Source organism: Rhinolophus hipposideros, assembly GCF_964194185.1.
Source record: "Rhinolophus hipposideros genome assembly, chromosome: 8".
Lineage (NCBI taxonomy): Eukaryota > Metazoa > Chordata > Mammalia > Chiroptera > Rhinolophidae > Rhinolophus > Rhinolophus hipposideros.
Genome location: NC_138054.1, coordinates 65,032,530 through 65,158,990, shown reverse-complemented (window position 1 = coordinate 65,158,990; position 126,461 = coordinate 65,032,530). Strand labels below are relative to the sequence as shown.

The following is a 126,461-nucleotide window of genomic DNA, read 5'->3' as shown; positions in this document are numbered from 1 at the left end:
TCTACATGTTTTAACTCCACAAGGCATTATTGTTGTCTTAAACAATTAATATTCATGAAACACAATATAGTTATAGATATAGATTTAGATATAGACATATATAGATATAGATATTCCACCCTGCAATGCTATACTTCCAACTGGATCTTTTTTTTTAAGGAGGGTGCAGCTCACAGTGGCCCATGCAGGGATTGAACCGGCAACCTTGGTGTTATTAGCACCATGCTCTATCCCACTGAGCTAACCAGCCACCCCTCCAACTGGATCATTTTCAATTCAGCCTGACTCTCCTTTTAATAATTTTTAGTATGGGCCTGTTGGTCTTGATTGTGGTGATGGTGACGTCAGAGCTTATCAAATTGTACACTTTATTTAAAGCACCCAAAAATGTTGCCTTGTGTCCCTTGGTGATCACTGCCTCCAGCCCCTCCCTGCCCCTGCCTCATTCCTAGCAACCACTGATCTGTTTTCCTGTCACTATCGATCATTTCACATATCTTAGAGTTTTCTATAAAAGTAATGATATTGTGTGTACTCTTTTTGGTCTGATTTCTTTCAGCAGAATCAAGTTGCGTGAATCCATTCTCCATGCATCAACAGCCCATTCTTTTTTGCTGCTAAATAATGTTCCATTGTGTGGCTATCCACCATTGACCTATTCATTCAGCTCTTCATGGATTTCAGATTGCTTTCAGTTTTTTGCTGAAAGCTGCTATAAACACTAGTGCAAGTCTTTGTATGGACCTATATTTGTTTTTCTCTTGGGTAAATACCAGGAAGTGGAATAGCTGGATTATAGGATAGGTATGTGTTTTAACTTTTTAAGAAACTGCCGTTTTTTTTCCTCCAAGGTGGTGGTGCCATTTTACAGTTTCCATCAGCAGTGTGTGAGAGTTTCAGTTGTTCCCGTTTCTCACTAACACTTGATGTGGTCAGTCTTTTTAAATTTTAGTCCTTGCAGTGGGTGTGTAGTATTATCATTGTGGCTTTAATTTGCATTGCCCTAATGACTATCGAAAATGAGTATTTCATGTCCTTAACCTTTAGCAGCTTCTTTAGTCAATTGAAGGTAATGACTCTGTTTTTGCTTGTCCAGAAATGCCTTTATTTTGACCTCACTTTTGAAAGAAAATTTTGCTAAGCATATAATTAAACAATTAGTTTCTCCCAGCACTTTGCAGATAATGTTCTATCTTTTGACTTCCATTGTGGCTGTTGAAAAGACAGTTTTGGTCTAATTCTTGTCCCCTTGTAATGTAATGATCTGTTTTTTTCTTCATCTTGTATAGATATATCTATTTCTTTTTATTTATCATCTTTGGGAATTATCTATTTTTCTGAATCTTGTACTGATAATTGGCATATCTCTCTGTTTTAGAAATTCTCAGCCATAATCTCTGAAGATTGTAAATCCTGTTCCTTCTAGAAGTCCTGACAAGGTTTATGTTAGATCTCCTCATTTGCTCCTCCATATCTTTTACTCTTTCACATTTTTACTAACTTTGTCTCTTCTTAATGCATTCTGGATAATTTCCCAGATTTATCTTCTCTTTCCACCTGTGTATAATTTACCCTGTAAGCCTTCTATTTTTTCCACTTTATTTTTAATTTCCAGGAGTTCTGTTTGGTTTCTTTTCAACTCTTCATAATCCCTCTTCATGGACAGTGGCTCCTATGTCAAACTTTTTCTGTATTTTGTATTTCTTTAAACATAGGAAATACGTATTTTATATTCTATATCTAATAATTCTGATAGCTATCATATGTATGGGTCTGATTCTGCTGTGTATTGTTTCTGCTGATTCATACACATAGTGTTTTATTATCACCTATGTTTGAGGATATTTTTTGTGTATGAACTCATTCTTTGGACATTTATCTATGGGAATTGAGGCCTGGGTGAAAAGTGTTCCTCCTTGGAAAAAAATCTTTCATGCTTGCTTCTGCCAGGTAGTTAAGGGCACGACAAACCCAGAATCACTTTACATTTTAGGCTTGAGTTTTTTTTAATACACAGTTATGAGGCCTTGCTTCCAGTGACCACAGCCCCAGATTTGGACAAAGGTATCTTCGTTGTCTTTTTTCTGTTGGTGGCATTTTTCCAGTTAAGTCATTTTTCTACTTCACCCACCGGGAATTTCAGCTTTATATGAGGGTCTTCAATCCAACCTCCCTGCCCCCTTAGACCTCAAGCTTCAACTCCTGTCCTCTGCATTTGGCTAGGCCACCAGCGATGGACAGATGTCCCCATGCAAACGCTAGCTCCAGCTGGAATTTTTCAGGAGTGGAACTTTCTTCTTGTTTCTGATAATTCCCTTCCTTTTCTGACAACATTGTCATGCCTTTAAAAAGAAAGATGCTTTTTGTATTTCATCCAGCATTCTAAGTGCTCATACTAGGAGGGTTTCTCCAGAAAGCTATTGCTGGAAATAGCCTACTTATATTTTTCACCCATCTGGAATTTATTTTTATATGTGGTGTGAGGCAGAGGTCTAAGAACTCTGCCACCATTTTCACTGTTCCTTCTTTTTCTTCAGAAATGGTATCTTTAAATCAACTTTTAAAACAACATTTCCTTCCTATTTTCTGTTACTAATTGCCAGCTGGATATCTAAAAAAGTCATAGAAACCTATTTTGAAGTGAAATATCCCTAAATTAAAAAAATTATAGTGTTATTGGCTCCTTTAGTGGCTCTGAGTTTTTTACTCCTGTGTATTGCTTTATGAATAAATCAAAAATATCTCAAAATCTATATAATGATGTTATTTTTCTAACAATCCAATTTTATACAATGAAGTTTTTTTTCTAACAATCCAATTTTATCATTTGATCAGAGGGAAAAGGAAGCTAGGTCTTCTGACACATGGATGAATAAAACACAGGTCAACAGCATTTTGCATTAAAAATCACAAATTTGAAAGAAGGAAGAATTCATAACTTTAGATTCTCAAAACTAAAAATCATAGTGGGATATAATTTAAAATCAGTTTAAAAGTGAATTTTCTATCAGCCAAATTCATACCAGTGCATGGAAAACAGAACATGTTGCAAAATTATTTACCCTGTGTTTTTCATAAATTTTAATGTAAGTGGAGAGAATACGCTGCTCAGCCCCATTCACATATAGACAGACAAACATTAGAAAGAGAACATCTGTTGCAGTTTTCACAACATAAATTTATATCTTCAATCATGTTAAATTGTTACTTGGGAAGCACAGTCCCAAGGAAACAATAATTTCTGAAGCCCTATAAACACTGTTTTTTATTTGATTAGCTCTCAATCAAGCTAAAAATATCAAAGAAGACCTCTAGAACAGAGCTCTTTATTCAAAGTATCAATCCCACTTAGAAGGAAAGACAAGGGGAGGGGGTGAGTTAAACCTATTTTTAATGCTTTTTTGTTTTAATCAGTGAATGCAACTCACGGGGTAGGTGAAGACCTCCTGGTTCTTCTATTAAGGTAAATATACAATAAAATGCTCATATTTTCATGAGTTTTGACAAGAATATACATCCAAATAGTCATTGTGATCAAAATATGAAACATTTCCATTACACAGCAATGTTCCCTGGTGCTCTCCTCCCACTCTTCCCCCAGAGGTAACCACTATTCTCATTTCTATGGCCCTAGCTTAGTTTGTCTCAATCATACATTGGAAAACTTTTCTGTAAAGGGACAGATAGTTAATATTTTAGGTTTTGCAGGCTACATAGGATTTCTGTCACTACTACTACTTCTCTTCCTTCTCCTTCTTTACAACCCTTTAAGAATGTAAAAACCATTCTTAACTCAAGGTCATACAAAAATGGACATTGGGCTAGATTTGACCAATGGACCACGGCTTAAAACCCCAGAAAAATGGAATCATACTCTTTTGATCTGGCTTCTTTCACTTAGCATGCTTTAAAATTCAATCCATGTTATTGCATATTCAGTAGTTGGCTCTTTTTACTGATTTTGGTTTTGTTGATTTTTCTGTGTTTGTCTGCTCTTTCATTTGTTTCTACTCTGATCTCTATTTTTTTCTTTATTTTTCTTATTTTCTTTCTTTATTTTGAGTTTAATTTTCCCTTCTTTTTCTAGCATCTTAAGATGGAAGCTTAGATCATTGAATTTAAAACTTCTTCTTTTCTAATATTAGCATTTAAAGCTATAAATTTCCTTCTAACTGTTGCTTTAGCTTCATCTCCCAAATTTTCATATCTTATAATTTCATTATCATTCAGTTCAAAATATTTTTTGAATATCCCTTGTAATTTCTTACTGACTTTCAGGTTAAAAACATGTACTTTAATACCAAATGTTTGGAGATTTTCTGTTTTTGCTTTTTTAAAATTTATTTTCATTTGTTTTAAGTTTAATTCCATAATGATCAGAAAACTTACTCTGTATGGTTTTAGTCCTTTGGAATTTATTGAGACTTGTCTTATTGCCTAGCATATGGTCTACCCTGGTAAATGTTCTTGTGCACTTGAAAAGAAAGTATATTCTGAAGTTGTTGAATCAGTGTTCTGTAAATGTTAATTAGGTCAAATAAGTTGAAAAGATACAAATTTTCTATACCCTTACTATCTGTAGTGCACTTGTTTTATCAATTACCAAGAAAAAAATAACAATTTGAAATATGTATATGCTTCAGTCAGCTCAGGCTACCACAACAAAATACCACAGATAAGATGGCTTAAACAACAGACATTTATATCTCGCAGTTCTGGAGGCTGGGAAGTCTAAGACCAAAGTCTAGCAGATTCAGTTCTTAGTGAGAGCCCTCTTCCTGGATTGCAGACAGACGGCCTTCTTGCTGTATGCTCGCTTGGTAGAGAGAAAAAGAGCTCTGGTCACTTCCTTTTATTAGGATACTAATCCCATCACAGAGGCCTTACCCTCATGATCTCATTTTAACCTAATCAGCTTCCAAAGGCTGTAGCTCCAAACACCATCACTTTGGGGGTTAAGTCTTCAACACGTAAATCTTGGGGTGGAGGGACACAAATATCCAGTCCATAGCAGTTTCTAATAACACAGCCTCAAAATGCATAAAGCAAGCATTGACAGAACTGTTGGGAGAACCAGTCAAATCCACAATCACTGGAAATTTCAACACCCTCTCTCTTGAACAGTTGATCCTTTTATCATTAAGAAATGACATCTTTCTCCCTAATAATACTCTTTATCTTAAAATCTATTTTTTCTAATATTAATATGGCTACACCAGCTTTCTTACACTTCCAGCCAAGGTAGAGTAACAAGGACCAAATTTAGCTTCTCACCTGAAACAAACAACAGACAAAATACATGAAACAAGTTTTAAAGACACTGGACATCAGGCAAAAAAGAACAATGATCCCTGAGAATTGAGAGACAAATGAGGTAAGTGCTGTGATTGCCCAAACTTACTGCTTTGAGAGAGTTTCTAGGCCATGGCGTAAGTAGGGGGAACTTGAACAGAACCTAGAGATGCCCTGAGTTGAAATGATGAAACTGAGAGTCTGGAGACAAGGCATCTGGAGTTTATAGAACAGACTACAAGAGAGTGGAGAGCAGCAGAGAGAACCCTGAAGATTTAAAGAGGATCCCACTCCAATATTCAACAGAATACTGGTCAACAGATGTGTGTGAAGAAACTTCCTGAAACTGTAGAAAGAACCTTCCAAAAGGATTAGAGGGAACAGTGCCTGGGACTCACGCGAGACCAGACTGGAAAACTCTGTAAATTCACCAGGCATTGGAAAGAGCACTCCATGCATGGGGAATAAATTAGTCTTACCCGGAGCACTTCAGCCGACCCAGCTAAAATATCATAAAAGCAAGACCTGAAAAGATCATACTGTTTAAAAGTAACTTAATTGCATCCCAGAGCAAAGTTCAGGAAGAATTAAAGTGTCCTTTTTTTTGAAAATCTAGTCTGTCAATTTCCATCTTTTAATCAAGGTAGTCCACTTACAGTTAATATAGTTATAGATATGAGTGGGTTTTCATTCACCATCTTATTATTTGTTTTCTATTTATTCCCTATGGTCTTTTCCCCTTGTTCACTTCCTGCCTTCTTTTAGATTAATCAAGTATTTTTAGTGTTCCATTTTTATCTTCTCCATTGGTATTTTTTAAAAATACAGTTTTATTGATATATAATTCACATGCCATACAATTCACCTGTTTAAAGTATACAATTCAGTGGTTTTTAGTATACTCAAAGAGTTGTGCAATTATCACCACACACAATCAATTGTAGAATATTTTCATCACCCCTCCAAAAAAACCTCAAACCCTTTAGTTCCTTTTCCCTCTGCAGCTGACACTCTACCAGCCCTAGTCAGCCACCAATCTACTTTCTCTGTCTATAGAATTCCCTATTCTGAACATTTCATATAAATGGAATTTTACAATATGTGGCCTTTTGTGTCTGTCTTATTTCACTTAGCAGAATGTTTTCAAGGTTCATCCATATTGTAACATGTATCAGTACTTCATTTTTTATTGTCAAATAACATTCCATTGTATGACTATACCATTTTATTTATCCATTCATTTGTTTGCGGACACTGAATTGTTTCAACTTTTTGGCTATAATGAATGGTACTACTATAAATAGTTGTGTATAAGTTTTTTTTGAACATATGTTTTCATTTTCCTTGGGTATATATCTAGGAGTTTAAGTGTTGGGTCATACGGTAATTCTGTGTTTATAAACTTTTAATGAACTGCCAGATTGTTTTCCAAAGTGACCCATTTTACTTTCTACTGGCAACATACAAAGATTCCAATTTTTCACATCCTTGCCAATACTTGTTATTATCTATCTTTTTTTTATTATAGCCATACTAGTGAGTGTGAAATGATATCTCAATGTGTTTTTGATTCCCTGATGATGAATGATATTGAGATCTTTTCATGTGCTTATAATTAGTGGCCATTCATATATCTTCTTTGGATTCTACAGACTTTTTACCTATACTTCTTTTTTAAAAAAAATTTATTGGGGAATGTAGGGGAACAGTGTGTTTCTCCAGGGCCCATCAGCTCCAAGTAGTTGTCCTTCAATCTAGTTGTGGAGGGCACAGCTCAGCTCCAAGTCCAGTTGTCATTTTCAATCTTAGTTGCAGGAGGGGCAGCCCACCATCCCATGCAGGAATTGAACCGCCAACCTTGCTGTTGAGAGCTTGCTTTAACCAACTGAGCCATCTGGCCGCCCCTACCTATACTTCTTTATATTATTACTTAGTGGTTTCTCTAGGAATTATAATATTCATTTATAATTTACCATAATCTATGCTGAATTAACGTTTTACCACATTATATACAACATACAATGATATAATTCCATTTATTCCCCATCTTATTCTTTGTGCTATTGTTGTCATATATTTTACCTCTACATATTTTATAAACATCACAATACATTGTTACTATTAACAATTGACTTTTAAAGAATTAAAAAAATAGAAAATAGTTATTCTATATTTAAATGCATATATACCCTTTCCAGTATTCTTTTTTCTCCCTGTAGATCCAATTTTCTATCTGATAACACTTCCTTTACACCTGACAAACTTACTTTAGTAGTTCTTGCAGTGTGGTGTGTGGCTAATGAATTCTTTTAGCTTTTGCTTATCTGATAATGTCTTTATTTTACTTTCATTTTATTTTTTATTAAGACAAATACGTTTTATTTGAAAATTTATTTACAACATTAAACCATTATTGTCTTTTTTCATGGGATGAAGTTTTTTAATAAAGGTTTCTGAGAAGAAAAATATACAGTTAACAAAGTCAAGGTTCAAGCAAACTAGGAAAAATACTTGTAATACACACGATGGGCAGAAGGCTAACTTCCTTAACATTCACTTTTTTATGGTTAGAGCATGTTTAGGTTTTTTTCAATTACATTTTACATTCAGTATTATTTTATGTTAGTTTCAGGTGTTCAGTTTCATTTTAAAAATATATTTCACTTGATATAGAATTCTAGATTGACAATCTTTTTTTTTTCCTCGTTGATCACTTATAGATGTCATTCCATTGTCTTCGGGGCTCTATTGTTTCTGATGAGGAATCAGCTGACATTTTCATCATTGGTCTCCTGTATATAATGTATGTTTTTTTTCTGGTGGCTTTTAAGATTTTGTTGTTGTTGCTATATTTGATTTTCAACAGTTTGACTATGACGTGCACCCGTGTGATTGTTTGTGGGTTTTTTAAATCCAGCTTGGGAATGTCTTACCTTCGTGGATCTGGGTTTGCTATATATTTCTAATCTAATTTGAAGTATTTTGAGGCAAAACTTCTCTAAATAGAATTCAAACATGTTTTCTGCTCTATTCTATTTCTCTTCTCCTATGGGACTCCAATTACATGGTGTTGTCTCTTGGTGCTATCTCACATGTTGATGTGCTGTTCTTTCTTTTTTTCAACCATTTTTTCTCTTGTGCTTCAGTTTAGATTATTTATATTGACCCGTAATCTCGTTCCCTAATTTCTGATTCTGTTTTCCAATCTGCCTTATTTTCAATTGGGATGGAATTTACATACCATAAAATTCACCTTTTAAAAGTGTACAATTAGTGGCTCTTAGTATATTCGCAAAATTGTGCAATCACGGTCACTATCTAATACTAGACTATTTCCTTAGAAAAAAAATCCCCCGAAAAAATTTAAAAAAGAAAGATAGAAATCCCGTAGCTGTTAACAGTCACTTCTCCCTTTCTCCCCCATTCCTCGTAAACTAATATACTCTTTACCTCTATGAATTTGCCAGCTTGGGATGTTTCATATAAATGCAATCATAAAATATTTGTCTTTTTGTGCCTGCCTTCTTTCACTTACTCATAATTTTTCAAGGTTCATTTATGTTGTAACATGAATCAGTACTTCATTCCTTTTTGTGCCTGAATAATATTCTGTTGTGTGGATATGCCACATTTTGTTTATCCAGTCATTAGTTGACGGACATTTGGGTTGTTTCCAACTTGGGGATATTGTGAATAATGCTGCTATTCCTGTACACATTTTTATGTGCACATATGTTTTCATTTCTCTTGGGTATATACCTAGGAGCAGAATTACTGGGTCATATTATAACTCTATGTTTAAATTTTTAATGAACTGCCAAACTGCTTTCCACAGCTACACCATTTTGCATTCCCACCAGCATGGCATGAGGATTCCAATTTCTCAACAGTTACCCAAACATTTGTTATTGTCCTTTTACAGTTGTTATTGTTATAACCATCCTAGTGGGTGTAAAGTGGTATCTCACTATGGTCTTGATCTGTGTTTCCCTGATGAGTAGTTTTGTCAAGCATATTTTCACGTGCTTATTGGCCATTTGTAGATCTTTGAAGAAATGTCTATTCAGGTCCTTTGGGTTATTTGTGGTTTAAAATAACCTAATGTTTAAATTGAGTTATTTGTCTTTTTTGTTATTAAGTTGTAAGAGTTCTTTGTATATTCTAGATACAAGTCCTTTTTCAGATACATGATTTACAAATATTTTCTCCCATTCTGTTAGTTGTCTTTTCATTTTCTTGATAATGTCCTTTGATGAACAAAAGTTTCTATTTTGATGAAGTTTAGTTCATGTATTTTTTTCCTTTGGTTGCTTGTACTTTAGGTGTAATATTTAAGAACCATTGCCTAATCCAAGGTCATAAAAATTTACCTCGTATATTTTCTTCCAAGAGTTTTATAGTTTTAGCACCTATATTAAGATCTTAGATCCATTTTGAGTTAATTTTTGTATATAGTGGAGGAGGAATTCAAATTCATTCTTTTGCATGTGGATAATCAGATGTCCGACCACCATTTGTTGAAAAGGCTGTTCTTTCCTCCATTGAATGGTTTTAGCATCCTTGTTGAAAACCAATCTACCATAGTCTCGCAATTCTATTCCATTGATCTCCGTGGGAGTCCTTACACCAGTACCACACTTTCTTGATTACTGTAGCTTTGAAGTAAGTTTTGAAATTGGGAAGTGTGAGTCCTCCAACTTTATTCTCCTTTTTCAAGATTTTTTTGACTTTTTGGGGTCCCTTGCAGTTCCGTATGAATTTCAGGATTATCTTATTAATTTCTACACAAGAGGTAGTTGAAATTTTTACAGGGATTGCATTAGCTCTCTAGATCAGTTTGAAGAGCAGTGCCATCTTAACAATATTAAGTCTTCCAAACCATGAAAATGGGATTTCAAAATTTTATTTAGGTCTCTTTTAATTTCTTTCAACAGTGTTTTGCAGTGTTCAGTGTAGAAGTCTTACACATACTTTATTACATTTATACCTGAGTATTGCATTCATTTTGATGCTGTTGTAAATAGAATTGTTTTCTCAACTTCGTTTTCAGAGTTCATTGCTAGTGTATAGAAATACAATTAATTTTTGTATATGATCTTGAATCCTGCACACTAACTTAACCCATTTATTAGTTCTAATAGTTTTTTAGTGAATTCCTTAGGATTTTCTACGTACAACATTATGTTATCTACAAGTAGAGATATGTTTACTTCTCCTTAACAATCTTGATGACTTTTATTTCTTTTTCTTGCCCAGCTGTCCTGGCTAGAACCTCTAGTACAATGTTGAATAGAAGTGGCAAGAGTGGACATCCTTGTCTTGTTCCTGATTTTGGGGGGAAAGGATCCAGTCTTTTACCATTAAGTAGGAAGTTAGCTGTGAGTTTTTCATAGCTGTCCCATATAATATTGAGGAAGTTCTCTTCAATTGCTAGTTTGTTGTGTGCTTTATCATGAAAAGAGGTTAGATTTTGTTACAGGCGGTTTTGTGTGTGTGTGTGTCTATTGAGATTACCTGTAGTTTTTGGTTTTTGGTATATTTATGTTGTATATTACATTAATTGGTTTTGGGGTGTTAAATTAACATTTTAATTACATTCCTGGAATAAATTCCCACTGGGTCTAAGTGTATAATTCTTTTTATTTGTTGCTGGATTCAGATTGTTCATATTTTGTTGAAAATTCTTACATCCATATTTATAAGAGATATTAGTATCTGTTCTGCTCTTTCAGGCTTCCAGCTGTTATTTTCCCCTAATCTCTTTGGTGTCTCTCCACTCATGTAGTTTAGGGGTCAGCCAAGGATCTGAGTAAAATTTATACATAGATTTGGTGCTTCCCCTTTTGTAGCTCCCTCCTTTTTGGTGTTTCCTCCTAAATTTCCTGCTGCTCTGATAGCCCCAAACTCTGGCCTATAATTCCTCAGGCTCCAGCTTTCGGTTTCTTCTCTATCTTCATGCTCTGCAAGGAGAAACCATGTAAACATGGATCTCACCCAGCATGGTTCCCTTCTTTCAAGGGTTGAATCCCCTCAATTTTCGGCCTGCTTTTTGCCATTCTCCTGTAGGTTCAAGTCATTTTAAAAAATATTTTAGCCAGAGTTTATCATTTTTATCTGCAGGAGAACTAATCTGATGTAAACTACTTTGCCAGTACCAAAAGTCAGGACCTTTTTCCAGATCTGTTACCTTTTAATATTAGTTATAAAAAGTATTCATTTATTTTCTATTTTATTACACAATTAATAAATACTCATATGTAAAAAACTTGCCAAATGATACAGAGTATACAAAGGAAATTTTAATTTTAACTATTAAAAATAAATCACTTAATTACCCCATTATACTCCCCTCTCCGTAATAGTTTTCTATTTATCCTTTACACACATACACACACACAAGCACAAACACATATATGTTATTTTTGCATGAATATGATACTATACATGTTATTTGGTAGTCTGCTTTTTTCTACTTACTATATATTTTAGAGTTTTTCTATAAGTTTCTATTTATTCTTTCATCAAATATTCATAGTACTCTGGCTATATGTCAAGGTCCTAGGTCCTGTGGATAAATCAGGGAACCAAACATAAAAAACTTGACTTCATAGAGCTTACATTCTAGTGAGGATCGGAAGTGGTGGATCAGAAATAAACAATAAACGAAATAAATAAGTAAGGTGTTAACTGCTGTGGAGAAAATTTAAGTGAGAAAGGCCATAGGGAGAACTATGAGCTACGTGGGAGGGGAAGGGGTTTGCAAGTTTTCAAAGGGTGAAAAAGGAAGGCCTGACTCAAAAAGTGATGTTTGAGCAGACTTGTAAGAAGTGAGGCAATATGAGAAAAGAACTTTCCAGGCAGCAGTAAGAGCAAGAGCAAAAATTCAGCAGGAACATGCTAGCATGTTTGGGGAACAATAAAGAGGCTGATGTGTCTGAAGCAGAGTGAAGGGGCAGTAACTGGAGATAAGGGCATATAGCTATGGGGGCCAGGTAACACCAAGCCTCGTAGGCCACCGTAGTTATCTACCTTCACATGACAGCCCACGAAAGGGGGTCACTTTGACCTCCTTGAGCCACTAGTATTAATGCCACATGGTGTTCCTGTTGAACCCTGCTCTTATAATCCAATGAATGCTTTTCTACTCTGGTGATGACCTTGTTGGCCTAGGTCTTTCTTTGTAGAGCTAGAACTCAGCTATAGTTTCCCCAAAACAATATCATCCCGAGGTACTTGGGCCTAAAGGCACAGCTTTCCCTATAATCTCTTCGATTTGTTTTGAGCCCAGATTCTTTTTTCCTTCATGGTGATTTCTCCATTAGAAACCATGCTGTTCTGCCTATCAGCAAACTTGCATCAAGACTTTACCACTCCACCTGATCAGGTCTCTCTAACATCGAATGTCAGAGAATACGGCCTTCTATCACTATCCTTTCCCTCTCAAAGACTGTGGGCTTCTGATGCATATCAGTTTACAGTTTACAGACCAAACCTCCACATATCAAGGGCATATGTAAGAATCCTGCTTTTATGAAGCCACAGAAGGCTACATTTCATCATTCTCTTAGGGCAAGTGGTGCCTAGCTAACATCCACTGCCATAAACAATGGATCTCACTAAGGCTATCCTTCTTGAATGGAGAAGGTTTGTTTCAAGGTGAAATATTAAATCCACCTAAGCCGAGAAAACGGACAGCTGCTTGGGATGTTCTTACATATGGATATAATGTAATTTAGTTGATCCTTCCTCTACTTTTAGGTATAACTTTTTTCCCTCCTTTTTTATTATTATAAATAATTCTGTGATGAGTATCTTGACATAAGTGCTGATGTTTCTGCAGAACAGATTCTTGAAAGCAGAATTGCTAGGTCAAATGACATGTGCATTTAAACTTAAAACATTCCAAAGTTGCCCTACAAAATTGCTTTACTGATTTTTATTCCTATGAGAATGTCTGCTTCCACACTCCATCACCATGACTAAATATTAAGAATCATTTTTCACTTTTGATATTAATATTATTTCAATTTCCATATCTCTGATTACTAGTGAAGTTGAACTTGTTTTTATTTTTATTGACCATTTTTCTTTTTCTGTAAATTGACTGTTTATAACCTTTTTTTACTTTTCTCTTGGGTAGTTTGTTATTTCCTTATCTTGCACACATTGTTTTAAGTTTATTCCTAGGTATTTTGAAGTTGTTGTTAATTGATTACTACAGACAAATAGAAAATTTATTGATTTTGGTATGTTGGTCTTATTTCTGGCATCCTTCCTGAATATTTTTCTTGGTTTCAATAGTTTTACAGTTGATTATCATTTCTTTCCTAGGGAGACCATCATATCATTTGCAAATAATGGTTTATTGTAATTACTGATGTATTTGGCCTTATGCCTACTATTTTATTTTACATTTTCTATTGACACGGCTTTCTGATTTCGTTTTTCCCTTCCTGCCTTTTGAGGGCTTGATAGTATATCTTTGTTCCTCTTGTGGTCTGGAAGTTCTGATTCTGTTTCTACACTTCCAGTGGTTGTCCTTGCATGTTTTGTCGAATATTAAAATAGTCTTCTATTAATGTCAAGAATCAAATAAATTAATAACTTCCCCCAAACAAGATGAGATCATTAATACACCTGAAATCTACTCTTCATGCTTCATTTCCCCTGCTTTATTGAAGTCATTTGAAATCTTACTACCAGATTATTTTTTTAAATCATTTTTCATATTGCATCTCTATTACTTAGGAATACTGTACTTTCTGCTTTTGCCATATAGGATGTTCTGTTCTCTTTTGTCGCCTACTATAATTTAAAAGATAGTAATCCTGTTTTTTAATTTTACTAGTGATTGACTTTTAGATTTACCAAATATATTCTTAAACCTTTATTTCTCTGATTAGAAAAGTTTAAAAAAAATCAGTGTCTCCTAACTCCTTTACTTTATGTCAAATATAGATTTCAATGTATCTTTACCTGTGTTACTCCCTCCTCACTCATTTCCCAGTCTTTTAAAATGTACTGTGGGTTCATAAATCCAACCTGCATTTCAATCACATATATCTTTTTTTACGCATAGAATTTTTTGCTCAATTCTTATGATAAATTAGATTGGTATTAATGCTTGCAACCAGATCTTTTTTGTTACAATGCTCCCATTTTCAAGTTCTTAATTTTAATTCATCTCTTGAGCAGCTGAAGTATGTCTTCAAGTTGTTTACTTAAGGAGAACACATGAGTGGTACATTTTTATACACCCTTCTCTGTAAATCTGGAATATATTTCTGTTGTTTTTACACATGAATGACAGTTTTCTGGGTACAGAATTCTTGTGTCACAATCTTTTTCATTCAAAACTATAACCATGGTTCCCTATCTTCTAGCATTTAGAAATGCTGAGGCAAAGCCTAAAACCAACCTAAAATTTCCCCTTTGTAACCCAACTTAATGGATGGTTCCATGTCATCTTTTTCCTTCATCTTAGAAAAAAATAATATTTTAATTGTCAGGATATGTCCTGGTATATAAGTCTTTACTAATTTTCCCTGGGACTCACTGATTTATTTACCCAATTATTTTTTAGCCCAGGAAGTCATTTCCTATTGAGTATGTGAGTACTACTTCCATTCATTTGATTGTAGTGATTATAAGTATCTCTTGGCTATGCCCTCCTCTCTATCATCTCTCACCAAGGTGAATGCAACAACCTTCAAACTAGTCTATCTGCTTTCACTCGGCCTCCTATTCCCTTTTCATTCTCTGCTTCCATTTATGACCTTTGAGGGTGAGGACTCTGATGCTTTGTTCACTTCTGTGAACACTCGCTTCGCAGTGCTCTGGGGATATGATCTAAATCCTGAGTGCGGCCATTGCCACCTCCGGTGAGTGTCTCCCACCTACTACCTCATCGTCCATCACATTCTCTCTTGTTCCCAATGCTCCAGCCGTGCCAGCCTCTTCTTCCTCCTTCGTAGAGGCCTGCTCCCGCCCACCCCACCCTCACACTTTCTGCTCCTTCTGCCAACTCCTCTGTGTTCTTTAGATCTCAGCTTAAATGTTGCTTCCTGGGGAAATTCCCTGAGTCTTGCACCTCCACTCTCTTATGTCCGGAACTTTGTCTTTTGCTTATTTTTTTTCTATTATAAGTATTTATTGAGTGTCTACTATATATGGTACACCAGACACTATTCTAGACCCTGGGGACACATCAATGAGCAATGCCTTTATGGAACTTAATTCTACAGGTATTCCTCATAGCACTTTTTAGAATTATTATTATTTTTTTTGTTGTTGTTGTCGTTGTTGAGAGCCCACTGGCCCATGTGGGAATCGAACCGGCAGCCTTCGGAGTTAGGAGCACGGAGCTCTAACCGCCTGCGCCACCGGGCCAGCCCGTTAGAATTATTATATAAAAGAATTCATTGTGGGATTGTTTCATTCTGCCTCTCCCACAAGACAGTAAGCTCTCTGAGGGCAGGGATCAAATCCACTTGTGTTCTCTAGTACCTGTAGGATATGAAATAATGGCTGGTATATGATAGATACCCAGTAAACGTTTGATGAATAAATTAATGCTATTTGTAGAAGTTGGGACTCCTCCAGTTACAATCTGTCTCAAACTAGCTACAGCAGAAAAATAAGGAAGGGGCTGTGGATTCATCAGCTTGTTCCAGTGGGAAGTTCGTGGACAGCTCTAGCATTGTGCCCAGAGGGATCCAGAGCCTCGCTTGATGCCAATAGGGCTCCCTCTGCTTCTCTCTGTGTGTGGAACTTACCCTCTCCAGCTCTAGATGGATTTCCTCCATGTTGCCACGGGAGATCAGTATTGATAGTTACAAATTCACACATTCACCCTCAGCTTAGCAATAGCAGGGGAAAAGCATTTGTTTCTCTCAGCATCTGTATGTTCGCAGGGCCCAGACAGCTGATGACTGGCCCATCTTAGGTTACATGCCTCCCCTGTCCTGTTCACTGTGTCCAAGAGCATGGGGCCTTCTGATTGGCCAGGCCTGGGTGGCACACCTCTACCTGATGACCTTCACACCAAGATGTCTTCAGAGTTCAGGAAGTATTCCCCAGAGGAATAGCAGGCGTTACCAAAAAGAAGAAAGAAATGTGCTACTCGTTAAAATGCAGTATTTGCCCCCTCATCACATGGTGGGTTTTCTTGCGTTCTTTACTTTTTGCAGCCAGTGCTTTTGCATCTCTTCCTCCCTCTTCACCTGTTCCTTCTGTCTTCTTCTGAATCGCTCTTTCTAGAGGTGCTGTCCACTTGCGGAGAGGAGATGGAAGGAAGCTTGAGCCTGCTAGACACAAAGCTGCCTTTTGAGGACAGTGGCATCAGGTGACTGTTTCATACACTGGGGATCTCTGTCCCTTAGTGACGCTCCGCTGGAGATGTGCCACACAGTCTCAGTGAAACCACTCTGCACCTCTGTAGTCCAGACCTGAGGACCAGGTTCACAGAGCTCCCAGTCCAATTTCATGTGTGGAGGAGCTGGCTCTTCATCCAGAGTGGGGCTGTCTAGATGTCCAGTTCCTTGGTTGTGTTCAACGGTCAAGCCCAAGCCGGGCTTCACTTGGAGCATGTGCAGTGTCCCCTGAAATGTCCCCTAGTCCAGGTCTCTCTGACCCAGCTGAGGCTGCAGCCAGGACCCTCAACATTTGCTGCATCAACTTGGAAGCTACAACGCCCAGGGCCACGCTGTTTTGAGGGCACTGCACATTTTGTTGTCATGAGACACAGAGTTAGAGTCTATGTTCAGATCATTATAAATAGGTATCGACTTGCATGACACTCCAGTGAGCTGTTCCCAAGTTGGTCAGGATGTAGGACAACTCTTCACTGTGCAGGACTGTCCTAAGTTTGCAGAGCACCTGGCATCCCTGGCCCCTTGCAATTGAGACATGCAATTAGGACAACCAAGAAAGCCCCCACACATTTTCTAAACACCTCCTGGCTGGGGGGTTGTCTACACACTATTCCTCATCTTTTGGAGACTTTGAACCGGGGCTTACTGCTCCCCTCCACCATTCCCCCCGACCCCAGCTTCCACCAGAATCCTGAGTGATTCACTACTCTCATGGGTAACCCTTCCAGGAATGCAGCAGCTATCTTGTCGATCCATGGAAGGTGGACCTTTGTTTTGCTTAGAACTTTTCCAATAGCTGCTTACCTGTCCAATAGCTGCTTACATAAGAGCAAAGCCCTTAGAGGTATTTTCATGCCGAACACTGTATTTGTAGCCGTGCTGTTCACTGTTCCACATTCACATAAGCGTTTGCCCCTCATTACAACTTAATGCAGTCGTGCCTGAGCACCTACAAGCTGATACACGCATACACTCACTCTCCCTTTATTTCTCCTTTCTATCACTGCTTGGGCCTTATTTGGACATTGTTGACATTTGAACAGTTTGGACATTTGAAACTATGTATGTAGTAGGCAATATTGCCGATGCGTTTTTTCAGGAGAGTACAGGGGATGTTACAAAACATTTGTTATACATAGATGTGTGTTGGGTGTGTTCGAGTTGAAGACAACAACTCTAGAAGTTTGGCAGATGTCAGTAGCAAGAAGGAATATTTTTCTGTTCAGAACCAGCTTTCTTGAATAACAGACCCATAGTAAAGGCGTAACCTGCCTTTCACCAGACTCATTAGACTTTGATGCTACTGGGTCCCAAGAGCAGCCATGACTGAGATTTCTCCACCTGCTCCCCTCACAAACAGCACATCTAGACATTCCTGTTCCCCAGCGGCCAGCCCTAGAAATGAAAGTCCTGGCAGTGAGAGACTCACACAGACTTGGGAAGAGGGTCCCTCCCTCACTCAGCAGTGGCCCATATGACTTGCTCAAGCCCATTGCTTTTCCTGGGATCTCGCCAATTCCCTCCATTTCTTCCTGAAGCCCCTATAGCTCTGAAGGACACTTCATGAGCCTAGGATCAACTTAAAGGCAGGCACTGTGGGCTCCCCAAACCCCTTTACCCCAGGCCCATGTTCCCTAAAATGTCCCCTAGGCCATGTCTGTATAATCTAGCTGAGGCTATAGCCAGAACCCGGGCAGGCTGGAGTTGGTCTCCGAGCAGCAAAGCCTCCCTCTTCGTTCTGCTGGACCAGAGCTAGGGGGCCTCTTCGAGTCCAGAAGCCATTCTTCTACACCGACCAACCCCTCTCGGGCTGCATGGAGTCCTATTTGTCCTGGAAAAAGGAGGATCAGAAACGGGAAGTCTTTATTTGGATTCCAAGCACAAGGGCCTCTCTCACACCCCCACGTGAACCGTCTTGGGATTTCACTGGCTTATCATGTCCCCTGAGTGTGAGTGGGCCACACAGGGCTGTGCCTGCTCTCCTTCTGACAGGCTATTCCTTGCATCCCAGATAAACAGAATTCTAGCTCCACAGGCGTCGACGGATAATGTGGATTTTCCTGCGGGTTTGTGAGATGATAGGAGTCATAAGGCTCCCCACAAGTCTTTCCGCCCACAGTGGCTGCACATTCCTCTGCTCTTTAACCTTTCTTTCTTCCTCGCTCTCTCCAGCCTCCTCCCACCCACCCCCAAAAATCAGTGTGTTTAACACCAGCATCCTTAGCCTGACAGAGGCCACCAGCCATTTGCCCAGCATTCTCTGGGAGGCTTTGGTTTATCTCCCAACCCTCTTCTGCTGAGGAAATTCTGTGGTCTTTAGCAAAGAAAAGTGGGTGTGCTATTTGCTTGTGTCCTGGAGTCCCCTCTGGCTCAAGCCCAGCCCACTGCCCCCCTCCTTTCCCACTGTAGGGATGTTCTTGCCTGCCCTGGCCTGGCTCTTTAGTTACTCTCTCCTCCAGGGCCTCTTCTCAGAGCGCAACTGGCAGGCAGGGACCCTTAGTAGTCACCAAAGGCTTTGGTGATGCCTGAAGTCAAGGCTGTGTGACTGCTATGGAGGCAAACCCACAAATCGAGGGCTTCACTAAGAACTGAGGCACCAAGCTGAACCTTCGCCAGGCCCCCATTCCATGTCTCTTATCCCTCACTCCAAAGCAGCAGCCTGGACACTTCAGTCCAGGCTGCCCACTTCAGTCTCCCCTCCCATGAGAAACGTAGTATTCACCAAGCTTTTCTCCACAGGCACAGTCGGTTATAAAACACCCTTCACTGCACGATCCATACACGTTTGCAGGGCAGAAGAGGGAGAGTGGAGGGCTTCATGCCCCAAAGCCCTGAGGCTATCTGAGCTTTGCTGAGGCCTGTGGGGTGCCTGTCAAGAGACCTAGTAATCCCAATGGACCAAACTTGCCACCCCAAAGACAGACTAGGGAGTGGTATCTAGCCAGGTCCAGGGCCTATCTGAGGCGCCCTCAGATTAGGGCCTTATTTCCTCTGTCCCCAGGTCTCATCGATTGAGAATTTGACCCATATCACCTCCAGCTCCCCATGTCTGTCCTCTTATCCCAGCCCTGATCCCAACCTCCCTCTCTTATTCCCTTCACCAAGAGCTGGAATGCAGTGGGCTCCTCCAGATTCTTAGAGCAAAGGTTGTTCTGGAAAACCTGGCTAAATCATTCCAACACTGAGTAGCTTCAGCTACCCCAGATTCTCCAAGCTGTGCTGTGCACCTTGTCAAACAGCTCACTCCAAATGTTTCTGGAGCCTGCACACACCTGTGAGAGCCCCTCCCGACTCCTGGTGAGCTGGGGCTACTCACTCACAGCCCTCAGCTTGTCAGCTTGTCAGCTCACAGGGACACAGAAATGTGGGTTGGTTCCCCAGGAGCAAACCCTGAAAGGAGGATTTGTTTGCTGGTGATTTAAGAGTTCTGGGGCCAGAAGGGAGGGGTCAAATGAGGTGGGATATTGAGCAAAGTCCCAGGGGGGTGACTTTGGCTCTCTGCTACAGGGAAGCTTGGAGGATGGTGTAGGCCACCCTGTAGGATCACACTGCCCAGGGAGCCGGGCAGCCCCTCGGTTACTGGTAAAGCCTACCGCTGCCCCACATCAATTCTCGGGCCCTTGCCTGAGCTCAGTCTGACAAAGATGGAGTGCTGACTGTTGGATTGAAAGCACTCAGGGAGCTGGTGTACAAAAAAACGATCCAAGGGAAAACAATAAAAGAAACAAAAAAAAAACAAAAGAAAACAAAAGAACAAAAAACAAAAGGGAAACAAAAAAAGGAAAAAAACAAAATGAAAAAACCTAGAACAAAACAAATGATCTAAGGGAATATGGGCAGAGCATTGGCAGCGTCAGCTACAGTCTCTCTATAATTACTTGTTAATACAAACTCTTACTATCTGAGACCTGCCATGCTGCCACACTTCTCTGACATGTTCTAGCCACCATTCTAAGTCATTGTGCATCCTGGGAGCAGAGGGCGTAGTGCTCCATAGCCTGGCCCCTGGCACCTGCTCAGCCAGCAGGTGGAGCAGTGCTGACCCCCAACCACTCTAAGTATCTTCTTCCAACTTCTCTCTCCTCCAGGAAAGGATTCAACCCCTTAAAGAAGTGTAAGTCTGTTGAGGTTGGAGTTTCCTGTTTTCTCACAGAGGGGATACAAATCCCTTCTATGTGAAGGGTACCAAGGGTAAACAATGCCTCACAGAGCAAGCAGCTTCTAGACAGGTGAGGGTGCCCGTCTTGGGCAAAACTGCCTTCTAATCCATCAACTGAGTGACTAGTGGGTTTCCCTGTGCTCCATGGGGGCTATCACTTGTCCCTCTGCTCCAGCACCTAAGCTTGATACCCACCACCATTCCCTTGATAATCTTTTCTTCTTCCTTATCCTCTACTGTCTCCAGATTAAGTCCCTCTGCTCCAGCACCTAAGCTTGATACCCACCACATCCCCATGGAGAAGAGTGGCCAACTCACTGTGACCTGCGATCAAGGCACCACTGGGCTCCCAGTTAGTCACCAGGCAACTGCCCTGCTTGCCATCCTCCTCTTCACCATCCAGTTCCTACCTATTCCTCACCGAGAGAGGGCTGGCTTCTCCTGGGCCACAGTGGGGGCTTTTCCTATTCAACTGGTCATGGGGCTTATGGTCAACGTCCTCAGACAGGTGTTCTCCTACCCTTCCAGGTCTCCCTTGGGCGGAAGTTTATTTGGCCTCTGATACATGTTATAAGCTGTCAGGGACCCTCTCCAGTACCCTATCAAATACGGGGTTTCTTTTAGCACTAAGATGTCTCCTGCCTATGTAGGTCCACCAAATCCAGTGTGAAACCCAATCTCCAGTCTGCAACCCTGGCTCTGTACCTGGGTGTATCTGTAAGAGACTTCTCCGTAATGTTGGCAAGAGCACCAGCTCGAATGGCTTTAAGTAAAAGGGGAATGCACTGGTTCGTAAATTGAGAAGGCACAAGGGGAGTTTGCTTCAGGCTCAGCTGGATCCAGGTGCTTAAACAAAGGGGTGGTAAACTACAGCCTGTAAACCACGTCTAGCCTGCCACCTGTTTCATACATAACCGTTTATTGGAACTCAGCCATGCTTATTATTTACATATTGTTTGTGGCTCCTTTTACTCTGCAACTGCAGTTGAGTAGGTGCGACACAGACCACATGGCCCACAGAACTATTTAGTGGCCCACAGACCACTAAAATATTTACTACTAACCCTTTATAGCAAACCTTTGCCAACCCCTGGCTTATACAAAGCATCAGGAATCTACTTTTATCTCTGGCCTGAATGTCATTGCTCGTTCCTCTCAGCCCTGGCCCCTAATCTCCATAGACTGAGAGTGGCTGAGGTGTGATTCCCCAAGTGAAAATTGGGGTGTGGTCCCTAGGGGAAGCATAAATGGCTTCCGAGCAGGCCAAAACCTGCTCTCCAGGCTCTGATCTTGTTTTCTATGCAGCGTTACACTGAGCTGCCACGGGGCATATCCCTCAGCTTGGTGGCATACGGAGTGAGACTGCCTCAGTGTGTCCTCTTGTGGTCAAGTCCAAAACAAGGTCAATAAGGGGCCGAGGCTCCAGTGCAACCATCCGGTAGAGAGGACACCGTCAGCAGCATAGTTCCCAGGGCGATGTATGGATTAGAGCGTCTGCGTACCAGCCCCACGGCCACTTTTGATCAGGAGGGAGCATTCCATGTACATTTATTAAAGTTCTGTGAACTCCTCGGGGTTGGCGGTCCCTGTTGGGGAGCGGTCCTAGCCTTGCCAATTATAATTCTGCTGTTAAAACGATTCTCACAATCTACTAATTTTTTGGTGAGGTTGTACAAACACAGGAACCCCATAAACTGAGAACCTCTCTCACTGCACCCCTGACACCGACGATGCTTCCTGATCCCTGGGGGGGTACACGGGCATCGGAGAAACTGTACATCCAGGTTTTGACTGTGCAGTTCCAGAAGATGACCCTCAAGGCACACCATTTCTACGAGCGTGCCATTCGGAGTCATCTCCACGTAGGTTGGTTGGTGAGCAGTGTTGTCCCCGTAACATACTGGGTGCAGGTGTCCCATTTTATTTGGATGTCCTCCGTCTTGGGCCAGAGGAATCATGCCCTAATTAGCTCCAGCATCTGTTCCCTCCCCAAGGCCCAGAATCATCATGTGTGGACCTCAGTGCTGAGGGGCAGCTTTTTGAAACAGTACCAACTGTTTCCACAGTCCGTTTATGAGGCACACAGAACGCTGTGCAATACCAAATAATCGGGGTCACCTCTGTCCTTCCTAGAGTGGGACCTTCAGGCCGTCAGAGGAGCTCTGTGCCCTCCCTGCTGAAAGGGAACACTTCTTCTCCTTGACTTTCAATTGCTGCTCACTTCCTAGTAAAGCTCTTTGCCGACTTCCCCCTACCTCCATCTGGGGCAGGGAGGGAGAACTGGATTACGTAATTCAAGGTTGTAAGGACAGCTTCTGAGGGTTGCCCCAGGCTGTCAGCCAAGACTCTTTTCCAGACCGATTTGCCATTCCAAATGGCCTACACTCCCTCGTTAAAGACGGTCTCAGGGACCGGAGGACATGACCTTTGTAACACAGCAGCTGCACCTTCAGAGCAGATGATAACAATGCTGGAATTCCAGACCACTGAAGCTTCCATCCAACATGCCTCCTAACATCCAGGTCAACGCTGGTAAGGGAGGCAGGCGGGTAGCTGCCCACCCTGGAAGGGTGCTCCACACTCATATTCCTTAAATGTGTTCTTGATAATCCACTTCAGCAGTCAAAACTCTAGTCTGTTGATGGAGTATTGGGCCTCACCGCTAGATAGTCCCTCATGAGCAAATGTCACAATTTTATTATTTCCATTGACCCAATATTACACCACCTTCCATCCTTTTGTCCTAAACCAAGGGTTTTTGTCTGCCTGGCATCCTTTCCTTTGGGGAACCAACCCTCCCTAATTCCATGTGGTTTAGGTGGCACTGATCCCCACTCAGTCCCGCCCTCCACCCCCAGAGCTCAAAGGTGGATACGTGACAGAGGCCTGCAGATCATTCCATTTCTCTAGCTATAGTGATTAGTTCACGGGTGGGCACATGACCAAACAGGGCCAATCTGGCTCTTCCCTGGGAGTTTTCTATTAGACCTCCCAAGAGAATGCTCTCTTATTCTCTGGGAATGCAAGTGGAGGCCACTTCACTGTCCCCATGGAGGAAAAATTCTACAAGAAGAAAGAATGAGGCCCACAAGCCAGTTGAGCTAGAGGTTAAGTAGAGATGAGAGATGGAGAGAGAGACAGAAACAGAGATAACTTTGGTCACCATTTGAGCCCCCAGACCCAGCCATTTCTGAATATCTACCTTTTGAGTAAATAAGATATTATAAGGCCCCAATCTCTTATTTCATCTCTGTTTAAAATTGTAATTGAAACTTGAGGTTTCAGTAACAATAAATAGAGACTTGAGGGAATGAGAAGTTACTGACATGAAGGCTTTTGAAATTGCAAAGTATTAGGCTAGATATAATTTTTTGTGTGGCAAAGATTAGGAGTAAGTTGAAAGGTAAGAGAGAGAGAGAGAGAGAGAGAGAGAGAGAGAGAGAGAGAGAGAGAGAGAGAGAGAGAATATTAACCATATAGCGTTAAGATCTTATTTCAAATTTGTTCTTTTGTATCTTGTCATAATGATATTGAGTAGTTTGTATACAAGAATCTCTCCTATAATATTCTACTCTAACTACAATCGTTTATTGTTTTATAACCCTTAACCTTGAGACTATGATGCTTGTTTATTGTAGGAAATTGTATTTACTCATTGAAAGTTTGTTATAGGAAATTGAACTTTCCATCAACCTTGTAATGTTTAACCTGATAAGTATGACTTCAGTGCTCTTGTTTTATTTAAATCAACTGGCAGTATAAGAGTAGTAGAGTTTCTTGGCATTTAGACAAAGTATTTGTAAGTTTTTTTTCCTTTTGCAGAAGTTATGCAAGAAAAACAAATACTGATTAGAGCAGGAAACATTAAAACCACAATGGAGAATTTAAACTTTTTGTTCTACACCCTGGACTTTTACATTGTCCTTTCTCTGTCATGTGCAATGGGACGAATCCTTCCAAGGTGGAGTGGTGAGAGAGGCCAAGGCCAGTTGGATCAACCGAATCAGTACAGGAGCACAGACTAGCTGACCCCTGGGGTTCTGAATGCCCTCCCCTCTCTCAGGGCCTAGACATTTTAGAGGTCCTTGGGCACAAACACTGACCTAATATTGATTCCTAAAACTCCAGGAAGCCACTGGGGTCCCCTGGTTAGAGTGGGAGTGGATGAGGTTGGGAGCAAATGGAGATCTGAATCTGAATCCATTTCACAGAAGGCCCAGGGAAGCCCCAACCCTCTCTTGCAATCATTCCCCTAGTTCCTGAAGGTGTAATGAGAACCCAGAGCAGCGTCATCTCCTGATCCCCACCCACATCCCTGACTCATGTGGATTAAGAGCTTTTTTCATAGAACGACCTAATGTGAGCTCCTGGATTTCCCTCTCCCTCTAAGCAAAATAAAAGGAATGCTACACCCCTGGGATGATCACGTTAGTAAAACCACGGACAAATTGAAATATACAGAATTGGTGATTGCCATCGCATACCAACTGATTCTCCAATTCTTTTGGCCACAGCCCAAGAAGGACAGGTTTGGAGAATGGCAGTGACACATCACCTGTTTCTTTCATGATGACTGTAGCTGTTGCTCCAGTTGGGATCTGTCCATACAGCTCCCGGCATGAGCTGCCTACCCTCGATGTTGCCTGCCTGGTTAAACCATTCGTTCTCAACAATTACGGCCCCAGCAACTCCAGAGCTAGGTATGATGGCGGCCTCCACCTTGTCTCTCTTCTCGTTCCTTCTCCTGTGGATGCCCTTTGCTCCTTACCGCTCCTTGGAGATACCACAATGGAACACATACATGGGCTCAATTCAGTGGGATGGTGAAGTCTGTTCACAGCTGACACCACCTTGGTCAGTCCTTTGGGTGATTTTTCACTCCAACACTACATTCTAAACCTGGAAAGAGGGAGAAGTACACTTTCCTAGAAACCACTGTTCTTTTAGCCAGAAAAACACACACTTACAGCACAGAAAAATGTACAAAAATCAAGGTTGACTTCCGACTTGAGTTTTGCTTCCAACCAGTACAAAGATTATGCAGAGAAGTGTTTTCAGGGGTGGCTGAACCCTAACAGTACCTCAGTATGCAAGGACCTTTTCATGCAGGCTCTTACTGTACCCCTCCACACTGGGAGGACAAAAATCCCTCTCAAACCCTCTCGTTCTCTTCTTTGGCTCCACCCGTTTGCATCCTATAAACACTTTTTGTCCCTCCACAGGAGCCTGCCTCATTAAACTCTGAGACAAGCTGTCAGTTGTTCAGTTCTGTCTGGTTTAGTTCCAGATAAGGAGGGGTGGAAATGGGGATGGCGGCCGTTGGTTGGCAGAATATCTACAAGAAAGACAGACTTTTCACACTCCCAGTATCAGTCTCCTCTTGGCATCTGGCCTGTGTGTTATTACCCAGAGAGAGCTGTTGTCTCCTTGGTTAGGTGTCACATGGCCACATGCTCCTTTTGTCACTCTGGTCTTTCTATGTCCCTTGCTTCAGGAAGGCAGATACAGGCCCAGAAGGGACCTTGTGCCACCACAGTTGTCATTTCTATCTCAGAGTGGTTTCCACAATTTTCCCCTGACTTTGAGATGGGACTCCAAATTTCATTACAGCTCAGGCCTGATCAATCTTCATTTCTTTGTTCCCTGGGCATGCCATGTGATACAGTTGTGGTTTGTTGGGAGGGAAAAAATCTGTAAATCTGCACACTTGGCAGTCATAGTGAGGTTGGACTCTGGAGTTTGAGATGAACAATTTAATCCAAGCGGCAGCCGAGAATCCCCATCATATAAAACAGCTCAGACAAGACCCAGTCTTCAACTCCCACAGGGCTCGATAGCCTTGAGCCACTGCTTCTGCCACCCTCTGCTGGACTTGAAGTCAGTCCCTGTGCACCATGAAATTCCCTGAAATATAAACCCAACTCCCATGTGACAGGAAGTTTCTTGGAGAGCTGGAAGAAAAGGCCATATGACCCTCTTCACAGCAGAACCCTCTCAGATCCATGCTGCTTCAGCAGCTCTCCCCAAGGCAGAACCCACACTCTTCCCTTTTCCCCACCATGTACCACACTTCAGCCTCTCCCTGCCAGGCTGGTTCTGGCCCTTTCCTCTTTTGCACATAAAAATCCTGCCAACCTGAATATACCAATCAGCAGAAGAGAAGCCAGCCAAAGGGCACTTTGCAAAACAAAAGCCCGGTCATTAGCTAAGCATTTAAGCTAACCAAATGTTGTCTCTCTGGTGGCTCCCTCCTGGTGGGCCTCAGTTTATCCACTCTGTGTGCAAAAATTATCACTGTGTGCAAAAATTAGAAAAAGCCAAAACATATTTGTGTGAAACCTTGTCCTATTTTCTAAAACGAAACTTCCACTCCAATCCCCAACCCACCTATCTGCCCCTGTTCTAAATGTGTGAAGGTGTGAAAGTAGATTGAAAGTTCTTTGAGACAGAATCACTCTTTTATCAACAATCTGAACTCTGAACTTTTGTTTTTACTAAACTATCCTGTAGCCTAACACTACCCAATAGAACTTGCAGCAGTGATGGAGTGTTCTATAGATACACTCTCCAATATGGCAGCCACTACTAACCCATGTGGTTATTCAGCACTTGCAGTGTGGCTAGGGTAACTGAAGAACTAAATTTCCAAAATTATTTAATTTTAATTATTTTTACTGGGCGTACACATTGGGCAGCACAACTCTAGCTTCATTCCACCAATGATAGTGAGGGACATTATATGAAACTGTCAATAAAGCCTTGAAATTGAATTTACTGTAGGCTCCTAAGCAGGACATTGACTAGTTCTTGTATTGTCCTCTCATTGGGGAAAAAACTTTCTCAGGTCTAAGAACCTGGAAAAGCAAAGCAGTTCTTAAACAACTAGTTTTGTTTTCAATCTTAAAGGCATTATGAATTGCAAATGCAATTGTTTTTTCTTTTTTCCTTTGGCTATCGGGAAGCTCAGCCAAATGTAAAGCCCACTTCCACTGTGTCCCCTTGGATACTAGCATCATTCTCGGTTCCATTTATTTTCCTCCTGCTCTGTTGTCTTTTTTTAATGTAGTGTTCAATGATTTTCAGTAAATTTTCAACATTGTACAACTAGCACCAAAAAATATTTCTGTCAGCTCAAAAAGAATCCTTGTGCTCTTCTTCTCTAGTCGCTCCACATTCCCACGGGCAACCACTCATCTACCTTCTAGAAACGTAGATTTGCTTTCTCTGGACATTTTATATAAATGGAATCATACAATACGTGATCTTTTGTGTTTGGCTTCTTTTACTGAGCATGTTTTTGAAGTTCATCTGTAGACTCTATCATACTTTATTCCTTTTTATTGCCAAATATAGTATTCTACTATATGGATATACTACATTTTGTTTATCCATTCACCAGTTAATAAACATTTGAGTTGTTTCTACTTTTTGGCTATTATGAATACTGTTGCTATGAACTTCCACATATTCGTCCTTCTGTAGATGTGTTTTCATTTCTCTTGGGCAGATACCTAAAAGTGAAATTGCTGGATCCTGTGGTAAATTTATGTTAAGAATGGCAAACTGTTTTCCCAAATGCTGTACCATTTCACATTCCCACAAGCAATGTACGAAGGCTGTAATCTCTCCATATCATCAACACGTTATTATCTGTCTTTTTTATTATAGCCATTCTAGTGGGTGTGTAGTGGTGTTTAATTGTGGTTTTAATTTGCATTTCCCTAAGGACTAATGATGAGCATCTTTTCGTGTGCTTATTGGCCATTCATATATTGTCTTTGGTGAAATGTCTGTTCACTTATTTTGCCCATGTTTAAACTGAGTTATTTGTCTTCTTATTATTGAGTTATAAGAGTGCTTCATATATTCTGGATACAAGTCCTTTATCAGACATAATATTTACAAATATTTTCTCTTACTCTGTAACTTGTTTTCACTTTCTTAGTGGTGTTTTTTTAATTGAAAAGTTTTTTAATTTTTATGAAATCCAATTTATCTTTTTTTTCTTATAGTACTTGTGCTTTTGGTGTCATATGTAAGAACTTGTCCTAACCCAAGGTCATGAAGATTTACTCCCATGTTTTCTTCTAAGAATTTAGTTTTTACATTTACATCTATGGCCCAGTTTAGTTTGAGTTAATTTTTTAATATGGCATGACGTGTCTAAATTAATATTTTTGTATGTGGACATCCAGTTGTACCAGAACTATTGGTTGAAAAAACTATCCTTTCCCCATGGAATTGCCTTGGCACCTTTGTCAAAAATCAATCGACCATAAATGTAAGGGTTTATTTCTAGACTTTCAATTTTGTTCCATTGATTTGTATGTCTATTCTTATGCCAGTATCACACTGTCTTGATTACTGTCCTTGTTTTTGCTTTGTTTCCAGTTTCTTCATTCACTTACCTTTAAGTTTATTTAACTGAGAGAATAGGTCATCTCCTTTCTCTTTCCCCAAATTGATATTAGCTCTTGGCAAGAATGTAATTGAGCCTTCCTACAATCAAGTCATCAAAGCCTCTCTTGTGAGAATCATTGAGAAGTCATTAAAAGGACTATGACCATTTTCTTATTCAAACAAATCCCAAAGGGGATCAAGAAAGGAACAGACATTCTACCCTTGCCACAATAATCGGATTTACTGATTCCCAGGGAAAAGGGAAGAATCACCGCTAATTATGAGGCAGTTAAGGAATTATTTCCTTTCTCAATATGGCTTTGGAATGTACTAGACCTAAGAAGTAACATCTGTCTTTAAGCTATAGGTATGAGTGTGTTTGTTTAGTAGGGTCAATATTTAAGGAAACCAGTATGGCTGTTGAATATCAGAAAGAAAGCCTTTGAAGAAAAGAAACCCACCTTGAAGGATGGGATGTAGAATGCTGATGTCCTTCCCCACAAGAATGATCTTTGGGAGGAGCTGCCAATTCAAATATTACTGATCAACCTGATGAGCCCTGCAGACATGACTCATGAGTTATCTTGTCTTGGAGAACTGAATGGAGGAGGGGAAAGGATCCAGGGAGACAGACCCCATCCTGGTCAAAGAAGGGGTTTTCTGAAAGTGGGTTGCCAGGGGCATTGATGAAAGATGCCGTCCAGAGAGAAGCTGTCTAATGGAGGATAGGAGAGTGAAGTTACCATTTGACTCTTGAGATACTTTTCTCTTTGGTCTCTGGGAAAGCCCGAGTTATTACCCAGCTATAATTTTCTCTTTCTGCACTGTAATTCCTTTGTTAAGCTGCCCTATTCATCATTAAAGCAAGTCACATATGGCAGCCTAGCCTCATACAACAGCTTTGGGGGGAATAAAAAAATGCCACGGTGAAAGGGCAGGGGGCCTGCTCTATCTACCCCCACCTCTTTGCTAGGGTTCATGGGGAGGAAGCAAAGATTTCTTGAGGGATCACATCCCAAGCTCCAGGTGGTGACCAGTATATGAGATGTGATCCCTTGCAGAACTCAGAACATTTAAAATGATGGAATGGCTCCGGCTCCCAACTGAACAACTCAGCGGAGGTCAAGGAACCTTCTCCTCCCTGTTTATGCTAGATGAAACCCACCTCTGAAGGGGAAATTGGGGATAGGTGAACATTTGTGTAATATTTTTAAATGTATTCATTTATTCACAAATATATAGAGTCCTACTATGTACCAAACATCTTGTATTACATGTTTTTTATAAGTCACCCAAATCCTTTCTGAAAGAAAGGTACAGAAAGGGAGGGAAAAGTACTCAATAAATCTTGCTTGAATGAAGGAATTGCAAGAGCCAGATGGCATGAGCCTTAAATGAGCAGGAATTTTTCCATGAGGCTGAGGAATAATGAACTGGGAGTGGCTCTTGAGAGCTGAGTGAGAGGAAGACTGTGTCCCTCCTCCTTCCTCTGTGGTTATGGAGAACAGCAGCTTTTGGGGAGACACTTAATGGGTCCTCAGTTAGGCAGGAATTGAAGGAAGGACCTCTGAAGGGGCTGAAGGCTTCTGGAGGGCCACCGGGAAGGGGGGAGGGAGCATTGGGAAGTTGGATCAGGGGAGAGGAAGTTCGGAAGGTTGATTGATGATGAAACAGCTTCTCATTCAGACAGTAGCTGAGGATTACCAGGATATTGCTGCCCAGTGGGATTAGCGTTTAAATGGTCCTCCAAGCCTGTGCTATTAGAGGCTTAATTATGTTAATTCTAATAATCATCAAATAGCTTCTATTTTCAAGAACTTGCAATGTAAAACTCTAGTAAAGCTCTTTACAAACACAGTTTCATGTCATTCTTACAATGCTGCAGTAAGTCACATACCCTTTTACAGAACATGAAACTGAGGCTTAGAGAGAGAAATCATTTGTCCAAGACCAAACAGCTAATAAGTGCCATGGGTGTAGTTCAGACCCATAATAAGTGCCAGGTCTGTATGTCTCCAAATGCCAGGTTACCCCCAGCAGCTGGTCTGTCCTGACCGGGGCCAGTGTAGACGGTGGCATCCATGGTATCGGTGGCATGTGGGGAGTTCTTGGAAACCTGGAGGTGTCCATGATATACACCAATGAAGCTCGAAGTCCCTGGCCAGAAGCCCCCAAAACATTCTGAATACCACTGCCAACATTGCCATAAACCCCGAAGGACTCCACCCACCTTCCACAAAAGGCTGGGGTCCCAGAGAAATATGAATGCATAATTAATGACATGTGGAAGAAACAGAACTCTGTAAAAATGTCTACCAAACAACGCTGACCTAGACTGAGTCAGGGAGGGCTGACCCAAAGGAACGATGCTGAGCTGAAAGTGAAAAAGGAGCTAAAAGCTGCCGCGGGTGTGGTGGGAAAGTCTTCTAGAAAGAATGTGCAAAGTCCTGTTGGTTGCAGTAGGGGTGGGGGCACATGTGCATTTGAGGAATTGAAAGGAAGCCAGCACAACTGGAGGGAAGAATGTGGTGCTGGAAGGTGTGTGTGGTGTGGGATTGAGTACTTGTTAAGGAGTTGGCTCTTTATCCCAGGAACAATGGGAAGCCATTAGAAGTTCTAAAAGGGGAGTGACATGATAAGACTGGAGAAGAGCATAGGGGATGCAGTGAGATCAGTTAGGAGGCACTGCAGGAGTCCAGATAAGAGGTAATGATAGGTTGGACCACCCAGGTACCAGTAGAGATTAAGAGAAGGGAGTAGATTAGAGAAATGCTTTGGAGGTAAAATTAACAGGATTTGGTGGTGGTTCCTAGGATTGTGGCTTACCTATTAGATGGCAAATTCACTAAGACAGAGAAGACTGGAAAGGTGTCAGAGAACGAGGATCATGAGTTAGGTCATGCAAATGTTGGGGCTAAGGTGCCTTTGAGACATGAGGTAGAGATGTTTACTAGGCTCTCATTGATCAGGAGCTTAGACAAGAAGTTCTCCAGGCTGGAGAAATAAAAGTGTAAATCACCACCAAATGCATGGTAATCAAAGCTGTAGGCATGGATGACATCACCTGGGAGAGTCCACAGTGAGAGAGGATAAAGGCCTCGGAACGGGCCTTGAAGAACATGAGGGTTTAATGGCTGAATAGGGGAGTGTGACCCTGCAAAGGACACCAAGGAGTTAAGAGACAAACTGGAAAAGTATGGTGCCAAGGGAGTCAAAGAAACTAGTGTTTTAAAAATGTAGTAATCGAAAGGCCTAAAGGGTGGATACTAAAAAAAAAAAAAACAACAAAACAATGCCCACCCAATTTTGAGACATGGAGGTTATAGCTCAAATATATTTCAGAGGAGTTGTGGGAGGTGAAAGCCAAATTTGATTGATTGTTGGAATGAATAGGAATGCCATAATGGCCAACAGTGGGAAAGAGAGCTGAATTTAATTAAGGTTGCAGGGAAGAATCCAGTTGAGAGGGTGGGATCAAGTGCTCAGAGAGGGAGGGGATAATGGGTAGATGGGGTACCTGAGAAGCAGGTGGGGCTAGGGAATTAAGGATGGGCAGGAACACTCACCTGAGATAGGGGGAGGGGTGCTCTCTTTAACTTATTGCATTGGGAGAGAGGGCAGATGAAGGGAAATGTGTGAATGTGTTAGAGAGAAACTGGGATAGTTCCTATCTGATGGCTTTAATCTTCTCTAAAGAAGGAGGCAAGGTCATATCTGCCAGTGAGGAAATAGAGGTTTAAAGAGGATGGAGAGAGTTAGAAATAGCCACTGCAGAGGGTGGGTTTCCAAGCTGACTGGAGAAATGTGTCCAGAGCCCAACTGCAGTCAGTGGCTATGATTTAAGGGAATGTTAATCTGACCTGTGAAGTCACTTGGCTGCTTGACCACGGCACAAGAAGGCAGAGAAGGAGGGCTCCTCCGGACCTGGGGATTGGCTAGGCAGATACAATCAAAAGGCAGAATGGCAAAGGGGTTTGGGGTATTGACAAGCGAATCATTATAATGTTGGGCCTTGGCATCTGAGTTGGACAAGAAGAAAAGGGAAGGAAGGAGAGAGCTGATATGTTAGGAGAACACAAAGAGGTCAAAAGGGAAGAGGTCTGCTCAGACCAAACAGCTATCCTGACGTTGCAGGAGCAAGGTGGGAGCAGCAGAGGTGCAGTTAGGGCTGGGGACAAGGCCCAGTGTGTGATGGTGAGAGTGGGTGGCCCAAGCGGCCTGCAGGAGGCAGCCATTGTGATGAGGAGCTCTAGGAGCTGGTCTGCCTGTTCTGGGGCTGAAGTAACCCAGGCAAAGGGCAGCAAGTAGCAACGGACACTGAGAAGTCCACTAAGCTGAAAACAGAGGCACAGCTACTGGATTTGGCAAAATGGAGGTGAATAGTCATTATGTCAAGAGCAATTTCAGTTGAGTGTTGGTCCCAAAAGCTGGGTTCAGTGGGCTGAGTGTGAGCAGGAAATGCAAGAGTGGAGGCTTTGTGTATAAACAGCTCTCAGGTTTATTGTGAGGTGAACAGAGAAATGCTCAATCCTCCCACTCTGGGGAGTAGGGGGTAGGGTCAAGGAAGCAGATTTTTTTTTTAGGATGGGAGAGATTTAGGCATAACTATGGGCAAATGGGAATGATACAGCAAAGAGGGTGGGAAGGGGGTAGGGAGAGAAGCGAAGTCCTGGAGGAGCCAAAGCACCCTGAGCACAAGTGGAGCCAAAGCTGGGGCTGTCCTCCTCGGAAGGAGGACAGAGAGGGAGGCGTAGATGAGGGTGAGTTTGGTGGTGGGGGGATGAAGGAGTCCTCCTCCCATGACTTCTGTTTTCTCAGAGAAGCTTGAGGTAAAGTCACCAGCAGAGTGTTCTATTGAGAAATTAACTTCTGTGTCATTTACCCCTATAGTACTCATCAGGAAGGAATGAAGGGCCTTCGCTGGACTTTTGTGTTCCAAGACCTGGGCCTTTTTTCTCCCACCCCACACCTGAGAAGGTAAACAGACTGCTTTGCAGTTCTGGTGTCAGAGCTCCTGATGGACTAAAAGGGAGAGCATCACTCTATCTCAGGCAGTTGATTCTACAGCAGGGAAGAGAGGGGCACCATGCCACTCTGACATGGCCCCCAGGAAAGTGGCTGTGTGTCACTGCAAATGCCACGAACGAAGAGTTTCAACTTTGTGAGTCTACAAGAGAGGTCCTCTTGAAAGAGTCTGGGATGGAGAGAGTGGTATGTCCCCTTCCCAAGAACTGGGCTGGACAAGTTAGGTCCTGCAGATGGGAGACAAACAGTGGAAGCCCTATGGCAGTAACAGCTAAAGTCTGCAACAACAGCAGTGGCCCGAAAAAGACCTCAGCCTTTTCCTGCAAGGCTGTGGAGCACATACTGACCACCTTTGGGGCTGTGCAAGCTACTGAGTTCTTGGGCAATTGGAAGGAGGTGAAGGAAGGCTGTGAGTGATATGGAATTCTTTCTGATCTGGTTAGGGTAGTGACTCAAGCTGAATTTAATTTGATTTAGACCAACTAAAAGATATATTCACATCATGAGTTTGAGCAGAGTGTCCAGTGGGCCCAGGACCCGGACAAAGGGTAAACAGTGAGGGGGAGCTGACATCTGGCTCTCCCTCACCCTGTACCCTGGGGCTGGAACACGGCAGACACAGAACTACCACGTGGCACCACCCGGCCTTCACGGATGAGCACAAGGACATCCCTCCCTGCCAGGCCCTGGAGCAGGGCGGCAGGTCAGTCCCACATGGGTCCCATGCTGAGTTTGGCAGTCTGGACAGAGTCTTGGCTCCTCTCCTTCTGTGTTATCCACTCACAAAAAAACCCTGACAGGCCCAGTCACCTGAGGTTCTTGTCTGGGTGACCCCAGGGCCTGGGCCTCTGGGTGTTTTTTACCCTTGGCCTTGAGTTCAGTTCCAGGTGCTAGGCATGCTGAGACCTAGGCAGGCTGCTTACAGGCATTCTCACACCCTGTCTCAGCAAACACTTGACCACGGGTGGGTGTGAAGATAGGTGAGCACGGGCTAGAGACCAATGAGTCGAGGTTCTAAGATACCTATGTCCCCATGGAGGTTGAAGCAAGAGCCCAGTCAGCACAGCAGTGGATGGGTCTGCTGACTTTAACCACAGGAGTGTAAGGTCCCTGACCCACTGACCTAAGTATTGTGTTCACAGACTGGGCAGTGCTGGGCAGAGGGAACTGGGCTGCCAGAGCTGCAGACCTACTGAGATCCCAGGCTAGCAGACACGCAGGTCAGGAAACATCACAGTCCCTGTTCAGTGCATGCCAGGCCTACAGAAGCCCCAGGTGTGGACAAGCTCTGGGACTTGGTCAGGGAGCTTTTCCCCTACCTAGTCTCGTCTGATGGATCCCTGAGCACAGGAGAAAAACCTACCTGTTTATTCCTTTAATAAATATGTATCAAGCACCTATTTTGTGTGAGGTCCCCAAGCTGGTTCTTCTGTCTTCAGGGAATCCACAGGCTGTGGGGTAGAGGGATAGACACAGGTACAGGTGATGGTGACACCTAATGCTTAGAGTTTCAGCAAGGAAGCCCCCAACCCAGCCAGGGGTTGTGGATGGCTTCCTGGTGGAAGTGATGGTTCTAAACAGGGACCATTGGTTCCAAAGTTGGTTCCAAGATACTGAAACCAACTCAAGATAGAGCAACTCTTAGGAGGTGTTTTTTCTATGATGATATGCAAGAGATTTTACGACCAACTTGGTTTTGTGTGGTCCAAAACCCCAAAATCAGAATCTCTCTTCCTCCCTCTCTCTCTCTCTCCTCTTTTCTCTCCTCTCCCCTCTTTTTTCTCTTTCGTCTCTCCCTCCGCCCCTTCTTTCATCTGATGTGTACCTCATAGAGCCACATGATCTCTAGTCTCTTTCTGTTTTTCGAGGTGCGGGACTGGTGACTGATTGGATGGGGGTGCAGGACAGAAAGTATTTCTGGCCCAGTGACTGAGTGAGGATACCACTGCCTGAGATGGGAATTATTGAAGACCAGCAGATCTGGGGTGGGAGGGAGAGAGAATTTGGTGTACCTGAGGGACTTGCAGGGAGTAGTGTGGAGAGGGTTCTTGCTTATGTGGGTCCTGAGTGAGGCCCAGACTGGACATAGAGTTTTGGAAGTCATCAGTATATGGTTGGTGGTGGTCTAGATGGTCCAGAGAGAACGGATAGAGGGGGGAAGGGGAAGGCTAGCACAGACCCTGGGAGGAGCTGGAGGTGGTAAAAATTGAGAAAGAGTGGCCAGTGAGGAGAGTACAGGCCATGGACGCCAAGGGGAAGGACTGTTTTCACAAATCAGAAATGAGCAGGCATAATTGGTTGAAAAGTAAACCTAAACCCACCCTCAATTCTGAAACACTGGAAAAAAATGTCTAAAAAATGCATAAAACGTTCAATACCTCTCCCGACAGTACACCAAAATTACCAATTGGTAAAAAACCCCTGACTGGGAATATTCATTTTTGATCTGTTTGTCATCAGGATCTAATTGTTTGCCTAGAAACACTGAAGCCAGTACCATCCCCTTCTTACACACTAGGGGGCGCACACGCACTGTTTCTGAATCCAAGTCCTGGGCAAAAGCAGGCAGTGCATTAGGTGATAACCAGAACTTGACCCCTCAGCCTGAATCCCTAGATCCCTGCACGTTATTACACTGTGCTCCCTGAATCTAGGTGCTTCAACAATCCCAAAACTTTGTTTATATCTCACCTGACCCCCAAACTCACAGAGGTATCAGAGAGACCCCACAGAAGATGAGAGACCCCACAGGAGTCCTTACCTGACCAAGGCAGTAGGGGCAGATTCTCCATCTTTCATGAGGGGGGGCGAGCAGGAGGGGGCTGGTGTGGTTTTGGCTGACTCTTAAGTGGTGGTGGCATGGACTGGGAGGGTGGGTCTGAAGCTGGGGGCTTTGGTGTCGTGATACGACTCTGGGTTTGGAGATCACCAAGTCCCTGAGTCAGGGTTTGAAATAAATCTTTACTTAAGTTATTGGTTTAGCTCAGAAATGTATAGGGTTGGTATACAAGTTTGGTATCAGAAGTTAGAACTCAATACCAAGGTTTATATCGAGTTTGGGAGACATCAGCAAGTCTTGAACTCAAGGGCCAATTCAAGACTTGATTCAGGTTCACAGAAGGAATTGATATAAATATTGGGGTGTTGGCTAGCCTTGAGTTGAGGTTGACATCAGGTCAGAGAAGTAGAAGGTGGATATGGGGATGAAGTGGGTTTGCATGGAGTTTCTGCAAAGCCCGTCTCATTAATCTTGGATTCCATTATTATTATTAGAGTTGGGTTAAGTTAGGGTCCTAAATGGCCCCAAGGATGGGTGGGGTTTGAGGTCATATTTGTGTTAGGTCATTTTCTGATGATTCAATCCCGATTTAGGAAGTCAGAGTCCCAATTTACAAAAGTGTAGAAAGTGTGGTGGTGTTGATCTGGGACTGGGAATGCAGTATTGGAGTTTTATGTTAAGGTTTGGGGTTCAAAAGAGAGAATACTGGGGTCCATAGCAAGGTAGCTATTAGATTTTAGTGTTCATATAACGATGGAGGGCTCAGTACTGGTACCAGGGTCCATTTAAGAACCAGGGTTGGTGCCAGAATCACTATCAAGCTTAGGTAGGTAAAGGTGGTGACAGGATTTAGAGTCAGAATTGGTATTTGGGATCAACATAGGGCTTCAGATTTAAATTACTATTTAAGTCAATTTCGGGGCAGATTTAGGGATTTAAACTCAATTTTGGGTTTGGGGTGTGTCTGGGCTCAATATTAGGTTCAGATTTGTATGGGGAGGAAATGGTGTCCTAGAGAACTATTAGGCTCATATTAGGATTGGGAGACCCCAGTAGGATCTGGACTTCGTTTGGGAGTTCGGGATTGTCCATGCTCACTATTGGAGTTCTGGTTCAATACTGGGAGTTCCAGTCAGTGCAGACTCAAGGTTGCGTTATGGCCTCGCCGGGCCTACTTGGCTCCGCGGCTGTATGAGCGAGAGTGCACGAGGGGAGGGGCGGCGCCGGGGACGCGCACGGCAGGGGCAGGGGCGCGGGCGCGGGCGCGAGCGGGGGCGCGCGGCTGGAGCTGGCGCGGGAGCGGCGGGAGCAGTGGCGGCGGCGGCAGAGGCGGCGGCTCCAGCTCCGGCTCCGGCTTGGGCTCCGGTTCCGGCTCCAGCTTGGGTGGCGGTGGCGGGAGTGGGACCTCGGGGCGGCGGCAGAAGACGAGAGGGAGCAGCGGCCCCAGCGGCTTGGGGGGGACATGCGGACCGACGGCCCCTGGATAGGTGGTGAGTGACCCCCGCGCCCCCTCCAGCCCTCTCCGTTTGCGTTCCTTCCCCACTCCCCCCGTTCTCTCCCCGAGTCCACCCAGCAGAGCTGGGGGCGGTCCCGGGGGGCTGGGGGCGCCGCTGAGGCCGGGCCGCGCCCCCACCTGCCGAGCCCGCAGCCTCGGCTCAGCCACCCCCCCACGCCCGGCGGCTCCTCCCCGCGCTACCCCGCGGCAGACGCGCCCCCCACCGCCGCCGGCTGGCCGGCTCCTCGCCGCCCTCCCCCGCCTCGCCCGGCCTCCCCGCCGCACCTGAGCCGCAGCCCGCGCCCCCCACCCCCCAGTGCAAAGTTTCCATTTTGCATTTGTGCTCCCCCTCCTCAGTCCCGCCCTGTTCCCCCCCTCCACCAGCGCGGACGCGCTCCGGGGGCGGCCCTCCACTTCCCACCACCACCCCAGCCCCGGGCGGGTCCAGGCCGCGCCCCCGCCCCCGCCGCACGGGCGCCCCCTCCCAGCCGGCGGAGGATCCGCAGCCGACTCGCCGGGGTCTCGGTCGCCGCCCCGGCGCACGTGCGGTCCCGGGGTGCGCCGGGCGCGGGTTTGGAACCCCAACCCCCACTCAGCTGCCAGCGCGGGCTGGGGAGGGGCCAAGGTGGGCCGTACCCACCCCGCCCCGGTGCGGCGACCTGCAGGCTCTGCATTGACCTGTCCCGGGAGGACGTGTCCACTCGGACCGGCTCCGGAAAGTTCACTCAGTCGCCGCCCGGCGTCCCGTCCCGTCCCGGTGTGCCCTGGTCCTCATCGCGGTGCCCACATTTTTGTCTCAGCTTCTTTCTCTCTTTCCATGTTTTCTCGGTCTCTATCTCTGCCCTTCATCGTCTCTGTATCTGCGTCTCTGTGTCACTGCTTCTCAGTGTCAAGCCCCTGCAGTCCCAGGGTCTCGCCGCTCTCCATCCCCAGGTCTCTGTTTTCTCTCGTCGGGTCTCTGCTCCCTCCCCCATCACTGATTCTCCCTTTCCAGATCTCTCTGTCGTGTCTCTCACTGGTCTCTTGGTGTCTCTGTCTCCCACTGACCCGAGTCTCCGCCCCGCGGTGCTAGACCCCCTCCCCATTTCTCTGGAATGCTGCCCCTCTGGTTTTTCCACCCCAAGGTGAGGGAGGGGCTAGCTTTCCTCCCCATTTCAACATCCCCTGCTCTAGTGCAGGGGCCCCCAGTTGGAGCAGGTTGGGGGTGGAATCCCTGTTCCTGCCTGAGCTGTGAAATGGAAGGGAGGCTGCCAGTTAGGGGAACCTCTGGATTCCCCTGGGAGCAGTGAGGCAGAGCCTGGGAGGCTGGACTACTGAGTGGTGGTGATAAAGGCTCCACTTTGGCTCCTGAACAGACAAGGGCAGGGATCCAGAGTAACCTAGTGGGGGATCTGGCCAGAGAATCCAGAAAAGTGCATTGGGGTGGGAGGCCTGGAAAAGGAGCTGGGGTGGTGCTTCCAGGGGGTACTTGGATGGTAAGGGATCCCCTGAGAAGGAAAAGGATCTGAGTGATCCTTTGAGAGGCAATAGGGATCTGATGGGATCCACAGGAGGGTTCTGACAGGAAATCTCAGGAAATTCTGTGCTTGGCTCCTTATTAATTCTTGCTTCAGGAAGCAAGAAAATCCCTGTTTTTCGCTGATTACATGAATGAGCCTAGGGCTTCAAGAAGGAGCAGGTGTAACTCCCCAAACACAGTCCCCGATATCCGCATTACCCCCCCTTGTCCCCGCACAGGCCACACACCCACACCCTCCTCATTTCCACACTCAGCTTCCCCCCACCACATCCACTTGCCTTCCTGCCCTCACACTTGCACACTTGGGCCTGCACAACAGCCAGAGCTCAGAAATCTGTGCTTGCACAGCATGCACCACTGCTGTGCTTGTGCACTTACAACACCCCTGTGCACATTTAGGGACGGGTGTGTGTACACTTTCGGTCTTGTATGTTGTCGTGTGCACACTTTCTTACACATTTGAAACGTCTCTGTAGTTGTGTTTTCTTTTCATTGCTCTTCCTCTTCCCTCTTTCTTTTAAAGAGGAAATTGTTTTAATATAATTCCTTCCTTTCTCCTTGTCTTTCTCCCCCTGCAGCTCTTGACCTCCTCTCTGTTCACCCTTGTGCACCCAGTGAGGTTGGATGTGGTGTCTGGGGCTAGCAAGAGAAGAGGCTGGATTTGGGTGCTGGTGAAGCAGTTTTGGCAGGGGGCACTGCAGTAGGAGACTGGCCAAAACTTTTCTTGGAAATTGTATTGGTATGCAACAAGATGCTGTCCCTGGAGATCTGTGTTCCCTCCGCTCTCTCCTATCACCCTAACTGTGGGGGTCCAGTGGTGGGGGCCCTCAGTCACCGAGTCTTTTAGAGAAGAGGGACCTGGACCTCCTTAGAGCCTGTGACACACACTACAGCTCCTCCACTTCCCAGTTTGAGACCTTGAAGGCGATTCCTTCCTGCCTGAGCCTCAGTTTCACCTCCTGTGAAAGGGGGAAGCTAATTTAACCCTGGTTGGGTGTCAAGATTATTGTGAGAATCCAAGGGAACTGTGTGGCAGTGCATCAACAGCAGTGGCAGTCGCTTTCCCTGTGACTGACACTGCTGTGTGCTTGGACCAAGCTTGCAGCCAGGGCCTTGCCTTTGAGAAGCTCATGGTCCCTGGGGGAATAGATTGCATCATGGGAAATGCAGAGCAATTCAGTAACCTCTTATTGATTGTCCACTGTGTGCCAGACTCTGGGCTAGGCACTTCCAGCCAGGCTGCCTTGCTTTCTGTGGGATTAACAGCTGTGTAGAAGAGACAGCCCACCCCTTAGAAGCTGCTGAGGTTTAGCTCAGCATCAGCTCACCTAAAGCAATTGAAGTTCTGAGCTGAGGTTAGAAGGTTGACAGCGTTCAACATGATAAGGCAGGGGAGAGTCCTGAGGTCAAGATGAGATAGTCCAGAGGAGACCAAGAAGGGGCTATCTGATTTGGGTTTTGAGGTCTGAATAAGAGTTTTCCAGTTAAAGAAAGGACACTCTAGGCAGGAAAAAACAATATGAGTGAAGATTCAGATGTCTTGTTGCTTTGGGGGTATTCAGAGATATAGCAGATCACGGAGGGCGGCTTTGAATGCCCTGTTAAGTAGCTGTGACTTTAGTCTGAGAACACAGAAGGGAGATACCAAAGGATTGAAGCTTGGGGTGAGGATTCTGTGGCAATGGGAAGTGAATGGTGGTGCAGGTAAGTCAGGTGAGAGATGATGGTGGCTTAGATAGAGCAGTAACATGGAGCCATTTAGAAGGCACATTTATTGGGACAGGATGATTTGTTGGATGGGGAGTGAGGAAGAGGAAGGGGTCTGGGTTCCTGGAAACTACTGGGTGGGGCCTTCACAGAGCTAGGGACTTGGGAGGAGAGGTAGATTTAGGGGGCAGATAATGAGCTCAGAGGTGGACACATTGCCTTTGAGATGCAGCATTTGAGTTTCCGGAATGGGGGAAACATCCAGGAGGGGATTGGGTGTGAGCATCTGGAGTTTGAGAGAGAAGTCTGGGCCAGAGGAAGGACAGAGAGTTGTGTGAGTGTAGAGCTGTACTCATCAAGGCGGCCTCAGTGGTTAAGAGCACAGACTCTAGTTTCTAACTATTGGGGTTCAGCTCCACTTAATAGCAGTGTGACTTTGAGCAAGTTGCTTAACATCTCTGAATTTTGTTGTTTGTCAGATGTGTATGATATTGTGTCTCAATGGGTTCTTAATGAGGAATTAAAGTTGATGTGTAAAAAGTGCTTACAACAGGACCTGGCTTCCAGTAAGCACTATTTCAGTGTTAGCAGTTGTTATAATTGTCACCAACAGGGGTGCTGCAAACCCACCCCCATGGGGATGGTGGGGGGGTGGTTAAAAACTCTACATTGTTTAGGTTAGGACACCTGCTCACCTAAAGTAGCTACAATTCTGAGCTTAGGCTACCAAGTTGGAGCTCAACAAAGGGAGTGCCCAGCCCTCAGCCCTCATCATCTATGGGACCCTGTGTGTGTGTGTGTGTGTGTGTGTGTGTGTGTGTGTTGTTCCGGTGTTTTAGACCTTCAGGTAGGCTGGTGTGAGAAGGCTAGAAAAAGAAGCCCCGGGGAAGAGACCCCATGTTGGGGGTGGGTTCAGGGAATTCTGAGAAGGGGCAGCCTCATTGTGTTCAGTTCCCCATGTCCCCTACCCAGCCTGGACCCTGGGCATCTAGTGAGAAATTCTTTCCTCCCATGTCTGCCTCTGGGGTCCAGATGCACCTGGACTTTGTGTGTCCCTAACCTCCACATCTAAGGATGGTGTTGCTCCTCGGCAGTGTTTTAGCCGCTGCTTCTGGAGACAGTTCCTGGTGCAGCCAGAGGGGGCTGCTCCAGAGGGCCGACTGCGCTTCTCTAGATTTCATTTCGTCCCCGGCCCTGCTGCCGGGCCAGGTTCTAGGTAAGACTGATGACAGAGAGCCCTGTTGGGAGGCAGCCCTGATTGGTGCCAAGGCCTTCTTACCTGATCTTGGTCATCGCTGCCAACCTCACGCCTCCTGAGGCCTTTATGGGTGCCAACCAGTGATTTCTAACCTGGTTCCAGTACCAGTCAGTTTCTTTCTGGGGAGCTTTCTAGTTGGTCTTCTGAGTGTATCCAGCAGTTCTGATTGTTCTGGGCTTGTCCCAGGGTGAGTCTAGCGTGGTTTTGGTGAAGCTGAGGGGTGATTATGATTGCCTGCCAAGGTGGTTTGGGGGCCAGTTTGATCCCGGACTGGTGTGATTCCAGGTGCTGTTACGGCTGTTTTAGAATCCTGCCCTGGTGCTATTCTGTGTGCTCTAGGGTCTTTCCCAGTATGTTTTATCTGTTCTCTGACCATTTCCAGGCCATTTGGGGCACATTCCTCTTTCCAGGTATGGCTCCTGCTCAGTTTCAGTCCAGTCTCCAGACACCAGGCCCAGTACTCTTGGTGTGGCCACGGGTATGGCAGTATTGCCTGCTGGCTTGAGGGATCCTCCCTGTTCTCCGCCTGAGACTCTACCCCTCTGCCCCAGGGTCCCTGAGCAGCAGTGGAGCCAACAGCTTCACATTTGGCACTATGAAGCTCCGCGGACGTCCCCAGACAAATGGGCCTTTGAGTTTGGGACACGGAAGCTGGTTTGTCTGGCCAGACCCGCCTGGCAGCCTGTGTGCTGGGAGCAGTGGCCACAGGGAACTTTGTGGAGAAACTCAGTGGGCTGGGGCAGGGAAGCAAGCAGCCATCCTGAGTGAGGCCCAGGGCTGTGGGTTCTTGGGGGCCAGGGGGTGGTGCAGGCAGGAGAGGGTATGAGCTACAGGATCAGTGCGGACGGTACTGGATTGGTGAGTTCAGTCAGTAAGGACATCCCCCATGTTGGCAAAGGCGGTCAGTCTCAAATGAGGACGATTTCCAGGTGCGGGAGGCTGGCGTGGGCCGGTAAGGACGCTCCCTGAGCCCGTTCCTGTGTGTCCACTTTGGGAGGAGCCACCATGCCATTGCTGTGTGGGGCGGGTATCTGTGTGCATGTGGGGGCGTGAGGCTGAGGAGAAGCCCGCTGTGAGGTGCAGTTTGCCTCGAGTGGGTACCAGCGGGGCTAAGTCGCTGAGCTGGGTGAGGTGGTGATGAGGTGGAGTGGGTGTGCCTGACCCCTGCCCCCACCCAGGATGGTGTCCGTGCTGGTGGGGATTCAGTAATGGATCTAGAAGGAAGGGGCCGGGCTTCGTCGCTGCTTGTGTGCCCGCGGAGGAGGCATCCCGGGGCACACCTTCATTTTAAAAATTATAGAGAAGCAGAAAGTCAAAAATAAATATTGCTTCTGAAGCTTCTTTGAGGGCTGCATGTATGCTGGTGTGGTTCTTCTAGGCTGGGCTGTTTTCTGTGATCTCGTTTGTTCATTCATCTACTCATTCAGCAGACCTTGACAGAACACCTACTATGTGCCAGGTCTCTGCTGGGTGCTAGGGATACGGAGCTCAGCTGGCTGCACACCGAGATCATGGTCGGGACTCAGCGACCACTCAGCAAATGTGTAAATAAATAAATCATCACATTTGTGGTCACTGCTCCAAGGCAAGATTCAGCCTGTAGTCTGGGACATCATGGACGGCTTCCCTGAGAAAGTGCCATTGGCTCTGAGATCTGAGGGGTGATTGGCTAGAACGTGGGCAGTGCATTCCGGCCAGTGGCATATAGCATGGGCAAAGCTGGATGACTAGAAGAAATGTGGCACAACTGAGGATCAGGAGGAGAAGTTCTTGAAGTCGGCTGGTGGAAGAGAGGGGAGCATGGGCAGGTGGGGCTGCAGAGGTGGGGCACCGACTGCTCTGCTGGCAGGATGGTTATGCTGAGGAGTTTGGACACAGTTACCGCAGAGGTCAGACTTGGTCTGTGTTGTTCACAGCTATAGGCTGGGTGGCTGGAAGAAAGCCTGGCACATCGTGGGTGCTCAGAAGTAGTGAGTGAGTGAGTGAGTGAGTGAGTGAGTGAGTGAAGTGAAGAAATGGGCATTTTCACTAAGTGGGGATGGTCCTACATGAGCAGTTCCATAACCTGCTTTCCCCTGCATAAATAGCAAATTTTGAATGTCTTTCCGTGTTAGTAAATACTCTGCTGTGATGAAATTCTTTTTTTTTTTTTTTTAATAAATTTTGTTGGGGAACGGTGTGTTTCTCCAGGGCGCAGCTCAGCTCCAAGTCCAGTCACCATTTTCAATCTTTAGTTGCAGGGGGCGCAGCCCACCATCCCATGCGGGAATTGAACCGGCAGCCTTGTTGTTCAAAGATCGCGCTCTAACCAACAGAGCCATCCGGCCGCCCTTCCGGAAGCTCAGCGGCAGCTCATTGCCTCTGTTCTAGTTGTGGAGGGCGCAGCTCACTGGCCCATGTGGGAATCGAACCGGCAGCCCTGTTGTTCAGAGCTCGCGCTTTAACCAACTGAGCCATCCGGCCGCCCTGTGATAAAATTCTTGATGTTCTCATCCTTTCCTCTCTCTCCAGGAAGGAGCGGAGGCCCGGGTGCCCTGCCCTCAGTGCTGGTTGTCCAAGAGTGACTGGTGTGAGCAAGCAGAGACCTGGTGAGTGTGCCCAAGGTGTGCTGGGGGCAGGCGCACAGAGGGATCCTGTGGGACAGGATGAGCAGTTTGGATTTTGACACAGGCTGGTGGAGACCCGTGGAAGGATTGTCACTAGGGTTATGACATGATCCAGTGTGTGTATGGCTGAGAGGCGATGGAGGCCCGGACCAGGAAGGCGATGATGGGAAGGATTGAATGTGGGGCACGAGGGCGGGGAGGTGTCAGGGATGCTGCCTGGGTTTCTGACCGGAATGGATGATGGAGGTGAGCAAAGACTGATGTACAGCTTGTCAGCTGCTGTAGGTGTGAAGTAGGCTTCCTGGTGACATCCTGGGACTTCACACCAGTCTTGTCTGCTTTTCCATTGGCCGCGTTTCTATATAAAAGACTGTTCCCTACTCCTTGTGGTAGAAAGAGTAGGATACCCACAGGATCTGGGGCACATCCCTGCTTGCCTCCTTGAGGTCTACTTCTCTTTCTTTTCTGCTAGAAGCACAAGGGGGTGGGTTGGAGTGGTAGGGAATGAGGTTGGAGAGTTAGATTGGAGTCCGCATGATGGGCCTTGGATGTCAGGCTAATGACTCCGGACGTTTCTCTGCGGGTGACATGGAGGCATTGAAGGGTCTTAAGCAGAGAAGCAACATCCATGCATTCATCTATCCATTTGCCCATCCTTTTATCTATTTAGGAAACATTGTCTACATGCCTACTGTGGAATAAAACAGCAAACAAAGCTGCACTTGTGGGACGTGATCAGATGTGTGTTTTTGTAAGCTAACAGGGGGCGTGAGTTTGTGTGCAGGATGGATTGCAAGGGAGTGACCGGGTCAGGAAGCCCACTAAAAAGGTGAGCGGTGATGAGGGCTTCCTGACAGTGCGGTCATTCAGATGGAGGCACGGCAGATTGAAACTTACTGACCACCTGGGTGTGTGGGATGAAGAGAAGAGAATTAGAGGAGGACTGGCTGGCTTGGGTGCCCAGGTTGCTGGCATTGCTGTCACTGAAATGGGGACCTGGAGGAGGAGTGGGATCGCGAGGATGAGTTCTAGCTGAGCTGTCCTCTGGGAGCCCCTCGAAGGCAGAGCCCATGACTGTTTTGCTCATCAGCCTGCCTCCTGGCTCAGGGCCCAGCAGGCTCACTGAACAGTTCTGCGTGCAGGGCTGAATGAAGAAGGCACGCAAGAGAAGGGTCTGGCCTGGGCGGGGAGGGAAATAAACGTGTATTTGGTGTTTGCTGGGGGCCAGACCCTGTGCGTGGTGAGATGGCCATTGGGGTTATTTAAAAACTGCAGTAGGAAGGGCCTTGTCACAGGTCGGAGAGGTCCGATGGGGAGGGTGGGTAAGGGAATACTGTGTGTCCCTTCACTGTCCATCTGACATAATGGGTCAGACCTACCTGGGAGCTCAGTCTCACCAGAAGAGATGCCTGCAAGTGGAGCCCTCTATCTTCTCAGGAGGCCACTTGCTGCTGGCGTGTCTGAAGGGGTAGGGGTGGGATGTGCTGTAAAGCTTGGCTTCTGGAGACAAGGCTGATTTGGAGTGGGAGGGGAAGGTGCTCTGAGACCCTGAGGCCCAGGGACAGCTAATACAAGAGTTAAGTCAGGCCGAGGCCTTCTTGGGTATGGGGTCCAGGGTGCTCACAGGGGATGGGGTTCTAGGGCAGGGGCCAGGGTAGGCCCTAGGCTGCATCAGCAAAAGATCTTATCTGGATCAGGGCTTTTCAACCTCAGTACTGTTGATATTGAACCACATAATATTTTGTTGTCGGGGCCTGGCCTGTTACGTAGGATGGCTAACAGTATCCCTTGTTTCTACCCCCTAGATGATAGTAGTACCTGTCTTCCCCACCCCAATCTTGACAAATGCCCTCAGACATTGGCTAATGTCCTACAGGGGACAGGATCACCCTGGATTGAGAACTACTGGTCTGTACCACTTCTTGCTGCCTTCACTAATCTGTACAAATCTGGAAAACTGGGGAGGACCAGTCCGGGAAGATTTTCAGTTATGGGCCACGTGAGCTGAGTTCTGAAGGGTGAATAGGTGGCTGGGGGCAGGAGAAGGGCATTCATCCCCACAGAGAGAACAGCAAGTTCATAGGCCCGGAGGCAGCCACACCGGCGAGCATTCCCCCAGGGGAGGCTCCACTCTCCTGAGGAAAGAGGCTGCGGCTGTTGGTTTAGGGATTATAACTGTAGGAATAGGCCTCTGCTGGTCCCTGTGGTCTGACTCCAGAGCTAAGCTTCTGCTGGACCTTGTGACACCCCCAGAGACTCTGGGACACTCTTCCTAATCCCCCTTCCATTCCCAGGGGAAACTGAGAAGCTGAGGGCTTCAAGAGGGTAGAGCCCAGCTGCAAGAGGGCACGCGAGCTGTTCCTGGTGCCCTCACGGATGCTGGCCAACTGGCTGCAGGAGGAAGGCAGCCTGCTGCTGGCCGCCTCCTTCCCCCGGGCCGGGGTCGCTGCTGAGCCTGTGATTTATTCCCGTCATAATCCGGCGGATGGTTTGGTGAGAGCTGGAAACATGTTGGTTTTCCCTTCCTGAGTGTAACAAGCCTGTTTCCGTCTCCGTGGCCGCTGCTGCAGTGCCACGCGGTGAACTATCCAGGACATGACAAAAGGGCTCACTGGTCAGAAGGTGACAGCTCCCAGCTCACCCTGCCCTCAGGCTCCTCTTGCCCAAGCACCAGCCTCTCCCCTTGGCCAGGGCTCTGTGGGGCCCTGGATACCCTTCCTGCTGGTGTCCATTTTGGGGCCCCAGCCTCCTGGGAGCCAGGGTCCTGGCCTGGGGAGGAGGCAGGGAGGAGGCTGTAGGAACAGGTGGTATTTGGAGATTAATTAATATTTGTGAATAATAACACGTGCCCAAGAGAAACAAATCAATCTGTGTTTGCATATTCATGAGGAGGACTCGGAATGATCCCAGCTGTTCTCCAGCCAGGAAACCCCTCCCACCCCAATCTCTGGCATCATATGGTCTGGGGGGTGCTCTGAGGCTGACAGGGGTGGTTAGATTGAGCTGCATGGAGGTGACGTGACCTCTGTGTAACATGCATTTCCGTGAGGTTAATATTTGAATCCTGTGGCTATGTGTGGTGCCTGTTCCTCCTTCCTCTTCCCTTCGATTTCACTAACCAAGTACAATTTCCAAAAGTACTTGGGGGCCAGACATGGGGTTGGCAATTTTTAATTTTGCCAAGTAAGGACATTATAAAAAAATAACTGCTATCTGCTATCACCATCATTTCATACAAGAAAGGACATTTTAACACCAAGGACAAAATTTGAGAATAAAGGACAGTTCTTCCTAAGAAAGGGCAGTTGGCAGGTTTACAGTGATGGAGCAAAGAAAAAGGATATATTAAAACCATTCTGGACGTAGAAAAAATTACATCCAGTTACATTCTACAGTATCAAACAGTATGGAGTTGTTTTCCTGCCCAAGTATGTCAGTTTGGTAGAACCAGTGGCCCACAGTACAGTTCAGAGACGTGTCCGAGTGTGTAAGTGTTCAGGCCTTGTTTTCATCTCAGGCGTTAAAAGCCCAGACTCACCCCGCCATGCTGGTGGAAGGGGAAGGTCTGCTCTTAATACTGTCACGCTAGATTCAGAAGGTTCTCAGCAACCCCCGCAAGGCTAGCTAGCATTGGTCCCACCTCTGCTCCTCTTCCACCTTCTCCCCACAGGTGACCCCGAGTCCTGGAGTGGGGGCAGGCCCAGGGATCCAGGACTCTGACAAGGGGGCCCAAGAGCTGGGAGCGGCCTGCGCTGCCTGACACAGGGCATGGACTATGCCGATTGTGGGGCAGGAGGCAGCTTGCCCGCACCAGGAGCTGGTGAGGGAGAGGCCCTGGCTCCAGCAGCTACGTGGTTGCCTGAGTAGTTCCCTGAGTATGTGTCTGTGTTTGTGTGTTCTAATGTCTCCCCTTCTTTCTGGGCAGCTGTGTCCCCATGTCCATGGGCTGCTGGCAGAGCTTTCTGGGGAGGAGATATCTTTTCAGCTTCTCCACCTTTGTCTGTTCTGCTTCCTGGATCAGAACAGTGTCCTGAACACCCCAGACCTGGATACCCAGGGTCCCTGGAGTCCCCAAGTAAGGGCTACTTGTCTTTGTCGCGTTGGAGTGGGGTTTCCAGAGGCCCAGGTTCTCTGACACCCGTGGTCAGAATCTCATCCAAGATTGTCCCACATGATGTCTGCTCTGGCGTTATGCCCCCGTGATGGCTGTATTTGGGACATACATCCTTTTCATATTGGTACCGGGGATTGACACCTCCATGATGTCTATACCAGGGGGTTTCACCTCTATAATAATGTACTGTGGCGTTTTCCCCTATAAAGTCTATCAGGCTCTGACACCCCCATGATGTCTGTATTGTTGGTCTATCCCTGATGTCTGGACCAGAAGGCTACACCTCTGTGATGTCTGTACCTGGGAGTTACACTTACCCTACGTGTGTACCAAGGCAGCCGCAGGGGGTTACATCCAGGGTGACTGTGCTGTGCTATGACACTTCCATAGTGTGTGTTCTCTGTTGCTTCATACCCTTTATGTCTGTCCCAGGGAGCTCTACCCCCATGATGTGGGTTCCTGCGCTGTAAGGCCCTGCGATGTCTGTACTGAGGGGGTTCACACTGGACGCTTATACCTGAGATTAAACCTCTGAATATTGTCTCATTGCCCCCATGATGTCTATACTAGGCCTCTCTGCCCCTGTTCTTTGGTACAACACACCACTGAGCTATAAACCCAGGATATCTGTACCAGGGGCTACAGGATGATTGTATCAGGGGGCCATGCCCCCCAGGACAGCCTGGCTGGGCAGTTCACCACCTGATGTCTGCTGGGACGTTGAATTCTATTGTTTGCTGCACCCTGATGACCAAGTCCAGGCAGGGCTTTGTGATACGTGACCTCCATTCCCAGTTGGCCATGCAGGGCATCGTTGTGGGGGCTCCCTCTCTTCCTGGTCTCAGCCACCTGGTCTCTGATCGTTGAGCAGAAGCCTGGGCTTGGTGTAGATGGCTCTGGATGCCCACCGGGCCCCTCAAACTTGCTGCTTTTTGTTGCTCAGCTCCTGTCTCAGACGTTCGGCAGGATCTGAGACAAGGGGCATCTTCCACCCTTTTCCCTTTGTGTTCAGCCCTGTTCCACTTCACAGTCCTGCCTGCTTTGTCCCAGTACCTTTGCTCACCTGCTGTCCCCGATCTCATGACCTTTGAGTGCCTCAGTTGAGACTAGGGTCCAGGTTCTAGGAAGGAGCAGACGTGTCTGTGAGCCCTGCCCCTTTGTGTTCAGCAGTTCTGTCACCACCTTGCAGTTTCTCTTATAATTGAGGGTCAGCTGCCTCCTGACTCTCCCACCAGAGTCAGTGGGTACCAGTGCTGGGCCCTAATGTGTGTTCACCATCAGTCACTCCCCTCTATGCCCTGTTATGTTTTTAGAGGATTAATGAGGGACTTACCATATGCCAGCCCCTGCCCAGAGCAAGGCATGAGCAAAGCCGGTGGGCACTGGTGTGAATCCCCTAAAGCCCACTATGTGGGGGACATGAGCGGGAAAACCTCGGGAGCTCCCCATCGGGGCTGGGGAGCGGGAGCAGTGTGTCTGTACTAGGTGGTGTGGCCATGGGGAAGGCTTCACACAGGTGCCTAGCAGGGTAGGGAGGGAACAGTAGGCCTGGAGGCATTCAGCCAATCCAAAATACAGTTTTCCCTGTGCCCAGGGTCCTGCCTCAGTGCGGATGGCCCTTTTGAACATGTGATGCCCTGAAGTTTGCCTGTGACCCTGCTGGGACAAGGACAGAGGAGGTGTGGGGCTGAATCTTAGGGTCCAGTACCCCCATTCCTGGCCACTAGGGCCTCCCTGTAATTTCCCTTTAGAATGGGAAGGTGCCATGGGAATTGGGTAGGACGAGGGTGTCCTGGCGAGCCCAGACAGGTTGTGGCTTTGGCCTTAAGCCCCTGATATCTGGATCCTGTCTGCCACTATCAAGTTTGTGCTCTGGGGTCTGCACTCAGCATGTGGGGTCTGGCCCCCTGCCTCCTCCCTCCCTGCTGGGAGAGCAGGGGGAAGAGGGTGCCCCAGAGACTCGGGAGTCCCTAGCCTGTATGGGTCTGCTAACTTCTCCCTGTCCTGTTCTGTTTGGTCTCTGTCTCTCTGACCTTGTTTCCTTATTCCTGTCCCCTTATGGAGGCAAGTTGGAAATTCAAGGTTTGGGACGGCACATCCCTGCACATCCTCTGGTCTCAGTAGACCCCTGCTCCATTCAGATTTAAGGAATGCCCTTGGCTTCTTGTACTCTATCCCTATAGTGTGACTATTTGGCTATTTTTGGGGATCATTGAGGTGCCTGGGTGGTCACAGGGGTCAGAAGGTCTGGATGGTCATTGGCTAGTCCAAAGTGGGGGTCTGTTGAACTGGGCTCTGGATGCGCAGTGAGGATGAGCGGGAGTCTGGGTGGGAGTGAGGCCAGGAGGTGGCATGGGTGGGCAATAGGGACGTTGGTGGATACCAGCTAACTGGCTCTGCCCTTCTCTCCATCACAGGTAGATTGCCCTGGACTGTGGCTGGCCGTGGTGCTTGAGCCCTGAATGACCCCTGAACCCATCCCAGGAAGGACAATGGTGCCCCTTGTGCCTGCATTGGTGATGCTTGGTTTGGTGGCTGGCGCTCAGGGTGACAGTAAGTCTGACCCCTCAAGGTGTGGGATCTCCAGATCAAAAGGTACCCGCCCCTCCTAGCAGGACTCTGGGATGGAGAACAGGACCAGCTACTAGGAGAGACAGGATGGCTAGATACCCTTCTACACCTGCTGTCCCATAGAGAACCGCCCCACACACGGCGAGTCCCCAGCCAAGGAGTGCCCCAGCGAGCGCCGTGCTTCCTGGGTGCTTCCTGTGGCGTGCCCGTGTGTCCCTAAGGCACTGCAGGGTGGGGCATGTCTAAGCGTGACCCTTTTTTATGGGCTGGGGGTGAGACATGTCTGGGATTCATGTGGTCATTGGGTGACGTGCTGAGGCATGTGCTGTGTCTGCCACTGTGTGCCGAAGGCACAACATGAGCCATGTTGGGGTTGGCATGGGAGTAGGCGGGTGGCAACACACAGAGTGTGTCTAGATGTGGGAATGGGATGCCACATGTAGCCAGAGGTCCAGAGAGGGTCCAGAAGCAAGAGCTGTTATAGCTCTTCCCATGGCTAGACCCTGGGCATCCAGGTGTGGAGATACTGAGCCCTTCCCCCTCTCCCAGCCCCTCAGCCCCAGGAATCGGGAAGATTGCACTTGGTGAGGAGGAAGCTGGACTCCAGCGCCCCTCTGTCTGTGTGTTGGGGGAGGTGGGATTGTGCCCTGCTCAGATCCAACTCAGAACTTTGGTCCCTTTCCTGCGCCCTTCCCCCTGCCTGGCACTGGGAGACTGGCCGCAGCCCGCCCCGTCACCATGGTTACCACTGCTTGGTTACCGGTGGGAGGCGGGGCACAGAGCTTATTTAGCCAATCTGTACACTGAGGGGGAGGGGCGAGGTCGGAGCCAAGGTCCTTGGGGGAGGAGGTTGTTCCCAGCTTGTCAGGAGCCCAGAGATTGCCAAGGGCCAACCCAGGGGTCACCCTGGGGGTCAGCAGGCCATAGGGTTTCCCCCTCTCCAAGTCTCTAGGCGAAGATCTCTACTTGCCCCACCCAGGCCCTTTCTCCTAATGGCTCATTAATTATTCAGGACCAGATCTGGCGAGGGGTTGGACTAGAGCTCCCGCCCTTTGTCCTCCTAAGCTGGGCCCTGGTAGGGCTAGAAGGGCAAGAGGAAGGGGAGGGTATTCCTTCTGGGTGTGGGGGTGAGGGGTACTGGGAGCATTGAGGTTCTGGCAATGAGGGCTGGGCAAGCCTGAATAGGGTGGGATTAGGGGGTGGGGGTGATCTCCAGGCCTGGTTGGTGCTGCTGGGAGAGCTTGAGCCTGCAGGGGCAGGTTGGGGTAGAAGTCATCCAGTGTGACTCCCACATTGGCAGGAAGGTGAAGGCTTGGCGAGAGTCAGGTGTGGTCAGTAGCTCTCAGACATTGCAGTACTGTCTTGCTCCCCTACCCCCACCCTGGAGACTCTCAGGGCCTTCAGATGGGAGCTTGAGGGCAGAGGGAAGACCGCCCAGCTGGGCTTTCAGAGTCAACACATCTAGGAGAATAACTGCCTTCCCCTCCTGCTTCAGACCCAACATGCCCCAACCTGTACCCCTCACTCTCATCCCCCCAGACCTGCTTGTCTTCCTGTGTTCTCCTGGCGAATGGCATTACCACCCACCCAGCCACCCAAGTCAGAAACCTGGGCCTCCTCCCAGCCTCCTCCCTCATACCCCACACATCTAATCCATCACCAGGTTCTCTCGTTTCTACCTTCTAAATATCTTTGGAATGCATCCACTTCTCTCTTCGCTGCATTCACCCAAGCCACCCTCAGCTCTGGTTTGGGCTTTTGTATGTAACAGCTTCCTGATAGCTTCCCTGCCTCCATTCTCTTCCCTATAATCCATTCACCATTCCAAAGTAAGAGTCATGTTGCAAATTGAAAGCTTGATTGTGTCACCCCTCATTCTCTTCCCCTCTGGCCTTCAGGATCAAGCCTAAGGGTCTCAACCCTTCTCCAGGCCCTGTGTTGTCAAGCTTCTGCCAGTCTCATCCTGCACTCTGCCCACTATCCCACACCCCCGCCATGCTGTCTTCTCTTAGTTGCTCACGTGCTCCCAGGCCTCTGCTCCTTCTGTTTCCTCTGCTTGGAACACTTCCCCATCCCCTTCACCTGACCAGTTCCTGCTCACCTCGAGCCTCACTTCCTCCATGAGCCTGTGCTGTTCCTCTGTACTCCCCTCAGATTGCATGATTATGACCATGTGCTTTGGGCCTGCCTGTCCCATTGGACTGTGAGTTCTGGGAGGCTCAGGCTATTGTCCAGCTTAAGTCCTGAAGTGTAGTAGGTGAGTAAGTGAAGGGGTGGAGTCAGGCCTGGACCCCCAATAGAAATTGAGGCAGAGCAGAACAGTTTGTGCAGCAGAGTCCAAGAACCTTCATGCTATTCCCTTAAGGACCAGAGCCCAAAGGCCAGGTCTTGAATGTAGGAACCAGCTGGAGACCCTGAAATAGGTGAGTTGGGCACTGCTTCCAGGCAGAGAGCTGTGGGACAGGGACCTGGGCTGGGGGCCATGGTGACCTGGCTCCGGGAGGCAGAGTCTCCTACAGGCCTGTCTTACTCTGCACACACTTTTAGATCTGTCCCCCTGTCTTGGCCAGGCTTGGGCTGAGCTTTGGAGACTTCTAGCTAGGGTCGAGCGGCAAACATGGACAGAGCTTCTGCAAAAGGTAGGGCAGGCACCCCAGAGAATTGACGGCTGGAGCAGTGAAGCATGGAGCGGACAAATGTGTTTCTATAGGCCTCTTAACGAGACAAATGAATGGGGGCCCTGGCCTCTGAGGGGAACGGAGGGAAGTGGGGTGGAGAAGCAGCTGCCAAGAGTTAGCCCAGAGACCCCAGTGCCAATGCTGAGTCAGCTCCAATGGGGACTTAGGCACGAGGGGCTTGGGCGACGCCCCTAGGCTGGGGCTTGGTGGCTTCTAAGGGGGAAGCTTGTGGGGCCAGAGGTGGTCCTAAACAGGAAGAGGTTTCTGCTGATCTGCCATGTGTGTCGGGTGCTCGATGGGAAGAATCTCGACAGGCCTGCCTTTGGACCCTGCAGTGTGTGTGGGTCACTACACTACAGTGTGTGCTGTGTTGGGGCACAGAGGCAGTGCCCTAAGCATCTTGGGAGGAGGGCTGGAAGGCTTCCTGGAAGAGAGGGGCCCTGAAGGGTGAGTGGGCATTTGCTAATTGGGGGCATTGCATAATGAGATGAGATTGGGGGAAGAAGCAGGGAGGAGCCTGGGCTCCTCCATGGAGCTTATGGGAGAGGCACAGTGAGAACCATCCCTGTTTGTCCCCAGACTGCTTGGGACAGAGGCAGGGATGCAGGACCAGGTGACGGGGTATGAGTGGGGTCCTGGGTATGGCCCAGTTACTTGGAATCTTAGGAGCCCAGAGCAGGATGCCTAATGGCTGGAAGGGTGGGTGGTAGAAGGGACAAGTGCCTGAATAGCTGAGGATGTGTCTATCATATTGCCCCCCCCACCCCTGCCCAGAGCCTGTGGAGCTGGAACATGGCAGGGTGCCGCACACGTTCTGCATGTCCTCCCCCTTGTCCTTACAGGTGGGTAGGCAGGACCTGCTGGCCCGTCTAGACTCTGCCCTCTGTGGAACTTCCAGCAGCTTGCTTTCTCTCTCAGGCCTGTTTTTCTATTGCACAATGAGAGTGATCACTCCTACCTGGAAAGGTTACCTGAGGTCACGTGTTCAAGGCACCCGGCACCTAGTATGTGCTCCCCCCTCCAAGGCCATGACCTAGTAGGGCTCCCTGTGTGTGCTGGAGAATACAGGGATGTCTCTGAGCAGGCTCCCTCTGGGGGGCGCCAGGAGCAGTCACAAGAGCCAGCACTAATGAGTCCCCAGCTCATTAGGCAGTTCAGGGCCTGCCTGGGAAATCCGCCTCTTCAGGAGCTCCCTCCCCTGCTTGGCAGTCCCTTGCTGCTACGTGTCTGCTCTCTGCTTCCGTGTCTGCTCTCCGCTTCCGTGTGCTGTTTGTGTAGTGTGTATGGGTACTCTGTAGTGAAGGCACAAAATAGCCCTCTGTCTCCCATGGAGGAACTTTGGAGGTGGCCCAGTTTGTCCCCAGGGCTGGACCCTGGGAAGTATGCCCACCCACCCCCAGGCCAGCCTACTGTTTGCTTTCATAGGCCGCTCCCTCCCACCTTGCATGGACTCAGCGTCTGTGCTGCCAGAGAGTGTCGTAGGGCATGCTCTTGAAAGCTGCTGCCCAAAGGCCTGTGCCACCCACGTGGTGGGAGGGGGAGACAGGCAGAGTCACATTCTGGTGGAGCAGAAATCCCCTCTTGGCACAGGTCTCAGAAGCTCTGTTCAGACCCTCACTGAACACCAGCTCTGGGTCAGCACTGGGCAGAGTGGTCCAGTTGCCTAGTTTTGCCCACCTTCCTGGACCTGATCAGTCACCATGGCATATGATGATCAGTGCTGGGATGGGAACCTCAGGGGCTTAGTGATGCAGAGCAGGCTCCCACAGGCTGGGCAGAGGGGGCATGCCTGAGAGGGGCAGGGCACACACGAAGTCAAGGAGGTGCCCATGGGCCTGGCCTGTTGGAGTTGGCCTGGGTGGGGGTTGGCGAGTCCACCGGGCTGGGCTGTCTTCCAGCGCAGTGCTCTGCCCCGGGCAGATTCTCCTTTTTGAATGTCAAGAAAAGTGAGCCTGGAGAGGTCAGTAGGAGTGAAACGTGGGGCAGAGGGTGAGGGGGGACACACACAAACACAGGGTTTGGAGCTAGGGAGAAACGTGGTCAGATTTGTGCTCCCCAAAAGTCCACCTGGTGAACAGAAGGGGCAAGGGCTTGGCAGGGCTTTCAGACGAGGATGAGCTGCAGTTTCGTTCGGCTCCTGACCTTGTGTGAGGTGCTTCTGGTGGGGTGGAGGGAAGCAGGGATGAGGCCAGACTAAGGGGAAGGGCCTGCCCCCTGGGCTGCACCAGGCTTGGGCAGCAATTGCTAGTCTTTCCAGAGTCTGGTGGGTGGGGGGCCCATCTGGGGACTGGCCCCTCTCCAGCCTCCAAGGGGTCTTCTGCCTCCTCCATGGCCTCAGGCCTTGGGCCCAGTCCAGCCTCCACACAGTTCTAAGGCTTTTCCCCTTCTCTGGCTCTCTCTCATGACCTGTACCTGGCTCTCCCCAGTTTCTGGTTCTTTGTTTGGTGCTGAGGCCCCGCCCCCCACCCACCCCAGGCACACTCGCCCAGCCATTCCGGTTCAGCAAGTTCCAGTCTCTGGTTACTGTGCAGACACGTTGAGATAGGCGCCAAGGAGGGTTTCTATCCTGGGCTTCTCTCCCTCGTGGCGGGGCTCCCCTTTGGTATATGAGGGGCTGCCCTTTGGTGTGTGAAGGGCTGCAGACTTCATCCGCCTCAGGCCTTCACTTGTCAGTCGCTCCTTCATTCCTTCCACACCTCTGTGTGCCAGCAACTAGGTCTGGCACTGCGACAGGGCAGGAAGCAAGGCCGGCATGCATGGCGTCTGCCCTGACCAGGGCTATTGTTCTAGGTGGAGAAGCGGCTATGACTCAAATACTCCCCCAAATGTGGAAAAAGTAGGCACCTCACACATGTACACAACAAACCATGAGCAAAAGTAATAACCTCACACATGTATATCAACAAACCATGAGCAGCGCTATGAAAGAGGCAGATGGAGTTACCAGAGAGCTTTAAACCAGGAACTGAGCTAATAGAAGTAGGGACAGCGACAGGGGGACCAAGGAACTTTTTCTGAAGAAATGATGTTTAAATTGTGTTCAGAAAGGTAAACAGAAGTTAGTGGGTAAAGAGATAGTCGAAGGGGTTTGTGGCAGAGGAACAGTCTATGCAAAGGCCCTGAGGCCATAGGGGACATGGCTTATCCAGGTGATGGGGAAGCCGGAGCTCTGGGGCTGAGGCAGGGGAGATTGGCTGGGGCTGGAGAGAGTGGCCGGGATCAGACCTGTCAGGGCTCTGTCTGCCATGATAAGAGTTTAAATTTTGTTTTGAGAGCAGTAAGAAGCCTTTGGAGGGTTTTAATCAGGGGAGAGAGGCTGTCAATTCACCCTGGCTATGGAATAAAGAATATAGACTGCAGGGAGCAAGACTGGAGGCAGGAACACAGCTTGTTAGGTTGGTAGAGTGTCCAGTCAAAGGAAGGTGATGTCTGCACTAAGGTGGTGGCAGTGCAGAAGGAGCGCTGGGAGCCTCTGCATACAGGTCCTCAGGTGTGGGGGAGGGGCACGCAGTGTGTGTATGTGGGGGGCTGCAAATCCGCCCCACCCCCTGGGGGAGTTTGAGTGGTCAGAGTCCAATCTGAGAGCACCTATCTGAAAGGAACAGGCTGTGCAGACGACTGCAGACTGGGGGAGTCTGGAGCTTCCTTCAGAGGGCATTCAGGGGAAGGGTAAGACAGACGAAGGCTTCCTGATCCTTTGTATTGTCCCCATGCCACTCTGGTCGCCACCAGACTTGTGTGTGTTCCCACCAAGACTGCCCCGGGTTCCTTTGAGCTAGCTGCCCTTGCCCCCCTTTAGCTACTCCAAGAGCATCAGGTGGGTCCCTGAGTTTAGGATTTGGAACGCTGGATCAAACCTGGTTTTACCCCCAATCCTTCTGATTTGCCCATTATTTAACCTCCTGAGCCTCCATTTTATCATCTCTAAAATGGGGATGATACTGCTACCTACGTTATGGGATTGTTTTAAGACTGATAATGCTGGTGAGGGTGATGGCTGCCCTCATGAAAGGCCCCACCTTGTGTTGAGCCTGTGCAGGCAGTTTACAGACAGCATCATATTTCGTCTGCACAGATCCGTGTCACTTTTTGCAGCTGAGAAAACGGAGGCTCAAAGATGATGAGTGTCCTGCTTGATAATTACATAAAACCTCCAGAGCCCACTGGGCCCTAGGGTACTCAGTAAGATGGTTCCCTTCGTGTTCCCAAAAAGCTAAGCCCTCCTTCCTCTCTGTACCTGTAACTCCTGACCTTGGTGGTCTCCCTGGACCCTCCCCTCCTCAGGGACTTTGCCCCATCTGCTGTCCTTCTCACTGCTGGATTGGCTCCCTCTCCCACTCTGCTGGCTTCTTCCCATCAGCATTTGAATAGTATTTCACATCTTAGGAAAAAAAGAAGAAACAAAATGTAAAAACCCCCTCCAGCCCTCATCCCCTCCGGGTGCCATGTTTGCTTTATCTTTCCCATCACAGTCTCTTTTTAAAATAATCACTTCACTCTTCTCTCCGCTTCTTCACCTCCCACTCACTCCTCAGTCTTCTTTGGCCTGGCGTTGGTCCCCACCACACCACTGACCCTGCTCTTGACAAGGCCTTCAATACCATGCGAACTATTTTGTGCCGGATGTTTTGGACTCAGGCCGGCTTGAATTCAAATCTCGAATGTGCCACTCATTGGCTTTATGACCTTGGACAAGTGACTTGACCTCTCAGAGCTTATAAAGTGGAGATAATACTGATGAAGGACTAAATGATACCCAGTACCTGGTGCAGAGTGGGTGCTTAGTGAAGTATTGTTGTCGCTGCATACATGTTTCTGTGCCAGGGACCAGGCCAGGCCTGGACTCAGCACCGAGCAGGTGGACTGAAAGGTCATTTCTCACGGTATTAGCCTTCCTGGAGCTGTTCATTGGCCTGATTAATGGGAAATGGATCTACTGTCAGGATTAACGAGGCGTTACTACGTCTTAGTGAAGGCTGGGTTGCTCTGGTCATGTGACCCTGGTGGTGGGGTATATAGAGACAGGTGCTCCAGGTTGGCCGTGGTGTGTGCCTCAAGGTGTTGTGGGCGTGACAGTACAGTGTCTGAGCCCCCTCCTTTGTCCTCTCCCCCACCTCCCTGTGGACACTGTGGGGAGACACGCGGGCTGTCAGAAGGCAATAACCCTGTCAGTGGGGGCGGGGTAAGGGGGGCAGATTTACAGGAAAGCCTTCACCTGGGAAGATGTCCAGAGATACTTAGGAGGTGGAATGTCTAGGCCTTCGGGACTGCTGGTATGTGGGGGCTAGGGGATAGGAGGAGTCATGGTTTCTGGCTTGAGCTTGAGGTAGATGGAGGTACCATTACTGAGGTAGAGAGCAGTGAGGAAGACACAGGTCTGGGGGAGATGCTGGGGCTGTTCCTGGCAGCTCTCAGCGTGCCTTTGTCCTAGAGCTTGGAATTGATGGGGGCATGGGAGACCAGCGTGTAGCGGGTTACAGGTTACAGCGTAGACTCCAGACTCAGAACTCCTGAGTTCACATCTCAGCTCTGCCACTAAACAGCTGTGTCTTGCTGGGTAAATCCCTTAACCTCTCTGTGCCTCAATTTTCTGCTATGTAAGCAGAGATAATTACAGCACCCTCCTCGTAAGCCTACAACTCTTTGAACAGTGCCTGGCACATAGTAAGCGCTGTATAATGGTTAGATGTCACTGCTGTTATTTTCTCTGGAGATCTTTCTGGCCACAACCCCCATCCCCAGGACTGCCACCATGTCTGTAGTGACTGTACCATGGTGACTTAGTGTCTCCATCTCTCCAGGCAAACCTGTCTTCATTAAGGTCCCTGAGGACCAGACTGGGCTGTCAGGAGGGGTGGCCTCCTTCGTGTGCCAAGCCACAGGGGAACCCAAGCCACGTATCACATGGATGAAGAAGGGGAAGAAAGTCAGCTCCCAGCGCTTCGAGGTATGTCCTTGGGTGGGAAGGGGCAGGTAGGGCTCAGAGTCTGCCTACTCTTAGATCTGGTCTTAAATCCACTTCCCTTGGTCTCCCTCCTTCGGGGCAGTTTGGAGGCGGGAGGATGGCTGACCCAGAGCAAGTTGTGACCATGCATCTGTCCTCTGGCAGGTAATTGAGTTTGATGATGGGGCAGGGTCTGTGCTGAGGATCCAACCGTTGCGGGTACAGCGAGATGAAGCCATCTATGAGTGCACGGCCACCAACAGTCTGGGAGAAATCAACACTAGTGCCAAACTCTCAGTGCTTGAAGGTACGTGCCAGGGAGTGACATGGCATGGTGGGCAGAGAGACTGACATGTGGGAAGAGCCATCTAGTCAGCCCTGTCTCCGCCATGGGCTGGTGTGTGTTTGACAGAGAGGAGAACTGCCCATCCTGGGGTTGACGAAGGTCAGCAGTGGCCAGGGATGGTCATTGGATCTGGCCTGGATTGTTTGGCTTGTGCTGAGGCCAGCTGTGCATATTCTCCTGCTGACCAGGGCATTGCTCAGGTGGGGCCTAAGGTATGGCTTGAGGTGAAGGGCTGCAGCTCTGTATTGCTTGGTTACATGGCTTGTGGCAGTGGATCTGACTTTCATGTGGAGCTGGCTGGTGGGCTTCAGAGAGGTGTGTTCCCTGTTGCAAGGGTCCTAGGCGGGGAACCTAGGTTCTTCTCTCACTTGGTGGCTCCTCCATTCATTCACAGAAACTCTCTCATGCTACCGTGCGTCCAGGGGGTCATCTGACTGGGCCCTCAAGACTTCAGTCTGCACTAAGTAGTGTGGGGGCAGCCCAGGGGACTGGGGAAGCATTGGGGAGAAGGGGGCTTTGTCTAAGCTAGTCCTGAGGATAAGTGGGAGTTGGGATGGGGGCCTAGGTAGATGGAACAGCATTGGCATGTGCCAAGGCCCGGAGGCAAGAGAGAATGGAGCTTTCAAGGAACCCTGAGCAGCTCAGTTTGGTTTTGGGTGATGGGTGGAGCTGGAGGGCACAGAGAAAAGTGGGGAAGAACAATTCAGTACTTTCCTGGGGGCATACGAAGCCATGAATGATGTGGGGAGTGATTTGATCAGCCCCCTAGCTATGATGGATTCATCCGTCTGACTATGTCTGCACGTATTTTCAAAATATAGTTTTCATTATTACTTTTTTTAAAAATTGCAATAACAGTACCTGTTCACTGTTGAAAATTTGATAAGTATAAAATACCACATAGGAAAAAATAAAAATCATCGGTTATCTTACCTCTACTATTAACATTTGATTATTTTCTTATAGTCCATTTTCTGTGCACACATTATATATGTAACAAAAATGGGATCACATTTTGCCCAGTGATTTGTAGACTACCTTAAAAATATATATTGTGAACATTTTCCTTTCCATTAAGTGTTCTTCTGCATTGTTATTTTTAATGGCTGTGGGTATCACATGGAAGCACCCTAATTTATTTAGCCATTCCCTTATTGTTGGACATATAGGTTGTTCCCATTTTTTTGCTTTTATAAATAAGGTGCTATACACATCCTTGCAGATAAGATGTGTTCACTTTCCTGATTATTTCCTTATTCTAGATTCATGGAAGTGGAATTGCTGGATCAAATGGCACATGAATTTTTAAGCCTTTCAATATTTCCAGAAGATTGTGTCAGTTTACACTCCCACCAAGCAGGTCATAAGAGGGCCTCTTTTCTGCACATCCTCCCCAGCTGTGGGAATTACCATTAAAAAAAAATCTTTGCCAAGTTAATAGGCAAAAAATAGCATCTCAATTTAATTTGCATTTCTTTGATTACAAGAGCAGTTGAGCATCTTTTCACATTGGCCATTTTTACGCTATGGCTTTATTTGTTCACACATCCATTCAGTAATTCCTTTGCGTCTGTGTGTCCCCTATGAGATGGGGTGGGACCCTCCAGCTTCAAGGAGTTGTGGAGGACAGTGATTAAGAGCAGGGGCTCTGGACCACTTACTCTCACCTTATGACCTTGGGCAAGTAACTGTGCCTCTGAGCCTTGTTTGCTCTATCTATAAACAGGGATATAATACCTACCGCCCAGGCTGGTTTGGAGGATTAAATATGTTGTAGTTAAGTACTTCACAGGATTCCATCATGAATGGTAGCTAGAATGTTGGGCTGGAAGCTGCACATCCTGAGGCCCAGGCATGTGCAGCTTCTGTGCTGCCTGGCATTGTCTGGGTCATGCAGCCCCTGCCTTCTACTCCCATAGAGGGTGCTTACCTGTGTGGCAGGGGACTAGAGGACAGGCTCTGGGTCAGAATTGCTGATTGCTGAGTGGTCTGATTCTGCTACCCCCGACCTCAGTTTCCCCACTCATGATCCGAGGACAGTATTTCAGTACTGCCTTCCCTCCTGTTGGTATCTGCCCCAGCAGGGAGCCATGTGCCCTGCTCTGGCATTTGGGAAGTGGCTGAAGAGCCAGACTGTGGTCCGGAGGGCATCTTCTTGGGTTATCATACTGGGGAAAGAGGGCCTCCTTGTTAATGTTGAAAGAGAAGTCCCCCCAAAACCCCTGTGCCCCATTTCTGGCGCTGCCCCCAAGTCCTTTGTGGGCAAACACTCCTACCCCCACCACTGCCCTGGGCAGCTTTATCTTTTAGAAGATTGAGGAGGATGAGGATGGTCTTTCAGGGCCCGAGGTGGGGAAGTCAGACTTGCAGGGGAATCGCTCCATCCTGAGGGGCCTTAGATGAGGGTTTCTTTAGCAGGGCCTGGGGTATGTTTGTGCTCCCAGGATATGGGAGGTGTCTGAGGATGTTGGGGCGAGTAAGGAGCAGGTCCCTGTTCTACCCTTGCTCCCTGTATGGGTGGGGGTGGAGCTGTGGGCCTGAATGAGCCCCTCCTTCTCCTGAAACATAGCACCCGGAAGATGAAATGCTGACTTACCATGTTAGTCTGTGTAACCTTGACCGACTCTGGGCTTGGCGGAAAAGAGTGGAGTGGGAGGCCTCGAAGGTGCCAGGGGGCGCGGCTGAGGGCTGCAGCCCAGACTGACTGCCCCGCCCCCCACCCTGTCCCGCAGGCCTCCTGTGCTAGCCAGGAAAACCTGGTGTGTCTAGGAATAGGGTAAAAGGATGACTGGCACTGGACGGGGGCTGTCACCACAATCTGGGCTCTTTAGGGTAGTGGCTGAGGGCTACCTAGATCAGCCTGCATCAGAGGAGGGGTTGGTGTACCCCCAAAAGGGAGCCCAGGCCTACAAGTCCATCTCGCCCCATTTCCCTCATACCTCAGCTCCCCTGGAGCCTCTGGGAGTGCCCCGATCGTGGCCTTTGCACCCAGCTGCCCAGGCAGAGTCCCCACTGCCCTGTAATGCCTAGGTGTCTGAACAGCAGCACAAGCTGGCTGGGGGTGAGCCTGGCCTGGGCCGTGAGGAGCACAGGGCCTGCCGCCCAGCGTTCCTGTCTGAGTGGTAATTGAAGCCATTAGCGCACCAGCCTCTCCCTCGCTGGGTAATGGCAGGAAAAGCTCTTCTCGCTCCACACTCTTGAGGCAGCTGAATCACTCCCCCTCCAACTCGCCCGCCCGCTGCCGCCACTGAGACAGGGAATCTGACATTTTCCCTCATGAGGGAGGGGGAACAGAGGGGGAGGGGAAGCAGGCCTGGCTTCTTGGCCTTTCCCTCCTGGAGGTGGGGGGAGTGAGGGTCTTGGTGCTCAGTCTCGAGGTCACAGACTCATCTGGCCAGGCAGGACAGTAGTCAGGAAAGCCCCAGAGATGGCCAGGCAGCAGAGGTGTGGCTGAGGTGACTTGGGTGGGTTCAGGAAAGGCCAGGAAGGAGTGGGAGGTCGAAGAGGCAAAAGGTTGAGGTGCAGGGATGAGCTGTTTCTGACTTTTTCCTGGAGGGGCTGGCTCTGAGGGCTTCGGGTGTAGGCAGCAGTGTTTGCATTATGGTCAGGGATGAAACAGATAATGTGCGCCCTGTGTGTGGTGTGGGTGCCCTGTGTGCCGTGTGTAAGGCAGTGTGCGTGTGAGGTGTGTGGTGCAGTGTGTATAGCAGGTGTGTGCTTACAGGCTGTATATACAGTAGGGGGTGAGCAGCAGACTGGGGGTTGTGGTGTGTACAGGAGGTGGCACACATCACGCAGTGTGTGTGTGTGTGTGTGTATGCACATATGCGCACACATGCATCAGACAGTGTGTATGCATGGTGTGGTATATACAGCAGGTGGTATGCACCTTATGGGCTGTGTGTACAGCAAGGGAGGCGCTCAGCAAACAGCCTGAGCTGAACGTGTTGTCAGTCTAGTGCTGTGGGAGGTCAGAGATGCTGGGTCTGGGCTCATTGTCTCTGGAACCCCACAGGATCCCTGCTCAGAGTTGTTGGTCGGCTGGAGCAGCTGGCCAGAGATGAATGTGGGACAGAGTGGTTGGGCTGAGCTCTTCTCAGAGCCTGCAACAGCACCTCAGCAGTTCTTCTGCAACTAGGCCAGACTGGAGGGTGCACCAGACAGGAATCCTGCCTAGACCTTGGGACTTTCTCCTCCCCTCCCCTTCCCCGCACCAAGACTAGGTACCCTTTTACCTGTTCCCACCTGGCCTTGGTGTCTGCATGGAGTGCCTGGTCTTGCCTACCTCAGGGCAGGCTCTGGGGGGCCGACTCTCAGGCATGTGGGGTAGTAACTGGAGTGGGGTAACAGTCAGTGCTGGGCCTGGATCCCCGGGCTCTGCCCTAGCTCTGACCCTGGCCAGCTTTGGGACCTGTGGGGTGATGAAGGACCTCTTAAACCCCCTTCCACCCACCTCCACCCATAATCTCTTTGGAAACAGACCCAGGGACATGAGGGCTGATGAGCAACCTATGCCCCTGTCCTGAGCTGTCCTGGGCTGGGCTGGACCTGGAGCAGAGCTGGTAAGGGAGCTTGTATTTCCAAGGAGTCAGCTTTGCCTGCTTTACCCTCCTCCCTGGCCTTGGCCTAGGCCTGAGTTTGGGGGGTAAAGGGCTACTGCAGGCAGAGGATGACTTTGCAAGTGGCAGGATGTACCCCCTTCCTGTTGCCTGCATGTGTTGTCTGGGTAACAGGCTCATTTTGTGGAAGCAGGGCCTGTCACCTTCCTGATTTGCGGGTTCTAGAAAACCTAGAACCTGGGCCAACTTCTGCCCCTCCCCTTGCAGCTGAGGCAAAACTTCATGCTTCTGGTCCACTGACTGGTCTCTGACCTTCCAACCCCTATCATGACCACAGTAGCATTTGAGACCATCCAGATATGAGACTCTGCAACCATTTTCTGGAGAGTTCTAGGCCCCAGGCATGGGGTGGGAGAGACGTCAGGTAGGTGTGCACTGCCAGGAGGCCCTTGAAAGTCAAACTGTGGGTTTCTTGGTACCTGGAATCCCTCATTCTTTCTAGTTCTGAAGGCAGATCACTTGGCACCTCCCCTCCCCTGTGCTCACCTGCCCCCCCCACCTCTGTAGCCACAGGTGCTTACAAAACCCTGCTATATACATGGCCCCCGCAATACTCCCCTCTCCCCCAGCCTCATGACCACAGCGGAACTGGAAGTTCTGGGAACAGCTATCCAAGTTGTAGATTTTCTTTTATTCCCCCACCTTCTTCTGCCCCTTCCCCCCCCACACACTCCGGTTCAAGCCGTTGTTTCTCAGTCTAGCTGTGTAGGACACAGCTCCCTGGTCCATGCTGGTGTTATGAGCCTTGCGCCCCCCCCACCCCGGCTGTGGCAGTCGGTCGCCGGTTGGCCACTTACGGCAGCTCTCGCCGGCTGCTGGCTGTTCATGTAAGCACACGGTACCCCATGGCAGCACACAGCAGCCAACGGCCACTCACGCTGGCTGCTGGCCACTCACACTGGCCACTGGCCGCTCACGGCAGCCCAGCTCCAGGGAGAGCTGTTGTTCACAATCTTAACTGTAGAGGGCGCAGCTCACTGGCCCATGTGGGAATCGAACAGGCGACCTCAGTGTGAGGAGCACACACTTCGCTTCAACCACCTGAGCCACTGGGCCAGCCCCCGGTTTTATTTTTTAATTTTTAATTTTTTATATTTTTTATATTGGGGAACAGTGTGTTTCTCTGGGCCCAAGTCATCCTTCAGTCTAGTTGTGCAGGGCACAGCTCAGCTCCAAGTCTAGTCACCGTTTTCCATCTTTAGTTACAGGGGGTGCAGCCCACCATCCCATGTGGGAATTGAACCGACAACCTTGTTGAGAGCTCACACTCCAACCGAGCCATCCAGCTGCCCCTCCGGAAGCTCAGTGGCAGCTCGTTGTCTTCAATCTAGTTGTGGAGGGTGCAGCTCACTGGCCCATGTGGGAATCAAACTGGCAACCCTGTTTCTCAGAGCTCGCCCTCTAACCACCTGAGCCATCTGGCCACCCCAAGCTGGAGGGTTTAAATGCCCCTATGTGTGCACATTTTCCATCCTTGGTGAGGTGCCCTCTCCTCCTGTTCCCAGAGGAGAAAGGATTTTAATCAGGGGAATGACATGATCAAAATATATGTTTCAGGGGCTGGCCCGGTGGTTCAGGCGGTTGGAGCTCCATGCTCCTAACTCCGAAGGCTGCCGGTTTGATTCCCACATGGGCCAGTGGGCTCTAACCACAAGGTTTGCCAGTTCGATTCCTCGAGTCCCGCAAGGGATGGTGGGCAGCGCCCCCTGCAACTAAGATTGAACACGGCACCTTGAGCTGAGCTGCCGCTGAGCTCCCGGATGGCTCAGTTGGTTGGAGCGCGTCCTCTCTGAACCACAAGGTTACCGGTTCAACTCCCGCAAGAGATGGTGGGCTGTACCCCCTGCAACTAGCAGCGGCAACTGAACCTGGAGCTGAGCTGCGCCCTCCACAACTAAGATTGAAAGGACAACTTGAAGCTGAACGGCACCCTCCACAACCTAGCAAATCAGAAGGCACCCCCAGACCTGAAGGATCCCACACTCTTCCAGAGAGCCCTACCCCGCCCCCAGGCTTCCAGGCAGTGAAGGGGAGCCTGGGGAGCCTTGCCCATCTCCCTTCACAGAGATAAATCCTTTGGGTTTATCTCCATGGAGTCATGATTGACCTTGGGGAGCACGTTGGCAGGAAGCAAGATTGAAAGGACAAAAACTTGACTTGGAAAAAAGTTCTGGAAGTACACACTGTTCCCCAATAAAGTCCTGTTCCCCTTCCCCAATTAAAAAAAAAATGTATGTTTCACAAAGGTCCCTGGGAGTGCAGAGTGAAGTGGAGGGAGACCAGTGAGAAGTTGGGGCAGCCTTGCAGCCCAGGTGATAGGTGTCAGAGGCCCAAACCCAGGCAGTGGGTAAGGGAGGAAGGGAGACTGGGTTACAAGTAGTTTAGAAAGAGTGATGGCCTGCCTGGCTACTTGTGGGATTGGGGAGGCGGGAGCCTCTGGGTTACTGGCTCTGGGGCCAGGTAGATAGCAGTGCTGTTTTCCAAGATTCAGGTATGGGAGGAGGACCAGGTCTGAAGAGGCAGGTTGGTGAGTCCAGTTAGAAACCTGTTGTATCAGGCATGCACTGGCATCCAGGGGAGGTGTCCAGGAGGCCTTGTTCAGATTTGTCTGGGACTCTTAAGGGACATATGGAGACAGAGTTTTGAAGGCCAAGAAATAGGAAATCTCAGGAAGCCAGAGCCTAAAGGGGTGGAAGGGGACCTGGATGGAGCACCAGAAGCTAACTCTTCATGTTGGGAGGGGAGTTTGCATAGGAATCTGGTGAGGAGGGGCCTGATAGGTAGGAGGGAAACAGAGTGAGGCCATGGAAGTCAAGAGAAAAGACGGCATGGAGGAGGAAGGAGTGTTGTCCAGAGGTGCGGCAAGATGGCTGAGAAGTGTCCTTTGGGTTTATCTCCATGGAGTCATGATTGACCTTGGGGAGCACGTTGGCAGGAAGCAGTGGGGGTGGCAGCTGGGCTGCAGGGGCCTAAGGAATGAGTGGGAGGCTGTCCGTGGTCTGGAGTGACACGGCTTGCACGGGGTTGGGAGGGTGGGGAGTAGATGGATCAAAAGAATCTTCCTGGAGTAGGAGGGAGGTGGGGGAACCTCCAGGAGGAGAGTCCAGCATGGGCCAGGGCCCAGAAACCAGAGTGTGGGTAGGGTGTGTGCCCAGGAGATGGCCCCCAGGTCACTTGGGTGTGGATTGCTGGGAAGGCTGAATAGGGCTGTGTGAGGTGCCAGGTAAGCCCCGGGTTGGGAGTGGCGCCTGGGAGGGGGAGGCCACGACTGCTGACAGGCCCCAAACAGCTCAGATTCAAAAACAAAACAGGCTTTTAAGATGCCAAGTTTGATGAAATCTGAGTGCTGGAAGAGGTGGGAGTTTTCTCTTGGAAAAAGCTGAAAATCAAGACTGAAAGCTGTGAAGGGAGATGGGCAAGGCTCCCCAGGCCCCCCTTCACTGCCTGGAAGCCTGGGGGCGGGGTAGGGCTCTCTGGAAGAGTGTGGGATCCTTCAGGTCTGGGGGTGCCTTCTGACTTGCTAGGGGGTATCTTAGTCTGACTCCGCTAAGGATGGAGCTGTCTCAGGGATAGGGCCCGAGGTGGTCTTGGTTTCCTGAGTGCATGAGGGCCGGGGGAGCCAACAGCAACCCACAAGGTTGCTTCATGTGTCTATAGGTCTTCATGTTTTCCATGTTCTCTGTTCCTCCGTGTCTCTCCAGGTGCACGTGTCTCAGCACACGTATCTCTGACTGCATGTCTCTACATGTGTGTTTGTGTGTCTGTGTGCACTGCCTCTGCTTGCATGAGTCTGTTTCCACAGGTGCTTTTCACTGCAGGTGTCCCTCCGCATGCACATGTAGGTTTCTGTTTTTGCACCTGTCTCTTTCCCCATGTATATCTCTGTGGCTGTGCATGTTTCTAAGTGTCTGTGTGTTCAGAGACAGGGTGGCCAGGCCCAACACACGCAGCGAAGGGGGTCAGGCTTACAGATGGTGCCACCCCAGGGAGCCTGTATATGTGTGTGCCGGTGTGTGCCTGCATGTACACAGAGACGCCATGAAGCTGGGTAAACAAGGGTGAGAAGGCTGTGCTGACAGAAGGTGCTGCCCACCCAGGGACCCTGCAAGGCTTCTCCATCTGTCGGCTTCCCTGGTGCAGCCCCCTCCCTCTGGCCCACACTCTGCCTCAGGCATCCCAGGCTGAGCTGGACAAAGAGACTTGTGTGTGCTTTGTAGGGGTCTCCAGCCGACTCCCTATCCTGTTATTTCAGCCAGCATAAGCTGATCCTCTGCCCACCCCCACCCTAGTCTCATCTATCAGGACCCCAACATATTCCTTAGCTCCAACCAGACTCACCTTCCTACTGTCTCCACACCCTCCTACAGCCTTTGCTCAGGCAGCCCCTCCCTCCCCCCAGCTAACTCCCCCTGCCTTCCTTTCTCAAGTGTTTCCTCGTCTTATATCTCCTTCCTCTTCTAGGAAGCCACCAAGGTAGCAGGTGAGCTCTTGCTTTGAGTGGTGGTCCACACCAACACTGTTGTGGTACCTCAGCCAAGCTCCTTAGGCTCCCAACCTCCCCCTCTACCACCCCTTCCCCCAACACACACACAACCCTGTCATCTTCCTCTGCCTAGTGGGGACAGCAGGAAAGCGGTCAGGTTTTCCTCTACAGTATCTAAAAACAAGCCCGGTTTGGAGCAGGAGCCGTTTGTACACATGGGCGCCCACCACAGGTACACAGAGGTCTGTGCCAGCAGGCCCTGGGGAATGTGCTTGCACCCTACATGTGTGTGCTACTGTAGAGACTAGGACTCCTGGCACCTCTGAAGTCCCCTAAAGTCCCCATGGGCTTCTTCTGTCCCTTCAGAGGGGGTGGAGAGACCTCGACCCCACAGGGCCAGACACTGCGGATGCCGGGCGTTGAGGCTGTGCGGCAGGCGTGGGGACCTCCGCCGGGCTGTGCTGCGCTGCGCAGACGGTGTCTGGAGGAGCTAAGCATTCGTTGATCCTGAAGGACACCTACGAGGGAGGGTTCCCTGGAGTTGGGAACCTGGGTCCTGGGAGGGGGCACAGAGGCTCCACCCAGGCCAGGAAGGAGGGGCTGCCGCTTCTTGGACAGCGATGCGTGGACGCGTGTGCACACGCAACCCTTCAGCCGCCTTGCCGTTGCCATGGTTACCGGGTGGCCTGGAAGGGGGAGGGGCCCTTCCTCCCCTCCGATGCTGCAGAACAGGTTTTGAGCGGACTCTGCGTGACCGGTACATTAGGGTGTTGGAACGTGGGTGCGTGCCACGGGTGGCCACGTGGGGGGACAGTCGAGTATTCTGCAGTAAATAAAAACGCAGCAGTTTGTGTGCAGAGGGGTCTGCTGTGGAGCTGCTGAGCCTGAAGACATCGGAAGGCGTGGGGGGGGCGGGGCAGACCTTAAGGAAGTGAGGCAGGATGGTGGCAGGGCACCCCCAGAGCTGCAACCTCACCTCCGCCTGCCCTGCGCAGGCCCAGCCCTGCCAGGTGTAGGGTCCCAACACCTGGTCTCATCCCCGCTCCCCCTCCCATCTAGCTGTGTGACCTTGGGCAGGTTTTTAGATGTCTCTAAGCCCCGATTTGTTCATATGCCTCAAGGTTTTGGTAAAGATTAAATTATTTTGTTAAGCATTTTAACTTAATACCTAGAAGGTACTGAATGCTTCATTGATGTAACCTTTTCTGCCTCATATCTGGACCTCAGTTTTCACAATTGTTGCTGGGTTTGGAGTGATCATGAGACACCTACATGAGGAATTTGCCTGGTCTTTAGCCTGAGCGGTTTAGGCTACAGTGAACCCAGCTCCTGTGGGTACTGGGGGTTGAAGGGGATAAATGTGCCAGTCGGTGACGGGTCAGTTACAACAGTGTACAAGCGCTCAGATTGGCCAGCCATACGGCGGGCGTCAGGAACCAACTGCAGTCCTTAGCTGTGTCTGAATGTGCTGAAGGCCCCCACGTGAGCATAGAAGGAAGAGACAGCACTGACTCCTGAGGGGCTGGAGTCCGCCTGCGAGGCACGCGTCTCCATCCTGAGGTGCAGACATGCAGCCTCATGAGTTCTGCCTGGAAGCCTCCTGGCACAAGGGACTGGCTTTTGGGTCCTGCTGTTTTATGGACAGCTCTTCACACACGCCGGCTTTAAACTCTGGCGGTGGGGCCTAAGGTATGATCTGAGCCAAGGACAGAGCCATTGAGGGTGCGATAATTGAGGGAAGAAAATTAATTGTCCTTAATTTGGCGTAAATCCCAAAGACCTTCCCCGTGTGAGGAATTCAGAGTAGATTCCTGGGACACAGGGCTGCGGATGTTTGTACTTCTTTCCTTCTCCTTGATCAGTACTTTGCTGGTAGAGTTGGAGGCCAGCTGACTCCTGGACTCGAACTCTGGCAGGCCTGAACCCCCTCTGCACCCTCCACCCCACTGTTTAGGAGGGGGGTGCTTAGGAGGTAGGATTGGTGTCTGGGAAGAGCTAGACTGGTGCCCTGGTGGTCTAGGTTGGCTCTGGCAGTTCTGAGTGTCCCCTAGCTGCTGAGGAGGGCAGGGAGGGCGGGCGGGGAGCGCTGGCCCTTAGGCCCTTCCTGGGCCTTTCTGTGAAAGCAAGCAGCAGCAGAGCCCGAGGAAGCTGTCCCCCTGCTTGGTGCATCTGAGTCCTGCCTCATTTCCATCCTCCTTTTTCTTGCCACTGTTGAACATTTTCCTTGTAAAAATCAGCTGGAAGATAGGACGCTGTGGTGTCACATTTACAGCCAAGGAGACGCTGGGGTCACATCTGGAATTTATAGGGCTTCAGGTGGGGAAGCTGCCGGAAGAGGCTGGGGACCTGAGGCCATACTGGGAATTCTGCTCCCAACCCCAAACCCTGTCTCCTGATGGGGTCCCTTTGGCATGCACCTGGCAGTTGGAGCCTTAGCAGACCACCCTCGGGGGCTGACATCCCATAGAAGGGTGTCTCGCCCCTGCCTGCTGGGGCTCCTCCAGCTTCCTCTCCTGCCTGCCCCTCACCCCCACTCAGTCCTTCTGGGTCTCTGAGAGTTTCCAGGGAGGTCAGCACTGCCAGTCTTTCTTTCCTTCTAAGGATGCGCATGCCTTTTCCCTGGCATAGGACCTAACCTCAGCAAATGTCCCCAAACACCCATCTTGTGCTGGGCCTCTAAAAGGGAGGTGCAGATCTGTGCTAGTCTCCTGGTCTCCCTTCCCAGGAGACTGACAATGGACAGTGTTCCCTTTCCCGTGTTGGGCGTGCCAGACATCCACACTGGTGGAGAGGCTCTGGCGAGTTCTCATACACACTCTGTGGTTTGTTCTTGGGGAAGTGCCTCTCTCCAGCCCAGGATGGGAAAGGGGGCCCCAGGCCCTAGTCTTGGGACCTGTCGGCCCCAGTGGTGCAGCCTTTGCTAGGTATAGTAATAATGCAGCTAATAGTCACTGAGTGCAGAGTCTTTGTCAGACACTCTGCAGCACCTCACACACGTTATCATATGTACCGTGTTTCCCTGAAAATAAGTCCCAGTTAAGATCGTCAGTCAGACGGACGCATTTAGTACGTTATGATGATGTTCCAGAAAAAGATGACGTGAGTAGATTTGAATAAGTGTAGATTGTTGTATATGAAAAAGTAAGACATCCCCTGAAAATATGCCCTAAGTATCTTTTGGAGCAAATATTAATGTAAGACCCGGTCTTATTTTCGGGGAAATACGGTAGTCTTCATGATGGCTTTACAAGGTGGGCACTTGAACACCATTTACAGATAAAAAGAGACACAGAGAGGATGAGTCACACACCCAGGTCACATCTAGTTAGTGGTGGAAGTGGGAGTCCCACTTGGTCTGCACCACCTGTGCTCCCAGCCCCTTATGCTTCCACGGTGGGGAGTACGCAGCCTTGCTCCCCAGCCCCTGAGGGCTGGTTTAGGAGTCCATGTGCAGTGGGAGTGGGGGGGTGCTGCGGATGTCTGCTTCTGTGACACCCGTGGAAATGAGTCCTCTTTGAACTGGGAGATGGCAGCCAGGGAGGAGTTTTGTTCCCCCCGTCAACTTTTGGTTTCCTCAGAGCTTTTTTATCTCCTTAGCCTCCACATGCTCAGGCATGGTTCCCAGGCCTGACAGTGGGCTGCAAGCTCAAGACTGAGTGAGGGAGGAGATCATGGTCAAGGCTGCAGTAGAGAAGGGGCTAGAGTCAAGCCCAGGGGTGAGGGTGGCCCTCCTGCCATTGGTAGGGCAGGAGGTGTTAGGAGTCATGGCTGGAACCCAGGCTGTGACATGGGGCTCTGCTATGTGGTGGAGCTAAAGGCTGTATGCAGGCAGCATTGGGGACACTGCTGTGCAGGCGGGGGTGGGGACGGGGTGCTGGACAGCACGAGGAGCCTTCAGGCTGAGTGTGGCTGTTGATGCCCCTGTGTCGGCTGTGGGCCCCCCGCAGCCCACATTTGTGTAGCACTTTCTGCTGCAGCCAGCCGAGCATCAATCCTTGGTTTTCCCAGGGCCCAGAGAGATAAGTGCTGACATCTTCAGTCTGAAGCGTTGCTTCTCAGACCTGAAAACCAACTCCCTGACAAGGCAGAGTGGGCCCCACTGCAGCCCCCAGCCCTGTGAAGGGCAGGCTTGGGCACTGGGGCTCAGGACTGTTTAGAAGTCAGGGATTGGGAAGAGAAGAATCTTGAGGATCCTAGCCAACCTGGGAGTCAGGGGAAGCTGCCCACAGAGGGGTGTGCTAGCCCTGACATGCACATCTGCTATTTGTCTGCAGAGGACCAGCTGCCCGCAGGGTTCCCCTCCATCGACATGGGGCCTCAGCTGAAGGTGGTGGAGAAAGCGCGCACAGCCACCATGTTGTGTGCAGCAGGCGGGAATCCAGATCCTGAGATCTCCTGGTTTAAGGACTTCCTCCCTGTGGATCCCACCACCAGCAATGGCCGTATCAAGCAGCTGCGTTCAGGTGAGCAGAGGGCGAGGGTCAAGAGGCCACACAGGCATGAGGAAAGGTGTCTGGCCAGAACCCAGCACAGCCTTCCTTCTTGGGCCGGGTGCCTGGGAGCCACAGGAGACCTCAGCCTGGGGCTGACCCTCCAGGGCTGAGCAGAGGGCACCCAGTGGGTGGACTGGATCTTGCTATAGGCCCACCTGGCCCGGGAAGAGAGCTGGTCAGTGAGAGCTAGTTATTGGTGAGTCTTTTACCTTCCCGAGATTGTCAGACTCCAGACTTTGGGCCAGCCCTGCTCCTCACAGCGTGGGTGCCATGCCCAGTCTGGTGACGGGCTCTGTGAAGTTGTTCTGTGGGAGTTCATCCTCCACCTTTCCTGTAGTCTGGCCTGAGAGGGGTCTGGATGATGCTTCTTTTTGCTTCTCCAGACCGCAGTGACAGAGGCCAAAGATGCCTGATTCGTCAGGCTTCAAAAGGCCAGACTTCAGAGGCTTGGAGCCAGGGGGACTTGCTGCCATCCCTCAGCCACCAGGGCCACCTGTCTCCTCTGGATGTCTCAGTCGAGCCAGCTTGGAGCCCTGGGAGCAAGGATGCCGTCTTGACCAGGCGGGAGGTGTCGCCCCATTGATCGATCTGCCCATGAGGCTCCCGCCAGGATAATTGATTCAGTTTTTGTGGGAACAGAGCAGGCGGGAAAGGAGGCTCAGAATCAGCTTAGCTGCATTCTGCATCTGCTGCCAGCATAGCTGGACCGGTAGACCTCGGTCTAGAAGTCCTCCTGCCAGCTGTGGGATTAGGGGCTTCGTCAGGGTGGCCAGTACCGGTCAGAGCCCCCGCTGCCCCTCAGTTATGTCAGCACTGCACGGGAGGCCATGACTCAGCTCTGTTCAGAGCTCTGCCAGCTTCAGAGGCACCCCTGCCACTCCCTGGGGTGCCAGCGCCTCCCCACTAACTCCCACCAGATCGACACCCCCATGGGGTCCAGGGGAGGAGGGAGAGATGATTTGCCCAGCAGGAGCAGGATGCCAGCCCCAGCGATGGCCGCCTGAGACAGCCTACGAAGTGTTAGATCATTTAATTTAATTAAAACTCAACAAGATGGAGGCAGCTGTAACGCAGTTAATTAAAACAGCCATAATCAAGGCAGGAAACAGTCCGGCAGCATTTAAAGCGTTGCCCAGCGCTGCCCAGCGGCCGGCACGATTCAGCTCCTCTGCATTTCCCACAGTCCCCCAGGCAGGCTCCCCAAGCAGCCAGATGGTCCTCCCCGCAGGTCTGGCCTCCACCCTGAGTGGTACTGACTGTCCGTGGCAGCAGTTCTGGGAAGGCACGCTGTCTTGCGCGTTCGTTCATCAAGTATTTATGTAGTGCTTGCTGTGTGCCGGGCCCGGTGCCACCCATTCACTGCCCTGTGAGTTGGCTCCTGCCCAGTACTACACCGTCCTGGTCCTCTCAGCAGCCGTCATGACCCCTTCCTCCTTCCTCACCACTCCCTCCCACATCTCCCTGGCTTTTCTCTTACTTCTCTATGTGCTCTGCAGCCTCTTCCTCTGCTTGTTCCCCCAGGTAGGGAGGCCGTGAGCCTGGCCCTTGCCCCATGGGCAGAGCCTTTCCCTGGGCCAGCTCACCCACTCCTGTAGATTTAGGTACCCTCTCTACTCTTGCAACTCCCAGTTCTGTCTCTCCAACCTAAACATCTTGCCTGAGCTCTAGACCAAAACATTTATCTGCCTTGTGGGAGTCCCTCTGACCATGGGAGTGATGACCTCCTCACACAGCCTGCCCTTCTCCCACAGACCCTCTCTCTGTGAGTAGTAGCCCCCCAGCTTGAAATCTGGGACACACACTGATTCCTCCTCCAGGAAGGAAGTACCAGGTCCTCTTGATTTCTCACCCCCATGGCTCTCAAGTTGGTTCCCTTTTTTTCTTTCACTGACTTAGCCGTGTTTCAGGTCACCCGACACTGCTCTCCCTGCCTCTGGGCTCTCCCCTTCAATCCATCCTCCAGCAGCTGTCAGAGTTTTCTGCTCATGCCCCTCGGTGCTCTGACAGTCTCACTGCCTACATTGTCAGGTGTATGCCAATAAACAGGGCACACAGAACCCTTCTCTATCTTCCCCTGCTCACGACTCCCGCTTTATCTCCTCAGGTCCTGCCTGCACCGCTTACTGGTTCTGTGGCCTCAATTACTAAACTTCTTTGAGCTCCAGTATTCTCATCTTTAAAAAGGAGTTGCAGTTAGGACTAAGTGAGACAGTGTCAGTCAGAGCTTTAGTTTACTGCCTGGTGTATGGTGAGGGATCTAGAAACAGCTTTTCTTATGTCCAGTCTCTCCCCACTTGCACTGACCCTCCCTGACCCCTTCCTGGCCATTCACTCACATTCCCTAGTACAGGAAGCCCCACCTTCTCTGCCTAAGGCTACTCCTTCAGGGTGCCCACTTTACATTTTTATCATCTGGCTTCAGCTCTGCCCACTTAGGCTGGGTACTCTCTACAGGGAGGGCCTGGGTCTGCCTTCCCTCTGCGAGGTACCTGCCCCCAGTGGCCAGCATAACCCAGCTTAGGACAGGTGTCTCTGAGCCCTTGTGGATGAATGATTTCATGAACGTGACCTATGGGCCCTGTCCCTGCAGACTGATATCCACTCCTGCTTCCCAGGTCCAGAGAAGACCTCTTTGTTTGACCTTTCCTGCCCCCTGGCAGCTGTGACCTGAGGGTTGTGGGCTGAGTAGCTGTTGGGATGGAACCAGATGGCACCTGAGAGGACTCGGTCATCCCACCTTAGCAATAATGGACAGAACTCGACCCCATCACTGCCTGATCCTAGCCCCTGGTTCCTGACTCTCGTGGCTGCGGCCCCTGCCCTGTTACCACTTAGGAAGGTGCTGGGGCTATTCCTTGCACACTGACAGGGACATCTCTTCATGGATTGGAATCAGGGCCCCCAAGCACTCAGCTGTTTACAGGGACTTGCACAGTTTCTGCATCACTGACAGTTTCCAAGGTGCTTTGCTGCCTTTGGTTGAACTTGATTCTCCTGCAAACCTGAGAAGTAGGACAGGCCAGGATTATCATGCCCACTCTACAGCTGAGTGAGGGGAGTCACCTGGGGTCACACATGGAGATGCAGGGTCAGGGAGCTTCCCTGTGGGGTTCCCAGGAGCCTTTTAGTATTACATATGCAGAACCTGGTGCCCGGGGAACAGCCAGACCCTGCGAGGGCTGAACTAGAGCCTGCTGGGCAGAACTCCACAGTCCTCTCCTCTCCAGACCGTACGCCCCTCCCCCCGACTGGTTCCCAGAACTCCTCAGGAATCAGCGGGCCAACCCACAGCACATGTCACCAGAGCATGGCCCCAGAGCAGAGCTAGGTAGGAGGGCAGCTGGCAGCATGTGTCCAGCTGTGAGCTCTGCTCAACAGGCACATTCCTCACTGAAGTGATGTGACCTGCTGCCACAGCACAAGCCTCCTGGAGAATTTGAGTTTGAAACCCAGGGCGGACCCAAGAGGAATGGGGACAGGCTCCGGGAGAGTGGAAATCGAGTCAGGAGCAGGCAGCATCACCAGAGCAGTGAGTGGGAGCTGACCTCCCAAGTGAGGCTCTGAGCTGCTGCTGGCTTCTGAGAGGAGCTGTTGGCCACACACTCTGCCAAGCCTGGACAGGGCCCCGAGGAAACCTTCCGTGCTCCACTCCTCTTGGCAGCCTGAGTGCGGAAGCTGTCATCCCCATCACCATCGAGGACAGACTAACGCATATGTTCACGTGCTCACACGGAGAGCAGTCTTCTTCCACACCTCCGGCTTCTGAGCTGAAACTGCAAGACCTCGAGCAGAGATGCCAGCATCTGGCTGCCAGAGGAGGCCCGCTGGCCCCAGCGGATGGGACCTAGTGGGAAGTGCAGAGCAGTCCCTGGCGTGGGCCTGAGGCCTGTAGCCCTGTACTCTGCTGGCCAGCCCTAGCCCTCACAGGAAGAGCCTGTCCCCCTACTCTGCCCTGCCATCCACTGGGTTTGCCAGAAGGCAAGCCGTCTGCGTGTGGTCATGATTTCCCTTTGGCCTTAGTACACTAACACCTCTCCCAGGCATTTCTGACTTCTGGGTTCCCTCCAGTCTCCCACAGCCTTCTTGTGAAATGGAAAAGGCAAATTCTTCTTTCAGTTTGGTGGGCAAATGGCTGTTCTGAGATGTCCAAAGACTTGTCACACAGCAGGCTCGGTTTTAGAAGAGCTGGGGTCTGAAGCTAAGGATCTCAGACCTTAGCCAGTTACCCTGCCACCCACTCCCAGGTCAGGTCAGGACTGTAGGAATACATTAGCAGCTGTCAACGTTTTGGTCTCAGGACTTCTGATTCTGAGTTTCAGAGGACCTCAAAGAGCTTTTGTTTATCCATCAGTATTTACTATGTTATATATTAAAACTGAGAAGATCATAAATATTTATTAATCCACTTTAAAATAACTTAATCCATTACACGTTAATATAACATTTTTAATGAAAAATAGTTATATTTTCTAAAACAAAAATATTTAATGAGAAAAGAGTAGCGTTGTTTTACACTTTCACAAATCTTTTTAATTGGGGTCTTCATAGAAGATAGATGGGTTGGATTCTCATGTCTGCTTCTGCCTTTGGTCTACTGGTATGGCGATATCACACGTCATGAGCCTCTGGAAAACTCAACTGTACGTGAAAGAACAAGAGTGAAAAAGGCAAATAATTTCTAGTATTATGAAGACTATTTTACCTTGTGGAGCCCCTGAAAGGGTCTTGGACACTAAAGGTCCCTGGACCGAGTTTGGAGGATCCCTGTGACGATGGTTCTTTCTAGACAATCTCTTCGCACCCCTGCCACACACCCCAGGTCCCAACAGCTGCCTGTCTTCCCTCCAGCCTCTGTGTCTGCCGGAGGCAGCCTCGTCCAGTGGGAAGGCCACGAGCCAGACAGATCGGGTCAGTTCCTGCCACTTCACTCGCAAGCTTGTGATCTTGAGTTTGGGCAGTTCGCTGAATGCTTCTCAGCCTCTGTTTCCTCGTTCCTACATGGAGAAGGATAATTCCTCCTGGGCGGGTGTCATCAGATTCAGTGAGATAGTTAGTGATCACTGTTTGTCTCTCGGCACACTTCCCTCCCCCAGAAGTGGACAGAGAGGAGCAGAATGGACAGCTCTGGGCCTGGGCCTGCCCACAGGTTCCTCACTGCTCTGGGTGAGGCAGTGGTAGAAGAAGGGCTTGAGCACAGCCTCAGAGGAGGCCCCCATTGGGAAGGGAGCCTGCTGAGACCGCATACTGGCCCTGCACGGGACATTTGGAGGGTGAGCACTTGGCCCTCTGGTTACTGATTCCCAGGGTTGTGAAGCTCTGAAGAGGCAAGGGGTGGGTACTGGCCTCTGGCTCTCACCAGTCAGGTTGGGGAGAAGCTCAGTAGTCACTCAGTTTTTAGCAGGGTTCATTGGGCTTTACAGGGAATCTGCCACTGTGTTGTGAGTTCAACCACATCCATGCAGGGTGGGCTGGTGTGTTTGTTCAGGGAGACCTGGCCCTTTCTTCTATCTGCTTAAATGCCCCGGTTTGTTTTGGTAAGTGCGTTGTTTTGAAATCTACCCACCTGTGGATTTGGGTGACCTTGCAGGGTGGGGTTGCTGCCTTTTTTTCACCACCTTCCTCCATTGGCCTCAGCCCGCAGGGTCTGGTCTGTAGGAACGCTGACTCGCCGTCCTGATTCCTGTCACCCCCAGCCCTGCTGACCCCGGCCCCACTCTCCTTCCTCAGAGCAGTGCCAGTGTGACCTGCTTCACCCACACTCACCTGGTGCTTGCCCACACATTACCTGCGTCAGCCTAACCCAAGCCTCGATTTCTTCACGTATTGAAGGCCCTTTCTCGTGTTTTATTTTTATCTGATTTGGCTTTTTGTGGCTTTCCTTCCTTTTGTACTAATGCTTCTCTCTGATCTTATTTGCATTCAAATTACCTCGCCAGGTGGTTCACCAATTAGAGGTAAGAATGCTGTCCGTGCATCTCGCCTCGCCACGCCACACCACTGCCGTCACCACCACTCCATCCCGTCCAGTCCGTCACCTCCCCCATCCCCATCCTGACCTCGAGCCTCCTCATCTCCAGCTCTGGCCCCCTCAACACCACCGGCCACCACACACATCCACTCTCGGTCATTCCCTCCTGTGGACTCATCCATTGCAAGTCTGGATTGTGCAAATACTCAGCTGAGCCCTGCCTTGGGGACAGCAAGCCCTATTGCCTGGGCCTTCTGGGCCAGCCCCACAGAAGGGACCTGTCGGCTACCGCAGTGAAGCCAGCCAAGCCCTGGTCCCCAAGGCTGGCCACAGAGGGAGTCTTCCTGTGAGGTGGGGGAGTGTGACCAAGCCTTGCCTTTCCTCTTGAGAACCTGCTTTGTCGTGGGCCCTCAGTTATTACTTAACTCCCGTTTAACATCCTGGCCCTAGAGTAGAATGAGGACCAACCCATAAATCCCTCAGCCCAGCAGACGCTAGGAGGAACATGCAGTAAAGATTTTAGTGTAGATACTAAAATAGCGACTGAGAAGTACAGGGTCCTATGTGACTAGGTTCCGTGACCATCAGCACCTGGCTGCTTGCGTGCAGCAGGGCCCTGCAGCCTGGGGGTTCAAAGCCCAGAATCTGGACTCAAAGATCCCCATTCAAGTGTGACTCACCACCTGCATGACCTTCAGAAAATCAATTCCTCTCTCAGAAGTCTGTTTACTCCTCTTTAAATTGGGGCCCCGGTCCTACCTCGTGGGACTGGAAGGATCGAGGAGAGGATGAGGATTGGGACAGTGTCTGGCTCAGGGCAGACACCCTATAAATGGTTGCTTCTACTGTGATTTATTTTTATCCTTTTATCCCCACCTCTCAGTGTCCTTGGGTACTTCTAGACTCTCAGAGTTCAAGGCCAGGGTGGTGTCAGCACAGAAGTTGGGCCTGGGAAGAGCAGCTGCCTCCCTATGGAGGTTGGTTCCAGATTTGGGGGTTTCTGTGTACAAATAGGCTCAGGGTCTATATTGGGTCCCTGGATCAGTTCTGACTCTTGGCTTAGGGGAGCCTCCTCGCTCAACAGGGGTCTCACCCAGGCACTATTGTCTGTTCCTGCCTGTGGAACGAGCCTGTGGCACCACCCGCCCCAGCTGAGCTGACCTCAGTGCAGCCCCGCCCATCCAGGGGTGTGACCCCCACCTGCTTGAATGAACGTTTTCTGTAACAGCGTCCATCCATTTCATGAACATGACCTGTTGGGTGCCCTTGGACTGCTCTTGCAGGAGATGGGTATTTGACATGTGCCCTGCCGTGTGCCTCATGCTCCTTGATGCCCAGCAGGGAGGGCTGACGCCAGGATCACAGAGCAGGCCAGCCCTTTGTTCTGGGCAACCCCTTCCCCCATCTCTAGCTCCTGGGCCCCTGGGTGTTCACAGCCCCTCCTGCTGCCCTGGGTCTGGGTGGTGGAAGAGGCGCTATAGCTCGGACCCAGAGTGGTCCTCCCCTGGGGCCCCGGCTGTGAAAGTGTTTCTTGGAACTCTGCCTGTGGCTCCTGTCCAGTCCAGTCAGGTGGGGTCCCGCAGGTTCTGTCTGTGTTCTGTGTGGGAATGACTAAGCCAGCCTGGGCCCTGGGAGGATTGGGGCTCTGAGGGTCACTCTGGCTCTTCTGTGCAGGTGATGGTTTTCTGTCAGGCTGTGTCCTATGGGGTTATTAACTGTCTGCTGGACTGTCCTGTGTGGGTGTGATTGTCTGTCGGCTTGTTCCAGGGAAGCGCTGTTACTTGTGCCTTAGGGTGTTACTGTCACAGACAGCTTGCCCAGTGTGCTCTCACAAGCAGTTTCTTCAAGTGTTTATTGCCTGGGCTGGGGGTGGGTGGCCAAGTCAAGTGGTTTCAGCCTCCCCCCGCCCACTGCCCCCCTCGCCTTGGGCTCCCCCACCTAGCCCTACCAGGACTGGCCCTGAGCCCAAGTTTTCTCTACCCTCTGTGAAGTCCTTTTCAGCTGCTCCCCCAATTTTGGCTCCTGTGTGTCCGTCTGCGGCCACAGCAGCCCCTCAGGACACCGGCCCGAGTAGGAGCTACAGCCTCCATTAGCCTCCTGAATTATGCAGGAGCCGTGGTGGGTCGAAGCACTTTAGTGGGACCAAGCTGAGGAGAGGAGCCGGAATGGGTGGGTCTGGCAGGGTGGGGGTGGGGTGGGAAGGAAGGATGGTGCTGTGAGCAGAAGCTGCTGGGTACCAGACCCCCAAGGCAAGCCCCTTCCTTCCTGTGGTTTCTGGTGGATGGCAGATTCCCAGGCTCTTGTCTGATGAGGGCATTGCATGCTTGCAAATCCAAGGCTGGCAGGTCTACAAGCTACTCCCACCCACGCCTGGCTCCTTGTGGCCTGGCCCAGCCAGGAGCACTAATGGGGATGCTCATTGGCAAACAGGCTCCAGTAAAGGCTGCAGCATGGTGGGCACTCAGTGGAGTTGGGGGGTAGGGGTAGAGCCCCTGGCAGAGCCGATAGGCCCAGCTGGACTGCAGGTGGGGCAGGATTGTGTTCCGGAGTGCAACCCTTGGTTCCAGCCAGGAAGCCACTGGGCTAGTCAGGGAGATCTTCCGGGAAGCAGCACTGGCACTGGGGGATGGCCCCAATGTCTGCAGCGTCTGGTCAGCACAAGCCACAAATGCTGTCAAGACTCCTCCCCATGTTCCAGGCTTGAACTCTGTCTTTACGCCCCCACAGGTGCCTTGCAGATTGAGAGCAGCGAGGAATCGGACCAAGGCAAGTACGAGTGTGTGGCGACCAACTCTGCAGGCACACGCTACTCGGCCCCTGCCAACCTGTATGTGCGAGGTAAGGACTCAGGCAGTGCCTGGCCCTGTCTGCACAAAGCTGAGCGCTCCTGCCGGGCATGCTGCCCAGAGCCCTTGGTGTGGACACACGGGGGGCTGTCATGGGCCCAGTCTCTTTTTCTTCCCGCCTCTTTCACAGCGGTCATGACAGCAGCAGCAGCAGCTCCCGCTGGGCAGCCTCCTGATGTCCACCACTCCTTTACCTTCCTTCCCTGCAGGCCCTTTGGGGAGCAGCCACTCTTGGGAGCATTTGTGTCTCTTGTAGGTCCTGCCACATTGGCCCATAGCCCCATGGGAGTCTAGAGGCTTCCGAGCAGACGTGTGTGTGTGTGTGTGTGTGTATGTGTGCACGCGCGCACAGGTATGAACGTTTGTGTGTAAACGTGCACACCAGCCTGGTCTTCCTCCAGCCTATCCTGTTCCTCACCCCCACCCCACCCCCAGCAGGGTGGGCTCCAGGCCAGGTGTGTTTGCCCTCTGGCCAGGTCTGCCTAGGGCCTTCCTGGAGGGGGAGCTAGCTGTCCTGTCACCTGCCAGGACCCTTGAGTAGGGGGTAGGCTGAGGCAGCCCTTCAGGTGACCACCTACCATGTTCCAGTGTCCCTTGCAGTGACTAAATGGATCAAGCACTTTCACAAGTCCAGGTGCACAGCAGAGAGGGTCTGGGGACTGTTTTGGAGTGTCTAGTCTCTGCTGTGATCACAGCCCAAGGGCGACCAAAGCTGACCACCTGCTTCTTCCTGAGACCACGTTGAGTCTGGTGTGCACAGGGCCCGGAGGGGCCTTGGGAGCCCCTCCTACCCCTCACTGTTCCCTCGCTTAGCTCTCCTGCACAGATGGGCATCATTAAAAGGGAACCCATCTCTCTCAGGGGACTTGTGAAGGAAAGTGGATACAGCTTCCTTGTACTGATGATTTCATCACACTTAGTGCTTAGTGCAGCTTCACAAGGGTTGCCTCCTATCTGCCCAGGGTCAGGCACAGGGTGGGACAATGACAGTTTCTTGTCCCACCTTTTGGGGCTCCATGGTCAGACAGGACAGAGAGAATTAGGCCATCAAGTATGTCCTTACTGAAGGGCTGCTGTGTGTCAGGGCACAGGTTTCTGAGAGACCACAGGCTCCCAGCCCGTTTGTTATTAGGTAAATTGCCTATCAGTGGACGTTGCTTAATTGGAGTTGGGGGTGCAAGATCGGAGGTCCATGCTGCCTCCCTTGTCCTGCACGTTGAGGCTCACCTGCGCTGTTCCAGGGCCTGTCTTAAGGAACAGCATCAGGGCAGGGAGGCCAGGAACTTAAGAGCTACCTCAAAAGGCCAAGATGAATGTTGTAAATTACACAGCCTGCCCCCATTCCCCACTGAAGCTGCAGGCAGAGCTTCTGACAGGCACATGGGCCTGACAAGTCCCCTTTAAGGGACGAGCAGCTGGAAAGACCATTCTTTGTCAAAGACCTGCATCCTCCCACCTGGACCATTCCAAATGTCAGGCGATCCACCAAGCACTTCTTCCAAAAGACCATAGGGTGGAGAGAGGGGAGATCCTGCGGCTCAGCAAGAAAGCTGTATGGGCACATTTCCTGGGGCAGAGCTGCAGGAGGCCGTATAGAGGCAGGAGAAGGCCCAGACCCAAGGTTGGATGGACCCTGCGTTGGCTGCACAGTGTTCTCTGAAGTCCCCATCACACTGGCCTCAGCCCTGACGCAGGACAGTGGGTCTCTTTGGAGATGACCTGAGCTTGGCTATTGTAGCTGACAGCTTGAGCTCTGACCCTCAACCCATTGGAGCCTCTCTGTCTATGGGGCCCCCACTTTCCATACCTGCTGGACTCAGTCAGGACTCTGATTAGCTCCTGCTGTGTCCCATCCCCCAGCCCCACCAGGTCTTCCTGAATTGCCTTCCTGGTCATTCCCATGGCCTTTTGGGTAGGGAATGTGCTGGTTCTTTTAGTTTTAGCGCCTCTTGCCCGGGGCCCTAAAACAGGCTGTCCCAACCTGGCTTTAGTTGTCTCTCCCGCTCTGTGTTGCACACATTCCTGTCGGCCTTGCTATCTCAGGGCCAGTCCTACGTCTGTCTCCGGGCCCTATCTGAACTTGCACCGGCCCTGCGCCGCCAAGAAGGACTTGCCCTAAGACAGGCCCTACTGTCCAGATTGTAGACACCTGGAAAGCCCTGCTCTTAGGACCCTTGCCTCTGGGGTAGCCTCTGCCCTCATCTCCTGCTCTGTGCTCCCAGCAGTGCTGAGGGCCCACCGGCCCAGCTCCTCTAGCACAGCCTCTGCTGTGCTGGCCCCCAGCTCAGTATCCTGAACTCTGCCTATGGGTGGGCTGCCCATGGAGATTCCCCCGACCCCACCACCAGGGCTCGCCTGCCCATCTGCTGGCCTGTGCCCACCCGCCCCCCTGCGGAGCAGCTGAGTTAATCCTCCAGGCCTGTGGGATGTCCTCCCTGGGCGTCAGCTAGCAGGAGCTGAGCCTCAGCATCTGGGGCAGTGAGGTAGACTCGAGCCAGGTTTCTCAACCTTGGCACTATTAATGTTTTGGGCCCAATAACTCTTAGTTGTGGGGGCTGTCCTGTGCATTGTAGGATGTTTAGCAGCAGCCCTGGCCCACTAGATGCCAGGAACACTCCGTAGTCATGACAACCCAGACTGTCTCCAGACCTTGCTCAGTGTCACCTGGAGAAACCCCTCCCCGAGTTGAGAACCGCTGCTCTGGATGAAGGGCGTCCCACTGGCAGCCATCTCCACCTGCCGTTCTCTCTTGTACAGTAAGCTCAAGCCCGCGTCTCCTCCTCAGATCTGGCTTCAGTGTCTACCCCACATCCCTCATCTGTCCCCCAGACTCTCGGGGCTCCCACTGCCTCTCTGAGGCTCTGCGGTTGATTCATTTAATGGGACAGTGAGTGTAAAGCTCCCGGCATGGCGCCAGGCGTGCAGGAAGTGCTTGGCAGTCAGCAGCCACCGCTGTTGTTGGGATAGCACTGTTGGGAGATGGATGTATCCTCCAGCTACGTCTGACGTTGCCCACAGTTGCATACAGCTCCACCCACAGTCTGGCAGGCCCAGGCATGCCTGGCGGACCGGCCTCTCTCACCATCCACCTCCCCGCCCCTCCCAGTGACTCACTCTCTCCTTCCATCCACAGCCTCTCTCTCCTCCAGCTCTCAGGACGTACAGCTGCCTGGGCCGGGGCAGGGCCACACCCTCTGCAGAGCCCGCCCTACCTGCCCCTGACTTTCCCCCCTCTCTTCCGAGAGCTGGCTGCTGGGCCACAGCTGACTCTAACCAGGACGATTTCTCCACGGCCTTTCTCCCCACAGGTGCCCCGACCAGCTCCGCACACTGTCGTCCTGTGCAGCGTGGGGCTTCCTCATGGTGGTGGGGTGCTAGTGGCCCGTGTTCCTGGTGGGTTTGTGGGCTGGGTGGGCTCCTACCCCAGAGCCCAGCTCTCTGGGTCTGTCCGAGCTGTGGGGTATGCGTGAGACATGGGGGCCTGCCTGTGCCCCCTTCCACACCTCTCCGTCCCGCCCTTGGTATCCCAGCACCTGCCAGGGTGACTCAGCCCTGTCCACTGTGTCCTCCATGAGTCCTGAGTCTTTCGTGAGCGGCGTGGTCCGTGTGCACCTGCGTGCACCTGTGTGTGCGTGGGGCACAATAGTCTTGTCTCGTTTCCGTGCTGTGTGGGCAGATGAAGGTTGGCCTGTTTTTACTCTCTCTGTGTTTCTCCTTGTCTTTTTTTTATTCCCTCCTCATCCTCATCGCACTCTGCCATCAACCCAAACTCTCATCTCTCAGATCAGCGAGAAGGTTGGTCCTTTTCACTTCTTATCCATCTACAGTTCGCCCGTCGATGGGAAGCTCCCGTCATTAGGGACCAGCGGGCACGGCCAGCTCCCTCGGGCTCGTTCCAGCCAGGCCTGCCCGCCAGTCAGGCTCTGCTCTCTGTTGTGGGGGCCGGCAGGCGGGCAGGACCAGGGGTGGGTGGGCAGGCCCCCCTGCCCCGCATGTTTCTGCTGCTTGGGTCCCTGATGCACCTCATATCTGCATGTCCCCTTAGCTGGGCTCCCCTGCAGGGGCGGTTGGGCAGGCATGGTGCATGGCACGAAGCTGCGCCCCACCTTTGTGCCCGGGCCAGGCCAGATGTCTGTTCCAGATGGAGCTCAGGCGAGATTGTGGGAGCTCTAAGAGCCATAGTGCTTTATGTGTACCTGTGAGGCTTTCCACAACCTGCACTCACCTAAACTCCATGTTTGCCGGAGTTCAGCTGAAACCACTGGGAAGACAAAGGGAAAAGGCTCATCTAGAAGGAGCTCACCCCTCCAGGTCCTGCAGCACAGGACCAAAGTCCTGCAGCGTCTGCCCTGTCTTGCCCCTACCAAGGCTCAGTGGGGCACTGCCCTGTCCTGCCTACTGAGCTTAGTGTCCGTGGCACAGGCTGGGTGGCGTCATCTTGGCTCACTGAAGAAATCTCCTATTCTCTTGTCTTTTCCCTCTCTGGCCAGATCCAAATGAAAAGCTTCCCACCTACCCCAGCCCCCTCTGTCTGCCCGAGTCTCCCAGACAGCTCACATTTCTTCAGCCCCAAGCTGGGTGCTGGACATTCAGACCCAAGGAGTTCACACCTGACTGAATGGTCAGCTACAACTTAGTGAGGCCCACTTAGTGGGAGCCCAGAAGAGGCTGAGTCACAGGTTGGGAAGGGATTCCTGGGACTCTGCTCCAGCCCAGTCCAGAGCAGTCTTACATGGGGCTCGGTTCTCAGCCCACCCATAGGGGCTAGCGGTTCTTCTTGTGTCACATGGTCTGATTGGTCAGAAGAGGCTCACCTGTCCACTGGGCTTTGTGCTGAGCCTCAGGGAGCAGAGCTGGGCCACCTGGTCCCCTCTGCATCATCTCTCTGGCTTGAGTTTTCTTCCATGAGGGAGAGGGAGCCAGTTGGGAGGAGGGCTGCGGCCTCGGCTCAGATATCAGCCCTGAGCACCCATCCATATGCGCTCCTGAGCTCGGGGACATTTCAGTTACACCATTTCGCTGACCAGGCGGATCTACCCGGGCAGTCAGCAAACAGTCATCAGCAGAGACAGCCCACAGCTGCCTCTCCCTACGCCCCTTTCCCCCACCTACCTGGTCCCTGGTCCCTTGTCTGCCTTCTCCTCTCCCATCAGTGGTCCCACCAAAGATAAGCATGCACACAAATATTTAACGGGAAGGCAGAAATGAGTTTCTAAATATTCCGGGGAGATTTGCTGGGCTGGTAATTTGTTTGGCGCTGATAATTACATCTTACATTTTTCTAGCTTTACTTAAAACTGTGTGCCGAGCGCGCCGGCATTTAATTACTGCTCTGCGGCAGCCACAAGGTTATTTATTAAAGAGTTATTTTATCTTGATACAGTGGATCCTGCCCCTTATCCCCTCCTTAATGTTGTGTTATTTTCATCAGAGAAATTTCCGCGAATGAATACAGATTGCGGGGCAGCCTCCCCCTGCGATTAGGCTGTCACTCCACTGAATGCTGGTGCCTCCGGGCGCCACACCACCCTATTATAGAGATTGTCAGCGCAAATAATTAGACTTAAAAGTTACAGCTGAAATATAATCCAGAAATGGCAGAGCCCTGTTTTGGAAATTGTCTATAAAATGTCAGCACTCAAGATGCACAGGGAACAGTAAGAGACCAGTATTGTTGGAGCTAAAGATTAGGCCCTAAGTGCATTTTTCCCGGCTCTGCTTTTTCCTCCCCTGCTGTTGATTCTGTCAGTAGACTGGGTCCTGGGCAAGTCCAGTCCCTTTTGGAGGCCCTAAGTTTGTGACAGCGATAGGAATGATGGGGAGTGTGGGGAGTGCTGCTGCAGTGAGGCACCAGCCAGTCCTGGCTGTTGGGATGGGAGGGCTGTCCGGGCAGATGCAGGATGCGGGGTTCCACAGGCACTGGCGATCCTAGGAGGTCGTCTCTCACTTCTCTGCCTGTGTGGCTGAAGCCCAGTGTCCTTGTGAAAGCATCAAGGGTTGCGCACCCAGGAGTCTCTTGCCTAGTACTAAGGATGACCCTGAGGGTCCCAAACTCATCCTTAACCCCTAGAGTTCTCCCTTCCACCTGCATCTGTGTGTGTGTGTTGGTGTTGGGGGCTGTGGGGATAATTAAATAAAACTCTTCTCATTGTAAGTTCCTGTAGGGCCTCCATTTCCTAACAGGAACAGAAGACCTTGTCCTTTAGGGGCTATTTGGGGTAAAGTCCAGTCAACTTTCTATACTGCTTAGGTTGGAACCTAGGGTTTATTGATCAAGGACCTACTTCCTTTTCTTGGGGCTCTTGGTTCTTATTTCCAGGGACCTGAGCAGGCCCCAAGATTCCACCATTGACTGGGGTCAAGCTTGCAGCCAAGACCTCTCCCGACACAGGCTCTCTAAGTCCCATTCTTGTGCCAACTAGAGAATATATTCTCCTGCCAGTTTTGGCCAACCCAGAAACCCAGAAACTTCTCCCTGGAGCTTCCTGGGTCTCTTTATTTTTCAGCTGTCAGCCAGGGCTCAAAAGGACGTGAGTTTATCACACAGCCCTACTTGTAGTACATGCATAATCTTGGGCATGTCACTTAAAGTATCAGTCTTAAGTCAGTTCCTTTGTCTGTAAATGGGAGCATGGAAACCTTCAGCACATAGTAATTGCTCACGAGTGGTTTCTCTTTCCCAAAATGCCATGGACGAGAAGGAGATGAGGCAGCCACTGGCTGAGAGACTCGGTCAGTTAAGGCTACTCCCCTGTGCCTTTCTGCTCGAGCCTGGCCTGTGCTAGGTAGACCCTGCGTTTCATTGGCAGGCCTGGGCCTGGTCTGCAAACAGACCTGCCTACGTTTCTGCTCCCATGGCCTGCCCCTCAGGCCTACCTCCAGACCCCAGGGGGTGTCTACACTGCCAGGCTAGTCAGTGATTCTGTCTGTGCCTTCTGGCTGCACCCTTGTGCAATTTGGGGAACGTGCTCAGTAGAGGCTCTTTGTTGCAGCTTCTTGCCAGCTGTGCCCTGGGATCTACCTTTTCTCTGCCACATAGAACTCTGTCCGTGATGTGCTATCAACATTCAGTGTGGACTTCCAGCGTTAGGACAAATGCCAGAAACCCACTTATATCAGCTTAAGCAAAACAAGAAAACAGCTGTCTTACCATAGAAGTAGATTTGGTGTTAGGCAGGGCAGGACCCAGATATTTAAACAGTTTGGGTGGGCATTGTGTCTGTCCTTGTCTCTCAGCTCTGCTCGCCGGAGTTCACTGCTTTGTTATCAAGCAGGTCGCATGTTGTGAAAGGTGGTTCCCAGTCCCTCTAAGGTTAACCACCACAGTAGAGAGAAAAGGTCTCTGTTCTGATAGTTTTTGCAAAAGTTCCAAAGGCTGTATCTCATTAGCCAGATCTGGGTCACACACCTCACTTAGCAAGAATGGGGTGGTTCCTCTAAAGGAAATGAGGATACCAGTTCTCAAAGGTAGAATGCTACATGTCTGTGAGACACTGAGACCCCAGTGAGCCTGGGGACACAGGGAAATGACGCAGCCTATGATCCCAGTCGTGCCTGGCCCACTCGGGACTTGCAGTGTTTCTGTTCTGTCTGGAGGCCTCTGCAGAGTGAGGTGGAGGCAGGAGCTGAGTACGGTGGGGTCCTGTAGTCTGCGCTGAGGAGTTGTTGGGGAACCATGCAGGAGCTTTTTCAACAGGGATGTGAGCAGATTTGTACCAGCTGTTTGTAGAGGGCCAGCTAATGGGGCGGGGCCTGGAGGGGGCGAGGCAGGAGAACAGTGCAGCACCCAATGGAGCAATCCAGGGAAAGGTGGTGGTGCCTTAGGTTTTGGTGGTGCCCGTGGAAATTAATGGGTTTGAAAGGTACTTTCGATAGTGCGTTAACAGGACCTGACGACTGCTGGATGTCTGGTCTCTAGGCCGCAGCTTCACTCCCGTGCTGTGAGGTTGGAGGTTGGAGCAGGTAGTCTCTGCGTTTGCTTCCAGCTCTGATGCTGTGGTTTTGCGCTGTGTGAGCAGCAGACTCTGAGACCTGTAGTGCAGGTGCTTCTGGTGGGGCACCGTGGGTCTTGCATGTCTGGGCTCCCCAACAAGGGTCCTCTAAGACCCACACTCTCAGTGGTACCCTCTGGTCACTTAGTCTTGCTGCCTGCCTTCTTTGGCCCTGTCTGCAGTGGTGCCCATGAAGGAGACACCCCAGCCTCTGCCCCCCAGCTGCATGAGCAGTCTGCATGTCAAGAATGCCTGCCCATGGCTAGGTCTTGCCTGCCTTCCCTCGCTCTGCATGTTTCGGATGTCTTTGCCAAGCCTGCAACTTTGGGGGGGGGTCACTGGGCTGCACCTTGGACTGAGAAGCTCAGAACAGCTTCTGATCCGTGGAGCCCAAGGCTGGAGGTTGTGGCCAGGCACAGCCACCCTCCCCCTTGAGATCCTTGTTCATTGGCGCAGAAAGTCGTCTGCTTGGCGCCCTCATCGTGTTATTGCCATCGTCATGCCCATCCTGCCCGCGGACCACGTTCCTGGCCCGCCCCGATGACCCCTTGCCCCTGCCCATCCCTCCTGAGGAGCAGACCCTCCTCTTGGGTTCCTAGGCTGTGCCTTGAGCATGGCTGAGGTACCAGCAGGTGGTCATGCTACTACCCTCATCTCTTCCCCTTGGGCCTGGAGGTAGAGGTAGAGACTCCAGAGAAAGTGGCCATGTCACTCGCAGACTGACCCTCTGCCCTGCCCCAGCCATGCTCCCAAGGACCCTCTATCCTGGGGTGCCTGGACTTCTCTCACTGGTGCCCGAGTTAGCCGCTCTGGAAACCCTTGGTGGGGGGCATCAGGAGCAGATAGGGGTGGACACGGGAAGGTGACCTGGGATGTGGCCCTGACTAGGTCTGGCCCTTGCACTGAGTCCCTGTGTGATTCTGGGCAGACAGGACTTTTATGGGCCTCAGTTTTCTAGGTTGTAAAATGGGAGCTTGGTTGCGGATTCTCTCGTGTTCCAGATAGTCCCTGAGTGGGGACTACTTCTGACCCAAAAGTGGGGTGGGAGATTGTAAGCCGGGGCCCAAGGACTCCTTCCCTCCTACCTCTGAAGTGGGTTTGACTCTGCCAAGAGGGGCTTCCTGGATGAGGGGCCCCTGCCCTTCCGTCCTCCTGCTTGTCTTGCCCAGCCTGTGAGTACCTCTCTCCCTCCTCCCACAGTGCGCCGTGTGGCTCCTCGTTTCTCCATCCCTCCCAGCAGCCAGGAGGTGATGCCGGGCGGCAGCGTGAACTTGACATGTGTCGCAGTGGGTGCGCCCATGCCCTACGTGAAGTGGATGATGGGGGCTGAGGAGCTCACCAAGGAGGACGAGATGCCAGTCGGCCGCAGTGTGCTGGAGCTCAGCAATGTCATGCACTCTGCCAACTACACTTGTGTGGCCATCTCCTCACTGGGCATGATCGAGGCCATGGCCCAGGTCACTGTGAAAGGTGAGTGGCAGTGACTCCCATGGGCGTGCCTGCCGTGACCTATGGCCTGCCTTGTCACGGAATGAAGCAGGAGTCCTGGCGCCCATGGTGGGCGAGAGGGACTACTGTGAGGCCAGGGCGTGTCGGGGGTCTTTGCTCTCTCCTGGTTATGCTGGCTCTGGGGTCCTCCTGGCCCTCAGTGGAGGGGATTCTGTTGCTAATAGTCTTAATAATAATTGCCAACAGGTACTGAGTCCTGGAGGCAGACACCATGCCGGGAAGCACAGATTACATTGTTCAGTTTCATTGTCACCCTGGGTGGTAGATGCTTTCATCATCCCCCTTTTACAAGTGAGGGAACTGAGAGACAGGGCCACACAGAAGTAATGCTGGAGCAGAGACTTAAACCCTGGGGGTCTGATTCCACAGCGTGCCCCTCCAACCACCATATAGCATCAGACCCTCGGGTTTCCTGGCCTCCTGGCAAGAAGGATGTGAAAAACTAGTAGCCGAGGGGGATGTGGGCTCCCTGGAGCCCTAGGCGCACAGACATAGCAGATTCCTATGGGCTCCTTGCTTCCACTCCGCCCCCTCCAATCCATCCTCCAGTCTGCAACTTGAGTGGTCTTTTTAACATGTAAAGCAGGATCATGTCACTCCCTTTAAAGAAGGGAAAGAAGCCATCTAGCCCCTTCTCATGGCTTTTAGGATAAAGATCAGGATCCTCACTGTGGCCATCCTCATTGCTGTGCACCCCACGTTGATGCTCGGGGCTCCTCGCCCAGCCCTGGTCATCACTGGCTCCATCGTGCTCTCCAGGTCTCAGCTCTGTGAGGCCTTCCCTAATCACACCATCCCAGGAGATTCCCTGGCGTTTTCCCCACCTAGCACCCTGCTTCCTTCAGTCCTGGCACACATCAGAATCCTCATTATTGACGTGTTGGTTGCTTCTCTCTCACTGGAATACACATTCCATGAGAACGGGGAGTTGACTGACTGTGTGGCCTGTGTCCTCAGCCCCAGCACAGTGCCTGACTCTGGATTATTTGTTGAATGATTGGCTGTGGACCTGGGACTTCTCCACCTTCGATTTGAGCCAAGCCACAGTGTCTGTGAAGCCATCAGCCCCATCTCTCTTTCTAAAATCCAAGGCCATTCCCTGAGGAAATATCTTCCCCCTCCCCAGTCCATGTTACACATACCCGCCAATGGGTGAGCGCAGGTGAGCTGCAGAGGCAAGTCTCTGCGCCCCAGGCTGTATGTCTCCCATCTGCATGGAACCTAGGCAGGCCACATCACCTCTGGGTCTGTTTGGTATATGAGTCACAGGGGCTGATCCAGGAAGTCCCAGAAGTGACGTGAGTAGACACTAGGTGACCCAAGGCCCCTAGGGCCGCTGTTAGGCCTGACCACCATCCTCCACTAGGTATCCTCAGAGGTTACTGCAGGCTTTCCATGCTGTTTTTTAAAGTGGGCTATGAGTGTCAACCCAACTGGTTGGATGACCCCCATGGGCAGGCCTGGCTCCTGGAGTCATGATGACCTTGGGCAGCCCTGAGCCTCCTGCTTTGTCCCCAGCTCTGCCGAAACCTCCGATTGACCTTGTGGTAACAGAGACGACTGCCACCAGCGTTACCCTGACATGGGACTCTGGGAACTCAGAGCCTGTGTCCTACTACGGCATTCAGTACCGAGCAGCGGGCACAGAGGGGCCCTACCAGGAGGTGGACGGCGTGGCCACTACTCGCTACAGCATTGGTGGCCTCAGCCCTTTTTCAGAATATGCCTTCCGTGTGCTGGCAGTGAACAGCATTGGGCGAGGACCACCCAGTGAGGCCGTGCGAGCACGCACAGGGGAGCAGGCTCCGTCCAGCCCGCCGCGCCGTGTGCAGGCACGCATGCTGAGTGCCAGCACCATGCTGGTGCAGTGGGAGCCGCCTGAGGAGCCTAACGGCCTGGTGCGGGGCTACCGTGTCTACTATACTCCCGACTCCCGCCGCCCCCTGAGCGCCTGGCACAAGCACAACACAGATGCGGGGCTTCTCACCACTGTGGGCAGCATGCTGCCTGGCATCACCTACAGCCTGCGCGTACTGGCCTTCACCGCCGTGGGTGACGGCCCACCCAGCCCCACCATCCAGGTCAAGACGCAGCAGGGAGGTAGGTGTGGGCGGGATGCTGACTGGCCAGCCGTGGCAGAGCTGGGGTGTGCAAAGCTGTGGCAGCACCTCCTTCCTCAGGCCGTGCACTTGGGGGCTCTGGGAGGATGAGGGCCCGTATTCCACACCCATGTGGTCACTTGGGATGTAGGGTATGGGTGTGGGGGTGAGGATCTGCCTTCCCTTGCCTCCTTCCCCTGGGTGTCCCTGCTCTCGGGTGAACTGGTAAGGCTGATGGCGCCTGGGGTGGGCTCTTGCAGTGCCTGCCCAGCCGGCCGACTTCCAGGCCGAGGTGGAGTCGGACACCAGGATCCAGCTCTCGTGGCTGCTACCCCCACAGGAGCGGATTGTCAAATACGAGCTGGTGTACTGGGCAGCAGAGGACGAAGGCCAGCAGGTGAGTGCCCAGCAGGGACAAGAGGAGGCAGGAGGGCTCCTCCTGGTCCGTAAGGTCTGTGGCAGGCTCACCCAGGCAGGCCTTGCTGGACTTCCGTACTCATGGGCACAGTCCCTGGGGTTCTCCTTGGGGCGCTGTGGCTCATGCAACCTATGTGGTTCTGTAGTCTTTGTCACCCTGTGCTGGGGCAGTCACTAGGTCTGTCCTGGAGTTTCCCAGGCTGTGGCTCACTTGGCTGGACCACAGCCCCAAAGTTCTCCTGGAGTCACATGGCCATGTGTTCTGGGAGGTGCCTGTGGCATCAGCCTGGCAGTGAGTCCCTTGTGTGGTCCAGGTGGTCATACGGCGTGAAGCCAGCCCTGGAGCCCATGTTGGGGACCAGCCTCTGACCTTTGAGGTCAAGCAGTCAGTGAATGCTTTCTGCTCTTTCAGCGCAAGGTGACCTTCGACCCCACCTCCTCCTACACCCTAGAGGACTTGAAGCCCGACACGCTGTACCACTTCCAGCTGGCTGCCCGCTCTGAGATAGGAGTGGGTGTCTTTACCCCCACCATTGAGGCCCGCACTGCACAGTCCAGTAAGTGTCTCCTGAGGCCACTGCCTGCTCCCGCTGGGCTGGGACACAGACGCATACACACCCCCTCCCCCTCTACCAGGCAAGTGGTCAGGTCTACTGGGCCCTGGACTGGACTCTGGTCTGGGTTTCGGGTCTGACCCCTAGAGAGGGACAGGTAAGTGCCCTCTGGTCTCCGTCCAGGCTGCTGATGCCCTCGCTTCTCCCTGCCTGACTCTTGCCCCCTCGTCCCCCCACATACCCCTTACCCCACCCAGGTAAGTTCTGTGTCTGTAACTCATCTTCCTCCACCCCTTAGCGCTGGTCACTAGCTGACTGGGCCATCCCCAGTGGTGGGGCCACAACAGTCGCTATGTCCCAGACCTGCTTTGGCAGCCATCTCCCTCCTCATATTTCCACATCTCATCTCCCCATCACCCATATTCCCTGCCTCCTGCCCCCAACCATGAGAAGAAATACATGTGAGCCGTGCAGTGCCACTGAGCCAACTGCACATATGAGCACATCTGTAAGAATGCGACCGTGTGACTGAGCATGTCCATGTGCCCACACTGGGACTGTGTGGCCGTCTGTGTGTGGGACTGTCTGCTAGTCCGTTTGTCTGACATCCTTGTGCTGCTGTGTGTTACTGTATCCCTACGTGTGTGAGGCTGATGCCGTGAGCATGTGTGTGACCATGTCCGACCACCTGACAATGCAGATGTGTGTCAGTAAATCTCTGTTGTGCTCCTGTAATTAGGTGTGTAAGGCTGTTCTTAGGACTGGGATCCAGCGAGTGTGTCTCGGGGTGTCTGACCCATAAGCCCATCTGGGTCTGTGCAGCTCTCTCCATGACAGACTATGAGACCACGGCTGGCTGTCTGGTCATGTGGCCACAGTGGGCCACTGTCCAGGAGGCTCTGATAGAACAGGGCTGTGGCTGGATGGGTTGTGGCACTGAGACATCGAGCACATGGTGGTGACCTTAAGCATAGTAGTGTCTGTGAAGCAGTCCATGGCACATGCGACTCTGCGAATGTACCAGTGATGTCAGGGAGCCATGTGTGACCTGGTGGTCATGAATTCATTCCACAAGTACCTCTTGCGCTCCTGCTGGGCACCAGGCTCCATGCACAGTACAGAGCTGGCAGCACGACCCTGACATGGCCTCTGCCCGCAGGGATCCTAGTCTAGTGGGGCAGACAGCTGTTAAACCTGCCATTATCCAAATGAACTTTTAATTATATTTGTGTCAAGTGCTGTGGAGGAGACACACAGTGGAGAGATGATGGAACGGGAACCTCATCTGGTCTGGGGGTGTCAGGGAGGGCTTCCGGGGATGACACAGAGGCCTCAGGCAGGGGGCCATCAGTGCCAGGGCACTAAAGGAGGAAGGTGCTTGGTTGTGGTGAGGGGCGAGCAGACAGAGGACAGGCAGGAGGGATCACTGGCTGCCGTGTGGAATGCATGGGCCCACCTGACAGGATCCTGGAGACCAGTGAAGAGGCTGTGCAGCAGTCTAGGCAGAAGACGACGGCTCGGGTGAAGTGGCGATGGTGGATCTGAGAGCTGTCTGGGATGCTGACTGCCTGGGACTTGGTGATGGAGGAGGTGTGGGGCTGCTGGGGATTCAGGAAGCATGGAGGGAATCCTCTTTCTGATGTGCAGTCCTGGGAGGAGAGTGGGGGCACTGCTGAGGGTCGGAAAGGGAGGGACAGAGGCAGGCACCGAAGCTCAAGGTGCCGTTTGCTGTCTGAATGATGGTGCTTGCCAGGCCGCTGGAATCCAGGGCCTTGAGGAGGATGGCTGAAAATGGGAGGAGATCCAGGAGAAGCGGTCTTGGAGGTGGGAAGAAGAGAGTTTCAAGAAGCAGACTAGCCACTGCTGCCGAGGGGTCAGGGCCAGAGAAATGTGGAGTGTCTGCTGGAGCTAGGAACGTGGGTGAGTGGACCTGGACACTTTGGGTAGCTTGAGGGACTGAAGCCAACTGGATTTCACGAGATGTCATGGGAGGCCGGGAACTAAAGACAGGGAGCTCAGATGGTGGAAGTTTAGACAGGAGGGAGGGGACCGCTGCAGCTGGGCGACCTTGGGGCTGTGAACGGGATTTGTCTTTTAAGATAGGAAAATCTCGAGCACGTTTAAATGCTAGTGGGGAGAAGTTGACGAGAAGTAGAAAATACGGAAAAGAGAAGGATAATGGGAGGGTCAGGAGGCGGGAAAGCCGCAGCGCTCCGGTGATGGGAGTGACTGGCCTTGAACAGGAGGGCATAGTCCTCCCTTCTGGGGGAGGAAAAGGGAGAATCGGTGCAAATACAGGTCTGTCCTGTCCGTGGGTTTGGTAGCAAGAGATGGCAGGAGCTGCTTTTGGGAGGTTTGGTTTTCTCTGCAAAGTAGAAGACAGGATCATGTGCTGAGAGGAAGAGAGGTGACAGGAGCTGAAGGTCTTAGGAGCACGAGGAGGTTGAAACCATTCTGTGCCACTTGGCAGAGTGCTCTGGGCAGAAAACAGGCTGGCAAGCTGTGTGGAAGGCCCAGTCAAGGCCACAGGGGATGTGGTCAGAGGATGCCAATTCGACTGGGCAGGTGACTTCTTCTACCCACCCCAGCGCCACCTTGGGCAGAGAATTGGATTCATTCAGGGGTTAGTGTGGGCCAGGTAGGAGCGAGGAACAAGAAGGAGGCGAGGGAGTCTGAGATATTGGTAGGATGGTGGATGGACTTTATTGTCTAGTCTGAATATTGGGGGTGCTAAGGATGGTAGGTTGAGGGACGGAGTTCCCCATGGGGTGAAGAGCAGTGCCAGGGGCCTTGAGTAGCTTGGCTGGGACAAGAGGTGAGATCTGTGAGGGGACGTTGGAGGCCAGGGTTTGGGAGGTAGGGCCATTCCCAGTAGTGTCATTATCCAGGGCCTGAGCATAGCAGTTCTGGGGAGGAGAAAGCTTTGGAGATGAAGGGCTTTGGGGCCAGTGGGTTAAGAGGACTGCTGAAGTCACCTGGGCAGGAGATGGTGGCAGAACTTGACATGGCAAGGAAGCCCGTGCAATAGCAGCAGAATCCTGAGGGGGGATAGTTCTGGACGTGTCATGGGGAGCAAGGAGGACACAGGCCTGCCTCTTAACCCCCAAAGAGCCCGTTGAGTGAGAGCACCTCAGTCAGGTACTTTTTCTCCAAACTCCTCCAAGAGCTGTTGGCCTCCTTCAGTCTCTGTGGTCACCTGTGACTCAGGCAGGCACAAGCCGAGGCATCCTTGTGCTGGAAGAGCCATTGGGTCCACTTGTCCTCAGAAGACAAGAGCTAGCTGTGAGCACAGCATCTGGAGTTCTCTGTATGTGGTTGTGTGTGTGACCGGGTGTGCAGGGCGGGGGTGGTGTGGCCCTGTGCTTATTTGCATCTGATGCCGTGTGTGTTTTGGGTGAGACAGCATATGCGTGTGAGGTGCTGTGTTAGGGCCCCATATGTGTGAGAGACACCATATGTGTGTGTGGGAGACAGTGTGTGTGTGTGTGTGTGTGTGAGAGAGAGAGAGAGAGAGAGAGAGGGAAAGGAAGAGAGGGAGTGTGCATGCGCGTCTGTGGTCCAGAGGTAGCTGGGCTGTCTGGCAGCAGTGACAGCGGACTTCCTGGGGGGCCCTGGAATAGCCATTGCGTACTTGGGGAATGGCCTGTCTGGGTGAGTTTCCCTCCTCTGTGACTCGTCGCTGTGCCTGTGACCCGCCCCCTCCATCTGCCTGCTTCCCCTCATTTGTCTTTCCCAGCCCCCTCCGCCCCTCCCCAGAAGGTGACATGTGTGAGCACGGGCTCTACCACAGTCCGGGTAAGTTGGGTCCCGCCGCCGGCCGACAGCCGCAATGGCGTTATCACCCAGTACTCGGTGGCCTACGAGGCAGTGGACGGCGAGGACCGGCGGCGGCATGTGGTGAATGGCATCAGCCGCGAGCACTCCAGCTGGGACCTGGTGGGCCTGGAGAAGTGGACGGAGTACCGGGTGTGGGTGCGGGCGCACACGGACGTGGGCCCTGGCCCCGACAGCAGCCCGGTGCTGGTGCGCACCAATGAGGACGGTAGGCAGTGGCCCTGAGGGGATGGGCGGGGCGGGGGGCGGCCTTCTGCCTGGACACTCACTACCCAGCTTGCACCCGGGTCCTTTGCCTCTCACAAGCCCAGGGGGACTCCTCTTCCTGGTGCAGGCTTAACGGCTAAACCTGGGGAGATGTAGCTTATGCGATAGCCTGTGCCCAAATCCCAGCCTTTGGGGATGTCCCCACGGCAGCTGGAGCCTTAAGAAGCTAAGGTGGAAGAAGCAGCCCCATCTAACATTTGAGAGGTCAAAGTTGGGAAGATTGGTGCAAGAGACACTCAAACCAGAATCAACGAGACTTCACTTGGGGTGGATATTGGCATGATATGGGACCCCAGGAGGAGATGGAACAGGTTGTGCTGACTTTGGGGTAGTCGAAGGCCTCTCCCCTCCCCGCCAAGTGAGGTAGCCCTGAGCCATAGGGGTCGCAGGGTCCTGGGTTCTTCCCTCTTCCAGGCAGAGGGAGCCCTCCATGTTCCACTCCAAGGACAGACCGTCTAAAGAGGCTATGTCAGGGCCTTTCCTGGGGCAGCAGGGTGCAAAGGCGAGACCCTGGAGTGTGCTTGTCCACCTGAGCCAGGACACATACCATCTGACTTCCTTGTCTCTCGGTCCCCAGTGCCTAGTGGGCCACCACGGAAGGTAGAGGTGGAGCCACTGAACTCCACTGCTGTGCACGTCTCCTGGAAGCTGCCTGTCCCCAGCAAACAGCACGGCCAGATCCGCGGCTATCAGGTCACCTATGTGCGGCTAGAGAATGGCGAGCCCCGGGGCCCACCCGTCATCCAGGACGTCATGCTGGCCGAGGCTCAGGTGCGCGCCTGTGAGGCGGTGGGGTGGGAGGGTGGATGAGACCATCGCGCTCGCTTCCTCTTTGGAGCCTAGGTTTGCTTCCCTGCCCTGCCTGCCCTCAGATGGCCTATGACACCGAGACATCCTATGTCAGGCATGGGCGGCACTGAGACCAGGAGGTTAGGGCTAGGTTCCAGGAACACTCCCTGTGTCTTAGATCTACCCAAACTGCCAAACAAGGCCCTGCCAGCCCCATCTGCCCTGGTGACAGTCCCAGCCTGGCAGTCACCATCACTAGCACGGAGGAGCTGTCTCCACAGACCCAGGCCTCCGTTGTCACCCCTGCCCAGGCTTCAGCCCTGCTAAGCCCTCCTTTGTGGTTTGCAGTGAGTACCTTCACTGTCACCTTAGGCTGGACTTTTGAGATATGCCTTCCTCCTAGACAGTGCTAAATTGGGCAGCCACTCTTCCCATGGCCAAGGGCAGGGAGAATTCTCCTGGGCAGTCTTCTCCCCATTTTGGGCCATTGCCGAGTTCTGTGAATGGCCAGGCTGGAGTGTCGCTCTGTACCGGCCCCTAGGAGGCTGGCTCATCCCCTGATGTTTACTCTCAAGGGTGGGGCCTGCCAGACAGCCTCACATGTCCCTCCGTGCTTCTGTCCTCTGGATGATGATTCTTCCCATGAGTTTGGGGTGAGGTCCCTGGGGGTATCCTCAGCACTGAATTGCCATTCAGATGAAGAACCGGGGGTCCTGGGAGGTGATGTAAGTGGTCCAAATTTCCCAGTAAGTGGGTAGCTGAACTTGGATAAGAAGCCAGTTCTCTGGATTTCTGGGAAAGGGCTGTAATTGCTATTTCAAGTTCCCTCCCAAAATGTTTTGCTGAAGAGGCATATCTGGTGTGGTGTGCTGTCAGGGTCTCCCCATCCAGAATCGGCCTGGGGGTATCCCTGGGGCAGTGCTGAGCTAGCCCTGAGGGAAGGAGCCCAGATTCCCACCAGTACTGCATGCCTTCCCTGTCCAGCTTTTCACCCCGTCCTGGGTTGGAATGAGGTGCTATCACATGTCCTGTGCTGTACGTGCTGTGCTTGGGGCGGACCAACCCACACAGGGACCGCTGTGTCTCCTACTGGGTTCAGCCCGCTGAACAAAATTCCTTTTTGCCTAAAGGGTGCCGTTCTCTTCAATGCAGCCTGCCGATGCCGGTGCAAGGAGAACAGGGTGGAGAAGGTGGACATACCCGCCTGCATTCCTGGGGCAGGTTGAGGGCTCCTCCTGGAACCTCATTGGACACACCCACCCAGAAACATCCCGGGAATGGGCTCTCTTCAGCCCCTCCCATCCTAAGGGCCAGCAGCACAGCTGCAGCCAGTGGGGTTCCAGGGAAGCTACTTCGGGTGCTCCCATCTGGTCCCAAATGATTTGAAGGGAACTGGGCCGTAGGAGGAAAGGCACTGCCCTCTTGACCCCAGACATCCCGTGATGGGTAAACATGAGCCCAGGCTCCAGGGAAGCCGACCGAAAATGGTGGGCCTGCCCTTGCGGCCCTGTGGGACTGAGGCATTCTGCTCCGGGCCAGTAGGAGAGCAGATGGGACCTGATCCCCAGCCTGGCCACAGGGCCTAGTTGTCCCGAGTGCCCTGTCAAGCATGCCACAGCCTGCCCTGCACCCAGCAGCACCATCTGCTACACCCAGGGCCCCCATTTGTTCTGAAAGCCATGGGGTACGTGCCCCCCACGAGTGTGTCGCCAGACTCATCTCCTTTTACGTATGTCTCCACCTCAGGTTTATCTGTTTCTCATGGTCTCTGACTGTACCTGCCTGTGTCCTCCTGTCCCTTTCTCATGGTCTCTGTTTTACTTCCTCTATTTCTGTCCCTTTCACTGACTGTTTTTGTGTCTCATTTTCTTCTTTCCTCTGATCCCTTCCTGTCCTCTCTTCCTCCATTTTGCTCCACCCGCTTTGTCTCTCCCTTTCCTCTCACTTTGCCTTCTACACAGGAGATGTGCCCTGTGAGGACCTTCCTGCCCAGGCCTGGCTTGGACAGTGCAGGTCTCCCACCAGGCAAGGGATGTAGAGCAGAACTGGGCCCAGCCACACCTTAGAAAGTGGGGCCTATGGGGCCTGTCAGTGGCCTCTCCCCATATCCTGTCCCACTCTCCTTGTAAGGACTTTCCAACAGTGCTTCCCCAAATAGGAGGAACTTGGCACAGTGGACAGAGACCAGACCAGCACTGGGGTTGGTGGACAGGCCAGACCAGCCCTATGGGGGTGGTTGGGCTGGAGAACCCCATGGTACCTCTATCTTGGAAATGTCATGAGCCATGTCCCTGAGTTGTGCTGTACAGCTGCCAACCTCCAGTGCCACAGGACTACAGAATGGAGCCGTTAATCCCTCCACCTGTCTAGTTACTACAGCTACACATGCACCATGGCTAGCCTAAAGAAGAACGTATCACGAAATAGCAACATTGTCATACCTGAAACTTGCCTTCCTCCCTTGAGATCTCAGGCATCTCTAGGAAGGTGCAGGGGTCTGAGTGCTTCCCCTGTACCTATAAGGCAGGACCCACGCTCTGAGTTTGGCAGTCACACCTCCATCATCTTTCTGGCCAGCCGGCCTCGGCCCCCAGCCACAGTACAGCTCTTACTGTCTCTGGGACACTTCTGCCGACGATGACTGTATAATTGATCGTTCCAACTGGGATACTTTTGAAAATGAAAGGACACACTGAATAATCATATCACAGCAACGAGCATAGGCCAGGACTGTACAGGCAAACCAGGGTGTACAGTCACCCTCCCTGCTCACCCATGCTATCTTCCCTCCCTGAGCTGTCAACTCACTGTCCAAGTCTGGCAGCCTTGCCCTCAAAGCACCTCCAAGTGGCACTTTCTGATCCCTCTGTGGCCCGGAGCTCTCCCCTCCTCAGCGTGCTATACACAGCTGGGCTGATGAGGAAGGAACTGGAGTCTTCTGGTGGGGAGTGGTCCTGGAGTGCTACCTCATGGGCACTTAAATGGCCCTCGTCCTCCATCTGCCTTCCCTGGGCCAGGCTCCCTGCCGGCCAGAATCCTTCACATCCTGTCTCCCTTTCTCTCCCTCTCCCGCGGTCAGTGGCAACCAGAGGAGTCCGAGGACTATGTAAGTAACAGGTGTGCGAGCACGGACAAACCCTGGGTCAGGCTGGGCTCGTGGGCCACTCCCCCTCCCCTGCCTTCCCTCCAAGCCTGAGCTGCCAAGATCTACAGGGCACCAGCCACATCCGGAGAAAATAGGCGTTTAGACAGGAGCACTGAGCTGAGCAGCGATTGGCATTTCCTCTAATCCTTACTTCTTGCCTGTTGAGCTGCAATTTCAGGCCAATGTTCACGATGGACCGGGGCCCGGCCCTTGCTTTGGCCAGAAGGGGGTGGAGTTAAATCTGATCCTGATTGTTAGGCCTTATTGATCCCTGAAGTGAAAAGTCAATCGCCTGTTCTGGGCCCAGGCTGGGAGGGGAGTCTGGAGAGCCGGGTTCTGGCATTGGTGCATTTGGGAGCCCCAGCCCTGGGAGACCCTCCAGCTGGGGCAGGAGGGGGCCTGTGAGGGGTTGGTGTTGGCTGCAGTGGCCCACCCAGGGCTCAGAGCTGGAGGGAGACCAGGGCTGGTGGTGACAGCTCTGTTCCCACTGCTCAGTGGTCCCTCCTTTCTTCCCACTCTTCCCTCTGTGGCGTGGCTTGGCCTCCCATGGTGTTTCTCAGCATGTCCGGTAATGATGCCTTGGCTGGACATGGGCATATGGGCAGGGCCTGCCAAGGCGAGGGGACACTGCCCTGGCTGACTTCTCAGGCATCACTGGGCTGATGGGGAAGTGCATTCCCCAGGGTGGGGGTTTCCTGTCCTTGTCTTTCCTCCCTGTCTCGGGAGGTCCTGCAGGGCATAAGGTGTTTGCAGAGCCAGTGCCTTAATGGGGGTCAGATGGGGTCCTGACTTGGTCCTGTAGGCTAACACCTTAGCCCACCCCTGTACCTTGCTCTGTGGGTGTATGTAAGTGTACATTCTTATCTACAGGTGGCCTTCCACCTGCTTATGCAGAAACAGCTATAGGCTGCGTGCATGTGTGTGCCAGGAGCCGTGCAAGATGCTACGTGCATGCAACGCCCTGTGCCCCGTGTGTCGTGTGTACATAGATCTCACAAGGTGTCATTCACAGTGCAAAGGAGTGAAGGAACAGTGTGGCCCTTTGTTCTTGTCTGAAAGGAAGAATGAGCTGTCTGCCCCAGGCGTGTGGCTCCTGGGACAGGCGGGATCCTCCAGGGCACACATCCCACCTGCCTGCCCTGCCTCCAGCAGAGGCCAGCATTGCACAGCACCCTCTTTCAGGATCTCTGGCCCTGTGTGCCCTGGGGACTCCCCACCAGCTAAGCTCCTGAGGTGGCTAGCCTTGTCTGGCCTCTCCTTGCTCTCCTGTGATGGGAATGGGCCCCTCCTTCTCCCTTAGGAAACCACCATCAGTAGCCTAACTCCAGAGACTACCTACTCCATTACTGTCGCCGCCTATACCACCAAAGGAGATGGTGCCCGAAGCAAGCCCAAAATCGTCACGACGACAGGGGCAGGTGAGTGAGGGGTCAGGGACAGAGCCAAGGGTGGGGTGGCGAGGAGGGCAGCACCAGAGCCCAGTGCGTGGTTGTTCAGTCCCAGGCCGGCCCACCATGATGGTTAGCACCACAGCCATGAACACCGCCCTGCTCCAGTGGCACCCACCCAAAGAGCTGCCTGGTGAGCTGCTGGGCTACCGGCTGCAGTACCACCGGGCCGACGAGGTCAGCCCCAACACCATAGATTTTGGCAAGGACGACCAGCACTTTACGGTCACCGGCCTGCACAAGGGGGCGACCTACATCTTCCGGCTTGCTGCCAAGAACCGAGCCGGCCTAGGTGAGGAGTTCAAGAAGGAGATCATGACCCCCGAGGATGTGCCCAGCGGCTTCCCCCAAAACCTGCGTGTGATAGGGCTGACTACCTCTACCACGGAACTGACCTGGGACCCTCCGGTGCTGGCGGAGAGGAACGGGCGCATCACCAACTACACCGTGGTATACCGTGACATCAACAGCCAGCAGGAGCTGCAGAACACCACTGCAGACACCTGCCTTACTCTCTTCAGCCTCAAGCCGGATACCACTTATGACGTCAAGGTCCGCGCACATACCAGCAAAGGCGCCGGCCCACTCAGCCCCAGCATCCAGTCCCGGACCATGCCCATGGAGCAAGGTGTGTGCTGTGGGCATGCGGCTGCGCCTGGGGAGCTCGGCTGTCCTTGACCCACTGATTTCTGGCGACTGATCCACCAGCCTCTGCTGTGTGACCCTCCAGTCTCTCATGACCGTGACCACTAACCTCTAGTGAATGGGCGCCACATACTCGGTGTGTGACCCCCTGACTTCTGCTGTCTTGATCTATTGACCTCTTCTGTGTGACTCCAGTCTTTTGTGACCTTGACCCATTGATCTCTTTTGACTGTATCACCATTCTTGAGTGTACAACACTAATCTCTTGGGGCCACGACCCACTGACCTCTAATGAACATGTTCTACCGTGCTCTGGTGTGTGGCCACATGTTTCTCATGACTAAATCCCACTGACCTGTGATCGTTCTCACCTGGTGTCTGTGAGCTCCAGCTTTGACCCAAGCACTTGTGGAGATCTTTGACTGTGGGTGCTGTGGCATCTGCTGATTGGGTGCTTACTGTGTGGAAGATCTGGGGGGCTGGGAGCTCAACTGTGTAATTTGAAACTGGCTGGCAGTGGGGTGCATGGTTCTCTACAACCATTCCTAAGCCCTGAGCCCCACAGGTATCTTCCTGGCGGGGAACCCTTCAGGCCATTCACTCTACCTGTTACACAGCCAGTACTGACTTCTTCCTTACGTTGCACAGTGTTTGCCAAGAACTTCCGAGTAGCAGCTGCAATGAAGACATCTGTGCTGCTCAGCTGGGAGGTTCCCGACTCCTACAAATCACCTGTACCCTTCAAGGTAGGTGAGGGCCACGGCCAGCCCAGCCCACACTCGAGATTGCTGCGGTCATCGTTTCAGTCCCATTATGTGCATTCATGATGCAGAATCCTGGTTAGGTGTGCATTCGAGCTCTGCCCTGCAGTCCAGGGATGGGACGCCTCCCCCCATGTGCTGCCTGCCCCTTTCCCCGCAGATTCTATACAATGGGCAGAGTGTGGAGGTGGATGGGCACTCGATGCAGAAGCTGATCGCAGACCTGCAGCCAAACACAGAATACTCGTTCGTGCTAATGAATCGTGGCAGCAGTGCCGGGGGCCTGCAGCACCTTGTGTCCATCCGCACAGCCCCCGACCTCCTGCAGCACAAGCCGCTGCTTGCCTCCGCCTATATAGAGGATGGCCGCTTCACCCTCTCCATGCCCCATGTGCAGGACCCTTCGCTCATCAGGTGTGCAGATGAGGCCTTGGGGAGGAGGGCTGGGCTAGTGACACACGCACAGGTAATGACAGTTCTGGTTCCTGCTCTGCCCCACCCCAGGTGGTTCTATGTGGTGGTCGTGCCCATTGACCGTGTGGGCGGGAGCTTGCTGACACCGAGGTGGAACACACCCGAGGAGCTGGAGCTGGACGAGGTACAGAGATGGGCCCAGGTGGCAGCCCCATGGCAACGATTGGCTGTGGCCCCAGTGGCTTCCCCAAATTGGAATTTCTCTGGCTGCTCTGGCTGGCAGCCGGCCCCTTCCCAGGGGAGAGGAACTCTTGCAGTGGCCCCCAGGAGTTTTAGAGAACTCCTAGAGGCTTACAGAGCGTCCCCTGGAGGGGTTTGCCGAGGATTCCTGGGGTGAGAGGAAGCAGAGACGTCTCTGCGGGTGTAGAGAGCCCCGAGTCCTGTAGATTTTAGAGGGTCCTGAGGGTCTGGAGGCCAGGGTGGGGCTAGAACGGCGTCCCCAGCTCATTTGGAATCGCCTTCCTCTTCTCACAGCAGTGTGGAACCAGCTTATTCTAGTTAGATAGAGAGGCAGGTTACCCAGAGGGTGTCTTTATACTGGGTTGGCGGGAAAGAGTGGCGTTGTCGTGTCTGGAGTCTGACATTTTTCTGTGAGGACAGTGGGCCAGGCAGTGGATGGGCTCGGGCCCCTTACACAGAAGGTGAGCTCCGGTCTCAGGCCACAGGCCCAGGGGCATGTGCTCCAAAGCCCATGTGACTTTGTGCTCTGCTCCGTCAGCTCCTGGAGGCCATTGAGCAGGGCGGTGGGGAGCGGCGGCGGCGGCGGCGGCAGACAGAGCGGCTGAAGCCGTACGTGGCTGCTCAGGTGGACGTGCTCCCCGAGACCTTCACCCTGGGGGACAAGAAGAGCTACCGGGGCTTCTACAACCGGCCCCTGTCCCCGGACCTGAGCTACCAGTGCTTTGTGCTCGCCTCCCTGAAGGAGCCTGTGGACCAGGTCTGCCTGAGCCGCCTAGGCCCTCAGCACCCCACGACCCCAGGCCTGACCTGAGACCAGGCCAGGCTCTAACACCCTGAGATCCCAGGCCTGGGGCAGCCCCAGAGACCCCAGACCTACACAAGAGATCTCAAGACACCAGCCCCTAGGACCCAGGAGGCCAGACCAAACCTACCCTAGGGACCCAGTCAGCTGACCGGGCTTAGGTCTGAGAGACCAGGCCCACACGGCCCAGTATAGCACAGCCCCAGAGCCCTTTCTCTAAGTCAGGTGGGCAGAGGGTGGGAGATCTCACACTGCGCTCACCAGCCGTGCTGTTCCTCCACTGGGCCACAGAAGCGCTATGCCTCCAGCCCCTACTCCGATGAGATCGTGGTCCAGGTGGCACCAGCCCAGCAGCAGGAGGAGCCTGAGATGCTGTGGGTGACAGGCCCCGTCCTGGCGGTCATCCTCATCATCCTCATTGTCATCGCCATCCTCCTGTTCAAGAGGTGAGTGCTGCACTCAGGACTCCCGGGGACGGCCACCTGTCCCTGGACTCTCAGGCCCTCCAGGCCTGGTGCATGCAGGCACAGGGCAGCCAGCAGCAGCCTGCACCTCAGCCACGGGCTCAGTGGGAAGCCAGGAAGAGCAGACGCAGTGTGTGTGCACGTGTACGTCTGTTACCTAGGTGTGGGAAGGAGCCGAGGCTCCACGGGGCTGGTTAACGTGCATTCGTAGGTGTGTCTCCCTCTGTCTCTGGTGGATGTGAGCGTGTGTCTCTCTCAGCTTCCAAACACTGCCCTCTCCCGGCTTCCTACCTTCAGTGTTTTTCTCTGCCACAATTACTAGATGACGACTCCTGCTTAGGCCTAGGGAGGTCAAGACCCAGCTGCAGGCCCACGTGCCCATGGACGTTTACTTGGCAGACCTCTGTTGCCTGCCTGCTGTGACCACAGCATCCACAGCTGCCCCACACTCGGTGTGTCTTAAAACTTCCCCGAAACCCACCTCCTGGCCCCCTAGTTACTTGTCAAACCTGGGTGTCACCCTCACCCCTCCTCTGCCCTCTGGCTCCACTATCTCCCATGAATCCTATCCTGAATATCTCTGGATCTGCTCCTGCTGCCCGTCCCGGTGGGCTCCCCGCAAGATGACGCATGTGCAGGCAGCTGGGGACCTGGCACATCGCACACTTTAGTCCTCTCTCTCAGGCAGTGGCACCCACCTTCCCTTGGAGTCCCCCTACCCTGTCCATCCACCTTGCACTGTGAAAGGGACTGCCAAAGATTTAACTTTGTCACCTCACTTACAAACTTTTTAGTGGCTCCCAAGATAAAACCCCACCTCTGTAACTTGACTCAAATGCCTGGCTAGTCTGGCCCCTGCCCCCAGGTGTTGGGAGCATCATTGTCCCACTGAATTTATACAGTTCCCCACCAGCGCGGACCGTGCCTCCTCTACTCTGCAGCTGTCCCGCTCCCTGCCCACCTGGCAACTGCCATCTCATCCTTTAGGACTCCCTTCCAGGCCCCGGTGTACACAAGGCTCTCCCCGGCCCCCACACAGCCCCCCGGCTGTCCTGGTGATGCTGCATTGGGTACATCACTGGGCCTGCATTTCTAGCATTCAGCATAAAGCTGAGCCCACAAGACACGTCAGTGAATGCTTGTTAGAATGCGTGTGTCTGAACATGTGCCACATGAGTTCCTGTGCTCTGTGTCCCATGTCTCCCCTGCCCCTAACCCCTGACCTGCACCCAGTGCCGCCTCCCTGGAGAGTTAATTTCTTCCTCCCAGGGTGAGTAGGACAGGTTGTCCTGATCCAGGGCATGGAGACCTGTGGGTGGGGACCTGAGTCGTGTCCCCCACACCCACTCACCCTCCTCCTCACTCCCATCTGGGTCTTGGTGTCTGCCAGGAGAGGCAGCTCCCTCCCTGTGATGCCATGTGGGTGCCATAAATAGGTCCCTCAGTGTCCCCCATGTCAGGAGAGGACCTGAGTGCTTGGCGGAAACAGTGACCATTCCTTTCTTCTGTCCTTGCCTGTCTTTCGGGACCTAGTAAACAAGAAAGGTAGGAGTCATTCCTTCTCTCTTCACACTCCTCCCCTTTCACTTCTTCTCCTTGTGCACATTTCGGGCCCAGCCGGGAGGGGCGGTGCTTTGACTGGAAGCCTCCTGGCCTGTGGCTATCCGGTCAGCTCAGCAGGCTCTGGGGCAGGCTCTGTCACTCTCTCCATTTGTACCTTGCACAGGGGGTGCCCCTTCTCCAGGGCGTAGGTGTACTGCAGACTTCCACTGCTTCTCCTGTGTGCACAGACTTGCTCTGAGCTCACCAAAGCCTTCTACTGGGCTCCCTATTCTCCGAGTTACCTAAGTGCTGCCGGAAACAGAGTCTTGCATATGTGCAAAGAGCACTGTCTGCAGGGCAGTGGGGAAATGTGTACTGCTACACACTCGTGCGCACTCACGCAAGTTTTCTCCCCAAACTTTTGTGTCCACCAAGCAGAAGCGGCCCCTGGATGCTTGTCAGCAGCTAGACCCCATAGTCTGTCTCTGACCCTATCTCTGTAGTCAAGGGTGCTGAAGCCAGCGAAGGAGGACTCTGCCGGGCTAGGGTGATGCCTTCCCTGTCCCACCCCTGCTGCTCTGGGCATTTACCCTGATACTGAGGGCCAGACAGCTGGGGCCCAGCGCTCTGTGATGTTTGCGTATCTTATGTGTCACTTGCATGTTTATTCCTAGTGGGTGGCTCTTGCTGTCTCAGCTGTGGTGGCCTTGGGGACAGCAGCCACTGCCCAGCAGTGACCTGCCCTCTGTCAGAAGGAGCCACCAGCCTCTGCAACCCCTTTTTCCTCGTTGCACTTCCCTCTGTCCACTCCCCACTCTCCCACTCCCACCCTGTGTTCTCCATGTTGAAGCTGCTCTGCCTCTGGCTCCCCTGCGCTCAGAGACCCCAGGAAGGGGTGGGCTGGTACGGGGGACAGAGACATGAGCACAAGGTCTCCGTGGCAGTCGACCCCACCATGCATCTCTGTCCTCTGCCTGAACCTCGAGTTCTCACCAACTGCCCTTCTGCCTCTTCAGGAAAAGGACCCACTCCCCATCATCCAAGGATGAGCAGTCAATTGGGCTAAAGGACTCTTTGCTGGCCCATTCCTCTGACCCCGTGGAAATGCGGAGGCTCAACTATCAGACCCCAGGTAGGGTGGCTCCTCCAGTTTGCCTGCCCCAGCCCAGGTCCCTGGGGTGTCCACCAAGGGATCCTGGTCTCGTGCCCCATTTCTTGTTTCTCTTTTTTGCCCTTCTCCCTGTACCATCCACTTCGTTGAAGTGACTGAGAAACCCCTACATCCAATAGTTAGACAGGCACCCCAGGGCCTACGAGCCTCTCAGAGGAAGCCCAGCTGCGTAGACCCTGCCTCATCTTTGATCTAAGCCTCTTCCAGCTATGGGTTAAGGGCCCTCACAGAGCCCACTTCCAGCCACTAGGTAGCCAGCCCCTGCATGCTGGCCCCTCCACATGAAATAAGGATGTGTTGGTGGGAAATGCCCCATCATACGCTTACAGTGGGGTGGCATGCCCACAGCTTCCTGGAGGCTGGCCCCAGCTTTACCCTGAGAGCACAGGGCTTGGTGCCTACGCTTCCTTTCCCAGCCACTCTCACATGGCTTTCTGCCTGTTCCTTCTACCTGAAATGTCACTTCCTCCCCGTGCCCCAATAGACACAGCTCAGACGTCTCGGTGACATCTCCCAGACTGCCCCAGCCCCGACACAGGTCTGGGGTCTCTACTCAGCTCCCAGAACCTCTCTGCTTTTTCCATCATGACACCTCTCACCCTGGGCTGGAATTGCTTCGATGACAGTCTGAGCTCTGTGGAGCCAGGAATTGTATCTTTTTTGTCATCCCTCATATTGTGCACATGGTGGGTTCCTATTGAATGTCTCTGAAACAAACACTGACAGTTGAATGAATGAGTGAACTACAGGGTCTGTGTATATATGAGCTAATTATTACTGCATATAAAATCACCCCAAAACTTAATGGCTTAGAACAACAATAATTATGTATTATCTCTCACAGTTTTTGTGAGTCAGAAATTCAGACAGGAGCACAGCAGGAACAGCATGTCTCTATTCTAGAATATCTAGGCCCTCAACTGGAAGACTTGAAGTCTGGGAGCTAGAATCATTTAAAGCAGGGGTCAGCAAACTATGCCCATGGCCAAATACGGCCACCACCTGTTTTTGCAAATGAAGTTTTATTCAAGTACAGCCATGCCTATTTATGTATGTATTGTCTATGGCTACATTCATGCTAGAAAGCCAGAGTTAAATAGGTGTGGTGAATACCTTATATCCACAAAGCCAAAAATATTTACCATCTGACCTTTCCTGGAAGTTTGCTGACCCCTGAATTCTGAAGACTCATTCGTTCATTCACATGTGTGGTGGTTGAAGCTAGAATCAGCTCCGAGCCCACCTGGCCCTGGCTCCTTCACAACATGGGGACTGAATTCCAAGGGCACATGTCTTGGGAGAGAAAGAGCCAGGCAGACCTCGCAGGCTGTTGCAACCTGGGTATCTGAGGAATCAGATCTCCAGCATGTTAGGCACCTGGAAGGCAGAGAAGCCTCTGAGAAGGGATGCCATACCACGAGGGCAATAATTGTGCAAAGAGGGAGTGGGAGGGGCTCTCTCATCGGTGGACATAGCGTATGCAGGAGCAGCTTGGAGGCACTAAGTGTGCTGCATTGGAGCGGGGGATATTGAGAGCCCAGAGATGAGACTGGAGGGTCAGGTGGAGATCCAGTCACAGCAGAACCCGAGCGCCTGGCTCGGGGCTTTAGACTTCGTCTTCAAGGTACCAGGGAGGCAGTAAAGGTTTACGGCAGGGGAACAACAGGGTCAGAATTGTGCTGTAGGAATATCACTCTGGCTGCTGTGTGGAATACAGGTGGAGAATAGGGGAGGGAGACTTATTTAGAAGGCTACTGATTAAGTGAAAGGTGCTGAGGACCTGACTTGGAAGATAGCAGTGGGGTTGGAGAAGCATGGAGGAAGTAGCGGCAGCAGGGGGGCCATGCAAGGATAACTCCATGGTTGCTGGCTGATCAGTGGAGTAGGGGGTCTAGGCGGCAGCCGAGTCTGTGGGGCTGCACCCGCACACTGACAACCTGGCTGGAACCACAGGCGTGGGAGGTGCCAAAGGGCATGCAGTGGTCAAAGCCCAAGAATAGTTGGGCTCTCCAGAGCGCGGCGGAAAGAGCAGCCAGAGAAGGAGGTGAAACGCTGAGGAAGAATGAAGAGTAGCAGGGAGGCTAAGATGGAGCAACTAGAGAGAGGACAGATGGGTGGCAGCCCTGAAGCCAGGGATGGGAGGGCTGTAAGGGCGAGGATTTCGTGGTGGAGACCCAGAAGGACCTTCGGCTTTGGCAGTGGGGACTTTGGAGAGAACCTGGGGGCAGAAGTGTTTCAGTGGTTTGAGGAATAGTGAGCTGGGAAGGAGCAAATGCAGAAACCCCTTTCGGAGTCCAGGTGTAAAGGATCAGAGAGAGGAGAGAGGGGTGTGGTGGGGTCAAGAAAGGATTTCTTTCCAATATGGCATTGTTTAGGGACAGTGGTCATTTGAGTGAGCATTTGAGACACGGGTCCAACCCCTGAGTGGGGGGTGTGAGTCAGCCTGGGGGAGGTGTGGGCGATGCCTCTGAGCTCTAGACCAGGGGAGCATGGGAGGCCAGTGGAAGAGAACATGTGGCTGGAGTTCTCGGCCAATGGTCTGTTTTCTCTGGGATGACATGAAAGTGGTTAGACCAGGGTCACGAGAGAATCTTGGCCTGTGTGTGGGTGCGACTCGGAGAATTGCTGTGCAGGCTGAGGGCCCAGGGGACCGATCCTGAATCCCTGTGGCTGCAGGAGCCAGAGGGAAATGGCAGGGACCTGAGAGGAAAAGGCGGGCTGAAGAAGAGGCAGTCTGTAGTGGTGTTAAAGGCCCAGTGCAGGGGGATGGGGCCAGCTGGACAGGAGGCTGTAGCCCAGGTCAGGCAATGGGGATGGCCATGAGCGTCACCAGAAATGCGGAGATCAAAGGAGCTGAGGCTGCTGGCGGGGAGAGGTGCCCCTGTGGACACCAGCAGTGTCCAGGAAGCCAGGGACACCGGAAGGACAAGGGACAGTGGTAGGCACAGTGGGGATGGCAGCACTCTTCACGGCTGAGAGTTTCCTTTCTATGGTTTTTTAGTTCAGTAAACACTTATTTTTCTCTGTTACCATTTAATTTTTATTCTGAAAATGTGTCACCCCTACAGAAAAGCTGTAAGAGTAATCAGTCGTCATCTGCCTGTTGTGCAGACTGACCCTTCCTTTCTTGCCATATGTGCCTCATCTCTCTGTATAAAAACACACTACCCTTTTGCCAAATCATCTGCAAATAGCCATGGTCAGATTTTGATACTAGAGGGAATGAGGGTTGGTTTGGACCACCATATAGTTGTAAAAAGAGCCCCCCCTACTCTCCCACAGCCAGCCAGGCCCCCCGGAGTTGGGAGAGCCCAGCTCTGGATGGAGATCCATCTGTGTTTCTCTGGTGGCAGAATGGGGCCTGTGGTAGGACTTGCCCCTCAGCCCCGAGCCCCTTACTGCCCCCTGGTCGTGGCCCTCCCACACCTGTCCCCCACTCCCGAGCCCTCTCGGCCCCTTCACCACCTCACCATCCCTGCTCTGTGTCCCACCGTGATGTCATCAGAGAAGGTTAATGGGCTTTCTTCTCTTGCCCCGATATTTTTTTGTTCTTTTCTCTACAGGTTCCAGTGTCCCCAGTTGCCCGAATATCTCAAGTTAGTTTTCCAAGTTCCCATGTTTGGGGCCTATTCTGGCTTCTGTGTGTTTCCTCTTCTTTTTCTCATCCCATCGCCTCCCTTTTTCTTTGAATACTTCTCTCTCCCTTCCCCTCTCTCCCTTCTCACTGTGTCATCTTTTTCCTTCTCCATCCTCCTTCTCCCAAACTTGCCTCCTGCAGTTTGGCTCCCCCCGCCAGTGGCTCCGTGTCTCTCTCCTCGGGCCTCTGGTTGACCCCTTTCTGGGTGCCACTCCTGTCTCTTTGTCTCCATCTCCCCCTCCTCACCTCCACTTCTCTCTCTCTGTTCGTCTGTGTCACTCTGCCATGTCTCTCTGAACTTCGTGATCACTCCATCCATGTGCTCAGTGCTGGGACAATGATGTCACCAAGTCTCCCATGGTGACTGGCGCCAGTGAGGGGCAGGAGGGCTGTCCACAGACAGGGCCCCTGGGGCAGGGGTGCAGGCTGAAGAAGCCCACAGCCCCATCCTGTCAGCTGCCCCATCCAGGTTCCAGCCCCAGCCTGGAAGGGAGGAAGCCTCTCATCCCTCTTGAGAACCCGCCAGGTGGGGCCCTGGTGTCCCCACTCAGCGCCGTGTCACGCACACATGCTCACACGTGCTCACGGCACACACACTCCCTCTCTGCCCCCTCCCCCCAGTCGTGTGCTCTGCCATTCCTGTCGCCGCATGTGCCACTGTCTCCATGCCACCAGTGCCGAGTGCTCCATGGTCACACGTTTACATGTGCACATACATGCATTGGGGCTGTCTCTACCACCTCTCTCGGCCTCATGCTAACTCTTCCTGTGTGTGCCCCCACTCCCCCAGGTATGCGAGACCACCCGCCCATCCCCATCACTGACCTAGCGGACAACATTGAGCGCCTCAAAGCCAATGATGGCCTCAAGTTCTCCCAGGAGTATGAGGTGAGACATCCCCACCCTCTACCACCTGACCCAGGCCTAGCCCCATGCCCGCTCCTGTCCTGCCTTATGTCCCAGATGTGGGTGAGGGGCTCCAGGCTTCCCCAGAGCACAGATTGGAGGGGTCAGCAGTGGCAAGTGGGGAATTTGGCTACTCAGGTGCTGGGCATGGCCGAGGCCCTTCCAGTACCTCAGGTCTACACAGTTAGACACATGCCCAGATGCTCACAGAGGCAGGCAAAAGGACACACACACCCCAATAATAATGGTTAGCGTCAAGAGTTTACTACAGGCCAGCACCGGGCTAGGCACTTTGCATACTTCATTGTACTCAGTCCTTCCCAGAACCCTGGGAAATGGGTACTTTTATTATCCCATCTTACAGATGAGGAAGCTGAGGTTCAGAGAGGGCAAGTGACTTGCCCAAGGTCAAACAGCTAATGAGTAAATGGAGCCAGGACTCACACCCTGGCCTGCCTGACAGCCTGTGCCCTGCACACACTTGTGCTCACATATTCTCAGAGCTGCACAAATCACAGAGATGGGAATCAGGATTCGGCTCAGGCTGCACAAACCCTCCTGCTCAGGGCCCTCCACATAGTCACTTCACTCTGGCCTTGACTCCTCCCTGCTGGGGACTCAGATTTCAGCGCACTGCTCCCTCAGTCTGGGGTCTGAGGGCTTCCAGGCGGCCCAGCTTTGCTAGTGAAAGATGTGACCAGTAGAGCCCCGCCTCCTGTGACGAGCACCGACGGAGCTGTCATTGTGACTCAGCCCTGCCGTTTTCCCTGTTCCTGGTGCGGGGCTGGCTCAGTCTGGAGTTTGCTCCTCTCTGGTCAGATGTCCACCCTCAGCTATCTGTGGTGTCCTAGGCACCAGGGTTCCTCTTCCACGGACTGTGGGCCAGGCAGCTTCCGAGGGCTGTGGGCCAGGTTCCTGCAGAGGAAATTGAGCTTGGCAGGCAGATTGATGAACATGTCTGCTGCGAGGAAAGCATGCTGCCTCTACCTGTGGAGCACCCACTGGGGCCCTGCTTTGCATAAGGTCCTGCTGCCAGGGTAACAAATCCTGTGAGCTGGGCTCCCTGCCTTCAGTTCTTCAGCTGGCGAGGGTGGCCTTCCATGGTCGCCAGCCCATACACATCCAGTCCTATGTCCCACACCTGCCCTTACTCCTAACAAGGCTCTGCACCTCCCTGTCCAGGCTCCCAGTGTTCCCACTTCCACCTTCTGCCCACTTCTCTCCACCAGTATGAGCCTTCCTTACAAAATCCTTCTCCTGCAGGAAGCATTCTCTGGCTACCCCGGCCTACGGCGGTCTTTCCTTCAGCTAGGATACCATAGTTCTGTTACCTTTCATGGTCAGTCAGCCATTCGTCATGCATTGTCAAGCTCCTACCATGTGCCATCCCTGTGCTGCTTGCTGGGGAGAGGGAGGTAGATGCCTTCAGGGACCTCAACCAGTGGGGAGATAAGTGCAGATAGAAAATCAACATGGAATAGGACAATATGCCCTAGCAGTAAATGTGGCATACGTGCAGAGAAGGTAGGCTGACAGCATGCAAGCAGGCTGAGGTGTGGGTTGTGCTGGGGGAACTCGCGGAAGCAGTGCGTGCACTGTCCTGTGGAGAGAAACAGGCTGGTGCCACAACGTGTACTCTGCTGAGAACTGGGGATTGTATCCACCTGTGAAAGAAAGATAATACTAGAACCTGCTTCGTAGGAGGATTAGGTAAGGGTATACATGCAGAGTGCTTACAGCAGTGCCAAGCATGCAGTCAGCTCTCACTAGGATTGAGCTGTTACTGTCACCGTCAGAGGAGGCGAGGGGGAGCCATGGAAGACATTGAGCAGGGAATTGATCATCACGTCGGCATTGTATAAGGATTGTTCTGACTGCAGGATGGAGTGGGGTGATGCGAAGAGGCAGGGAGATGTCAAGTCGGGGTGGGGGGCGCCCTGGGACATGGTGACCGGCGGGACATTCACAGGAGTTTTGAGAACCACTTGCAGGTTCTGGCCAGGACTTTTAGGTAAATGGATGATGGTGTTCTTCACCAAGATTAAGTCCCAGTGGCATCTGAGTTCCCCAGATTTGGAAAGGAAGCAGATGAACTCAGCATGGCAAGGGCAGAGACTGAAGGACCTATGGAGGGCCTCCAGGTGGGGATGTCCGAAAGGCTGCTGGCTGTTTAGATGGGGGCTCAGGGGAGACTAACTTGCAAGTTGGATTATGGGCAGCTCCAGCACATAGAGGTAAGATCCTGCGAGCAAATGAAATCACCCAGGAAAGGCTGTAGAGTTTGAAGAGGCCCTGGGAATGTGCCCTGGAGGAGCGCTGTGTCCTGCCTATGGAAAGCGCAGGGGGAAGGAGAGAAAACGGAAGACAAATAGCCAGAGAGGTAGGAGGCGATCTGGATGAGGCGGTGCAGTGGGTGTCCAGGGCTGGCTACCATTGCTTCCTCTCGTTCTGTGCTCATCTTGTTAGTGGAGTGCGGGGCCTGAGGGACGTTCCCCTGCCCCCGCCCCACCACGAGCACTCTACCAGGCAAAGGGGTTTGGTACCATGGTCACCTTCCTGCCAGGTGATGGGGCAGCTCCTGAGCTCCGTGGCTGGGGGAGCTGGTGCGCACCCTTCACTGGCACAATGGGCCAGGGGCTGGCTGTGGCGTAGGAGCTACGGCTGGATGTTGGCAGCACGTGGAAGACTGCACCCCTTTGGGGACAGTAGGTAGACCTCAGCTCTTACAACCACACTACGTGCCTCCTCCATTCCCTACAGTCCATTGACCCAGGACAGCAGTTCACGTGGGAGAATTCAAACCTGGAGGTGAACAAGCCCAAGAACCGCTACGCAAATGTCATTGCCTACGACCACTCCCGCGTCATCCTTACCTCCATCGATGGTGAGCAGGGGCAAGCCCCCTCCCATCCCTGCTCTCTTCCTCCTTGCTGGTGGGGGTGACGGTTCATCCCACAGAAGAGACCCACAAGTCCTAGGTGCGCTGAGGTGTGGGTGGGGCTTCAGGCCCTGCGACAGTGCTCTCCATGCCCCTGACCGTCTGCAGGTGTCCCGGGCAGCGACTACATCAATGCCAACTACATCGATGGCTACCGGAAGCAGAATGCCTACATCGCCACACAGGGCCCACTGCCTGAGACCATGGGCGACTTCTGGCGCATGGTGTGGGAACAGCGCACAGCCACTGTGGTCATGATGACACGGCTAGAGGAGAAGTCCCGGGTAAGACTGTGCAGGGCCTGCCAGAAGCTGGGATCGGAAATAGCCACTGGGGAACTTTGGGCACCTTTTTCCGTCCCTGTGTGAAGAAGTTTCTCAAGGGACTCCCCAAGTACTATTGTTTTCCTGGGGTGTTATCGTGGTCCCCAGATGCTAGTGGGTTCCCAGGATGTTAATATGTTGCACCAGATGCTGCATTTTCTGAGAATGTTACTATGTTACCCGGTTGCTGGCGTGTTCCTGAGATGTTCACATGTTCCCCAGATGCTGGAGCGTTCCTAGGGCATTAACACATCTCCTAAGTTAATTAGTGGAAAGAGCTGCTGTTATCTGCTTTTGCACTGCAAAGCACTGACTGAAACGTAAAATTTACAGAGCTTGAAAATGGCACATAAACATTACGGGTAAATTTGGCAGAAAATGTGCCTGGTGTATCTGGTCATGAATAAATAAATTTCAATTATAGCCCTCATTCCCTCAACTAGGGCAGGAGTGGCAGCGTAGCATGAGAGCCTGATGTGGTTTGGTGAGGGATGGCACAGTGGAGCTGAGAATTTGGGTCTGGGGGTTCTTGTAGCTACATAGGCTAGCCCTGCCCCCCTGCTTCTGACCCGGGACCCCTGCCCTTTTACCCCTCCGAGCCTTTGGACATCTCCAAACACCCTTGCACGCTGTCCTGCTTTTCCTTCTGCAGGTGAAGTGTGATCAGTACTGGCCAGTCCGTGGCACTGAGACCTATGGCCTCATTCAGGTCACTCTGCTGGACACAGTGGAGCTGGCCACGTATACTGTGCGCACCTTTGCGCTCCACAAGGTATGGCCCTGCCCCAGTGCTTGTCCCCACCCAGCCCCATAAGCGCAGTGGTCTGAGTGTGGTGTGTGCTGGGGGTGGAGCTCAGGGGCTCGGAGGTGCGTGAGTGCGCTGTGCTGGCCAGCGCCTGGTCACTCTGCCCTGAGCATGTAGCAGACAGACTCCTCGATAACGCCGTTTCTCCCCACCCTTCGCCCCAGAGTGGCTCCAGTGAGAAGCGGGAGCTGCGTCAGTTCCAGTTCATGGCCTGGCCAGACCATGGAGTTCCCGAGTACCCAACCCCCATCCTGGCCTTCTTGCGGCGGGTCAAGGCCTGCAACCCGCTAGATGCAGGGCCCATGGTGGTGCACTGCAGGTGAGGGGGTATGGTGCCACCAGAGGGATGGGAGGGGGAGGTGGGTGGACCTGTGCCCCAAGCCAAGACCATGTCCTGCAGCGCGGGCGTGGGCCGCACGGGCTGCTTCATTGTGATTGACGCCATGCTGGAGCGTATGAAGCATGAAAAGACGGTCGACATCTACGGCCACGTGACGTGCATGCGATCGCAGCGTAACTACATGGTGCAGACAGAGGACCAATACGTGTTCATCCACGAGGCGCTGCTGGAGGCTGCCACGTGCGGACACACCGAGGTGCCTGCCCGCAACCTCTACGCCCACATCCAGAAGTTGGGCCAAGTACCTCCTGGGGAGAGTGTGACCGCCATGGAGCTCGAGTTCAAGGTGAGCCAAGAGGCGGGCCTGGGCTGCGTGGTGGAAGTGATTCCCCCCGGGACGCCAGGCCTGACCAGCCGCTCCCTCTCCTTAGTTGCTGGCCAGTTCCAAGGCCCACACATCCCGCTTCATCAGCGCCAACCTGCCCTGCAACAAGTTCAAGAACCGTCTGGTGAACATCATGCCCTATGAGTTGACCCGTGTGTGTCTGCAGCCCATCCGGGGTGTGGAGGGCTCCGACTATATCAATGCCAGCTTCCTGGATGGCTATAGGTCAGCACGCTTATGTCTGCCCCAGGCCCTACGGGTACTTAGGCCTGCATCTAGCTGGCTGGGGCTGCAACAGAGAAGGGTCAGCCCAGAAGACCAGAGTGGGCTTCCTGGAGGAGGGTGATCTGAGCGGGGTCCTAAGGGACTAGGCAGTCTTGGGGAGACTAGGAGCACAGCACCTCCAGCATGTCCAGTCTTATGTCCACCCCAGACAGCAGAAGGCCTACATAGCCACGCAGGGGCCTCTGGCCGAGAGCACCGAGGACTTCTGGCGCATGCTTTGGGAGCACAACTCTACCATCATCGTCATGCTGACCAGGCTTCGGGAGATGGGCAGGGTGAGCCCACCCCCCAGGGCCCTTCTCATAGCTGGGAGCACAGCAGCCACCCCCTCTGGAGGTGCTGTGCTCCCAGAGTCTCCCCAAGACTGCCTAGTCCCTTAGGACCCCGCTCAGATCACACTCTTCCCTCCTTTCACACCCAGCCTCCCATCAGCATAGAGTCTGACCCCCCGGTTATCACCACCTGAGGAGTCCTGCCCCAGAATCCTCTGAAAACTGGAGCTCCCCTCCCCCATTCCTCCTACCTGATCGTGGGGGCTGGGCCCTTTGTCCACAGGAGAAATGCCACCAGTACTGGCCAGCAGAGCGCTCTGCTCGCTACCAGTACTTTGTTGTGGACCCAATGGCTGAGTACAACATGCCGCAGTATATCCTGCGTGAATTCAAGGTCACGGATGCCCGGGTGAGTGTGCACACGGGAGCATGTGTATTTGCATGAAAGCGTGTCTGTCTTCGCCTGAGCACGTGTGGGATGGGGGCTGCCTACATGGTGCCCTAGCTCCAGCTGCAGTAATGTGAGGCTCCCTGGGAGCACATTTCCCAGGGTGCTTACCTGTGTCTTTGTCCTCCCCTCCTGGCTTGGTGGGGCTGCAGCCCAAGGCACTAACCCCATTTCCTGCCTGCCTCTTCCAGGACGGGCAGTCGAGGACTATCCGGCAGTTCCAGTTCACAGACTGGCCGGAGCAGGGCGTGCCCAAGACCGGGGAGGGCTTCATTGACTTCATTGGGCAGGTGCACAAGACCAAGGAGCAGTTTGGGCAGGACGGGCCCATCACAGTGCACTGCAGGTGAGGCCGGCCCCTGGAGGGCTAGGCAGGAGCAGGGGGCCCTGCGGGCCAGGCGGCAGGACCCCTGACCCCACGCTGTCCCTGCGCAGCGCTGGCGTGGGCCGCACAGGGGTGTTCATCACTCTGAGCATCGTCCTGGAGCGGATGCGCTACGAGGGGGTGGTGGACATGTTCCAGACCGTGAAGACCCTGCGCACACAGCGACCGGCCATGGTGCAGACAGAGGTACGGGCCGGGGTGTGGGCACACGCTGCCAACATGGACCATTGCCCGCTCTGCCTGGGACCCTGGGGCCGGAGGAGCAGGCTGTGCTCCTCATTCGGCAGCTCTGTACTGAGCACCAGTGGTGTGTCTGGCTCCAGCTGGGGTTGGACATAGTCCTTATGGGGTGCACAGGGGGACAGCAGGTGGATGTGGGCAGTTTGGAAGGAAGAGAGAGCAGCCTTCAGAGATTGTTTCAGGCTCTCGACACTACCTGGGGCAGGTGCTGGGCACGTGCCAGCACCGGCTCCTGGCCAGCAGTGGCTGAGTTCATGGCCTACCGGCTGCAGTCTGAGTGCCCTTGGCAGTGTGTTGGGGTACCCGCTGGCACTGCCCTCGCTGACCCAGCCCCCTGTCCCGGCAGGACCAGTACCAGCTGTGCTACCGCGCAGCCCTGGAGTACCTCGGCAGCTTTGACCACTATGCAACGTAACTACCGTCCCCTTCTCCTCCGCTGCCCCGACCTGGGGGCTCCGGAGGGGACCCAGCTCCTCTGAGCCATACCGACCATCGTCTAGCCCTCCTGCACGGATACCGTTGCTGGCGGAGCACAGCCCACTGGGATCACAGCGTTTCAGGAACATTGCCACACCAAACAGAGAGCCCAGAAACGCCCTGAGCGAGTGGGTGGGCCGGCAGGTGGGCACCACAGCCGCTCTGTGTCCGCCGGGTCCACCCAGAGCCCGCTCCGAGCTCTCTGTTTTGCTGCCGCATTTCTCATGCTTCTTCTCATGGGGTGGGGATGGGGCACAGCCTCCTTTTTATACGTTAAATGGGGTAGACTGAGGGATTCTAGCCTCTTCCCTCTGATTTTCCCTTTTGCAAATTCTTAACTGCAGAATGGGCCACTGTAGGGGTTGGGTATAGTTTATTTTCTTTTTTGAGTTCACTTGGATCCTTGTTTTTGTATGACTTTCACTGCTGAGGGACGAACATGCCTTTCTCGTGTGTGTGGAGCTGGGGTTGCCAGCCTAAGCGGGTGGGAGGGGGGGTTCACTAATCCGCTGCTCTTCCAGCCTTTCAGACAAGATCCTGTTTCAGCCAAATGCAGGGAACATTTTTTTTTGTTTAAGTTTTGTTTTGTTTTTCCTTAAGAGCCTTATTTTAGGCCCCACAGACAGTGGTGGGCGGGAGGAGAGAGGAAACACTCAGCCCCAGTCGTCTGTTCTAGTGTGTGTTTAACATTCACAGCCCAGAACCACAGCCGCATCAGGGGGAGCCTGGCAAGGCGTTCCTCATCACCATTATGTTTGCAAAGGTTAAAAAAAAAGCAAAGACAAAAAAACAAAAACAAGCAAACAAAAAAAAAAAATCAAAAAAGAAAAAAAGAAAAAAAAAGAGTCCTATCCTGGCCTCTGCTTCAAACCCCTGAGGAGGGGAGGTGGCTCCGTGTGCCTGGGGCTCTCTGGGGAGCTGCCAGGCTGACCTCCGGGCCCGCAGAGCTGTGCTTTTGTGCCCGGCATTGCAGTGTGGCGTGGTGTTGGTAGGCTGTGGGTCTGGCCATGTGGCCAAGGCAGTTGGCACAGGTCAGGGTGTGTGCCACACCCTGCACACCTCAGGGCCCAGCAGGGGCACGGCTGGCCCTTCAGGTCCAGGCCAGTGGGCCTGGCAGCACATGTCTGCCCTCAGAAAAAGGGCCAGAAGATTTTCCTCCCTGGTTTGCAGCTATTTTCAAAGCCCGTGAGAATCGCTCTTTTCCACTCCTTCAAGATGCCCTCATAAACCAATGTGGTAAGACTACTGGACTTCTCTCAATGGTACTATAATCAACCCTTATAATCTCAGCTTGCTGAGGGGCAGGGAGAGGGCCTCTTCCTCTGGGCAGCACTATCTAGATAGGTAAGTGGGGGCGGGGAAGGGTGCATAGCTGTTGTAGCCGAGGGATGAGAAACAGACTTCTCCAGATCTAGCTAGGCTCGGTCAAGATCAACAATGCAGGGTTGGTAATGTTGGATGAGACACTCATTTTTACCTTGTGGATGCTAGTGCTGTAGAGTTCACTGTTGTACACAGTCTGTTTTCTATTTGTTAAGAAAACTACAGCATCATTGCATAATTCTTGATGGTAATAAATTTGAATAATCAGATTTCTTACAAACTGGTCCTCTGTCTCAGCTCTTTCTGGAACCAGAGTCTGGACTGTATAAGCTAATACCTAGGGGTAAGTTCTGGAGATTTCCTGCTGAGTATTTGTGACAGGATGGGCTCTTGGTATGGTGCCCATTTTCAGAGGAATGGTTGCAAACCCTGAAGATTGAGCCGCAGTCTTCAACGCATGTAAAGAACACTGCACATAGGACCCGCTTCCCGGAAGCATACATACCCTTTGCCTCTCCTCGCTCTTAGGGTGTTGTAAGGCGCCGTGTCAGGGGTCCTGGGACTCCCCCTTCAAGGAGCTACACCGCCCCCCCCCCCCGTCTCCCTTTACCTCGCTTTCTTCCTCCCCTGTTATAAGGAGAGGGATGGCACTGGTGGCGGTGAAGGCTGTAGCAGTAAGGAAATTGGCTAGTGAAGATTCTTGTGCGTACTGGACATGGTGTGGCCTTCCAGTCCCTGGACACATGGCGGTATCTACTTGTTGAGCCCTATGGCCCCCACTGGTGATCAGACAAGTCTTACCAGGATGTCAAACTGGATCTTCTGGGGACACAGATGCAGGAGACCCAAAACAAGGGGGGAAGAGAAGTACGTGTCGGCAATGACCAGACTAGAGTATCATGATGAGCCCAACACAGGTGCTGTGGGTGCACTGAGGTAGCACTTAACCCTGCAGCAGGGTCAAGGAAGGCTTCCTAAGAGGTGATGTAAGCTGGATTCTGAGTGTTTCATAAGGTGAACAGGTTACTTTTAAAAGGTAGGACAAGATTTCCCATGGAGAGAGCAACTTGTACAAGGCTTGGAAGCATGAAAGAGGCTAACAAATAGGAGAAGCTACAAGGAGTGCAGCATGACGGGGGTAGTGAGACTTGGGCTAGAAAGGTAGGCTGGAAGCAGCTGAGGGGTTTGAGTTGACTGGAAAGGTATGTAATGTCCCAGGCAGGTGAAGCGCCTCTAATGGGCCGCCTCCTTTGCGGCCCTCACTGTGCTCCACAGTTGGCATCTGTCCCCTCGGAGGCTGAGTGAACGAGGCCTGGGATCAGAGCCCTTGGTTTCCCCAGCACCTCATTCAGTGCCTGGCATATTTCTATTTGTTCAGAACAACAGCACCATCATTGCATTATCCTTGATGGTATTAAATTTGAAGAATTGTTAACTAAATGAAAGAAGGAGCCATTAAACATTTTCAAGGGAGCAAAATATCAGAGTGTCACTTGAACACCAGCGTAAGAACTGCACCAGGCAGGCTGCACACAGGACTTTCTGGACATGATCACTAAGCCTCAGAACAACCCCGCAGAGCAGACCCTCTTCTCTCCCAGATGAGGAGAGAGGCTTACCTAGATTAACTTGGCAAAGACCACAGGACAGGTAAGTGCCAGAGCTGGGACACACCTGGTTATGTCTGCTCTAGAGTCCCTGCCCTTTCCATCACCTGGTGTCAGCCACCATTCACTGTCACTCCACCCCTCACCTCCAAACTCACTTCTCAGGGACCCCCATCACAGTGTATAGCACCCCATCCACCCTGTTTCCTAATCTGGCATCTTTACCCCCATGTTCAGCTAATCAAACCCTGCCCATTTTGGCTTTCCCTCTTGCACTTGTTCAGTTCTCTGCATTTCTACTGCTCTGTCCCAGGTCACCCTGTC

The 126,461-nt window shown here is 51.6% G+C and overlaps 1 protein-coding gene across 23 annotated transcripts; it reads left to right on the top strand.

Annotated features, from left to right (window-relative positions):
- The first annotated feature begins 38,320 nt into the window (after window positions 1–38,320).
- Window positions 38,321–124,799, top strand: PTPRF (protein tyrosine phosphatase receptor type F). 23 transcript variants are annotated; one of them, XM_081054765.1, is made up of 37 exons: window positions 38,321–38,517; window positions 45,518–45,594; window positions 52,144–52,279; window positions 60,777–60,922; window positions 61,085–61,226; window positions 74,642–74,830; window positions 80,797–80,814; window positions 83,556–83,666; window positions 87,458–87,469; window positions 92,866–93,135; window positions 94,693–95,274; window positions 95,534–95,670; window positions 96,103–96,247; window positions 99,981–100,286; window positions 100,923–101,116; window positions 104,214–104,240; window positions 105,580–105,697; window positions 105,777–106,355; window positions 107,021–107,118; window positions 107,294–107,547; window positions 107,638–107,731; window positions 108,326–108,544; window positions 108,881–109,035; window positions 111,612–111,727; window positions 115,330–115,362; window positions 116,194–116,291; window positions 119,070–119,193; window positions 119,356–119,531; window positions 120,223–120,342; window positions 120,540–120,694; window positions 120,776–121,061; window positions 121,147–121,325; window positions 121,534–121,660; window positions 121,941–122,066; window positions 122,297–122,451; window positions 122,541–122,676; window positions 123,077–124,799. In XM_081054765.1, the coding sequence occupies exons 3-37, from the start codon at window positions 52,189–52,191 to the stop codon at window positions 123,143–123,145; spliced, it is 5,787 nt and encodes a 1,928-aa protein (XP_080910891.1). In that variant the 5' UTR covers window positions 38,321–38,517; window positions 45,518–45,594; window positions 52,144–52,188; the 3' UTR covers window positions 123,146–124,799. The 23 variants fall into 23 exon arrangements, with proteins under 23 accessions (XP_080910891.1, XP_080910908.1, XP_080910907.1 ...); XM_081054782.1 differs by lacking the exon at window positions 80,797–80,814; XM_081054781.1 differs by lacking the exon at window positions 87,458–87,469.
- The last annotated feature ends 1,662 nt before the right edge of the window (window positions 124,800–126,461 follow it).

Bases quoted from the DNA above. Each gene is read 5' to 3' on its own strand.
- PTPRF (XM_081054765.1), top strand. From the start codon at position 52,189: ATGACCCCTGAACCCATCCCAGGAAGGACAATGGTGCCCCTTGTGCCT. The intron at 107,119-107,293 runs GTAGGTGAGGGC...CTTTCCCCGCAG, and splicing joins AATCACCTGTACCCTTCAAG to ATTCTATACAATGGGCAGAG. The intron at 120,343-120,539 runs GTATGGCCCTGC...CCTTCGCCCCAG, and splicing joins GCACCTTTGCGCTCCACAAG to AGTGGCTCCAGTGAGAAGCG.